The sequence below is a fragment of the Camponotus floridanus genome, unplaced genomic scaffold (assembly GCF_003227725.1).
Source record: "Camponotus floridanus strain SB8 unplaced genomic scaffold, Cflo_v7.5 scaffold31, whole genome shotgun sequence".
NCBI lineage: Eukaryota > Metazoa > Arthropoda > Insecta > Hymenoptera > Formicidae > Camponotus > Camponotus floridanus.
Genome location: NW_020229448.1, coordinates 823,042 through 955,831, shown reverse-complemented (window position 1 = coordinate 955,831; position 132,790 = coordinate 823,042). Strand labels below are relative to the sequence as shown.

Sequence of the window (132,790 nt, the reverse complement as noted above, 5' to 3'; positions counted from 1 at the left end):
TAAATATTCTTGGAAATACATTCAGAAAGTTATCATGGATACATACATCGGATACACTAACATGGAGAATACCAATCCCTGCATCGTTGAACATGTTGTTAAAATATCTTCGCGATTGAATTTCCTGGCAATTCTTTCGAGATGATGGGACGTGGTTTCCGCCTGCGCAAGTTTTCAATGTCCAATTTATCGGGACTTCATCCTTTATACGGAAACACGACCATGTCTGTGTTGGCATTCTTATCCTTATTTAGTGGCGAATATACATATTTATAATATTTTTCGTTATTCCCAATCAATAGGTCTTCTCTCAGTTTACGCAGTAAATTGTTACATTTTATATACATGTATATTTATTACTTTTTAATTTTATTTAATTAAAAAATAAAATTAAAATTATTATTAATGAGATATTAAAATTATGTTATTTTGAAACTAATACTGATGGAAAAAGTCAGCAAAATTAAAGCCAATAAAAAATTAACGCCGATTGGTGCGGTATTTCGTTGAATTACATTCCTGCATGAAGCGTAATCAAGAAATTCTCCGTGCCAAGTTCATCTGATTTAGATGCCAGCCGCTCGAGTTTTTATTTCGTACTTCGATCCCGGCTTCACTCCAGCTATCTCTGCCGCATACGTGACGGCACGATGATGAAGAAAAGCATGGACAGGTATACCTTGGCTAGGTATTCGTATGTATGACAGTATCTGTCCGTGTGAGCCCAGCTGCTCTGCACAACGTGTGTCTGTGTCGCGTAGAGGGCGGATATCGGCGTCAGCAGCAGGATCCGTGCTGCCATTTTATCCAAACGTGATCTCAGCCAAATACGAAAATTCGTACGTGGCGACCAACGTGTATACGTGTCGTCATCGGCCAAACTGATATATTTCTCGTCGAACCAAGCGAATGCGCGAGACCAGGCGTGGGCAGGATCAACTCGGAAAATATGACACGTAAGTATGTATCAGTACTTGGACGCCCACGATTGGACCTTCATTTCCTTGCCAAAATCACTAATATATATTTTCTGATTAAAACCTCGTAAATTTGATAATTATCAATATAAATATCAATATAAATTTTGCTATTAAGTCGTGTATTTTTTTCGTGTTTGAATTAATAAATTCTCGAGATGTTACATCAACTTTCGAAATTTCTAATTAATATTCTATAATTAATTTTTTTTATTAATAAACTAATCATTTCAACCATTTTAGCTTTTTGTCAGTTATTCGTATAACATCTCTCGTGCACTCTTGATCGATATAATAAATGAAATATTGTGAAGAAAATATAATTGCTGTGTGAGATTCTTAAACAAACGTCTTGTCATGACAAAATATATGAAAAGTCAATATATACAATAAAGATGTTCACTATTTTTCTGCAGTCATCGAATTTCTAAGGATCAAAAAAGCCGATATTGATAATTATCAAAAATTTAAATGAACTTCATCCTCTTTCGTTCCACAAATATCTCGTCTTTCGGTACATGATTATTAATTAAACCGGATTGTGGTTATTAAGCGCAATCAAAGCCTTCATTTTGCGTAAGCTCAATTAAATTTAATTGAATAAGAAATTGCTTCGAGAAGCCTGCAATCGAGTACAATTCTTAAATATGCGCGACGACGAAGAGTCGGAGTCCGGGACGGAGATACGGAATAAAGACAAGAGTATCGGCAAAAATCAAAAGTATGCGAGAGTAGCGATTGTGAGGCCAATAAAGTATAAAGCTACGAAAGTATTTTCGGTGTTTGTTGAGACATATCTTCGTTATACTTTTTTCCTCTCTTTTTTACCGATACTTTCTCCGTAAACACATTATTCGAATTCCATTTACGTGATTTGGAGAAACGTCACGTATAGTTAAGGGGAAGCTGGTAATGTATGTATCTCTTAAGATTTCCTTGGTTCTCGTACATCACGTTGCTTTGTAAGATTGCGTGTTATCGTGCGGTTCCGCCCCGTAATCGCAACGCTTTCAATCATAAATCATTCATGTATCGTGATTGGTTTGTGTTTGCTTAATTACGTTACGTGTCTTGTCATGCATAAGATTTTTTATTAACTATTTGATATGCACGTCATTTTTCAAATATTTTTGATATAATACAAGTTTCATAATGATATAACAATTCATATATATTAAATATATATTAAAAATTTACCTTCATCTTCTTTGAATAGAAAAAATGTATTAGTATATAATTCTGAATCTTAAAAAAAAATGAATTGAAAATTTAAAAAAATTATATAATATATTTAATAATTAAAAAAAATTATATAATAAAAATAATAAAAAAATTATATAATACATTTAATAATTACTGAATCTTATCACACAAAATGATAAATATATATTTAAATAAAAATATCTTCTTCTGAATCTAAGTAATGTCTCGATGCAATACTATTTTATGCTTGTTTCTTGTGCATTGTTATTATTATTTATTATATATTTTGCTAAAATTTGATGTTAATATATTGTATTTATGTTGACTTCTACAGATTTCGCCCTACGCTATGGACTACTCGGATTGCATGTTGTTGCGCAATTTCCCTGCTTTACGAAGGTGATGCTTCAACTAACAAATCACAGGCTTTAGTGCATTGTGTGCTTCCCGTATGTGTGCTTACGACACTCCTTCAGCCACGATAAGGAATATAATTAAATGAAGGAGCAGAGAGAAAGAGAGAAAGAGAGAGAAAGAGAGAGAAAGAAAAAGTTCTCACGCGCAAAAAGATTATAAATTTCTAAAAATTGCAAAGATATATAATAGATATGAAATAGAAATAAATTTAAAATAAATTTAAAAACAGAAATAAATGAAATTGACATATATATGATCGCTTTTTTCAGTTTATATCTTCTCATATCATGCTTTTATTCTTAAATCTATTGGAAATTATGTTTCAGAAGCACGTTTCGTTCTTACTTAACCGAAAGAAAAATAAACATGACAAAAACGAAGAAAAGGGAAGAATAACAGTAAAACCTACAATTAGATGACCTAATAACTATCAATATAAATTTTGTTACATTAATTAGCAAATTGCTTTCGATAAGAAGTGACATTTTGATATTCGGATTACGAAGTAGAGGAAGTTAATTTTATTACGCAGATAAATTTTACAGCTTTCCATTAATATTTATGTCATGTTTTCTATTTCTAACAGTTTATTTTCCAAATTTACATTATAATAAATATTTGTGCTTTGTACGGATTATATGTATATTTCTGTTATATATTATCTAACGAAATATATTAAATCAATTTTTCGTGGTGTAACAGAAAAACAAATGTAACATATTAAGTGAAATATTATAACATATTTTACGTTCACTTTTCTCTCTATAGAAATAATTATAATTATTTGCAATCTATTAATAATTCTGCGTAGAATAAAATATGAATAAAATAATAAACCACTATACGTAAGACGTTCCAAGTTGCTTCATTAGCAACGTATGAGACCAGGAAATGTTAACTAACCGCATAGAACACGTGTATCATTAACATTTCTCAGTTGATATTTATATCTCTAAAATGTCTATAAATGTGACTAAGAAAAAACGAAATTATACATGTGTGTTATCCTATTTGAATTTTAAAACAAAATATTCTCTCGTGCTTAATAATTTCAGAACAAATATGATTTTAATTCAGCATATATAAATTTAAATATATTTAATTGCCTCGCAAATTAATTTTAGATTATTAATAAAAATACGTTTGAAGAAATATATTTCATCAAATATATTTCATCAAATATAATATACATCAAACAACAACTTGTGTGTGTAACAAAAAATTATCGATAAAGATATTTTTATCATCATCATTTAGCAATTAAAATCTGCATATGTAGCAGTAAATTTTGCTTAATAAAGCAAGAATTTTCAAGATTGTCCCAAGATATTTGATAGAAATAGAGGCATGTGTACGAATGTCAATAAGAAATCTAGCCGAACTAGTACAAACAAGTTTACTTTATTATCAAAACGAGCTGCGGTCAGCATTTTCCTTCCACGGCAATAAAAGAGAAGGCTGAAAGAATAGGCGAATGACTTGCCTATAAATGTGTTCGCACCTAACAATTAGCTGGTATACGTCAGGGAGCACGTAATAAAGCAATGATCGTGTTTTACGAGGCAGTATATAACTCCACGAACAAACCACCCAACCACAAACCTACCCCCTTCTCTTGTCTCTCACCTAGCCTAACATCGGACTGGTCCGTCTCCGTTCAGTACTTATCACGAAAGAAACGTGAACGTTTTGTCCATGTGTCATAAAAATAATGTCTTGCAAATTACTAAAAATTTCTTTCGGTAGCTACGCTATAATATTTAAAACCTGCATCTCTAAATATTCGAAATTTATAACGTTAATCTTCCTTTAAATATTAAACCATAACTGGAGCAATTCAAGCAATATTATTTATTTGCATTGAACGTTATAAGTCTTTATTTATTTTTAACAAATCACATCTAACTGCGATTTAAAATAGAGATATGTCGAAAATATTTATATCCTAGTTCTATGCATCATTACCTATTATAATATGAGATATGAGATTGTCTTAAATAATCCATAAACTTGTAAGTAATAAAAATATAATTTATAACATATTCTTATTTTTTTTTAAATATATTTTCTATAAAAGTAACGTAAATTTTAATTACAAAAGAATTTTATTTGTCGCAAGATATATCGTTATAAATTCAATATTTTTCTATTAATTTATATTGTTTTATATATTTTTTCTATACAACTATTTCTTCCCTCTACTTTTTATTTTTTTTATGGAGGATTATAAGATTATCACTCAGTAAAGATTCTTAAAATGTCCAATCTTTAACGTGCTTGTTGAAAATGATTTATGTATGTACATAAATATAGATAACGATGCACAGAAGTAGAAGCAAATATTTTGAATGTACTTCTATTTACTCTCCAATTCACACCTTGCGTCCTAACACAATATTTCTATATGCTTTCCTAATGTTTTACAATCTCCCAAGGCAAAGGATATTCGATCGTTTACATTGCACTTGAATAAAGTTTATTAGCTTTTAAAGACTCAAAACTAGAAATAATAAAGATAAAGTTATATGATGTGTCATCACTCTCTAATAAATACTTTCCATAATATATCTTTCGATAATTCTGATATATCTACATTTTCTATGATAAGTTACTAAAGATTATAATCCTCTCTCATTATTTCTATTACGTTTGATCATCACCGTACTATGTGGCTGATTTCATGAAATTCCGCCAAGTTAATTTATTCACATGCGCTTTCGGAGGCTAAGGAGAGAAAACACGAAGAAGGTATTTGATATCGATTTTGAAGAAGAAAATCGCGGACGATGAAATAGCCTCAGACAGAAAATAAACGAATGCACGGGTAAAAAGAGATTCGGCTCTGCCGGTCTCAAAGTGAAGCAAATGATTCCCCTTTCCTCTTCTGCAGAGCCAACCCATCGTCCTACGGCCATTCCATCGTTCCATCCTCATATCTGCCCCTTCCACCGAGATGCACCAATCGAGTTCGATGTCACCGTCGATGCCATCCGCGAAATACATTTTAGCTACGAAGCCGTCTTTCCTGTCGTCATCGTGGACGTGGGGTGGTGGATTCCTGGCGATTCGTTTCGTACGGATGGCAGCAGATGGAGTTGAGACGGAGGAGAGCATCATTTCACGGATCTCGTGCCTCGCACATTTTCCTTCTCTCTTTCTCTCTCTTCTTCGTCGCGGCTCTTTACGAGAATGAAAAGGTAACATCTTCCCAGAGAGACCGCGCTCCTCCTTCCACCTTTCCTCCCTATGCTCCCTTCTTTCTCTTTATCTTTGTGGGCTTCTTCTGGTTTCTTCTTACCTCGATGTCGTCCTCAGCCCTTTCCCCCTCAGCTTCAATGCACTCTCGTGATTCGTTGTGACGAGGGGATACGGGTGCAAACATGATTTAGAGTAATGTTGCGGATGAAAGAATAAAATCCGCGAGGTTGATGCCAAACAAATAACTTGTGGTATCCGGACGTGTATGTGGCTTGTAAGAGTATCCTATCGCTATACCAGATATCTGGCTGTATCTCGGATATGCTCTGTGCCTTTCATTCGCAATTTTTCCCTTTGAGACGTTAAAGATGGCAGTATATTATGTGGTCGCAGAGATGATCTAGATATAATAACGGAGCTCGTATCGCGCGAACTATACCCCATAAGAAATAAAATTCTTATTTATATTTTAACTCGAAAAATCACATTGATATTTTCAAAATGAAAGGACGTACGAAAGATGTGGAAGGATGTTAAATTGCATGTAAATAAATTCTCTTGAAAATAATTATTTTAAAAATAATTTTCTTGAAAATTTTTTTGAAAATAAAGGCTTGAAATATTTTCTTCTTCGCTCAATATGTATATTGTAAATAATAATTTTTCTATTTTAAAGCAAAAGAAATTAAGAACAATTTTTTTTCATTACTTATATATAATTAAAAATTTTTGCAACCACTATTTGTTTCTTAAATAAGAAATCTTTTTACTCTTCTACAATTGTAGAAAATTTAACACAATATATTAATATATCTAGATATAATTAATTTAAATTTTACAAATTAAATATTTTAAATGAATTGCGAAATCATATATTCGCTTGAATTATTAGCAGAAAATATTGCTTCAAATTTTAAATAGAATAACATATGTGTTTGATTTCTTATATGTAAAAGTAAAATATAAGGCAATATATTGACCGAAAAACAAGCGCATATTTACTGACATGCGACAATTAAAATCATTGATTACAAAATATTAAATAGTTGTTACAAATGGATAATGACACACGCTTCAACGATGGTAGTTATCTACCTTTATGAGCAAAGGTGGTAAATGGTTTAATGTTTCGTACCAACAGGTGGTCGCTTTTAGAATACAAACTTATAGCTGTACGACCATCCAAAATAATGTATTGAGGAATAATTTTCTATTGATGTACTATATAATTAATAAATATATAGACAATATTATTAATGTTTGACATTAAAATTTAGTCTGTAAAAACGTTCAATGCGGAACAATATATTGCGCATATTTTATTTGTAAAAAACGTTAATTATTTTTGAAAATCAATAATATTTAATATTTTATTTTCATTTACTATCGTCTATTGTTCATAGCACTCTGGTTTCATATTATTTATAGCAAAAACAACACGAACTATTATTCAGTTATACTCAAAGGTTTTTTCAAACATTGAAATAAATATGAATAATAAAATATGACTCTCCAATTTTTTCCATTATTATTCACATAAGAATATTTCTTTCATTTTATTTAATTATATATATATTTGATTAATTATATAGACGGGTTCATATAGAAATAAGACTATCGACATCTCAATTTGACATGGACGAAACGATACGATAAAATTCCTCATCACACATAAATATTCTTTATAAGTTTATCTTCAGACAAAATTGATTTCGCGTTCTATACGTCACGAAATTTATCCGACAAAGTGTCAATCCCACGCGAAGCACCAAAGATCTGTGTTACGGTATCAATTTAACAAGAAATGAGATTGATTGTATCTCGCTCAAATTTACCAAGAAAAACTCTCCTTTTTATAATGAAACGAACTAATGATACGAAAGGCGCATCATTACCTGAGCTAGCCTGTTGGTAGAAAAGAGGGGTGGCAGGGGGGATTTTACGAATGCTCGATATAATATATGCATCCCATGCATCCGCTCGACGACATCGTCGAGATCCAACGATTATTGCAGCGGCATCTGTATGGCGGTTATTGAAATAGGTCGTAGAGCGTGTATGGGGCGGTTAGTCGGGGGGGTCCATTCCGCTAACGGTAACGACCGACTCGCTGGTTCGAGTCTCGGCTAAGCTCGAAAATAAATTGAGCCGTCATGGCGGCAGCTGCCGCAGCAGCCTTTCCCTCAATTCGAACCCGTTTTCCCCCCTCCCTCGTCTCCGCGACAACGCCCGGCGATGCATCGAGGTGCACGCGCACGCGCAGACGAAATGTTACGCCGACGCGCGCGAAAGAGAGAGAGAGAGAGAGAGAGAGAGAGAGAGAGAGAGAGAAAGAGAGAGAGAGAGAGAAAGAGAGAGAAATTGCGCCCTGAATAGAATTGAAAATTTCCTAGTCCCGCGATCGCAATTTTCACGATAAAATCAAGACAAAGGGAGATACTCGTCGTTACATAAGATAGCTTGCGTCATTTTTTCAGATTTTTCAAACCACGACAGATGATATATTTATAAAAAAGATGCTTTCCTCAATGTGTATAATTTTTTATCATCTTGTGAATATATAATAAATGAATTTACTCACCAGTCGCTGTTTGTTGACGGTGAATCCATCCAAGTTGCACAAAGCACTCACTCGCGAAAGTCTAATTTTAATCGCGTACGTTAATTAAGATATATAAATAATAAACGCCCGATATTAACTCAATGTGAATTCTATTCATGTTGTGCCTCATTTTTTTCGATATTTATTCACTTGCGAAATTTTGAATTTTCAATAAAATGACATGAATAATATTATTGAAATAATATAATGATAAAATAAAATTTAGAAATAAATAATTATCATTGCATATCTTAATTAATATTTGAATAAGACTCAGATTAGAATTCACAAAGTGTTACACATTCTATCGATATTTAATACACGTAATAACGATTTAGGTTAAGGCTATAGTTTTTCACTTCAACGCGACGCAATCACGTAATAATGATTGTCCGATACATTTTCCGACACTCCCGAAACTTTTTTCGACACTCCCGGGATCTTTTTCGGCGTTTCGTTTACTTTTTCGACACTCCCGATACTTGTTTCATTGCCTGTGATTTCGGACAGACGTTATTTTATTCTCGAAAAAACGTTAAACGTATTGCCTGAAACTCGCGCGAGTTCACTTCATTTGAAACTGTCCGATACCTTTTTCGACACTCCCGATATCTTTTCCGGCGTCTCGTTTACTTTTTCGACACTCCCGATACTTGTTTCATCATCAGCGATTTCGATATCGCATACAGACTATTTTATTCCCGGAATAACGTTTAATATATTGCTTAAAACCGTGCGAGTTCACTTGATTTGAAACATTGAAACTGACTGCATTGCATAAACTACCAGTGCTGAAAATATATAGTATACGTGACGTGAACTATAGATTTTCAGTACTGGTAGTATCGGAACGGCCATGTTGCGCGATCACGTCTTTAACGCGATGTATACGAATAAAAATTTGTATTAATTCTCGCGACAGTCAAAGTGATACTGAAGGAGAAACTATTTTGCAAAATACGTGTCTTGTGTGGGGAAGGGGTAGGGAGAGTCACATCGAGCTCGCTTTCTTTGTTTACATTACAATACTATGAAGTTACTGTCTACATTCCAAAGACGTGACGTAGCATTGTCAAATTCAAATCAAATAAATGCGTGATTTCTGAAGGAATCAAAGCTCGTGAAATAAAAAATGAAGCTTTCAGCGTTTATTCTCTGTAGTTAAAGATCTATCCATCGATCAAATGTAAGTTATTATATTTTCAATAAATCATAAATGTTAAATATTAATATTTTATATTAATATTTAATAAACAATCTTAAATAAACTGGCAATAAATATTAAAGTCCTGTGTGAAATATCTAATTATTGTAGTAATTTTTAATTAGAAATTGTTAGTAATTATTTCTTGATTTTTAAATTGACGTAATATTAAAATATTTGCTTATTTAAAATATGTTATTCGAAATTCTTTACACAATTGCATGCGCAAGCATATGGAATATATGTTAATCAGTAAAAAAATTATTAAATATCTTTAATTATTTGCGTTTCACATTTAAATAAAAAATTCAATATTTATAGTATATATTAATAGTATTTATAATTCGGTTCAATTTTCATTAGATGATTTCACACGTAACTAAAATATAACATTAAGAATATTTATGTTGTATTGCATATCTTTGCAGAATTGATAAATAAGTTATTTTCATTAAATGCAATAAATTTTTTTTTAGATTGAATAAGTGGATTTTTTGCTTGATCCAATATATATATATCTGTGTGTGTGTTGATATTAATAGAATTAAATGCTAATTAACGCCACATTATTTATGTCATAATAACTATATTGGATTATGTGACAAATTCATAATCTCCCAATTGAACATGGTACTCTAATGAAATTGAAAGTTGAGATATTTAATAATTTTTGGGCTCTATGATTTATCAGTCGTGATCGTTTGTAACATCAAGATTTTTGTAACAAAAATTTAGTCGTGAATTATCGCGAACAAGTATTATGAGTGTAAGAAACGAAATTAATTGAGCGCGAGTAACAAAATCCAATTCATTTATATGATTATAATTATACCATGGTACATTATGATTTTAACATAATAATCACTTGTTTGATGATCCAAATTAAGATTTTAAATATGATATGCAAATGTGTAATATCAAAAATATCGAGAAAAATATCAGCACAATATTTTATATGCAAATATATTTTGTTAAATAGAAACATGTGACAGTTTCGTTAAGTAAACTCCGCGCGGCTATAGCTCTAAGCGCATTGAATTATGCTCGCTGCAAGCATATTCTTGCCTTTTTTCATTGCTTCATTAATATTCAAAACTAATGAAATTATTTTGTTTCTTACATGTACATGTATCAGTAGTCGTAGAAATAATGAATCTTCTATTTTTGAATCGTTTAATTATAATATAACAATTCCAAAAAAATTAAGAAAGTGTACGATATAAAAAAGATCATTCTATGCATGGATTTATCTATTAAATTAATAACTCTCTTTATTAAATTAATAATGTGTATATTCTTTTGTTAATATAACAGTTTTAACATAACACCAAAGATAGTCAGAAAACTATGTAATCCTCTTGATAACCTTCAATAAATTATGACCGTACTTGATACGCTTTATTACCGAAGCAGTCGATTCTATCGGCTATTACTCGTGTTCTCTAATCCGTTAATAATCCATTCTGTTAGAATCAAAGAATTAATGAAAGGAGTATTGAAAATTCGAAATGCATGGCCAAGCATTAATAGAGCTTATACAAAGCCATATTTTTTTTCTCTCTCCCTGGAAAATTTTTAGAAAGAAATTCGATTAAACAAATTTTAATAAAATTGTCCTTTTTTCCAAAGTGTAATAATATAGTTTGCATAATAATAAAGAAATATTCCAATTGTTACGTTGGAAGAGAGTAATTTACGACAATGATATTGCTCGAGTTCGGCACATTAAGTTTGTATCATGTACTTTAACGACGCGTAAATTCATGCATAAGCACGATTAACGAATAATCAGCGACGAACGGGGATTACGCATACAAATAAAAATAAACGGCACATTTGAATTAATGTAATTTGATTTTTTTAATTTCTTCTCGGAATCTTTTTAATTAAATATAGAAAGTAATATATTATCTCATTTTAGCATAATATAATTCATGTAATATAAATTGCAATATTTATTGTTACTATATAAATCATGTGCTGTGCATTTTTCTAATTTAAAAAAAGCTGCTTCTTTAATTATTTAACACTCGTGTGAATTTCTGATATCATCCAAAAAATTGTATACGAGGCTCGACGTTGTCGAAAATTAAAAATGAAAAATTGAATTTAAATTATAAATTCAAAACTATAGTTTGCTATGCATAAATTTTGTTCGTTTGTTTTAATTGTATATAATATATATAATTTTTAAAATTTTTTATCAACAACTCTTACAACTCATATAACTCTTTTTCAATCAAATGTTTTTCAATCTCTAGCATTCATTAATCTATTAATTTTATGTACATTAATTTACCATTGTAATCTGAAGATATATTTGAATGTATGCGATACCGTGCATCCGTGTGCTTCACTCTGCCTCGCGTGTAAATCGAACTTGCATAATAAATATAACCAGGGAAAAGCAACATCGTACCTCACATTATATGACATGAATTGGAAAGGGGTTGTATATGCAACCTGTAGGCTTTGTATTTATAGCGCGATAACATGAATTTCACGACTCATGCGTGCGACTGTCAAATTAATTCGTTGTTGCAAGAAATAATCAAACATGCAGATAAAATGCACATGTTTTGTCAGATGCAACATGACAGATAATTAATATTTCATTTAATACTAAAATTTATATTAATATTAAATTTAATTTTATTAATATTTCACTTCAATAAAAGATTCGAAAGATGTATGAATTTATGAAAAACGGAAATTTTCTCGATGAAAACACGCAAATCATGTATCAATCAAACACATGTGTTTACATATAGACATGCAGTTGTAATTATGCTTGTGTTGAAATACGATTTTTCGAAGATTATACAATAGATTTGTTAATAAATCATAGAAGAAATCGAGGAGTCGAGAATGAAATTTAGCACCATGTAAGGGAAGGGCTAGTTCAAGAACTGGAAGGGATGCTAAGAGCAAGGGTGGAGTATGTATAGTATAGCAATGGGATTTTTCCCTAAACGCATTCGGTTGAAACGAAACGTTTCGCCCGCCTTTAAGACATTTAACGCTCTACAAAGTCTTCCTTGTTCCAACAAATTGAGTTTCTTCAAGAAAGAATTATTTACTACCATAACTTTAACCAGAAATTCGATGCCTAACCGAACCTTTTATAATACTCAAACTGTCATGATAAACGAGAAAGAAAAAGAGGAACAGGAAGATCGATGAAGAGAGAAAAATAGATCTCGTTATGTTTTTCAAAATTAACTTTGTGTGAAATATTGATATACGAATATTTATATAATTACATTATATAAATCAAATTTTTAATTAAATTATTACTTATATTTTATTATTTTATTATTAAATGTGCAAATTAATGTAATATTTTTCAATCTCTCTTAAATATCGTTGATTGAAATGATTTTTATTAATCTAATCTGATATTGTAAAATAAAATAAAGAAAGAATAAGTAAAAAAATAAATTTAATGCAATCCTATCAATTTATGCGATTTATACAAATTTATGCAAAATCTTTAGAGATAAATAAAAATATACTAATATTAAGTTAAATATATATACATAAATGTAGACATTCAAGTTGTATCCTTCATGTATAACTGAGAAATATTATATATTTTTTTTTTGCTTACAGACGCAGGAATCTATGAGTTCGCCTTTCTGGCGGCCATAGGCGAAGAAAATTGGGATCTAGACGAGGAATAAGAAGTGGGGATAAAGCGCGGCAAAAAAGTTGGACCATATTACAAAAAAGATATGTGAACCAGAGAGAAACTTCAAGGACTATGGTTATGGAGAAGCAGGTATATAAAATGTATCTCAGGATTGAACTCTTCAAAACGTATGTATTTTTATTACATTTTTATTATATTGATTATATTATTGCTGTGTTGCATCGTTGCAGCTTGACTTGAAGAAATTTTTCATTATTAATTCAATTAAAAAATTAATGAGATCGTAAGAGAAATTTAATATGATATATATTTATTAAATTAAATGATTAAAATATACTATAAAATTATTAAAATATATATAAACTGTGTAAATATTCTCGTTATCATATTCGCGTGTCAAAAAATATATAATTTAGAAAATCTCTTAAATATGTACGTCAGAATATGTCGAAATTTGAGCCGAGCGAGTCTCATACAGTTGACGTAGCATCGTATCAAATCGCTCTATTCGGTTAGAATTGCAAATAAGAAATCTCTCGAAATGACATCGTTCGGAATTTTCTCGACCGATGTTTTACCGTAATCGTTCAAGTTGGACAGCTCGCGCAAAGTCCGGGACAAATTATATTTCTCTCTTGGTATGGAATAACTCGTAAAACGGTCGCATCTGTGAGATCGCCATCTTTCTCATCTTTTCCCCTCTCTTTCGCGTACATCCTTTGCATACAAATACTCGAAAATAACGACAAAATCTGGCCCTGCCCATCTTCCTTTTGCGTTAGAGAATCATCCAAGCGGTTGCCGACCAATCACTTATCTCAAGAATCACGAAAATATTTATCGTTGAATTTAGAAAAGAATTTTATACTTATTTCGTGTTTTCCATGTTTTCACAAACCAAGATTTAATGTAATATAAAACAAAGATTTGGAAGTACAAAATAATTTGATTATTGCTGCTCTTCTAATTTGTATCATTATCAAGTTGACTTTGAACGATAAAATGATTCCATCGTTTTATTATACATCTTATTAAAAATTTCAAGCATAATTATATTGTAATAACACATGCGATTAATCCATGAATTATACTGTAATAACACATGCGATTAATATCCATGAAATTACTAGATACATAATTGACATTTTTCAGCAATATCTAGATCGTAAATTGCATTTGTATGTATACATATATGTAAATATCTCTAACAATTTTTCAAAAATATTCCGTTATCTAACCAGCCTTAATTAATATTACTCGAATACATTTTAAGTCAATCAGTGATGGAATAATATCGTTACTGCGTCAGCCATAAAAATGTCGCTAATATCCTATCCCGAGAACGGAAAACATTAAACTAAAAACATGGAACACGCCTTGAAGGAATCTCTCGAGATAACGTTGGCAAAGATATCGGCCACGCATCCGATTAGCAAAACATTCCAGTATCGAGATGTCCAATTAACACGATAGGTTAAAAATGAATCGCGAGTCGTATATCTTGCGCGCTACTTAGGCTACATCTTGTACGAAGAACGTGATTGTCGAGCTAGATGTAAGAGAGATCGGAGATTACACCACGTTAGGGAGAGAGAGAGAGTGGTACGCTCCCCTGTTTATTGCTCCGCAGAAGCGCCCTTTAAAAACGCATCGTGCACTTTTATGAGGCAACGATTATGCCCTAAACTCCAAACATTCCGCCAGCACCGTCGAGAGCGAGGGGTAACCGCCGTAAGGGGTGCGGTTGTAAAGAACAGTTTGTACTACGAGCTTACATCGATCGCTCGAAATACATTATCAGTCTCCTTTTCTTCCTGGCTCTTTCTCTCGCTCGCCTCCGCCCTCGGGAGGATAAACGCGAGGGCGTGACGCGTCACGATTCGGAGGAGAAGGTAAAAAGGAGAAAAAATGGAATAAATTAACAACGATAAGACTGTGAAATACACTCGCGACTGGAACTGCGGGGCCGTTAATGTCGGTGACCGCCGGTGAAAAGCAACATTGTAGCACGCTAGACGCGAGTCGCGTTAGGTCCCTCGTGCGGAATGCTGTTTAACGCGGACAGAGTCGACGTTATTGCTAGATGGGGCGAGCTAAAGCCCGTTTACTTTGCGTATTACGTGCATATAAACGCGTAAAATATTTCTCAAATAAGTATATTATTCCTCTCAAGATGAGTAAATAAGAGAATCGCACGAGTCGCGCGGTACTTGAGACACCAGATGAATAAAACTCGGATATGGTGAGTCGCGATGAGCTTCTCTCTTTCTGTTTACGTATTCACCATTCGAGTCCTCGGGATATAACGAACCGTTGGGGAATATATATATACACATATCGAATATATTCTTCGTTAATTCGAATATGATCCAGACATTTTTGAGATTCGGCGCGCCGTTCCTTTTCCACGTGGAGCATCGTAAACGAAGGAGGGAGGGTGGAGCCACCATTAAAGTTACCAAGATCATGCCCATTACTTTAATGAACGATGCCCAATAAGCGGTTCCCTCGGCTTATGCCGAACGTCGAACTGGAAACCGACTATGTTAATCCGTGCCGGCTTTGCCAACCGTGCATCGAGGACTTTACCGAAGGAGAGGCTCGGCCACACACGAAGATCAGATCGACATTTTCTCGGGAATATTATTTCTTCTGGTTTCTTTTTACCTGCTGCGATTATATAAAAGCGGCCGCTAGCAATTAAGACAAAGATACCCCCGTGAGAACTTCATCCCCCTCCATCGTAATTTCTAGATGCTGAGCTTCGAAGATGAGCGAGACTATTAGTTTATCGTACTTTCCTCTTTTCGGTGTATTATAATGCATAAATAAGCATAAATATAAATAGTATAAATATAAAAAATATTTATTAAAGGTATACTTAATTAATCGCATGTTTTATTCAAAAATATTTCTTTAATTTATATTATAATTTATAATATAATTTTATATTATAAATTATAATATAAATTAAAGAAATATTTTTAAATAAAACATGCGATTAAATATATCTTTAATCAATATTTTTAATAAATATTATAAATTAATATATAATTTATATTATAAATTATAATATAAATTAAAGAAATATTTTTGAATAAAACATGCGATTAAATATATCTTTAATGAATATTTATTGAATTGCGTTTATTTAAATTATACCACGAGCAGACACGAGATGAATTCGACAACATTGACAATAATGCGTTTCCAACCATAAATTAATTTAAACAAAAGTTTTCGGAGACTTACTTGGCTTTTTCCACACAAAGTATCTTTTTTTACTCCTTGCATTTGCCGCTTATAATAGCTACCCGAATTTTTTTACTTGATTTTTTGCGATTGCGTCGCAATCCTTTTTTTCTGTTAAATTTCACGGAAGTGTTCCATTACTTTTATTTTCTATGTTATGTTTTACACATTTTTCTTTCACGCCATATTTTTCTAACCCAAAATAGTTGAATTGGTATGAAATACGTTACGCATTTTAGTCTTCTCTTCAATTATTTACGGATATGAATTTTATATATAAATATTAAAGAGAAGTTTCTTCCTTCGTTTAATTAAAAATGTATATTAGTCTAATCAATATACAATATTTAATATATATTTTAAATCCTTCAAGGATAATAAAAAGAAAGAAAAATAATACATAATATAATATAGAACATTTAGAAATTGCCATCATATAAAATAGTTTAATCGTGAGTAATGAGATCCCGTCTTCCAAACAGCTTTGCATAGATGCTGAAAATGAATCCGTTACCTACCTGCGCTTTTTTTCGTGCAATTTTTTGTCAGATCGGACCTCGTAAGAAAGGAATACATTCGAACAATCTTCTCTTTTTACCGCCGGTTGCGGGGGAGGCGCGCGGGAAGATGGCGGAAGATGAGAAGAACAGCACCGTTATAAATTCGAGCACGAAAAACAGGTCGTTTGGTCCCGCGCTTCAGCCTGCCTCTCGCGTAACTTTATGATGTACCAGTGCAAAAAAGGGTTAGCCTCCCTTAAGGTCTCCCTAGGAACGTCTGTGTGTAAGGGTCACCGTTATTACACGAATGCAAAATGTCCTCTGTCGCTCACTCACCTCCGGACCGTCGACAGTAACGTTAGCTAAGTCGTAACTTAATCACGCGAACGTGATCCTCGTCGGTGAATCGCTAATTAGGAAATTTCGCACGTTCAACATCGCGCGCAGCTGAAAACTGTAATCAACCGTCCTGGCCATGTGACAATTATGACAATTCGTCGAATATTCGTTGCACGTATCAAGCCGGAAGTGAATCTTAGATAATTTTATACGATGTCGAAAACAGTGAAAGTCAGTGTTCCCTGGGATATTTTTCATCGGCCATGTTCTAGCTTCATTTGTTTGGCTGCTCAAAATTCATGTCGTTGGCGCATCGTTCATTATGTCTCGTATATACTAACAAAGAACACAGCAAGCTTTGTGGTTTATTTCACTGTAGAACAGAGTTATGCCTGACGTGTATAAACTCGAGACATGAAGTATCGTATTAGAATTTTGACAGGTTTATCGTTTTCTGTTTATTGTTTATTTAGCTTGATTCATTTTTAAAAATTATATACATAAATGTAGTTCGATAACGCAAAATTACATTTTTTTAGATCTACTTTTCATTAAAATGAAATCTCGAGTCAATCAGTAAAAATGTTGCTTTGTTGATTTTTTAAAATAAAATTGATGAAATTTAATTCACATATATTTTCATTCAAAATTATCTATATAATTTTCATAGTAACATGTACATAAATATTTTGAATTTGTTTTGAAAAATAAGTGTTAAAAAGCTGCTGCCATATTCTTGACGTGATACCCGACATGTTGCGCGATCAATTATCATAACAGTACACACGTGTTCACCAATCCTTGGCGTTCAACGTGTTTTACTGAAAAAACAATATTAAGATGCCCGTCGTTTATTTCTGGATGCTTCTCTACGTTTCTAAACTGTAATGTAACGAATTTGCGCCAAACAAGTTAGTAATCTTCACCAAAAATATTATTTTTAAAATTAAATAATAATAATAATAACGTGTAAATACTATTAAAAAACGCGTGCTTCCTTAATCATGGTTATCAAGGAATATTCACGAGTATGGATTTAGAAATCTGTACATGTGTGTTAATTCTCCACGAACTACATTTTTCAGGTAAGCTTTCGAAAACAATTAAATATTATTAATTATTCATACATTATCTATTTTAATTACTATCTATTCAATAATTAATGTTTTGTTAAATATATTTTATAATGCAACACGTAATGTATCTTGACCGGAAAATGTTGTGTGACGTAATCTACTTTCTACGTTTTAATAAATGTGAGAATACCGTTTATTATATTTCGGATCATTAAATCCAATATTGATAAAAAATGTTATTAAATGTACAATTGATAATTACTTCCTTAAAAATTTTTTACGCAACTTTACACAACAAAGTTCTTTTTATTTGCATTACAAGAAGATTTGCATACACAAGAAGATAAAATATCTTTATTTTTATAATCGATTTATTCATGTTTTGATTTATTGTCAAGATAAAATTACGCTATAATGTACTCTCAAACAAGATGAATAGGGAAATGTGCAAATATTTCGATAATGTCATAAAGAGAAACATATGCGCGCATATCATTATATAATCTTTATTTCTTTAATCTTATCGTCAAAGAGAATAAATTAACTTGCAGAAGCAAGAATAAATATACGTGACACGATGTGATAGAAATAGATAAGCAATAGAAGAGTCAAATTAGAACATGCATAAAAAACCCACAAAATTTATTATAGACAATCAAATTATAAAATAATCGTTGAAAGTTTGATTAAAAATGTTATTAAAAAGTTTTATGGGATTTTAATAATCAATATTTAGATGTTACAATTAAAACTATTTTTTCTAGTATTATCTTTTATTAAAAACATCATTAAAAAGTTTTATGGGATTTCGATAGTCAATATTTAGATGTTACAATTAAAACTATTTTTTCTAGTATTATCTTTTATTAAAAACATTATTAAAAAGTTTTATGGGATTTTGACAGTCAATATTTAGATGTTACCATTAAAACTATTGTTTCTAGTATCTTTTTAATATTCGATATTAGAACGCAAACGACATTTTCTTCATCGATTATATCTGTCCATGTATTTATCGCACATGTATAAATCGCTGTCTTTCATAAACTTAGAAACGCGGCGCGGTCGCTTTTAAGATGTCGGCACGAATATACCTCAAAGAGAGTATAGAGATCGAATATTGGTAGAGACCGAGAACGGTTACGCGTGGTAATATCTTCATTTGCATTGATGGTCTCGATACGATTCGCTCCCTCAACGCAACTTTGAAAGCCAGCTTCTCGCATCTCATATTCCGCTTGGCGAGTCCGCGTTTCGAGGCGATACATTGATCGATAATTCTTTAATGAGAATACAAGCGCGGAAACGATACTATTACGACACACCGTTTCTCTTACGTGGCTTAGAAAAAAAAAGAGTATGCGAAGCGTGAGATAGATACTAAAATTTTTCATCCCGTCCCCGACAGAGCCTCGCTAGCGAGTTATTGATCGACCTCGACTCACTTGAAAAAAGCAGGTGACGTGAAAAGAAAAATTTTTATAACAGGAAAGTACATCGCGCGGAAAATATTCTCTCTTCTACAGCAGAATGCGTTAAATTGTTAGACGTGGCATTGCGTTATGAACGTAAAACTCTAATAAATACTCGTAATGTAGAAAGTTATGGTTCGGCATTTGCGTATTTCAGCGAGAAAGTAAGACACCGAAGAATGATTACTTATCACAATGATTAAAAAAGCTATTAATATAATAAACTATTTTTCGTATATTTATCAAAAAAATAAAGAAAATATATTTGTTATATTTATAATATATTTATTTGTAATATCTATTTAAAATATATATTTATAATATTTTATCTCTAAATTTATCTAAAAAGAAAAATAAAGAGAATAATATTAATTTTGAATGCATCGATAAGAATTAATCTCGTTTTATACAAGACATAACAACATGATTACTCGTTAGCACGATAATTAAAATATTATATAGACATAGAATGTATATAAATAATATCATTAAAGAGAGAGAAAGAACGATAATTTTATTATACCACGATAAGATATCTTTCTTCGGATAAGAGAAGACTTTTTCACAAGAGGAAAACTCAAATATAAAAACATTATTTATATTCTTATTTTTCATATTTCCCATCTCGGTAGAGTCGTAATTATTTCGTCGAAGTTGTAAATATCTATCGATTTCCAAAGTTTCAATTCTAAAGAGTTTCCTGAAATGAACCCGTAAGAATTCCATAAGAGAAAAAGAGACGTATATAATATGTCTAATAATGAAAGATCAATCGTGAGGGAACATTACCACTTAATGTATCCGTAGTTACATACCGCAACTTATAACGAATCCGGAGCTAATTACACGCGAACAACGTTGTAAGAAACGAAGACAGCGGCTAACGATAAGGAGGGCGGTACCTTGTTAATGGATCGAGTTTGCTACCTTGATAATACTTCCCCTACTGACTATCTCTCTGGACTTCCAATCCCATCGTATCCAATCAACTCCCGTGAACCCAGCATTTCTCCCCCTCTCTCTCTCTCCCTCTCTCTATTTCTCTCTCTCTCTCTCTCTCACTCACTCGATTAGCACATCCAATTTCTGCCAGTGATAATTACGGACAATTCATGTGAGTGCAAAATTAGTTCGAAACTTCAGCGGTATTTTCGTTTTCTAGCTATAATTTGACAGCGATAAAAGATACAACGATATTATATGCACACATACATACGCACAAACATTTGAGATTCATCTACCGCCTATAATGAGCGAGACTGCGGCATATCATAATCTTTCAAATCGTTATAAGTTGCTTTTGCAAAAATTGCCTTTTGTATATAATATAATATTTTATTTCGCATTTTTTTTAAATTTCGGATGTTGGTCCAGAATTATGATTGCATCTGTTTCATTAATTGATTAATTTGTTTTAAAAATATTAGCGAGAATTTTATTAAGAAATATTCAAGAATGATAGATGCGTTTTTCAATATTTTTCTATCCAAGAAAATCTCTACTTAAATATATATCTAGACCTGTTGTAAAATATGAAAATATATTTTTATTATCGCAAACCGACTTCGTCAAATTGATTAATTTGTTTTAAAAATATTAGCGAGAATTTTATTAAGAAATATTCAAGAATGATAGATGCGTTTTTAAGTCTTTTCTACCCAAGAAAATCTCTACTTAAATAAATATCTCTGTTGTAAAATATGAAAATATATTTTGATTATCGCAAACCGACTTCGTCAAATGTCAACTATTATCAATTCAAGGCTTTCCACGGTTGATAACACTTTCTCTTCGGGACTGCAGGTCATCGTTGATAGGCGTCTGAGCATAAATTCCAAGGAGCTTTTAAGCTTTACAAGTTCCAAGAGAGAAACCCAAATGTCGCTCCGTCGTGAATAAGCGGTTCTTACGCAAACTGGGCAAAAAGTTTGCTATCCCTTTATCAACGTATTCGCTTCGTCAGCCTTCGTGGTTATTACAAATTTTATGATAAAAAGGTTAAAGTCCAAAATTAGTTGAAAACTTGTATCGCGATGACGTCAAACTTTCTAAATAAAAGGGATTGAGTGACTCGTTTGGTCGAATCTCCTCCGTCTGTTTCTTTCTTACATCTTTCTAAATCTCTTCGAACCTCTAATATATCTTATGATTTTTCATTTTAAAAAAACATACAAAAAATGCTTCGTTAAATTATTGAGTCTAGGTACAATGATTTTATTTTTTTCTCATATATGCGTGCAGAGAAGGAATACAATTGCAATTACATATCAGATTCCCATCGTAGAAAAATAATTATCTCATTCTACATGTACATTTGTTCGATTTCATTTGTCTAATTCGTAATTTAGTCCGAAAAAAAGATTAACACTCTGACAATTCAATTAAGCGTCATTTGCCTTCCGTTCACGTCTCTCGGCTTCCTAGGAATTTCAAAATTTATTTTCGTTCCTCCTCACGCATTCACGAGCATTCCTTTGCTGATATGCGCATGGGCATAAAGTCGAAAGTGCTTTTAAGCTTTACAAGTTCTGCAGAGCGCGCGCAGAGGAAACCAAAATGTCGCTGAAGCGCGGATCTTAAAAGTTTCATAGTGCACGAGGACTCTTACGACTCCGCGAAAAGTTTCGTTTCCTTCTCGGACGAAATGGGTTTGACCGTGTAACGTTTGTGAGGATGGATTTTCTTAAACGTTCAGTCATCGCGAAGATTAAGAACGAGAACATTGTCTATTGTAGAAAATTGAGACTCAGAAAAAGAAGGAACGAGATGATTTTTTTTTCAAAATTATTACACAAATTATGAGCGAGATGCGATTTTACACACACAGGATTATTTTGCCGAAAAATACACTTTTTTAATCTTATTTCCTCGCATATAAGAAAGCAAATCATAAGGAATTATTATGCATTATTTAACTTTTGATTCTATATTTACATGTTACTTTAATTTTTAGGTATACGCAAAATGTAAAAAACGCAACTACATTTGCATGAATATTGAAATGTAAATTAATAATTAATGCGTTTACTTTTAAATTAGTTTTTCTTATATAACACTTCACTGTTATTTTCGCACATTCTTTTTACAATGAAAAATCTTCAGTTCGAATAATTATTTCTAACAAGGTAATTATTCGAAATAAATCTGAAATATAATCAGAATATTATTACTTTTTCCTTTTGCATCCTTTTGTGTGATTATAATTAATGAAGTAAATTAAAAACAATGCGTTCGAAAAATATATTTGTTACGAGGACAGCGGTCATCTAAAAATTCATTGGCACAAATTCAACGATCTTAATCTTCAATGACCCCAAAGCGACGGGCCAACGAAATAGAAAGCAGCGAGAATTGGCAAACGACACCAGAGTTAGTGGAAAATCTTCGAGTTCGTCAAATGTATCTTCGCGTATGTTCTCTTAAAAATTTTGCCTGAATATATGCTCGTGCACTTGCATGAAATAGTCATTTAAAGAAATAGTCATTTAGAGAAACGAATAAACTAAAAAATCACATTTTTGAAATAATTTACCAATATGTAAAATAAATTAATAAGACTTATGTTTTCAAAGTATTTCCCTTACACACATTTACATATTCTTCCTCTCTTTTCTATAAATTTATTTTTACTTATTTCTAAATGGCAATCAAACTTCAATATCGTTTTCATTCTTAAAAGACGAAGAAATTGGCAGTATAAGTATTATGCGTTAGAATTCAATAACTATCGAAAATGGTAAGTGCAAGCAGCCAATGCATCTCTAAACACGGTATATTACACACACACATCGTATCTAAAAAATTCACTTTTACACTTTTCAACGGCATGTCAAGCGATAAATATTTTAAGACCTCCAGAATTTCGCATTTCGACAAATTTATAATTCAACAACACGGTTCAACAAACTATCACCGAAATATTCGTGCCAGTTTGCCACGTTTACTTCGCTGCTAGTCTCCTAAAATTATTTATGTGTATATTGATGTGTAGCGATAAACAACAGAACGTATACGTAAGCTAAAAAAGAATAACGATATATGGAAGGTTAGTCCATTCTATCGATCCAGCGTGCGACGTGCGCACAGTTTTACTCCGAAATAGCGTAAAAGACGGATCATGGCGGCGGATTCTAAGGCAATCTCGAAATGCAGCATATCCCAGATTTTATCAAGATTCCAAGTTTTTTGCGTCGAACTTGCGTCTATATTTTCTATCTTTCTTTAAGAACAAATTAATATTTTAATTAATTAAACTGTGCATTAGTGGAAAGTAATTTTTTCCTTAAAATTATATTTCTGATATTTTCTTCTTCATTATTTTTAGTCAATATTACTATCAATAATAAAACGAAAAATAATTTACATTTTCGAGTTATAAAAATTCGATATCTTAACAAATACATTTGTAACAAACGTGAATAACAAAACTCAATAGATTTCTTCGTTTTTCATATTTTTATTTTCGTTGTTCCTAAGATAAATCTTCCTCGACAGAACGTTTAGATAATATCAAGTAATTTCTAATCGTACATGCAAAAAAAGCAAATATATTTTGATATTGTCTTGGTAAAGTAAAGAGCAATAATTTAAGCGCGACACACAATATGATTAATAAATCTTGACATTTTTATGTAACGACAAAAAAATCTGCTAAAAAATTTCATATATGAAAAATTTTATATTTTTAACATTCATTTCGATATAAATCATATTTTTTGTTCGCGATAATTTATTATTTGCCGTATAATATATTCGTTAGTCTTTTCCATGAATAATATTATAATTATATTAAAAATATTTTTGTATATCTAAAATCTCGATGTTGCAAATTTTCGCATTGCTTCCTAGAGCGATCAATTACGCGAAACGGGATCGTGTATTTTATGCTCTGTCCGATGCGCTATAGCTTGTGCATGATTTAAGGTCCGAGGATTAACTCGTCTCGGCGCGACAACATTTTATCTGAGAAAAATATAAGAATGCGACTGGATTCTGCGCTGAAAACATTGTTCACTAAGTGAATTTCGCGTTGTCGCCGACCTGTAAAGCGTCTGCGCTCTCGACCGCATCTTCCTGGACCCGTGCATATCGGATGCTGCGCGCACGCGTGAGACACCCAGTAGAAGAAAATGAGCAGCAAATACTGCGAAGATTTTTTCTAACATCGCAGAAATTTATAATTCCTTCGATATAAAAATCAAGGATATATAACTTTTGATTAACTTCTATTTATTTCTTACGATTAAATTGAAGTACGCGCGAGAAAAATCGGATTCTTTTCTGTCAAATTTGATTAATTAAGTTTTATTGCTGAAAGAAGAGTTACAAGTTATTGGAAATATCTTCCTCTTTATCTATTTGTAACATTTTTGATGCTCATACATAGTTTTATTATTATATTTTGCAAAGTGTCACAAGGGTCTTTAAATAATGCGCAATTTATAGAAAATTAATGTATAAATTACACTTATTGCGTTAATATAAAAATTAATTAATTGAATTCTCTCAAAACGCTTTAATAAAATTTTAATACATTTTGATCTTATGCAATGATATTTTTTAATGACCTGCCGATTTTGGTACGAGCTTCCCTATAAATTTTATTTCATAAATACTTAAAAGAAAAAATGTACGAGAAAATACATTACTTACATTCGATATATTTTATAAAAAGTATCATTACTTTAAAATTATATATGATTTTCTATCTAAACTTTTATTTTTCTTCTATGCCCAAAAGTAAAAAGTATTTGCAAGATAGTAAAAAAATGCAGCTGGCAATGCGTTGCACAGCGATATCACCCGTAAACACATCTGTTCTTACATCTCTCATTTTTCTGCAAAGGCTAGTCATATGCACATATGAGAGAAATTTATAAAAGATTAAAGGGAAGATGGGAGACGTAGGAGGTCCAAAATAAAAATAAAGATCGAAAGAAAATGAAATAGAATGAAAAGAAATGGGGCACAAGGGTGTCGCAAAGTATACACGTATCTTTTACATATATTCTCTTGCACCTTGTCTGTTACGCAAGTTCTCTCCGGTCAGTTTTATGATGGCTATCGTTAGGGGTCAATGGTCCACGAAATTGCGAGGTCCCTCGATCTTGTCAGTTTCTCGCGGTTTCTCTGTACAGTCGAACGTGCAGCTATTTCTAAGCTAAAACTCCTATTGGGTAACGAGCTATCCCCCGATCGATTCTCCGAGTGTGTTGTAATTTGGATTAGCATATTTTGAGTAGAGAGAAAAAGCTTTCAAACTATTAAAAAAAATATAGTATTACACGCGCACATTGAAACGTCACATTGTCTATTTAAAGAACAAATTGCTGTAGGTCATTAAGCAAATGAGAGGAGCGAGAAGATTTACGATTGCGTTAAACGCATCTCTTGCTCAAGCCCGCGTAATATTCCGCGATGCAAAGTAACGTGCGCGAAATGCAACGTAAAAAGGGACGATTCCTCCCGAAGCTCGAGCGCTAATTAACTTCGCCTTCAGCCTGTAAAATTTCGCCACCTTGCACACTTCGCATGACGGATCATAACCGGAGGGCAACGAACTTCAAAATTGCGCTTCTCCCTTCGATCGCGCGCGCGGCCCAGGCATCCTCGTCCCGTGGATCCCAGGATCCCGTGCGCGAAGTACGATTGTCCAATAGGAACGAAGGCGGACGTTCGACCAGACCCGAGGTTCTCTTTACTTCGGCGAGTGTATTAGATTGGCTTCGAGATACGTGACCTCGCTTGAGAATCAACTTCGTTCCCTTCTCCACCCACCCCTCCGGCCTTTCATCCTGCGGGCTTCCCCCCGCACCCCCGCCCCACCCCATCCCTCGCCGTACCCTCTTCGCTCCCTCCAGCAAGCCGTGGCAACCGCCCTAGCCAACCACCGTTGCAACCTAACTCAACCTTCCCGGAATAGGTCTGAGCCTCCCTTGCCCCGCGCGTTTCTCACCCGTCTTCCTTCGTCTCGCTACATTTCTTTTTCCCTGCGCGCTCGTTGCACGCTGTCTCTCTCTCTTCCTCTCTTTCCTTTTTTTACACATTCTAGCAAGCGGCATGTTCGCGCGATGATCGTTCACTGCCGAGTGAATAACGAAGTATAAGCCTCGGCTAGTGAAGTAATTTGCTTTCCCGAGCTCAACTTAGTTTCTTGCGGGTTATGATTTAATTATATACTTTCTCAGCAAATTTTTATTAATTATATACTTTCCCGTGAATTTTGTTCATTACGAAGATTTAGATTCAATAAATCTAAGGCGTCGAGTATTAAATCGAGAAATGAAAAAAAATTGAGTTGTACCGCGAATTTGGTGGATTTCGATAAAATATATTATATATTATTCAAGGTATCGATAAAATGTATCTTTAATTATTGCAAAAAATCGCAGCCTTCTCAACTCGTTATTTTTGGACCGCGACATTGTTTCATCGATTTTAGAGAATGCAGTCGGCGAGATGCAAAATATTACGCTTCGAAAAATTTCTCTCGCGTTATTTCACGGTCGCTTCTCTCGTTGCAATAATGTCACATATCAACTGCAACTTTCACGGCAGATACGACCCTCGCGCGCTCGCCGAACGTGGTTTAATCAACGGACGGCGCGATAAACCGGTGTCCGCGGCTTTATACATGGTTGGCAAAATCGAAAAATTCGTACCGGGGAATCGGATGGAATTAAATCAAAGAACATCGACGTTATCGGGCGGATTCCCGGCAAATGACCAGAATTTCGAGACGGTTATAAAATTCCGCGCGATGCCTCGCCATGGCCGCACTTATATACGTGTATGTATCGCACGTACACCGAGAGATTTGTGTGCAACCGCGAATTGTGCCGGCTAGAGGAACAAACTTGTTTCCAATGTGTTCACCTCCTGCCGGAGCCAAAGAGCAATTCCTATTCCAACGACTTTCCGTAAAAACGTCTCATATCGTGAGACATTGTTAAATATATTACGCCATTGCCTCCTCTCGGATACCACCGATGTAATACATATGTATGCGACTACAAGGGAGAAACGGGGGAGAAGAGGAGGAGGAGATGGGGGGGAACCATTTCGATAGAAGATCACGTGCCTACAAGGTTTTACAATCCACGCGTTGATCAGAGAGTCTAGACGGTCTGATCCGAAACCGTCCTCGATTTTTCCGTCAGATGTGACAGGTACTCCACGTGTGTAAACAACTGTCAAAAAATTGACACGTGCACATTTTTGGAATTTTATTATTTCAACAAATGTAGCATCGCGTAATTTATTTCAATTGATTTTATTCGCGTAGAAAGAACGTTGTATAAGATCCTGACTTTATTAAATCAATGCGCTATCTCTATCGAGAAGCCTCTCTTCCGGCGCGCAAGGAGAGACGCGTAAAACTCGTGAGCTTTGTACGGAGAGATTTTTCCGTTCCATCACCGTTGCGGTATCTCTCTTCCTATCCTATCCGACTTCTCATTTTCCGCTTCCACCGTCCCTTTCCCTCGCGTTTCACAGATATTCCCTGCGTTTTCACAATCTCCAAGTTTTCATGTCCCTGAAATATATCCCTTCGTTCCAAGTTTCCTCGACTCGTTCCTGCGACTCGAGTCTAATGAGACTGCAACGTCGCCATCGAGATAGACGCATGGATGTATACATATATGTATATATATATCCATACCTAAATCCCTAAGTACCGGATTCCGTATATAGGTACGAGCGCATACCAACGCACGGAAATGCGCTCACTGACATCGGCGACGTTTGCCGACGTTTCTCTGGAAACTCGACGGCGACATTCCTCCGCCGGTCTTCTTACTTTGTTCAACCTACAACGTACCTCGCTTTTATGTAGCCAATCTTCACGTCAACAATGTAATACGCTTTACATCTCGGCGGAGACAAATAAAATTTCGCGAGCGAGAGACCTGTCCCTGATGAGAAAAGTTAAGAGACGCTTATTCGCGAAATTTGTTCCTTTCTTTCGATAAAATGCAGTTCGAGATAATACAACGGTAATAAGTTTCTGGCGGCGAAATAAAAATGCCTGACTTGAATTACCAGACTTAACTGGATCTCGTATAATAATCAACGATATCTCTCGCTGCAGCGTCTTTTTACCGCGTCTGCTTTAAATTCACGCGTTATACATATCGCTTTAATTCGCAGAAAAATTCGCATAAACAAATATTACATGGATTAAGAAATTTTAAAAAATTTTAAAAAATTTTTACGACTTTGTTCGAAAGTATCAAAAGTCTAGGTATAATTGATACTTATATCGAAGGTAGATGACAATTTTATCAAAGTAGAAAACATATCGCCGACTTGTTAGATCGGCTCACATTTATAACTTTGCTACAAGCCTGGTAATCGTAAACATAATAGGGGGTGTAAAGATGGCAACGGTGGTAACCAGCTGGACAAAGCGTCCGCGTCGAAACATAAAATCAGACATTGCGACTACCAGTACGATATCGTCCGTGTATATGAACGTAAAGAATCCTCTTTACGATATTGTCATGCGGGTTTCGAGATGCGCAACGGGTTACGCGATGACTTACAATTAGCTGGCTAATTAAGAAATCCTGGCGTCTTTGCGCGAGCTTACTTTACGTATTAATATCCACGAGAGACTCCCAGCGAGGATGCGTACAATTAACATGAATTGATCAGGCGTCCTAGATATTACCGCAATTATTACGATAAAATTGCAAAAAAACAATTTGGTACGATGTACCAAATTGCATGTCGGATGGCTAATTGGTGTAAGATTAGCGTGAAATCTTTTCCGAGTAAAATATTACCTATCACATATTATAAAGCGCACTGAAACATGAAGACACATGCAAGACATGTGACAGAAAATGTTAAATGCAATATAAATATTTGAAGAGCCGTCTGTGAAATATAAAATTATACTACACATAAGCGAATGGACATTTAAATGTTGTAGATTGATTTAATCGTTTGAATCAAACATTGTAAATAATTTATTCATTGCATTATTGATTTTAGGAAACGAGAAGAGGAAATCTGTGAAGCATCTTTCGCTAACGAAACAAAGTGCTATAGAAACTTTATTGAAGCCAATGTAATCGAGAAAATGGGAACGGCTCAAGAAATAGAAATGGGAATTTAGATACCTGCTGAGATTTATGTCAAACATTTTATTTTCGTCTCTTACGTCACTCCCTTCTCACACATATCGTTCTCAATTATCCGAATAAGTGTTTAGCAAAAGAGAGAACACATATTCCATCGTCTTTTCATTACTAAATTCATTGAATCAATAATGCATTAGTCTTTTTTTGTATAAAAACTATTACTTTGTATTAAATTCTTGATACTAAACTCTTTTATAATTATTTACATTTTAATATCAAGTGACATATTTTTGAAAAAATATAATTCTTTTCAATTTCGCAGTATATTTAACATTTTACTCGCATTTTAATACTGGGGAATGTGTAGGTAGAGGAGAAAGAATTTCAGTAGGATTTCGGATCTGTGCCTTTGCACGAGCCGAAGCGATTGGTCCTAAAAGAGGCGAAAGAAGAGCAGTGGAGATGGGTCACGCACATAGATGAGTAGATAAATAGGAGTTTACTCAATCTCCGGTGGGAGGACGTAAAGCAAACGATATTGGAACCGTTCGGGTGTGCATCGATGTAAATAAAGGGATGAGAAAATCTTCGTCGGGGGCGTTCGTGCGTGCGGCCATTACGCTAGATTGGATCTTTTTCGTGAACGTCCTATTTGATAATCACGTCGTCTTGTGCCTTCGTACAGGTTTGTTTTTTTTTCCTCAATTACCATCTTATCGATTACGAACGATTCCTGATAAATTTAACGTCGGAAAGAGCGGTGATCGGTTTAGTGCTATGTATTATTAAAAATTAAGTTATTTATTATCAAATTATCAATTAAGTTATTTATTATCGAATTAATAGAAATATAAATTTCCTCTTTTTATAAATATTAAGCTAACTTATTCAGCTATCACTAAAAAATTTCTTTATTCATTTTCCTGTTAATATAAATAATTATGATTTTATAAAGCTACATCTTTTTCAAAAATATTTTACATGTAAAGTTATTGTAGATATTGGATTAAAGTGTAGAAGCATTTTCTCTTTAAAACTTGCAAGATAAATCTCGGCGAAATGTATCGATTTCTTAAGATTTTAGGAATAATCAAGCGAGGTAGCGGACCGTATCCGGCGGGTATAGTTGCAACAGCTACAATGTTACATCCTTGACGGTGTGCGAGTAAATTTCATAGCGCGAGCGAGGACCGCAACCGCAATAAAAGACGAGCGCATCCACGGACGTGCTCGTATACTGGAAGACCAATGGCGACACGTGCAAACGCGCGACAGTGAGCTCGAAAAGAGGTAAGCCACGTATGTATGTATTTGTGCGGGTGTGTATTTTTGCACATGTAGATGCGCGCAAAACGGACGAGCGGACGAGCGTGTGCGGATGACACACGTGAAAATGTTGCAGCGACTGCATCTACGGCTACTGCGGCAACGCTGCGGCTCCAGTTTATTCATGTCCAACGAAATATTTCATGCAAGTCGGTGAGAAGGTTTTCGGCGGATCACACGCACGCGAGACATTGTCGGCCGGCTAAAATTGTCCGGCTATCAAGAGCCAGCCTTACGGCTGTGAAACACCGTCGCGCACTTAGGCCGCGGTTGTGTACACGAGAAGAGGATGATTTATAATTTCAACTATACAATGTATACGTCGGGTTTGCATCTCGATTGTCTTAACTTGACGGTTACCCGCGACCCGCTATTTCCCCCAGTCACGACACCGCTCGCATGTTGGATTTTATCCGACATGCAATTTCTTTTCTATTTTCTTGTAATTTATTATCCGCGTTTCCACCCTCGGAGAAAAGGAATAAATAATCGACTCGAGGTATTCTCGTATAACAAAATGCGGAATGTAAATTTCTCTTACATTATATGTATATGCATGCAGAATAACGTAGCGATAGTTTATAAGATAATTACTCGAAGCTATTTTATAAGGTTTATTTTTATATCGTAAAATAACATATCTCACGAAAATATTTATTCGTTGAAAGACAAGAACAACAAATATTAATCTCTCTCATACACTCAATAATATATTAAGAATCTAAAATATAATAGATTTCCTAGATTCTTAAAACATAATACATATAATATTAATACTTTTTAAATCACGATTTTATAACAAATTTCACATTTTTAACTCGGTAGAAAAATAAAAAATCGCGCGTCTTGCGAGTTTCAAAAAAATGTCATGATCGAAGAAGAAGGGAGCATTTTATAACATAAAAGGCGAGATGACAGATGTAACCTTGTGTCTCCCATTGGTAGAAAAAAAAAACTTGAGATTCCGACTTTATTTTACGTACGAACTTTCAAGTGTCATCTGCATCGAAGCATCGTATATGTATATGCTATGTGTGGCCATCCCGAGCGTAAATCTCGCGAGCGCTTAATTGTACAATTGTAGTAAATCAAGCGATCAGCGGGAAACCGCAATTATCCCCGCGCAGACAATGATAAATCATTTAGTAAAGATGCGAGGCTATAAAATATAATAGCGCACTAGTACCGCGGTTGTGTGTTACAAAGTATGTAAAATCCATGCGTGTCGCATATTAAGAAAACCGAAAACCCGTATTCCATAACAAAGTGACTAAAATAACACATGTGCGAAATATTATATACCTTACCTCTACGTACGTATCGTGTCATAAATGTCATTAAACACATTATATTCATTATATCGTCAAACATATTGGTAATTTTATGCGACGCTAAAAATAGTAAAATTTTTCTTTAAATTAATGAGACCTCGATAAAACATTTTTTTTTTACTTTTAGTAATGGTAAATTATTATAATTTGTCTACACAACGCGAAGATGAGAAAGAAGAATATGAAGCGATTATTTCAAATATGTGTGAGTCTCGTTATGATTCGATAAAATGCGCATGTAAAAAGATTTATAAAATATATATATATGAAACCAACGAGATTTTTTAGCAAGTTGTTTCCGAATCTAATCTTAAGTCATTTATAAAATAAACGACTCGTATGTGTCAATTTCTAATTTTTCGACAAACAAAATCGGAATTCCTGTTGAGAGATATATAAATGATTTGTGATTTATATTCTATAATGTTATGTCTCCTATCGGATATTTGTGAATAAAATATTCTTGGAGCTCTTCTTTTATTACATCCAACCACGCCAACAACTGTCTAGCGATGGCATTACTTGAGATAGGCACGAATGCGAACGTGAATGAAAAAACTATTAATAGAAGAGAGGAATTAAAAAAGCCCCGAAATTCCTTTCTTCGATTAATAAATAAATCTATACATGATATCAATATATAAAAATAATCTAATAAAATATAAATAATCTATCGATATCCCCGCATCAGGACAAATCATCTGTCAGCTGATTTTTTCTCATCTGTCAAAGCTGTCATTATTCTAGGAATCGCGCGCCATCGTTAGGCGTCCATCCTAACTACCATCGCCATTCTCAGCTGTGCGTAGCTATGTGTAAGTGCATCTACGAGAATGAATGTAAACGCACACAATAGTCCTCTTAGGCGGCTAAACATGGCACACAGAAGAAATATGGGAGCTCGATAATCGCAGGCAGCAGCCATTATTCGAGAGAGGGTACAGTTTCGGCGAAACCCTGATCGCATACTGACCTGTGGCTCGACGTGGGCGAGGAATTTCGCGTGAATCGGGGGTTGTGATCGCATCGCCGAACTAGACTCACGTGGTCACGTGGGCATCACGCACGTTCCCACACGTAGTCGCCGCACAGATGTAGAGACGCGGATTCCATAATACTTTTTTTCACGCATGCGCGTTCCCGGGCGACGTTCATTCACACGCGAAACGACGAGATTGACTCCGAAATGAAATCGTGCGGGAATCTTTCCGTCCCGGCGAAGCCGCCCCTCGCGACAGATAGCGTGATTTGGTGAACCCTGATCGGACCGGCCGTGTGTCGCGGCTCCAACTGTTCACAGTTAGTTCCCCGCGAGTTTCCTCCTCCTCGCCTCTCTCTCTCTCTCTCTCTTTCTCTCTTTGTCTCGTGCGCACGTACACGAAGAATACTAAGCGACAGGCGCGTATAGTGACGTGTGACGGGGCCGAATCACGTGCCGATTACGCTTTAAGTTTCCGCGTCCTTGATGTCATCGTTCGTTTAAACGCGCGGGAACAAAGGGCGCGAACTACCCCTTTGACAACTCCATTCTTATCCTCGACAACTTGGCGCGAGTCGTTAAACGTCGAGCGACTCTCGATCCACGCGACACATTTCGATATCAACGCTTGGTCGCTTCGCGATCGATCCTCGGATGATTCGGGACAAACGTTAGGCGCGACAAACAACGTCGGATCGAAACGTCTGTCCGACTGCGTAGCAGACGACATAATCGGAAGGCATGGAAACGCGCGAGCTCGATTTCGCTGGCGCTGTCGTCGATACCCTCGCTCGCTACCCTCGTCACTTTCGTCGTCGCCACGTCAAAGGTGTTCGCTACCGTAGGTGGTGCGGCCGTTTCGGTCCTAAGTAACGCCGTGTCACTCCGAAGATCCAGAAGCGAGAGGAAGAGTCGGAATAAAGTGGGGGGTTTATGGGTTTGCATCCTATGTACTCCATCGTATCCCTAGTTATGGCTCCACGACAAAACCCACGTGTATAACCTTCTTCCCCGTGACGTTACTCTCTTCTACTCTATATCCAGTATATAATTCTATCCGCACGCGATACATATCCTATATCGCGCGCATGTATATGTATATGCTTACGAAAGCGTATCAACGTGCGGCTGATACGAGTTCATATAACCAGTAACCCTCCTGAGTCTTGTATGCAAACGTTGAGTGCATTTTAGTAAAATTGAGTTGCTTCTTCACCGGATTATACCAATCTATTCCAACCTACGTCTTACGCCGAAGTATAATATTCGCATTTTGATCACGCGCGATTTGAAAATTTATACTTTAAATATTATATTCGAACGCGCAATAAAACCTTTTCGTTAGATTAAAAAAATATATATAATCCCGTGTATAATTTTAAATTAAAGCATATTGTTATAACCCATGCAACACAGAACATTGAAGTAATATTGCGACAATATTGCAACAATATTAATAATATTGCTGCAATATTCTATGCTGTGTGGGAAATAGATTTTTAGAACAATATTTGTGCATTGTATATTTATGTGTATTAAATATATAATACATGAAATATAATCTATATCTTGTTGGCATTTTGTGACAAGCAACATTTCAGTTTGATGTCTCAGTTTTATTAATATCATTATACTCTATTGCACGAGTCCTTAAGTATACAAATAAATTTACTCAGCAAGTTTCTGTAATAAAATATGCATGTGAAAAAATATATAAAGCTTCTATACATGTACAAAATTATTATACACGAGTATATGTCATGTTGCATGTCAGATAATGCTAAAACAAAAAGGAGCTATATAAAGATGTCATAAGCCAGCGGTATGCGGTAGCTAGATTCCTTTCGGAATAACTGGTGACGTCAGAAAGGCGGGAAGCGGCAGTTGTCGGTAAAGCAGAGTACTATTACACATTATCGATTTGAGGCGCGTAGCATGATCGTAAGATTCAAAAGTGCACAAGATACACGCACATTTTTTTATTTTGGTCCAGCGTCTCAGCTCTGTAAAATTATTAATAATTAAAATTTATTCAAAATAATTTTAATTAAAATTACTATCGATAATCCATCTAAACTGAATTGAACCGAATATTTAAAATACATAACAATCATATATTGCTTGGATATTTTCCAGTCCAAAAAATTTCTAATAATTCCTAGAAATATAGTGCAACACCTGGGTGCTAGGATGCTAAACGCATCCTGAACCCATCCCCATCGAAGGAAGAAAGAAGGCAGAAAGAAGGATGATTGTAGAAGAATCGCGCTGGAGGGATGGAAGCGCATGTCGCGATGGTCTGGAGGGAGAAACGCTGGGCAAACGGCGGCCATGATGGCATGGACAGACCAATGGTTGCGTCTGTTCGAGCTGTTACTGAATAATGGCCGCGCGGATCCGCCCAATGTAAAACCCGATGGACGTTACGCTTATTGGATACGAAAGCATTAAAAATTTTATTGCGTGCCTGGCAGTTACACCCCGCTTTTGAAACTGTCCCCTGCTATGATTCCGTCCCCTCTCCCTCGCTACTGGTAAAAAGCCGGTGAACCGATCTGTGGAAGCGTGCAGTTTCTTTAAAAAAAACGACGTTCCCTCCCCCGCCTGAAGAATGTACCTCACGAAATTTACTTGTCTCGATAAACACAAGCTCGATTCACTGATGAACTTACATATCATTCGTTACTAAGTTTGTTATGCAATATGCGTAATATAAATGTCGGACAATACGAGATTGATATATAACGCAAGCTTGTGTGATACAATTGGAATAATCGACTGTTTTTAAAGCACAATGTAACATTAACTTGATACAATATTTTTGTACATACAATAAACATATAATAAAAATAGTCATATAATAAAAACATATAATAAAAATAATCATAGAATAAAAATAAAATATGATCATGTTATCATTTTTATCTTTTTCCTAGAAATATAAAAGTTAAAAGATCTCTCTGCAAGTATGCATTATTGATAAATAATTTCTTATAAAATAAATGTTAAATATATAATTAAAATATAAAAAATAAAATTAAAAAATTTAATACAATGATATTCATAGGAAATGTATTTGGTATGATAAAAATAACACATGCATTAATTTATTCCTTGTAGTTATTATATAACACAATAATTATAATATAGATAAGATAGTTAATAGTCCCTTAGCGCGAATAAAATCATTAATAATAATTGCAAAATAATTATTTTTAATAACATTAAAGAAAAGAATCAACTTTAATATATCTACAAATTGTTGTTATAGGCAACTAAATATTCATATTCAACAGATAACGTTGTGTAACTTGAATATCACTTGGACAACACAATTCTTATAAAGTGTAAAAATAGCCTTATGTTTAACGCAAAAAAGTGCAATGTTTTTTCCCATGTTACATTTTATCAGATGTAAATGTAAATTTACTGTTGCATAAATTAGCATAAAGCGAAGTACAACTCGCGTATTAGAGTGTCTCATAGTGTATCTCTCAAAATATATTATTCTTTAGAATATAAATCCACACTTTACTTCCGTCGGTTGTATGTCGTTTAAATTTTTAAAAATCATAAAATATGATTATTCATAACTTATTTCTTTCAAAAAGAAACAAAATTATATATCACAAATTAATGCAAAATTATATATCACAAATTAATGCGTAGGTGGAAAGATACAAATTTTTATTACATATATTTCTTATTTTGATGTACAGATACACAGAAATCATTGACAACAGATCGCCAATTTATCAAATTTATAATATTATTGCAACTTGTAACACGGCATTTTATTCATCAAATCATAAACGTATTTTAAATGTGAAAATAATAGTGTACAATTGAATTTTTTTATTTCTTTTATATTAATCTTTTATAAATCATGAGATGCGTAAATCAATCATGAAAATTTTCATTTATCTTGTCGAATGGTTTATTTATAATTGGATCGAGAAAAATCAAGAGACTGCATTAAAATAACAATTATAGAACCTGCCTTATATATAAATTGCATTGCATTGCGTGTCGCTAATTATTTCAGTTTCTAATTACTCTCTCATATAAGCTATGTTTTTCCGATGATATGCGATAACTTCATCGAAATGATTAACGTACAATTATGTAGGTAGTAATTATGGCTGACATCATACTTTATTCATTCGTTCTCGATTATCGTGCTTATCTTGTAATCGTCGGTTGTCAACTTTCATGTCAGTTATGTAAAAAAATTAGCCATGATCACATAAAATAATTTTTATTTCGCAGATGATAGATCTGAATGCGTAGTGTGAACACGTAATAATGGAATAATAAATCTTATCGAACAATTTGCTGATGATAATTGTGAGATATTCTAGTGTGAATTAGGAATTTTAAATCCCAGATAATAATTATCCCTTACAATGTGTATATACTACGTGTAGTAATGAAAATAAAAATATGAAATGCAGAGAAATATTATAAATTAGATGTATCGCAGAAAAATATAATAAATTGTAGAGAAATATTCTAAATTGGATATATATTTCGGAGAATTAATATACTCACCTGTGTGTCGATGATAGATGATTTTTTGATAGATGATATCTTACAGTACCACATTTTATTAGGATGCAAACACAATACATCCAACACTGTCGCACGTATTATTCTTCTACGTAACAGTATATACGTTCGGTTCATTGACTCTCGCGTTTATTTTATCAACAAACACCTAGATCCGTGTTAAGTTTCCGTTTCTTGCAACACATAAAAGAGAAAGATATCTGTTTGATATCGTTAATTAAACAAATGAAATATTAAGTTATTTTTACATATAACAAATATTATTTAAAATTTCTCGCTATTTATTTATAGTAACATATCTATAATTTTCGAATTTTTATATCGTTCTGATTTTTAAATTAGAAATCCAGATAAGAATTTAATTATAATTTATGCAATTGCATAATCAAATAACTTTATAAAATAAACAAATTCGTGAATCGAATTGGTGTGAATTTGTGAACTATTCTATATTTCTTTCTTTTTTTATCAAATTTTTTTTATATTTCTTAATAAAATCATATATTAAACATAATCAATCGTTTTAGCTCTCATTCAGTAAAATATAATTGATTTATTTCACATAAAAAAAATAATATAATCACAAAATTAAAATTTAAAACATTGAAAACACTCTCGAGCATTTAATAAATTCGTGTACATGTATTATTCAACGACAACTAAACGTATTAAAGAAAATCAAGAGTAAAACACAAAGGATCACAAAATATTTCCAAATTCTCTCAATTATTTTCAAAAATTTTGAAACACCATCGTTACGCTCTCTTGCTTGACAATATTCTGCAATTTTTATTTCAGTTAATCACATTCGGTCACAGTTTATTTCTCTCAAACTCGACAACAAAGCGGTAGTACAATGTCTGCAAAGTTGTACAATCTCGAAAATAATCATAAGCAGCCTGTTCGCGTCACTTAAATAATTCGCGGAATAATATCTGCATCTGTTAATCTCGACGACACGCGAAGAATGCAAAATCACAGCGTGACATCGAATGAGTCGTGTTGTTTATTCATTTTCGTAGGACAGGTCAGGGAATCGAGCCGGAATCAAGACCGTCCATGATACTCGTACATCGTAAATTCCTCTACTGACATGACACGTAACGCATGCGTCGCCTGCGTCGCCTGCATCTTCGTCTCTCGAAAGCGCGAAAGATGACAAGATGATATTATTTATTTTTTTTCTTTCGGATGTACGTAGGAAGCCGACAACATACCGCGGAATGGTAGCCGGGGGCGACCATGTGCTTCGCGAGGCTCACGAACGTAACTGCGCGTGCGCCCTTCGCCTAAGCTTGACCCCTACGCACGTCACAGATGAGAAGAGTTCTTCCATCGCTCTTCCCCCTCGTTCTTGTCGTTGTACGGTCGTCCTCTCCCAACCTGGACGCGCGAGCTATGCACGCGGAGAGACGGATACGCCGTAAAACTCCGCCGAGTCAACTAAAACAACCCCCTGAGTCATGAGCGTGTAGGTGTGAGAGAAAGAGAGAGGGAGAGGAAAGAAGGAAAGAGAGCTCTTGGAGAGTGAGGTTTTGCGAGATTACATGTTTGTTCAGTAACACATTGTGTTCTTGCACAAAGGAGGCTCCGTCTTCTGCTGCCTCTGCTACGATATTATTACAAATTTTATATACTCGCCGGTTTTTATATCCACTCGTAACTTCTGACCGAATTTTTTTAGAACGTCTTATAAGATTTTTATAAAATTAATAAATTGCAGAGCCGACATTCTAGTAAATAAGCATTATACGTGCATTATAAATATAAAGTTCTGATCAATTTTTTTTAAATATACATATATTTTTTTATTCCTCTTAGAAGGAATTTTATTCCTCTTAGAAATATATGTCTGTGTATATAATATTATAATGATATCTTAGGAAAGTAATAAAAAAATCAATTTGTTCAGCATTTAAATAAGGAATATCGTATATAAAAATTTATAATTTGATTAATATATAATATGTAAAGATTATGTAAAATGAAAAATGCGTAAATATAACAGATATAATTTTAAATTAATAGTATTCTCTCTCTTTACATGTTTATACATTGTTTATCATTTTAATTGTATATATCTGTGACATATTGCGCAAGTATCTTTGATTAATTTCTTGCATAAGAAAGAGATGACCTTTAATAACAAAAAGATGTAGCCTGTATATCTAACAATAAGACCTGTATATCTCGACACTGCAAATGAAATTAATGACAACGATTCCATCTTAAATCAAAATAGCGACATTTATGCATATTTCTTTAAAAAGTTCATCGAAAGAGTTCACACTTTTTCTTTCAAATTGTTTATTGTCCATTTGAAAAAGTATATAAGAGAGTTAGAGAAAGAGAAAGGAAGAAGACCAAATTTTGAATGTTACAACAGGTTTTCTTCTCTTATTCCGAATAAACACTATCATTTATCAGTCTTGAAATGCCTTATGTTTTTAATGAAACATCGACATAAATTTGACATAAATTTAATTTGATAAAACTCAATAATAACATAAAACTATTCGAAAATGCCTATTATTTATTTCGTTCGTAAAAGCTTGCTGATTTTCCGATGCATTCGGATCGAAAAATTAATATTTAGAAAACCAACAATAGTCAAGCCTCAAGTTTAAATAGACGAAGAAAGAAATCTTTCACACCGATTTGGCAATAAATGTAGATTAGTGCGATATTATTCCGCATGGAAAACACCTTGAAATGTATGACGAATTTTTTGGCCTCGACGATCCGGTGAATGTCCGGCGAAATTATGTAAACACGAAGCGCATGAAGATCGCGAACTGCACCGACACGAGTTACCACTGATCTCCCGACTCTCGCCGCGTTCCGGGAACATTCCGTGCACCGGAGATGCATCCCCTTTTACGCACTTGCTCCGACCGCCGCTGCTGAGTTTCCTTTACAGGTATACCCATGCGCACTGCACGAAAAACGAAAGAGGCAGCATCCCGTCGAAGAAGGTGAACCTTATTCGTGTATCGAACATTCGCGTCACATAGGTAGATAACCGGTGGACACAAAGGTTACGAACCAATGGCGTCAGGGTGGGCGGTTACGCCGCGGAATCTCTTTATTTTTCATGAAAAATGCACATTCCCATTAATTTTCACGTACGAAATACGACGATAATGTTTGTTGCCGCCGTGCGATTTTACGTGGGATGCGACATTTATAAAGCTTTCGAAGGATACTTCAATATAACAATGTACGTAATTGCACAACCTTCCCAGCCTTTCTCAATTACTACAAACTAAAAAATCATTCAGATAAATTTAGATGCAAATTTTGTTCTTGTGTTGACGTTTATAAGTTGAAAAAAATTATCCAGCATGTTTTTCTTTCCATTTTATTTTTTTATATAAATTGTCTATCTAAAAGTGGCAGGCAATTTTCTAAAGAAGGGTAAAGATAGCACGGCATTTACGTCATTAGTTATTTTGGTTGGTATGCACTTTTGTGCAGGAACGATTGTAGAAATAAAATTTAAATACGCTGTTGTCGTGAATTTTACAACTGAAATAAAATATAAAAAAATCAAATTGACTATCTCCCTATGTTTCAATCTTCTAAAATACTTTAATTTTAACGCAGAAGTGAGATAAGCTTCCAACTTAATACTGCGAAGGGTGCAGTGTACCGTGGAATAACAGATTATTCTTGGAAAACCTTCATTTTCACAGTCAAACAATACTAAAATCACAAATAACTCGCTAGTGTGTTCACAAAGAAAATGACGTATCGTAACATCTGTGCTTTACATGTGTAGAAGGATATACAATTTCGTTTGGACATACATGTTGCATTTTTTGTATCTTTGACTCATCTTGTCCAATTATTATTGACAGGATTATTTACATATTACTTTTAGTGTCTTAAATATTTTTTTATTCATTAGTCGATATAATTATTGATTACAACAAGAATTTATATTGTTTATGGTAACATTTTAAATTAAATGAAAAAAGTTATTTCATTTAAAGCTGTCTTGATTTCAAAGAAATTTGCTGATATCGTAGATAAAATATCATTAATATTCTAATTTATATATATTTTTTTGCGCAAATACAAGTTATAGACACAAATTATTGTAGGATATTATTAAAATTACAGTTTCTCTAAACATTTCTCTACAATATAAATAAAATTCTTTTAAATGTCAAAAGAGGGAGAGAAAGGAACAAATGCTAAGTAAAAAATTAAAATTGATAGGATCTTTGTTCAAACGCGGTATGTCCTGAAGCTCGGTTTTCAAAAGGGTAAACGTATAAAAACTCAGGTCTAAATTGGAAACAACCTACTTTCACTTCATGAGATTCATCTAGCGGCTACATGAAAACTTTACTATGAAAAAATAACACCCTACCCATACGCTAAGCAAAAGAAAGCAAAGAGAAAGTTGGGAAATTTCTTATACAAGTATACTATTTTATATTTTAATATCAATGAAATATTCCGGGAAATATTGAATATATTTTGCAGAAAAATTCACTTGTTAAGTTTATATATTAATGCAAAAAGAGACCGATTGTTTACAATTCTTTTTCTAAAAGAAGCTAATTTTATAATTTTATATTTCTTTTTACATTCAAAAAACATTCTTTATTAAATTAATTTTTATTGCCGTTAGTATATATTGAGAAGATTGTAAATTGTCAACTTTTACAATGTCAATTTATAATTTATCCATTTATCACGTTGATTATGATATTATAAGATTATTATATTAGAGACAATTTAATGCAATTTTTAATATAATTAGAAATGTGAGCGTAATAATTTTCAGATTAAAATGACGATTATTTGTAAAATGTAGCGTATATGTATATGTATATATGTATCGATTTAAATATATTTACACGTATACACACATGCATATACATGTATTTGTTTAGAAGGTTTTCACGTGCAACCGACTAAGCTTGCTTATCCAAGTTCAGCACATAAATTAGATTGAATTATCGCCGCTTAATAAACAAGGATATACTTTGAACGATACGATGCGTTACATGACGCCATGTAATATTATCACTTTAGACATAGAATATTTATGTATTTACAAGAAATGTGAGAAAACATCTCAAGATTATTTAAGCTTTCCTTTTTCTCTCTTTTCTTCATTCTATTTATCTAATTCTACCCAAATAGGCGCAGAACTTTGTAATAATTTTCGGATTCTATAGCTTGAAGATGATTGATATGACAGGGAATATTATTTTCACGAAAAAACATAAAAGTACCGTTTTGACGTAATTATTTTTCTTGTAATATTACTGAAAGACCTGCAATATAATGTAAATATTTAATCGCGTAATAAAATTTCATGTTATATGTTTAAATTTAAAAACTGCGACAAAATTTATGATTAGACGCGATCGAACATTAGAACCTTGATCAGCAAATTTACTTAATGTATTCAATTTGAAATATAATGATCCATTATTTCATCTGTCTCATTCTATATTTCATTGTTACATCTGTCAGTTTTTATTTATTCCATCTTTTCTCTCACTAACACCCTCTTAATTTGATATAATCTATTTTGCTGAAATATATACATAATATAAAATTATTTATCATATATGTATATTATAAAGTGGTATAATAATTATTTTATTTAAACTTCGAATTATAATTACTTGGAAAGATCACATTTTTAAGAGGGATGTCTTCGACGTATCTAAAGTGAAGATTAAAATATATTATATCCATTCAAAATTCGAGACTACCTGCGTGATTATTTTCGTGCATTGCATTTAAGATGCACATACGAGTCACATGTGCAGTCCGTTAGCGACTAGCTGCTGGGCGTGACCAACAGCCATTTCCGACATCTCTACCAATCGATAAGGCTCGCGTCCCTCCACATCGTTCTCGAGCAATCCCAAGGCTCGTGGAGGAATTCACGAGTTTCCCCCTCTCTCGTTGCCAGGATCTTATCCTCCGCGCTCTGGACCTCGTCGGCGACGAAAAAATATCCTCTAATTGGTTGCTCGAACGACAGGATTTGTTTATTCCGCCAGTTTTACTACTTATCGCGCATCGACAAACATGCCATTAACTGTTCTTGATAAAATAATTAGCGACTCTTGGTGGATTTATTTCATTTTTTTTGCTCAAACTGTCGTGTCTTCTCGAATACCTAATATCCTTGATTAATCGTAAAGATGCACCGACTAATCGTTTATTTACGGGATTTCTATAAAGAATAATAATATTTAACTTGACGGCATAAATTATACTTGTATGACACATGGTTTGATTATATTAACAATTAAATTTCTAAATAAGAAATAAGTGAGCATAATCCTTTTATATAATGTACATCGACTTATGTAGAGTAATAAATGGATAAATTCAAAGATCGATTTGTAAGGGGGTGTACAAACTCTACATAATTTGAGAAACCAAAGACATTTATCAATTTATTACAATAAATTGGATTTTCGCTTGAAATATATTGACGAAGAGATGGGATTGGCTCTCATTCGCTGCTCTCTCCCTTGAGTTGCGTGCGGTTAAATACATGTATAAATACACCAGTCTCGAGAGTAACCTTGCTCAAGATATAATCATCGTCGCACGTGATAGCTCGTTGTGTGCTTACCATGAAGACTGGCGGCCCAGGATCCGCCGGTGGCGTCGACGGGGGCACCCTACGCACTCAACACCACGTGAGATTCTGACAGATCCGCGGCGGTGCTCGATCATCGCGATCATCGGCCGCTTTACCGACTCAGTACGGTTACCGTGGAAACTCTCGGCGCACATCACACTCTGACGGAAGAGGAATCTACGGCGGCGAGCAAAGGGGCAACCTTGAGGAGGTGGACCCGGCTTTCGCACTCACTTATTACCGAGGTACTTTATCGCGAGCTTCCGCGGCGCGGCACTTAATTACACGTTGACGTGACGTGACGTATGCGCAACGAGGCCGAGGCTCTCTCTTCCGGCTTTCCTTCGGCGGGGCCGGAAGACCGGCAGAACCGGGACGAACGATGGACGACCGATGGGCGGCCGATTCTTTGACGGATATCTCGCGAACCAGACGGAAATGCCGGCCGGATACAGCCGGCAATCGCGATGGAACGCCCGTATGTTCGGCGTTCGGCACACTATACGCCTTTGGCTTTGCTATACTATAAGGTAGTAAGTGAGTGAGAGACCAAGCCGAGACCCCTACCGGCGCAGCCGTACATCTTAGTATTATGGGCAACTCACATTGGAAGATACGCCATCAAGCATAGCCCTAGCGCGAGAGCGCGAGAGCGAGCGAGCCGAGCCGAGCGATTGTAAAAGTTTTAGGGACACTTTGCGAACACCCTCTCCCCTCTCCTCGCTCTCCGGTACGCCACCCCACGGAACCGCGCCCTGGTTCTCTCACCCCGCCGGTCGTGGACGACTAAAAACGTCGGAGAGAGAAAGAGAGATCCGGTGCCACCTCGAAATCCCCCTCCCGGTTCCCCCTCTCCGAGTCGGGAGCTCGACCACGCCAGAGAAAGATGGCGAGGGCCGGAAGAGAGAAGCCAAATCCGGGAAAGAGCGTGTCGGAGAGATACATACTCTTGCATTCGTGTGATTGTGATAATCGAGGAGGAAAAAATGATTCATGGAGGAAAGTAAAAAAATTAAAGAAAGAGTTGGCGCTTGGTCTTGGCAGAGAAAAAAAGCTAAAGTTGACGTTAATGATCTCTCTTTGATTATTCTCTCTCTCTCTCTCTCTTTCTCTCCAGTGGCCTTCGGAGAAGGACATCGCGACGCGCACCGAAATAAGATAAATAGAGATGCGCGTAGAGGATCGCGATGGTGTTGGAAGGAAAACGTTGTATCGATGCGCATCTTCATGGTGTGTCATCGTCGCCATGGGCGCGGCGCTCGGCCAGAAGAGGAGAACCGGCGAGAAGGAGAGGAGAGCGAGAAAAGGAGAGAGAAAAACTGTTTCTCTATCTATCCCTCGTAGGATCGAGGAGAGGGTGTTGAAAGAGAGAGAAAGACTCTTGGCGAAACCAAGACGAAGAGGAGGATTTTCTGCTAACGCGCGGCTTCTTGCTACTGTGCGGTGGCGCCCTCCGTCATCCGGCCAGAACCATGCATTTCTCCCACACTTTTTCCGGATTTCTATCTCCCAATCGGTTGGGTCTACCAGTCTGCCAACCGCGAATGCAGGAGACGAGGCTTCGATGCTGCCACAATGTGGTCGTTTTTGCTGTTTTTCTCTCTGGTGATCGACATCGATTCAATTCCCGACTAAATGATTCCTATTGTTTCATCATCAAATTCTCTGTTCATCAAGTGTTCAAATGTAGGTTCAAGAGATAAATGAGATTCAAGAGATTAATGAGATATTGTACATACGTTTGAAAAGAATTGCTACAAGAAAAAGAGAATGTTAATATATTTAAAGTAATAAAACTGCTCTCTTATCTATCTCATAATTTATTCAACGTTATGATAAAATGAAAATAATTGCGCTGGAGGCTTGCTATGGGTACATTGAACGATGAAATTCGCTTTAACAAGTTTCTGAAATCTTCAAGTTTGTCAAACGAATTAGCGAGTGTGTAATCTAATTCATTTCATCTTTCTGTAACGTATTTTAAAGTGGAATCTCCAATGAAAAAATTCTCTATTCATTCAGTTTTATGATTGCCATGTCATATTAAGCAGCGCTTTATATTTCTTTTTCTTTTGCTTATATGAAAAATCATTTAACAATTTTACTTTACTAGAGCCTTTATTTATCGCGTTTGTCTGAATAATCATCTTAAGAAAAATGTATTCATCATTCTATTAAATATATACATATTTTAATAAATTTATATATACGGGAAAAAATTTTATTTAACACAAGGTAACGTATCAGTAATCAATTTGTCCTCGCAGACCTTAATCTTTCAGGGTAAGATCTTAATAAATTTTAGGAAAAAAAATATAAATTAATACTTTATTTAATACTTCTTGATTTGAATATCTTGGATTCTGAAGAACACAGTGAGTTGAGACTGTTGTGTTTCAAGAAAGAGATGACAACAGACATTTTCGAGCAATTTTGCTCGCATATCACAAAAAATATTAAATCCCTAATATGGTTCTTTTCCACCCTGTATATATAATTTGCTATCTCTCTCATCGTTTCTTCTGGAATACATTTATATTCACCTAAAATTCTTCAATCTTTATTCAATGATTCATTAAAAACCATCTTCTCTTTATCGTACCGAATAAAAGACTCATTCACAAAGTTCCAAGCAAGAAAAGAGCAAAAATTTTGTTACAAACGAGCCGGCGTACCATAGAAATTCTTGACACGCACGATATACCTATCGCAAACTTGCAAACGGCAAAAGGAGCCCGCGGCGGGATTTCGCAAAAATTATTAACGTTATCCCCCGGTTGCGAATGGAAACGTGAGGAAACTTGAAGCGAAGATTTTACATGCACCCATGCGTTGGAACTGATGTACATTACATGAGTATGTTGCGATCGCGTCCATATTAATCCCAATTAAAGCGAGGATACGCGGGCAGGTTAAAAGGCTCCTCCTCTTCACAAACGCAGACGGGGATACGACGCGATATAATAAAATCGTAAAATGACGGCGCTGACCGTGCTCTGGCGATATTATCCGCTCGCGCTGGCAAGAGAACCGGCCATGAAGGAGACGGTCGTCCACACATGAAGCATAAAATACCCGGTTAAATGCGCCGAACGAATACGAAAAAGTCTAATATGAGGAACCCCGTACCACTTAGGGAAGAGTTGGAGAGTTTATGCCGCGGACGCTGACCAATCGGAGCATGGAATTTTGCGGGACGAGTAAATAAATTGGACAGGTCGCGGTGAGCTTCCTGGAATCGAGAAGACATCTCTCGCAATGCACATATATATATGTATACACGTACACTCTCGAAATACGTGCACACATGGCTGAAAGAAGCACAATGTAGCACAAAACGCGGAAATTTACTTGCTGTTTCGCGGCTTTTTCTTCGTGTTTCTTATCAGCGTTTTCCTCGGAGATTAAAATAAGCATGACACGTTATTTGCATCCTACATACAATGATATACGTACGAGTTTCGAGTTTTATTCCGTGGAGATTATACTTTATTGCAAAAAGCATGGCGCGTCGCGCTTGCTTAGGATACGTGTATAATTTAGAAATTTTAATATATAATATTTTATTGGAAATACCGAAGCGTTCTCTATTAACATCCACGTCGGGAGACAAGAAGATTATAAAGATCAATAAAAAATACGTGAGAAATATAATACATAAATGTCCGTTGCACGGGCTTTTTTTCTACTTTGGATAATCTTAGAAATATTTCTTTCGAGAGAAACGAAGCGGGGGAGAGAGAAAGAGCGCGTTTATTGCCGATTCCGTTCACACATAGCTACAAAGTAAGAACGGAGGACAGAGATAAAGAAGAACGAGAATCGCTAGATGGTATGGTAGGCGAACCAAGAGAAGTTCCACATTTCAGCAGCAGTCAACATGGTGGCCGAGGACGATTCTCCGGCGAGAGAGGCCAATGGACAACCGACGGTCTCATCCCACCCCATAATGCCCCATATACTTGGCAATTTATGCGCCGAAACGTATTAAATAGCTTTCTGCCCCCACCATGTGCGCGATCATCTTGAAGAGAGCACAAACTTCAGCTACAACGCACGCACGCACACGCATGCACAAACGGCGGCAACTATATATTAAAGCCAATATTTTAAATGCGATACACCTACATTGTAAATACCGGTGTTTTGTGCGATCCTTTCTAAGAATAGACCCAACTTGCGACATTCGGTCGCTGAGAAGCGCGGAGGCGATCATACAGCGTGGCAGATTCCAGTCTTTGTGTTGCGAAAAGCTTTCAAGGCCTCTTGCAACTTTGCGAAGAAGAATGTTGCGAGATGTATTTTGAGAAAGCACGAACTTTAATCTCGATAATCAAGCAGTAATCGGCACCGCAGATTAAATTCTAAGGAATATACGCTTGTAAAAATGCCAATTTGCATGAAATATGCGAATTTAGAAAATATAGAATTATCTGAGCTTTTCTTTCGCTTACGATTTTTTGACGTCATTTCACAATAGTCATGTAATGACAATGAAAATTTTTAGTATATTTTTCTATTCAACATCAATAGGACAAACAAAATTTTTATTTATTTTTAATTTTTAATTATTTTCTTAAAATTATAAATATTCTAATTAAATAATATCGTACATAAATTTTCATTTTATGCATGTATTTTCAAGTTTTCCGTTTTTGTTTGTGCAAAGCGAATAAGAATGTTTTAGTCATAAATGAAAAACAATTAATAAATGCAAAAATGTAAAAACAATAGAAAGATATATAATCAAATATACATAGAAAATATACATAGAAAAACTTTTTTTCCACATTATACATATTACATGAATATAAAAAAAATTTTAATTTAATATAGAAAGTTTCATAGAGTATTTCTGTTTGTCTAAAAATCTTTTCCTTTTTAAAGATTATTTTATTATAATTTTTATAATTTTTGACGCGAATTTCACGCAATTTTAATAAAGAAAATCTACAAAAAAGAAGAAGGAATGTCTAATTATATCTTATTTTTTCATTACTTTAATTAATATTTAATGAAATGTCATCGCGAACCATGTCTGTTTCTTATCGTATTCACATCTATTTTTTATTTGATATTTTTCGCATTTTATTTATATTGCCGAGATCACGCACAGCATCTTGAATTTTCTATTAGTAATCACGCAAGCCAACAATGGTGGTCATATTCGTTCGAGTTTCATTTACACGCGTGTTAATTTACAAACGGTAATAAAGTCACAGAGAACGTCCGTCGTAACTTCTCGTCCAGTCAACCAGAGATGAAAAACCGGAGAGTACAGTTCGGTAACGTCTCAATTCAGCTCGTTACTCGTTGAACCGGAATTTGAGATACAGTCAAATATTATTCCTTTCCCCTTCTTCCCAGACAATCATCTCTATCTCCTAATGGAATTGCCAACCCCAATACGGGAGAGGGCGAAAAGCTTAAGTAATAGTAAAACGTTACGAAAAGGAAATGGCGATGTCTTTATATAACGAATTTTATTTCTTTCTCTACTCCAACTATTTCGTCGTAAAAATTACATTTTTCGTCTCAAAGAAATAATCTAATTATCACAAACACACATATCTTTTTTAAAACTTCAAATTTTTTTTGAAGAACACTTTCTTGCTTATTATAAAATTATCTAGAGATTGAGAAAGAGGTATCTCTTATATTTATAGAAAATATATTTAGATATAAATTTGTTTGAATTCTTGAAGAAAATATCATGAAAATAATTCTAAGAAGCTTATTAATCGAAATATCAAATTACATATTTATTATATTATAATTGATAAAATATTACTATAAAAATAATGATTTTTTTATATTATTAATAAATGGCTTCTTAAATATCTAAGTATTGAAAATTAAAAGTTTTACATTTTGTGAAAAAAGCAAATTATAATTATATGAATTATTTAACAGTCAAATGTCATTTATTCACGGAGATTATTGTGCATAGAAGATGCATTCTCGATATAAGACGTTCATGAACAATGTGTTTTTTTAATATGCTCGAAAATTCATCCGAATTGATAAAAAAATATGTTTTTACGACGAGTTGGGCAAAATGTATAAGCAATAATATCTTTTAATGATGAGTTAAAAAATTTATTCGATTATGAGAATCCGATTATGATAATCTGTTAAATAAGAAAATACATTTTGCCAAGAGATAAATAATGCAGTCTGAGATTAGTAATGTCTTTCAATACGTTCGAAAATTCGTTTCTAAACTCTCTATTAAAAGATTATAGAGGATCACGTTATACATACTATTTTTTTCAATCTCTTCCTGTTTTATTATTTTATTATTTACGAAAATGTATTGATTTTTTAACACGAAATTCAAATAAAGTGACAAAATTGATCTATGATTGACTCTTTGCGACGTGTTGCCAAGAAAGGAAGTATGAAAACTTGAGATTATTTTTCTGTGTCGGGCAACTTTCATCCTTTCATACTTTCACATAACACGTCTAATCCTCGGGGGGAATGGATAAGTCGACGCGCGAATTCTCGTAACGCGAAATTCAATTTAAGTGAAGCAACAAAACTGAGTTGCAAACAGAAATCGGTACCTGTCCCTCTTCCTCTTCCTCTTTTTAATCGAATGTCTGGCTCCCAGTTGTACCAAGTTGGCGCCGAATAAGAGGTAGAACTAGGGGCGAATATTTTTCTTGGCCCGTTAAAATCTGACTTCACAGAGAAAGACGTACCGTCAATCTTTTATTTATATAGAATCCGAGAGTCTCTTATTGGTTATTTTTCGGACAATGTAATTGTATAAGTTACCGCTCGAAAGATACAATCTTTTGCTTATCGCACGAAAAAATTCATTTATATTCATTTATGATTAATGCAAATCCAACGAATTAATGTACATTTATCATCGTAAAATCTTATTAGCATATATAACTAGTAACATAGCTACTTTGTAGTTTTTCTGCTTTTTGTACAAACAATTTTTGTAATATTTAAAAAATCAAATATAAAAATTCCATAAAAATTAGTTTATTAAAACAATTTTTTTATTTAAAGCAGTAATTAATGTTGTCACAATTACTAATCTTTTTCATCATTACTGCAATGATATTCATTTATATTGATGTTATTTATATTCAATTATACATTGTACGACAATAACACAATTTTTATCGATAACATTATGATATGTAAACAATTCTAAATAGTTTTAATGAGTAGTTCTACTTTTCCGCTATTTTATAATTTATATTATATAATATTACATTTATGTTGTGTAATAATTTATGATATTTTATATAATTTTTTTTATATATTAAATATTTTATATATTAAATATTCTATATATATTAGATATAATAATAAATAATTTTTCAAAATATCATATTGTGTCTCTATATTTCTGTTCAGCTGATGTTGAGTCAGTCGATAAGCACTATGTAACTTTGTTTTCTGCAGTTGTTTAGAAATATTGCGCAACATATTATCCGTCGTAGCAAAATAACTGTTACGTCATCATAATTGCAGCCTGAGTAATGGAAATTGTCATTGTGAGATATAATTTAAAAAAAAAAAGAATGAAAAAATATGTAAAAGGCAGTTTCAAGCTTTGCATGACATAATTAAAAGTGCATAATTAAAGGCATAATTAAAAAAAATAAATTTTACTTGCAATGTTTAAGATGCTATTTTTCATATTAAGTATAATTGACTTGTTATTCAAACTGATATAGACAAATAAATTAAAAATTCACAAATCAAAACGAAAAATGTATAAAAAATATTACATTTATAAGAAAACATTAAAATACCTTTATAAAAGATTGACAAAAGAAGAGAAGACTTATAATAATGTTTGTAAAATATCAATCCTGTAAATTGTGTATCAATGTATATGTATAAATCTGATATTTGTATTTTTTTAGTATTTTTTAAATATGTTTTAATCTTATTTTCAATCAATATGTAGTGTATAAATTAAGCAAATATCAGATTTGATTATAATTTCTAATATTTTCTGACTCAAGTTTTATGTATTTTCAAACTGATTAGACGATTTATAATTCTTCTCATTTAATATTTTAATTTTATAAGTCAATTATTCAAATAAAGGATAATGATCGCTTAGCATCTACCTGAATATTATTGCTTAAAAATTATTCAAACAAGTATTCGTATGCTATGCGTATTTATGCGTAATAATCATTTAAGAATTCATTTCTTTTATAAAACGAATATGATTAGCACTCGAGACAACAGTGGTTCAAAAAGTAGAAAAATATAACTTTATCATTAATAAATTCATCAAAAAACATACTTGATTATCTTTAATTATTTTTTGTGTTTTAGATTTCATTTTTATGAGATGAAACTATTAGGCTCCTTATGAGAAGTATATACACTTGTATATTCATATATATTATTGCACACATGTGAAATAACTACACCACACTGTCAATATGACCACATTAATTATTAATTGTGTATAAAACTTCAATTAAATTATAACATTATATTCTCGAACGTAACATCATTACTCGTTGCAGTGTCACGCAAAACTGGGGATGCGAATAAAGCTACGACCGGATTAGAAAGTTGCGACAGAAGTTTCTAATTTTTTTTTGTATCGGGGGCGGAATTTTCAAGGATTCAGCCGTTCTTTATGGCCGGAAAACACAACGAGTGACTTAGTTGGAACCTAATTTTTTTGATTATTGGAAAGTCAAACATCCTGAGTAGACGACACAATATTTACTCAATCCTTCTATCTCACTTCGTTAACTGCAGCATGCTACTTATTCTATATGTGCTCAAGCCATTTTAAATTTTAAATACGTATTGGATATATGCAATTGCAACGGATTTCAAAACAATAAATTTTAGTAATGTAATTAATTAACTAGAAAATAAACTAAGTATACAATTTATTGATTTAAAGAAATAAAAGAAATAATATATATAATTTGACATTAAGTTTTCTTTATAATATATAGAAGAATGCATTGTTGTAAAAAGAAAAAAAAACTATAATTGTAAGAAATTTTTTTACATGTTAGTACTCACCGACAGAATTTTCATCTTAAAGTCTTCTTCGATAAATCTTACGACATCCTATGATATTGCAACAACAGATGTAAACTATATATATGCTATATTTTATCTGTTACAGTTTAAATATATATCTATTTATGTAATAATTTAAATGTAATAATTTAAATGTATAATCTTGTGTAAATAATTAATTTAACTATCCAGTTTTCTATCTAATTAAGTAAAACATTTTCAATAATGCATTATTATATATTAGTGACATATATTATTATAATTTTGCATTATAAGACAAAACGACAAAGTATTGTACTTTGTAGCCACAGCATGCACTTGTATACACTCGTAAATTGAATGCTGCTTTGAAAATTTTGCATACCTCTGTCATACGATTACTTTTCTAATTACATGCAAAAATTGTTTCAAACACAAATATCTAAAATACATCCTGTTTTATTAAATTATTTTTTTATACTGTACGAATATGCACAGAATTGATAAATTGAAAGTATAAAATGCAATCAAAATATAAATTCAAACAGTTTCCAAGTTTTATGATACGAAATTTTTTTGTCATACAATCAAGTTATTTAAATTAATAAATTATTAAAATTTTCTGTGTAATGACTTGTATAACAGGAACATTTACTTTATGCGAAACACATTTTTTTTAAAAATAAAGAAATTTTGATGAACTACTCTCTCATTTTGTACGGAAGGAACTTTGTATTTTTTTCTTTGCAATTATACTTTGGCACTATTATAACATATTTTATTATTGCACTTCGATACAGGAATAATCTTGTGGTTTTATTTACAAGTAGCATATATAATTTCTACGGACACATATACTTAGTATCGTACAAATACAATTAAAATGAGAATGGATAAATGTAGGAATGGAAAAATTTGAAAATGTATACATTAAAAAAAACATTTTTAAAGGTAACAAAAACAATTTGCACTTACTGCATTTTATATTTTTTTTGAGTTCATATGATAAAAAATACTAATAAAGCTATAATTTAAATATTTTTAACGTATTAATTATATGTCAGGTTCTCTTTAATAAAAATGATATATATATGTTCAAGTTTACATAAATTAAAAATTTTTATGGATTAAATAGCATTACATGGTTTCGACAGGTTGGACAGTTAATAATATATGTGCGATGTATTCTTCGAAAAATTCTATTTGTTATACCATATATGCGTATAGATATTTAAAAAATTATTAAGTAATCGATATTTTTTATAATATTGTATAATATCGATATATCTTTTAATGTACTACACACCAAAACAATTGTACTATTATCTGTAACTGTAATGCATTTATCCACAAAAATTTATAAAATAAAAAGTTGATAATTCTCGCAAAAATTGCATTTTATAAAGAAAAAAAGACAAATCTAGAAAAATATTATAATATTTGTTAATACGTTTCATAAACAAATTAAATAAAATGTGAATATTTCCCATGCTGACAGTGTATCATATACAAGATTAAATTTAAAAATTTTGCAATGTGTTTATATGAAAATATTTTTTAAATAAATTATATTATAATTTTCATAACTTTAAGATTTGAAAATAAACTATAATTTTAAACATATATAAAATTTTAGTTTATAAATGAAAGAAAATTTACATTATGATTCGATAAGTATACATGTTTGTTAAGATGCATTGTAAAGAGATTGCAAAAATATTTTTCTTCATTATTTTTATGTGCATAATGGGTCGAATAAACTCAATTTTTATAAAAAAAAACATGATGATTTATTTGTAATATTGCGTTATATGTTAAAGTCATGTACGATAAAAGATGAAGATTTTTAAACGGAACATTAAACAATATTCACGCATATAATTTACAAGATACAGCGCATGATAATATACAATATGACATGAAGCAGCAAATCGATGATGAAACAGTTTTTACTGCATAAAAAGTTGAACAACATAAATGAAATACAATTGTAATCTTTACATTTTTCTCAATCACCAAAAATAATTTATTGCATATATAGAGCTTTATCGTCGCTATATAAAAATAACAGAAAAATATTTTAGCAATTGAGTCACCAAAATATTTAAAAAACATTTCTCTCTCTATATATATAAACAAATTTCTTTAAAATAAAAGGTGCTTTCAAGCATCCCACTTTCCTTTTTCCAACACAATCGTATAACATAACTTTAGTTTTAATTTGCTCATATTCTGAATTTCAGATTACTAATTGAAAATTAGTACAATCTTATAAATTCTTTGCCAACATAAAATTTCCGTTTGTAACTTAACAAATTAGAAATTTTTGTTGCATCAGGCACCGTAAATTTTTATAAGTCGGAAAATCATATTAATATTTAAAGCAGATAAAGATGATAATGTCTATATACTTTCTTTTCCCTCTATTGTGTTTGTATGTATATGTGCGTGTGTGTATGGATTATTGTAGTGATATTATTATAGGCTGATAAGGTACATACAAAACAACACACAATAAAAACAATAACATAATATTAACGTGACGCTCACAATAATGATAATAATAATAATAATAATAATAATAATAATAATAATATAATAATAATAATAATCTTAAGAATTTTAAGACATAATAAACATCATCAGTGGTATATTTAATAACTAATTACAATCAACTTGCAGCAAAGCACGGACGGTAGGGTGAACGCAACACGACCGCTACCGTCCAGTCGAAATTTCCCATTTAATCATTTCGCTTGAGAAATTATTTATTTTGTTATCATTTATATTGTATTATATTATCGTCGTTACATAATTATAACTGTTACAGTACCGTGGCAGAACTATACAGTTGTCCGGAACTCAGTCTCTCTCACGAGTTCAAACTCACTCTCATCTTCGTTTCATCTTCGCATTCTGTTGACGCGCTTCTTCTCGAGCTCAGCTATACGTTTATTTATTTTCATCGTTCGCGGCTATCTCGAACGTCCGAGAATTTCCGACTCACGGTTACTCTGTTTTTCTTTCTCTCTTCCTCGCTCCTCCTCGATCTTTTCATCTTTCTTCCTCTTTCTCTCTTTTCTCGATTTCGCTCTCTCTCTCTCTTTCTTTCTATCAATTTTCTCAGAGTGCAAAACGCGTGCCCATTTTTCATTTTATAACATTCATACCCACAGCCGTATAACACATTCATACAACACACATTCATACAAAACAGATGCACTTGCTTGCAGAGAAACACACGTACACGTACACGTGTGCAAATACATCTTATACACATACACACATACACATTCATCCGCATATAACATAACATATACATACACAAAATACGCGTATATAATATATTGTAGCCATTCACATAGACTTAATAACCCTTGGTAATTTAGATAATGTTGCACCTTAGAGAATAGAGATCCACAGGGATTAATTTTTTTTTCATTAAACATCTGATTAAATTATCTACTTACTTGCTGATGTTTTGTTTAAAATTGTATTCCGGCCGCGCTTAGGACTTCGTTCGTACGAGATCGATTTTCTTCTCATTTCTTTCGGTTCTCGTCGTGAAAGATATGAGCACGGATTTTAAACGAAAGAAAAAACGACCGGAAGACATCCGTCGGCTGATACATTCATTGGATTTCCAGAGATCAATACTCGTGACATTTACTAGACGCTACAAATACATATGTAAACACATACATATATTAAATTTAAATCAATTTAAAGAATTATATATGTATGCATTATATGCGTATTTTCATGCATATATTTTTTATTTATAACATTTTTTTATATAGGTTCCTTGTTACTTTCCAAATTTATAAAATATAGACTACGATAAGTAAAAAGATTGATTAACTTTGCAGATTTTTATATAATATTAATAACGTAATATATATAATATATATAAAATAATAATTAATAATAATTAATATTATATAATAACTGCAAATGTTGATTTAGAGTAAGTGCAACGTCTAGTTTTTATCGACAAGTATTTAGAATATCCGATAGCATAATTAAAAACATTGTTTGAAAGCGTAATTTTATTGAGAAAACTTTCCAGATCGATTGTTTAGCAACACAAGTCAAAAGTGCCCCATGTTTCATCGATAGATATTATTGCCAATAAAAATAATACAATTACGATATTGTCAGCAAGTTGTAAAGTTATTCAAAGCGTTAAGTACCACAACCTTTAATTCTTTTCACGGCAAGACTTTTGCCCGCGCGGGCATAAAAATACTGAGCGTACATGCGATCTTGACCCTGCATAATATCATAGTTTTTATGAAGATCCCAAACTCAGCCTAGAACGATACAATCACGATCACTCACTAGAGAGTCCAACTACTAGGTATATTTTTAACGCAGGTTGTTTTTCTCGAATAAGAATTGTAGATACTAATTTGCAATTATTGCGAATTAGGTGATTATTACGACATTGTGGACGTAATTATCTAACTTTTGGGATACGCTCGTGTTCTACACTGATTTCGAAACTTATTACACATTTCGTCACGGTAGACAAAATAAAATTAAATAGCGAAGGAAGAAGACATTTCATCCTCAAACTATAACCTTCCTCTTCATGGTCGAGAAATTACAAATTATACATGAATCCCGATAAACGTAAACTACACTGCAAATTTGCTTAGATTAAAATGTAGAATTTATACAAAATGTTTTGAATCGAATACTAAAAAAACTATTATTTATTAAGAGCAATTATTTGTACCACGATATTTGAATCTGTCAATAAAAATTTGAATTGCCAATAAAATGTTTATTATATTTAAAAAAATGACATAATAAATCAGATAAACACAAAAGCGCAAATGACACATATCATGGAAATTTTGCTTTAATATTAGTTTAATACTCGATACAAAAGAAGATTTGTAGGCATTTAACGCGATAATCCACATCGAAGTGAAAACTTAAGTTAAAGAAACAATGCACATGCACTTACGCGAGATCAGTGAGTCCACTTACCCCTGAAAGCGACCCATCCATTTATAATCTGCGATTCTCGATGGACCATCCAGCCCTAACTGCAAAATCAATGATGTTTGAATCGATCCCGGACGTAACTGCAACGATACGCGTTCCGATATTCGACCCGGACAATGCAAGACGAGGTAAAATACACGATGCGGAGCGGGGGAAGAGAGGGGACTTTGGAGAGTTTGTCGGGAGGGGGACACGGTGGGAGAAGTAGGGGTACACTAAGTGACATTAATTACCTCTTTACTTTATGTATATATGTATATATAACTGGAGAAAATACTACCGAATTACGAATTGGACAGATTGCTTGGTGTCGCCCGATGACGCGTATTACTCGTAAAAGTATCCGACACCGACACTCGAAAAGAGTCTTCGGGCCGCTTGAAATAGCGGCGCCTTTTCTATACAATAGCGAAAGATCTTCGCTTGTTGAATAATAATAATAATAATATTAATAATAATAATAATAATATAATTAATAATAATTAATAATTAATAATATATAATATACTACGCGCGAGCTTTATCTTTCCTTAGTGGAGGCAGTCTTTGAACGGCTGCTCGACAGAGTCCATGAGGATTTTTTGTCGTTCCCGTGGACGTGGATATCGATCGACAGTTTCGCAGGGATCGCCTCGGCGACGTTTTCCCTCGGCGTCTTTCTCTGGAGCGTCCGGTGCATTCAGGCGGCCAAGCCGTGAGGCGTCTGATGTAGGAGCGCGGGATACTGTTGGGCCACGTGCGCCAGCTGATGATGGTGGCCGGCGGTGTGTGCGTGCGCGTGTGTGTGTGGATGGACTACGGCCGTGGCAGGCGTCACGTTGCCCGACGACGACACGTGAATCGGCGGCAACGGCGTCTGCGGCTGCGGCGCGTGGAGGCTATGGCTGCTGTGACCTGCTACCAGGCTGCTATGGCTGCCCCCGTGGCTGCCACCGCTGCTGGACGAGGTGTGGCTGTGATGATGGTGCCCGAAGACGACCCCAGAGAAGGCCACGGGTCACTGATGATGCTTCGTGGAGCCGTTCGCGTGATGCGCCTGCGCGACCACGTGGTGACTCGAGGGTGGTGCGTGCGCGGTGCTCGGATGGTGGTGACTGCCGGTCGCCGCGTGGTGGTTCGCGTTGTTGGCGCTGCTGCTGTTGTTGTTGTTGTTGTTATTCTGCTGCTGGGTCTGCCGCTGGCTGTTCTTCTTGTTCTTCATCCGGCGGTTTTGAAACCAGATCTTCACTTGACGCTCCGTCAGGTTCAGATTCCGCGCGAGCTCCCACCGCTTCTGCTTCGATACGTAAGCGTTGAAGAGGAACTCCTTCTCCAGCTCGAGAGTTTGGAATTTCGAGTAGGGCTTGCGTTTCTTCCGCACCGTCACCTGGCCCGTCCACTCCAGGGGATTGGAGCTGCCGCATCCGACGCCCATCCCGGCTACGCCGACCCCGACGCCTACCCCCGCAAGCGAACCTGCGGGAAACAAGGAAGATGGGGAGGAACCCCACATCACTTAACACAATTAGTTTGCCGAGGATAAAGTAACCTAGCTGCTAGCTAGTAATATTCAGCTAATACTCCGCTCGAAAACAAATTTTATCCATTCGATAAGACAAATGTGTTACGTCCAATCTCTCACTCTGCTTCTGTCTTCAGAAATTTATTATAGAAATTTATTATAATTCGAGTATTTCGAAAGGTAAGTTCCCGATGCATGAACCCAAAATACACGGATATTAATAAGTTTATTAGTGTTTTTACGTTAGTTTTTCATTTGCTCGCCGGCACATCTAAGGATTTTTAACGAGGAAAGCGATTCCTTTTTCTCATTATCGCCAGTCATTACTGCTAGCAGAAATGAGCGCGGATACATATATCGGTTCGTTAATCAGTGTATCGACGCGTAACTCTGATACCGTTACTCCTTTTTTATCAATGTCAATTTTTTATCAATATTATTTTTTATCAACAATTCTGTTGTATGAATTGTACAAATTAATAAAAAGACAAATTGCGTTTCTATTTATCGCGGAAAATTGTCACCTCGTATATGCGAACAGATCGAATCGGAAATATTATTAAAACGATAAAGGGACTCGCGACATTGATTTCACAAAATTCATAAACCTCGAGAGATTAAAATGAAACGAACATTCACCATTTAATTGCATCCGTCATATAATTATAATTATTAAAAATCTTTGGATCGCCGCTAATTATGATAGAGGAATGCAGCATCTTTCAATTAGCTTCTTTAATTATTATGGCCAATTATCGAAGATAATCTTCCATAAATAAAATTTATCGATAAGATCAACTAATGCATCGACTTTTTTATCCGGCAAACTGCAGTAAAAAAATATTAATTTATACATTATTAATTTTTTTTTATATTGAGGTAATGTTAGTCTAACATATTTATCTCTTCACATAAAAATTTCTGTTGATATTAAATAAAAATTCTCTCGTTTATAGTCAATGATTAATATATTACATATATTTTTATAATCAAAATAAACAAGCATAGAATTTTTCGAGAAAAATTCGTCATATCTCTATCAATATATTCAATTAAAAAAATTCTACATTTATATTTGATAAAATTTTCTTTTTCAAATTATTAAAAACGTGCTGTTCGCGATGTAATATTCGACATTAAAATATCATTTGTCCGAATTAAAAAATGAAATTTGAAAAATGCGACATTTTGTTGGATTCAATTTTTTTCTCACATCGGGGCACCCTGTCGACTGAATCCGTGCCTGGGCGAGCTCTCCGAGTGTCAAAGCGTGCACTTTGGCTACGCGTGTGTGCGCGCAACGTTAGTCTCGTATATACGTGCACGTATATGTGCGTGCATGCACGTGCATATGCACACGCACACGAGGGTTGCCGCAGCCGTTCCCCGGCATACAGTGGTATGATATAATTGGACCGGTTCTACTAACCGCACGGAAAACATGAAGCCGGCGCGCGCGAACCGTTGTTAGGTCCGTTCTCGTTGGTGGTTTTTAACAGGGCATACTCTATGCCCCGTTGCAGACGGAGAATGTGGAGCGACGCGAATACATTTGTTAAAGCGGAATATACAACGGGAGATGGTGCAAGGTGCATACCCGCGCGCCAGTGGAACGGAGCGATTACGAAAGCCCGCGGACTCATCCCGCGGTCTATCTTTAACCCAGCCGCGGACTGGATAAACCGCCTTCTTGGTGCGCGCGAATGCGCAACGAAATTGCTCTATCCAGCGGGGTGTCCCGCGATCTTCCCAATATTTTTTTTTTTTTTTCAAAGTACACTCGCAGGAAAGAAGAGGCGGGCGAATAACGTTGATCGATATATATCGCTGTATTTTATACATCGCACGAAAATGTCGAGTATTTTCTTATCTTGGCGCGAATAAATGTCCCTCCCCCCCCCCTTTCCACTCCGATGAACATCGTCCTGCCTTGTCGCTTGCACGTTCTATCAAATCGTAAAAAATTATAGCCGACACCTCACGCGTTATACATGTACGTGTAATGCGTTCTATCAATGTTTTCAAAGACTGATTCGCGCAGGAAAATATTACATATGTAAATGATTAATTTTTTTTCTAGAATCAATACTGGTGGACTTTGACTCGCGCAAAAGTATCGCAAATTATCCAAAGGGATCGAATCGTCTATTTTTAGCCTATCTAAGATGTCCGAGAACAAACGCATCGCTACCGGATGTAGTATTATGTCTGATCCGTCGGAACATGTGCTTGCGATGGGCGCCATCCGCGCAACATTAAGTACATCTCAGATGTCACGCAGGTATTTTTACACATATATTCTAGTTGGCACAAAATCTCCTACGTTTATCGTTAAAATTATCGTCATTTTTCTCCCAATTTCAGAAAGGACTCCCTTTTTCTAGCTCAAGTAAAATAAAGACACATAAGCTTCTTATTTAATATGCAAATTAATTAATATTTCCTCGTCAAGTAAGTACACGGGTGTCTGAAAAATTTCGCTCCTCGAGTTTTGTTCCAATTCACTTATTGAATTTTTCTCCGTCTCGTCCTGCAGCCTCTCTCTCTACTTTTCTTTTCCGTTTGATACATTCCCTCGTTGCCTAAACAGGATTATTCGAGGGGCGAGAATTTACTGCGACACTAACGTAGAAATATATATGAATTATTTAACATAGATCAGGATTCTCAAAAAATGTTGACAGTAACGCAAATAGAGAGAGCACGTGTAATATACATATAATTTTTAAAAATTCAATGTTTACGCATAACAAACAAATATCTTATAATCTCTTGCAATAAAAAAAATAATAAAGATAATGTAATATATGCAGATTGAAAGAGATGTCGGGAGAGATCGATCGGAATTTGCAGTTTTCTTGAATGACATTCAAGCCTCTGATAGAAATAGTCGAAGGGTTCGTAACCGGGGTTGTCGAGTAATGGGTGAAATATCGATTGGGAATAATTCGAACATGTTTTATCTACCCATTTCCCGATGTTACTTTATATGAGATATAAAATGCATACAAATTAAGAAAAATAAAATAAATTTTTTTTCATTATCATATTAAACAATATATCGAGCAATAATATAAAAATGATTTTAATTAATTATACGACTTATTCATCGAAATTAAAACTTCCTAAACTATCCCCAACATTCAGCATCGGATAAATCTCGCGCAAAGAGAGAGAGGACGAGGGGATAGAAAATATTTCTTTTTTTTTTAAATAAAAATAAAACATTTCTCAAAGCATATCCAATCAAACTTTCTTATTTCCATAAAACGGATGAAATATTTGATTTTCGAGGAAGACCGGCGACTTGATAAAGCCATACTTTACTCCGTCCCGTGATATAAGCTCGCATAACGATGACCGGTAGGCCTCGCGGGCCTAATTAAGCCTGGATACCGATCCGCGGGATTAAATACGGGGCGATAAACGCCCGGTGCGTTTCCGTCATGTGCGGAGATAATATCTCAAGCGGGAGGACGATATCGCAGGTTGCGTGCGCGGGGACACCTGGAAGACATTGTAATCCGGCCTCCCGAGAGATTACCCGGACTAATATGGGATGGCACGATACGGCGCGATACGGTGCAGGCGGCGCACTCTCTGGTGCCGAGCGAACGGGTAAAGATAATGGAGTCGCCATCTATTGGGTTACGCTTAAACTATACGCAGCGCGCGCTCGCATTTCGCTATTCCACGTATACGTACAGGCGACACGCTTGCGCACACACTCGCATCCTCGTGCGCGCACGATTAGACTCCGCTCCGGCTGATCACGCGAGCGTTATCTCGGTTATCGGTTAGCGCCGTCAATGGCGATCGCACGAGCAACAAAGTAACGATAATCGCGACGACGTGCAGCGGCGATACCGAGGCGAGTTTTTCAGAAGGACGAGGCGAGCCAACGTCGATCGATGGAAAATAGCCGTCTGTACCGCCTACTATGAAATTCAAATATTTCCACGTGCGCGGAGGGAGGTCGTATTACAATTCTCCGTCGTGATATAATTACGCTGTGTGAATGTAATTTACAATCTCTGCTATATTACACGTGCGTTCTATTAAATCCGGGTGGTACGGCAAGAAATACATAAATTAAGGCTATGAAAATTCCTTGCATTTTTTCGAGAGATAATAAGATAGTAATGTTAATGCTTCGTAAAAAAAAAACGTGTCGAATTGTACAGTTAGTTATATATATGTACAGTTTATACGTATCATATTTATAGTTTCCTGATAATATTTTTTTAGAATCTGACACAATATTTTTACACGAATATTTTTTAATGAAGAATGCAATAAGTGTGACATCGAGTAGCGGCATTTTTTAAATGTCACTTTCCTTCGAGAAACATTCGTTTGCGTCGAGGGAAAAAAAGTTGCCGTACAAAAGTGAAATAATGGGAAGAAGGTAGCGACAATACAAGCGCGCGAACAGCCGTTAGCCGGAAAGACCGAACGCCTGCACGGGTCATGGAACGGATCAGCTGATCGGAGGCGCGCGCCAGAGTTTACGAGTTACGGCCGCCAATAAACCCCGGCCGCCGTCGTTCGTTGTTGCTCGTGCGACGTTTCATGGGTTGCAGGGTCCCGAGAAAAGGACAGAGGGAGAGAGGAGGAGCGCGAAAGGGAACGATGTGAATGAACGATAACTGCGGGTCCGAATAAGCTCGTCAGGATCGTCGACGAGTACTCGAAAGGTCATAATAATACTAAGCATCGCGCCAAGTTAATATAAATTAATCGGCGGTCTCTTTGTGACACATGGTTTTTTTTTTTTTCGAACGGTCCTCGTCGTTCAATCTGTCGCTACACGAGCCGAGATGACAAATTAATTATAAATTTCATATTCGCAGGTTCATTAATTTCGAACGATCTCTCAGGATCTGGCGGCCGACGAACATTATATCGATTTATGATACTTGAACGCGGAAAAGTAGTCGAGGTTTACGACCTCCTCGTTGTGTAGAAGAGCGTAGGTTTCGCATTAATCACGAGCGGCAAATCTCTATTCAACGATACGAATGAAAATACATCCGCGACGAAATGAATGTTGTTGTTACGTTTCACCTGGACGGCGCGTAAGGCTGAAGATCGGAATCTCTCCGAGACCTTGTCGCGCGAAAGAGAAAAGGACGCGAGAGAGTAGATGCTTACCTGGAGGTGGGTAGGGGCTCGAGGTAACGGGCTCGGGCGCTCCGTAGTTTCTCAGACCGCCGTATCCGTCGTGGGGAAAGGCACCTTCCGCGGCGACCATAGCGGCGGCGACCCTCCCGCGGTCGTCCGCCGCGGACGGCGCCAGATAGGGGACCCCCGCCTGCGAGTGAGGATGATGATGTCCGGCCGTGTCCACGGGATGGTGATGCCTCGCCGTCGTGTAAGGCGCGTAATTGCACCAGCTCTGGGAGAAGCTCTGATGGCAGGAGGAGACGGCCGGGTCGGCGGCGCCGGGGGTGGAGCCACCACCGCCGGTGGACGACGTCGTGGTTGCCGCGCCGGCCGAGTTGTACGACTTGTAATCCGAGGTAGAGCCGGCGGTGCCGGCCGAGCCGGCAGTGGCCGGCGACCAGAAGCTAAGGGTGGCCCCGACCTTCCGGTTGTCCCTGGAGGAACCGGAACTCGAGGTGGGATCGGCCGCCAGATTGTAATACGTGGGGGGATTGTTCCCCCCGTAGGCCTGATGATGGTTCAGGGATTCGCCGCCGCCCGTCGTGGACGAGTAGTGGGAGTCCTGGGGATGGTGCGGGCTGTAGCTCCAGCCGGCCTGAGAGCCCGCCGAAGACGAGTGCGAGTGCCGGATGACACCCGCCGCCCCCGCGCCTCCCGGAGCGCCCGTGGACTCTACGCAGGCAACCTCGCCGTAGGTGGACCCGGCGCCCCCCGGGGTCGCCGTTAATCTCTTGGCGGGGATGTGAAGCGGCCCGGCCGCGCTGTTGCTCGCTACCGAGGAAGCGCTCGGCGAGGTTGAACTGGCGCTCGCTGTAGGCGCGGGGGGCGCTGTCGTTGCCGATGATGCCGGTGCCCCGGGTGACGTTGGCGTGGTCGCTTGCTGATGAGCGCCCGGCGTCGTGCTCGTCTGGTGTTGAATCGATACGAGGCTCGAGGCTGTCGGTGGAACTGGCGGCGGGCTGTCCTCGTAGAGGGAACCGTTCATCATGGCCCACCAGGTCACCCCGGTGGAATTCCCCGCTCCGGTTGCTGCTCCCATCGGGGTGACGGAGCCAGGGTGGCCCACGCCGGAGCCACATAGCGGCGCGGCGTGAACATTATCGTACAGCGTCGCCGTCGAGCAAGCCACGTGATCGGCGATGGTGCAGATGATGACGGTTTATTGGCGGTGGTACAACGATATTTACGCCGATGTAGATCGGCGTGGACCGGCGTGGATCGGCGAAGAGATGACGATGGTCCCGGCGATTCCGCGGTGCACAGGTTCAGGCCGATCGCGCGATCATCGCGCGGTCGATCGATGGTTTCGATGTTTCCAAGCACCCACCAGGAGCACGGCGGGTTCACCGCGCGGCGAGAAACGGAGCGCTCATCGTGGCCGGCGTGTTGGTCCGTGAATTCCCGGAGTAAATAAAGAAAGCGCGTGCACACGCAGGAAGGCAGCGGAGGAGCGCGAGGAGCGGACGGTGGCGGGTGGGGATAGGGAAAATCGCGTAGTCCTCGACGAGGGGATGACGGCGGGGGAGAGGGTTCGGAGCGCCGCAGCAGACAGGTGGAGGGGTAAACGCGGGACGGAGAAGCCAAGAGGCAGCGCCGACAAAGGATCCACGCGCGGCAACGACGATCGTCCCGATCCACCAGGACCGCGTCGACGAGCGAGCCACGTGCGATGCGGCGCGGTTAGCGCGGATGACGTCGTCCGGTCCAACGATGACGAGTGACGAGCATGGAGAGAAAAACAAAATGACACAGCGCGATTATTACGAGGAAGGCATCGGTCGCGAGAGTTTGGAGCGCGCTCTTTATCAGGACGACTGATCGAAACTGGCGCGCACGAGAGACTCGAGGGAAAGAAAAATCAGCACCGGACACACTTGGCAATCGTCGATCTATCGACTCACTGCGCGATCGTATGCGTTACGATCGTCCCGCGACCGATCGTACACGAGCGACACGTCGTTCCGTCTCTGTCACCTACGAACGTCGTCGTCTTCATCGCGAGAGGTTTCCGCGAGCGCGGCTCATCGAACGTCCCGCCTGCTCGCGATCGACATACGTCTGTACGATTATCTATCCGATCACGAAACTCTCACGAACTGCAACGATGCGGATAACGAGCATCCGGAGCCGAGAGAGAGAGAGAGAGTCTAAGGAGAGAGAGCGTATCTCTGATCGGACCGGGATCCTTTTATCTCTCCCGCGTACGTGTCGTCCTCGGTCGTCAGTCGGGTAGAGCCACCCCTCGCGTAACAAGTTTAATACGGCCGAGGATCTTCAGCAGGTAGCAACGCCTCCGGATCCGGAGGATCGTGCGTCGATACACACACGCACGATACGCTCACACATATGGAATAACCCCCTTTCTTCTCGCTGGCCTCGCTGAGCCGAACTGAGCGTCAACTGAGAGCTCTGCCCGCGGCTTGGAGTCGAACGGGCCAAAAGCGACGCGAGCGCGATCTCTCGGATCGTTTGGTGCGCGAGGTCCGGACGAACTCGTTGTCTCCCACTCTCCTCGCGCGGCCGCTTCGCGCCGCTTTCCACCGCTTCCTCCCTCCCCCGCGCCCCTTCCCCTTCCCCACGTGCTCCGTGCGCGCTCTAATCTGCTTTTCCTTCCTTCTCCTCTGACCGCTTCTCGCGAGCTAGCGAGCGCAAACATGCTTCCCAACTTATCTCGCGGGAGAGGCTGACTTTTCTCCGGCTTTCCACAAATATTGCCGAATGCGCGATCGATTCGCAATCGACGAGGAGGGAAGAAATGAAACGATCGTGAATCGCGAGTAAATGATAGATAACGATTGTTTTCAACTAAATGCGTAGATAATTCTATGGAGAGAAAGAGACAGAGAAAGATGTCTTTTATTTCAATGAAGCTTATGATGTCGGGAATTGAATTTTTTTTTTCCTTTTAAAATAATAAATATTATTTAAAATAATAAAAATTCCTTTTAAAAGATAAATTTTTTAAACATTCTATTTATCTTTAACATGTAATATAATCCAGTTTAATTAAATATCTTTTGCATTATTCTTCTGATTAATAGTGACGATATAAATAAAAAATAAAAATGTCCATCTGGTTCTTTTGATAGTATCTTTATCATTTATTCGCAATTATATTTATCAAAAATTACACCTCTATATTTCAATTGATTAATTAATTTTGAACAACTAAATCTTCTTTCCCTCATATTTATTATACATTAATTGAAAGATTCTTATCTCGTTGGCTCTAAAAAAGACGTGTCTACTTTTATTTTAATCATTTATTCTATTAGATTCAATAATTTTTTTACACTTATTCACATGCGATGATATACAAACTGATTAGAAATGCACGTTTCAAAGTTCTCTCTCGTTCCTACGAAATGTCACGTGGCTGGTAAAATGCTCCCATGGATCACGCTTCCTAGGAGCCGGACTCATCTTTAATAGTGTGTATATGTGCATGTACACGCAGCGCGCGAGCAATACGTCATGGCACAGTATTGCAGTCTAAATCTCGGTACTTTTATGGGCAGTAAAGTAAAACGGTCTGACAACAACTCCGGTAACACACACGCTTTCCATCTGTCCGTCCATCAGTGTCGTGTGCCATCGAGTCGCGTTACTCACGAGAGAATCACGTCTTAATGATCATCAATTATTATTAATCAATATTAGTAATGAAAAATGCAAAAAATCCCTAATTTTTCAAAGAATTCCGTTCTAATGTAAAATTAAGAGAAATTTTAATAATTAAATTTTATACAGATTAAAAAAATTACAATCTTATTTATTATTTATACAATTATTATATCAATAAAAATTCGTAATAAAAATACGTAAGTACATTATAATAAGCATGAAGAAATACATGTATATACTATTGTTTTAAACTAAAAATTAAAAATTCAAGAAAGATTGAATAAAAAAAATTTTTTTAATATTACTGTGATAATTTTTATTATACATACTGCTGGATTTATATTTTATTTCTTAAATTCAACAGAATTAAAAAAAATATTTTTGATATATTTTAAATTATTAACTTGTATATATTTATTTTTATCTTTTATGATAGGAAAAAATCAAGATTGAATTTGAAAATTTGTTAGAAATTATATCCAATTTTCGTACTAAAATTTTATGGCTTTTCCGAAGACTGGTTTCTGTTTGTTTTTTTTCTTCGTTTTGTTACTATACAAATATTGTTCTATTCTCTGACAGAGTTATATTTTAAATAAAGTTATTTTGGTGTCAAAAAAATTTCACACACACACATACACCCATTTACAATCTAATGTATGAAAGAAATAGAGATTCAAAGAGAAAAGATTTCTCTTTCAATTCTTATTTCTTTCATGCATTAGATTTTAAATGTGTGTGTGTATGTGTGTAGTGTGAAATTTTTTCAAGGTTAAGAAATAATGAAAGTTATTTAAAATTATAAAGGAAATAAAAATTCAAAGAGACATTTTTTCTATTGATTTACTGTAGGATACAAAATAACAATTTTCTTATTTTTTAACGTTACGTTTAAGATACGTCTAGAAATAATCTGATTAGACGTGTATCGATTATTTGACATATAAAGATGATTCAGCTTTGCCTATTCTCTTATAGAAATCCTTATAATTTCCAGAAATAATATCCAGATACACATATTTATACAACTTCTTTCTCTTTCTCTTTTTTTTAAATGTATCTAGTGAATGTTGAGCAATTTATGACACCTATGCACATATATATTCGATTATATGATTAACGAGATGCAATGAAAACGAGATCGATCGGTCTGTCATCGGCGAGCCAGACAATGAGACGATTTCGAGAGCGATTGTGTCGTCGTACACGTGTACTAAGTAGGAAACACAACTCGTGCTTGAATACGAGTGTAATAAATCGCGCGGGAGGCGCGAGCCACCCGACGTTTGTTGTACAAGCGACGCGATCATGAATGGACTTTATAGCAGCCCGTCCATTTATAGGTAGTATGCGCGGTTTAGTAGCTATGGGCTTAGTACGAGACGCGGTTGTATACACAATCCTCTGTTTACTACAAGCATGTAGGAAATGGATAAGTTTACCGTCAAATTTTCATTTCAGTTTTTGAAGCCAATCATTCGTCGCATTAATATGAATTAATCTATAAACTTATCGATGTGAAAATTCTCTCCCTCTCTCTTTCTCATTTGTCTTCCAATATATATGTTTCTTTAAACTCGGTTTTCTCAAAATTGCTGTTATATTGATCGATTGCCAAGTATATGCGAGTAATATTCTTCAAGTATTTTTCTGTTGTTTTAGTATTATTTTCATACACGAAAAAAGAGATTATTATATAAACTAAAATTATTTAATAAAATTATTTAATAAACTAAAAATGACTCTAAGAATTTATCTTATAAAGGGATCTCAATATATTTAAATAGAAAATGATTGCAGTTAATTATGCAACTCACCTTGTATACCGGGCAGTGTTCCGGGGAACACGCGGGAAAGCCTAGAAATATAAACAGATTGTGATTATGTAGAAGATAATAGATTTCATTTACTATTTAAAACTATTTTTATATAATGAAAAATCAGAATATATATAAGATTTATTTAATTTTAGAGATACTCTCTCTTTCTATAAAATTATGAATACATTAACATTAACATTAACATTTAACATTGAATAATTAAAAATAGAGGCTCTAAATAATAATTAATCGTAAAAGAAAAAAGGACTATTAGGTCCTGAACGCAGTAAACAGTGCACATAATATTTAAAAATATTTTCATGACTGTATTACATATAATTAATTGCTCACTAAACATTTCGATCCCTTTATGGATCCTTTTCAATGCTATAAATAAAATACAAAAATAAATAAATCGATAAAATCTAAATTGTCGTAAATAAATAAAAGTCAAATTATAACAGATGTCGTAAATATGTAGCCCCAGATAATGGTAAAAATTTTATTCAAATATGAACGGACTATGTATCGGATGAAAATCATATTATTACACGTAAATTATTAAAGAAAACGTATATTCAATAATTTGAGGAAGCATAATGTAAGAAATACGTATGAAAGACATATATCTTTGCTTGCTGTGTCTTTGTATTACCTGTGTAAAACAATCAATACAAAAAGTCTGTTGGAAAATAGTCAAGGCTCCTTTCCAAGTAACGGTGTGATCCGACAATAAATAGAGAATTTAAAAAGATTTTCCTTTTCTATGATGATTATAGACTAAAAAGTCACAATTATAAAAATTAAGTATAGGTCAATAAATACATTAAACTACTGGAGTCTAACCGTAAAATGAACTTGTCTGAATACACAAAGAGAAGACAAAGCAAGAAAATAGAGGTATATATAAGAAAGCAATAAAAAATAAGCAATGACACACAGCAGGAGGGATACTTAAGAAAAGTTACATCTATTAAAAAAACAGGAAAATAGGAATGATCAAGAAGTCTCGTATTCTTTTAATTCTCAAATTAAGACTTCTCAAATTAAGATTCTTTTGTAGTTTTATATATGACTTACATCCGATATATAGTCCTTTCATACGAATAGAATTTTTTACCGAATTTCTTATCCGGGGCTACATCATGTTTGCGATAATAATTTGCATCATTGTTGCGTCTTTTTTTACGATTAATTTAATATTGCAAATATTGATGATTTGGACAATGCTAACCTGCTGCTCAGCTCGAACGGGTGAAACGTCTTCTCCACGGCGCCGTACACTTTGAGGCCTTTTATTTACAGGTTCGAGAGGAAAAACGTCAGCCTGCAAAAAGCAAGACGGAAGTGCAAATTAAATGGTCCGTTCACTGATAACTGCCTTTCATAACGGGCCGTGTCGCCATGAGTTTTATACGGCTTTTAGTAGCCTCCATCACGGCAGGTATAAAGTTCTCTACCTTGTACAACCGTTAATGCGACGCCACGCTCTATAACGAAACTTCACTTAGCCTTACTCTTCCTATACTCGAAAAGTTTAGCTTTACCAAAACTCTTAAAACATTCATTATTCACTTTATATATTGAAACAGAATAAAATTGAACACTAGAAAAAAAATAATAAATTGATTTCAGAAATGTTATTTAATTTTTTCAACAGTTATTTAATCAATCTGATTTTTACATCTTATTTATAGAATGCTTTTATATTATATTTTAACAAGTATAACGAGAAATAATTATTGCAAGGAGATTGAAACTGTTCGTGCAAAGGAATGCATGCTGTCGAGAAATAGTTAAATTAACTGCGATTGTCTTCGAGATAGAAAATAAATTCAATCGAAGGTGCATCTATGAATTTCGATTTACTACGGAGGGTGAATAGCGGAGCCCGTGTTGAAAATAGGAAATGTAGAAATGCTCTCTGGAGAAATCTGCGGAGTAAAGTCTCTGAGAGTGAATTTACACCGAAATTTCAACTTGGGGAAACTTGAAACAAGATGCAAAGAACAGATCTCTGAAAAAGTTAAACAATTCAATGAAAATTTGAAAAATAATTAATTTTTGTAAATAGACTTTTTTAAAAATTAAAAAACCATAGATACAATCAGCCTAATACGAGCCTAAACTGCGGATGATAGGTCAATTAAAAAAAAAAAAAAAAAGTAGAAAAATGTCGACAAGTCGCATTTATTAAGAGAGCGACTAAAAGTGAGACGTTTCGATGCTTACTTGCATCTCTTTAGTCACGAAGTGTTAAAATTCAAAATATGGTGATTGCATCTCTGAATATAGGAAGTCAACGTGTGTTGTGTGACAGCTTGGTTTCTGATAAAAATTACATACATAAAATTACACACACAAAACATGAAAGAATGAATAAAGAAAAAATTGCGCAAAAAGTAAAGAACCGTTACAATTAAAATAAATCATTAATAAAAATTTTACCAAATCTCCTAAAATTTGAAACCTCCACACAGATTCGAGTTTTAGTCTATTAACAACGGCAGATAGTAAGACAATGAGAAGATACGTTATTCTCACCGCAATATAAATAGACCAAGAACAACAAGTACAATGTGAGACAAACAAACCATCATAAGGAATCCAATAACGGAAAATACATATTATTAGACTTTTTTCAGATTATCAAATAAAATTGTAAATATAATTTGTCATCCATATTTTATTATTTATTTTACTTTTTTATGTTAATATAATTATTTTTATTTTAAATTTATCTCTTTTTTATTCTCAAGATTTTATTATATGCACGATACAACGTCATTATTAATTACTTATATATCTTGATAAAATCGTTTGAAAATTGTTTTTAAAATATATTTATATAGATAAACATCTGTTATACAATAAAGACTGTTTAGCCTCTCTCTAAATGTCACAAAGGGGCAAAAAGTTCCGTTTTCCTGATCGGGGGAGAAACAGTGTCGGCAAAACGTGGGTAGGACGTGCTACGGAGGATATTACTTTTAAGGTTGAACAATAAGGGGATGGAGGAAAGTCGGAGAACGCGTTTGGCAAACTCGGTCTGTGCAAACTGGAGGAGATTGGTCGAGGGCGCAAACAATCGGACACGAGAAAGCTCTTGGTTCCCTCCATTCCTGTCGTTACCAAGGGGGTGACGTTATTCCAGGATGCACACACTCGCGAACTCACACGCACGGTCTACTCATGCGGAATATTCGGGAGAACCGGCCCATTTGTCACTCAATGTTATCCGACCCCTTTCAAACGTACGCACTTGTGTAATCAAATCAAAAATCGTATGTTTCTCAACCATTACGCACCATTTTGTGCGTAAGTTCAAGTAAATTACTTGTGCATATCTAATCCTAATGTTTAATGTATATTTCATTTGATAAAATACATTTGTGTATATTTTATTTGATATTATAATGAATATGGATTATACTTCTTTCATTAATAGTATTAACTTGAGAAATAAAGACAGCATATGAAAATTATAGAATGATATAAAAAAATACGCGATTTTTTATTTTGACTTATACAATATGAAAAAATTTATCGCAGCCAAAAGCGACTTTAATATACGTTTTTGATAATAACGAGTATCTCTGTAATGGATTGATCGATATATTTATCATGTCATTATCAAAAAAAGATCATTTATTTAGAAGCAAAGAATTTTATAGTAAAAGCTGAGTGACAAATTGCAAATGAAATAGAGATTGATAATATTTCAAAAAGTATAACAATATGCTTACTTTAAAAAATTAATATTTAACGAGATAAATGAAAGATAAAGTATTACTGGAGAGAAGTAAAATTAACTTTTTATTAAACTCTCTACGAACATCTGCCATTATTCTTATCAGGACAAACTCTATTTTACGATAAACAATTATTTTTAATAAGAGTCTATATAGAGAAAAAAATAATTTAAAAAGTTGATATATATTTTACACTACTTTATGATTACGTGACAGACATAGTAATATGCATTGTGTGGACGTCTTTTCATAATTTTCATTATCTCTAACACCTCTTTATCTCCTTCCATTTCCAGTCTGAAATTGAAATGAGATTTCGTTGCTTCTATAGTATTAAACATTTAATTTAGTTGTTTGTACGTTAAATGTTTATAATTTTAAGTCTGTGAAAGTAATCATTGAAAATATTATTCGAAATAGAAAATGTTTTGTCAAAAAAATTTCATTTTTTTTGTCATTTTTACGTGATATAAATATAATATAATTTCTGACAACCATTTTATATTTCTTAAATATTTTATATAAGATTCTATTAATCCTAGACAGTTTACGTCCTATCTCTTATTACGTCAACAGGCAACAATCCTAAGCGTAACATGGCAAAAGATTTAATCCCTTTCCGTGACTGATTAAAAAAAATTCAACCCTTCTACGATGAAGAAGTCAATCTCAATTCCAACCAGCTAGCGAAATATAGTATTTAGGATGCTGTCATTTTAGGAGCGAGAATCTGAGTCTATCAGCGTTGGATCAAATGTATAAATAACAATATAAATATGTAAATAACATTAAAAGTTTATTATTGAAATAAACTTTTAATATTATTTACATATTTATATTGTTATTTATATATTTGATTATTTGAAAAGATATTGCTTTAAATTATAATTTTAGATTTATATTATTCAATATGCATATATGTAATAAATAAATTATTATATAAACTTTAATTATATGTTTGTTTACCGATTGTGACATATAATCTCTATCTCTCTTTTCAAATATCAGGTAACGTTAAATATTCTACATATCTATTAAATGTCTAATGTCATAAATACATATGCACACATCATAATATATAGCCAAAATAAATACTTGAAAATTAAAAAAAAGATATTAATATAAGAACTCTCATCTTGTCTCCTCTGTATCAACTTTTTCAGCTGTTTACATGGAAATGAATAAGAATATTGTATTATTATCATCTTGTTATACAATGCCAAATATTTTACGTGTGAAAAGATCTAATTAAAGTGTACGAGCAGCCATGCGTTCGCGAATGGAAGATGAAAATACGTTCGGTATGCAAAGTAGCTCGTGGAAGTCGCGGAGAGCGGAGGGATAGGTGGGTGAAATACCGCGTCTCTCTCATAACCGCGTGACGTGACGCGTGCCAGTTTCAGCGGGGCGTCGAGACGCCTTTCGGCGCTTCAGTGCTGTCGGCATCGGGACGCCCTCTCTCCTTTCAGAGGCAGATGCTATGGTCGGACGACCAATCCTGGTCGTCCGGATTCGAGGAGCGCTTCCAATATGGCAGTGGCCTAGCGGGACGAGGAACTAGTATAACTATGCCTGATGAAAGCGACAAGTGAATCCTCGCCTCGCTTTTGTGACGGATATTTCCTCTGATGATTAATCAATTAATCCCGCGATTCGCGCGAGTCATGTTGCGCAAGCCATTCTTCTCCCATCTCGTATCACCTTGAGATATTGGTATGACACGAGATGGATAAGATGTTGTGTATCTAAATGAACATTTTTTAATCCATCTTGCAATATTTTTTCTCAAATTAATTAATTGTATCATAATAATTACAGATGCAACATGTCTCTGACATAAATCTTAAAACAGGTCAAGTCTCTGAAATTATCTTACATTTTATGCATAAATATAATGTGACATAATTATTAGCAATTTTTCATGCTCTTAACGGATGTAATATATGGTTATATTTGACACCGTAGTGCATCTCGTAATAGAGCAATTCCAAGTCTGGCAGTGTTGCCTCGTCCTGCCTTTTTTTCTTTCCTTTTTTTCTGCTAGCCTGAACTACCGATTTGTATTTCGTGTCACATTCACCACTTGCAATACAATGCAGAGTTGCAGCTGGAACAAAGTATAAGCGCGGGATATTCCATTTGAGTAAGGACAGAGGAGGAGCAAGGGGTGCAGAGAACGACGCAGAGGAGGGGGAAGCCCTAAGAGGGTTTGAAGACTGGGAAAGTGGTGGTGAGCTTGAGCGCGTTGTCTACGTGAATGTATGGCGACTCGGTATTGAGTCAAGAATGGCTAGACCATTTCGTGTTCCTGGGGTTGCGTCGTCATGGGAACCATCCTCATCAGGCAAAGTCTCTCAGGATCTTTCTTCATTCTTCCATCGCCCCCTCTGTATTCTGCATATATCTTTCTGTACTTTGCATCGCCTTACCTGGGATGTACGCGCAACTATCGTCGACCCCATCTCGCATTCGAAAGATATCAATATTATGCGAGAAGATATTGCTTCAAATTATAACATATTTAATAATTAATCTGTAATTTTTAATATTTTCGGGCGAATATTATTTCTAACTCTATCACATATTTTTTATCCCTGAATTTTGACAATACATCTTGTACAGTTTCGTAACGATTATTATTATACAGGATAATCTGTGTAAGAAAAAGGATATTATTATAAGAGTAATATTCTCCAAGGGGGGAGGGGGGAATTAATTGATATAATCAATCCTCTTGTGTTTCAGAGTAATAAGGCAAGTGAAACGATATAGTACAATATCACACGACATTTTCCTCGCGCTAAGTACTTTGAGAAGATTGGGACGCATGGAAGCGAAGCTATAGATAGAAAGCTATCCGGCAACCACGCCTCGAGATATCCAGATGCCGAGGCATTAGCCTTATCCCCACGATTTTGCCCCGTAGTCGATCCTATCTTATCTCGGTTCATTTTCATATATTACAGCACAGTGCGATATTCACGACTTGGGACACTAAATATACATATGCGCATTTCATACACGTACACGCGGATACTAAGATGACTCTCGCAAAAATGTAAATTCGCGAATTTTATTTCCTTCAAAGAATCCAGATTCTTTGCTACATTCGAGATAGCGAATCGTTATTCTAACATTAACATCGCGCTCAGTTCTAACTTTATAATTTAATCCTCGAACAAAGTATTTAGAATATCGCGAAGAGATATTAAAAGATAGTAATGTAACAGAGAAAGATTTTTTTTTTCGATGAAAACTTGTCTTTTAAAAATTCAGGATTTTTAATTTATCTCTATGTTTATAAAATCCGAATATGTATTTATAATAATTCAATAACTTAATAAAACAATTCTTATCACAATCTATTCAAGAAATTTTCGCATATAGTGTGTTTTAATACAATATTGAAATGTTAAAAGAATAAAATAAAAAATAAAAGTCAATGATTTATAGATTTTTTTAGTTGCTTGTATGTTAACGGTGTCTTTATGGTCAATCAAGCTATCGCATTTCGATTTAATTCGATGTTTTTTATGCTTGATTTATGATTGAAACGAATATAGCATTTTTCGAAACTAGAGAAAAATCAATGAAACGACGTTTGACTGAATCTTTTGGTTGAATTTCTTTTCAGCTTACAGTGCATACTATAAACTGCATTCTGTTTGTATATATCTGTAGCCATTATTTTACTCTATCAATACTCTATAAATAATTCAACTAAAATAATATAGTTCCTATGCTCTCAGGCACTGATGGTTTCTTCAGATTTCAGTCTTGGCTTTCACAGATACGCGTAAACACCATGACCGTCGTTGAATTATGCGCGAGACAGATATGTGAACGCGTTTTATTCGATGTCACAACCCGCGAGAAAAGTGAAAAGCTTTTTCCCAGTCGTACAAAAATATTCGTCTGCGATGATAATATCACGTAGTCTAGAAAGGAAAATGTTGCAGTACGTAAAAAAATTAAAAAAGTATGAAAAACGATGCACTAATTTAAATATAAACTTGACAATTAAATCATAATTATTCAATTGTTAATATTTACATTTTAATAAAAATTAAAATGTAAATATTAACGATTGAATAATTATGATTTAATTGTCAAGTGGACAAATTAAAAAATTACGAGTAAATGTTAAATTAAAATAAAACAATACAATGTAATATCATAAAATATATTTGGTTGCATCAGCGATTTGAAAAAAATATTGTTTAAATTGTAAAACGATAAAATAGAAAATTAAATTTACTATAAATAGTTTTATAGTAATATCATAAAACATATTTGATTGCAAAAGCGATTTGAAAAAAATATTGTTTAAATTGTAAAACGATAAAAGGAAAAATTAAATTTACTATAAATAGTTTTATGGTAATATCATAAAACATATTTGGCTGCATAAGTGATTTGAAAAAAATTGTTTAAATTGTAAAACGGAAAATTAAATTTACTATAAATAGTTTTATAGAAAATATTCCTTGAAAAAAATATGATATGTATATATCTTATCGCACGTATAAGTATTTATATTCTTGTATCGAGCAATTTTTGACAACAGCGGCATAAATATGTATGTTTACTTATTATGTCTTCAGTACATATGATACATCTGTATTAAAAATACAAGCTTATAAACGCATGTACAATGTATATATATACATATACAGATAGACAAACACCAGGTTTTTAAGATTGCAAATCATGATGATGCTGGCATAATGAATCACACGCATCACAAATATGTGTGTGTGTAAGGTAGAAATAAAATATCATTTACAAAAAAGATTTTCGATACTTCTTTCGAGCATATAAATTCTCACATCTTCATTAAAATATTCACAAATTATTTTCCTTCGTCAAATACATTTGTAGATAAAAGGTATTAGCTAGATAATAGCAATTAAATTCGTAGACTCAATATTTGCTGATTGTATCATTTTCAAAGCAATGTGTATTTTAATTATTGTTAATTTAATAATATATTTGTTTTAGCAAAATAAGAATTTACATTGTACGTTACGATTACTTGCAAATAATATTCTTATACGTTGCCAGAGGTGCATAAATTTCTTTTCCTCGATAGCGCTTGCACCCTCAGATTTGAGGATAATAAAGGACCGGAAAGAACTTTTACGAATGTGGTTCGACGTGACCTGAATTTCAGCGAAATTCTTTCAAGATTTGCTCGACAAGTTTTTCATACAAAGTGAAAGCGGTAACCCCGTGAGAGTAAGCGGTGGATGTCCTCTTGCGAAGCTTCATTCCGTGCTTGTCGCTCGAGAGATGTTCATCCAAGTGATTTCTAAGATTCTTTGGGAATACAAATGTGTTTTACATCTGCACATCTGCGTCTTATAGAATGCAAACTCGAATATATCGCAAAATTATTTTAAATTCGTCTATAGAAAAATTAAAGTAAGCTCTTACTTTCGTTTTAATTTATACAGTGAAGTGTTGATATATTAAAAATATTATTCTTGCTTATCAAGTAAGGCGACTTGTTTTTACCATCAAGACTAGTTCAAAGATTAATAAATTTCTAAAAAGGGTTCATCAAGATTCTACCATCTTTCATCAAAAGGAGTCTATGTAATTAATATTATATTATATTTATAGTTTAAAATAATCCGTGTAAATATTACTGTGTACGTTTGACATGCGTTTCATGAGAGGATCTTTTTACTCTACATCCGAAAGGTATGATTTTTTATGTACGATTTTTTATGTACTCGAAGGCTATATTAATGTATGCAAGAAATCGTACGTGGACTCTGGCGTAAAATTGGCCTCGTTTCCAGGCTTCGAAATGATTCTGCCCGAAGTAACTACACCTGCGAGGGTGCTCAGTGGCCAAATCTGCGGTCCATAAAAATAGTTACAATGTTCTATCGACGCGTATGATGAAAGAGATCCGTGACGAGTCGGCACGAGCCCCTAGCGCAGCTGTGAGAAATGCACACCTATAGGTACTAAGCATCGACGGGTCGCGCGCGACCATAAAATGATCGTAAAAACTTAATTTTACGAGAGACATAATATATTTGCCATCACCATCGCGGACATCGGTATCGCCATCGACGAGGAAACGGTTGCGCGATCGCGAGTGTCACGGGGTAAAATTTTGTAAATACATGCACACGAACCCCGTGCAAGCGAGATCTGATCTCGAGCGATGCCGAACGATTCGAAGGAACGGATGTGGAAGGGAAACTTCTTTGGAAACTTTCTCCCTGCGACAAACGATGCGAGGAATCTTTTGTTCCTGAAGATTCTTTTGTCATTGAAAGTGTAAAATCAAAAGAAGTCTGCGAGTTATAAATATATATATATGTATATTTATATATAATAAGATAATTAATTCTTATCATGGATATGTATTAAGAATTAAATTTGCACTTTATTATCTCGTTTCTTTATATATTTTCAGCTTAATCAAATCGCGAATTATTGCAGAATTAATTTATAGACATGGACATTATAAAATGTAATTATGGATTATATACACGTATATTTCTCTTTTGAAAATAAACGCGTTATTATGGATTTTAAATATTAATTTCTAGAGAAAGACATCCTCGATAAAGAAGTCACTCATCGGTGCAAATCATTGCGAGGCCTTACCGCGAACAACATTTTGTGGAACGACGGGAAGACTGTCGGACTCTCAGCTCGAACATCGTTTCGTTTACGACCAATTAGTAGATCCAGAAACATACCTATCTGGCCTGCGGTACGAAGAGGAAAAAAACAAAGAACGGGAGAAGAGAGAAGTCGCCCGGAGCCACAAACTTGCGGTAATCTCTGAAACGAACTTCACGAATCTCAGCCGGCGCTCGGTTTCTACCCGAATTTTTCTGGCGAATGTAAAAACGAGACGCCGAAAATGCCGAAGTTAAGGTATATATAATCAGCCAATTCCGTGAGGTGGGTGGTCCCCGTGTGAATCTCCGTTTAAAATGACCGCCGCGTCATCATCGGAACGTCGCGTTATCATCGATGATACGTATCACGGACGGATGTAAAGCCCGTTAGCGAGCCCATGCACGTATGCACGTTGATTGAAGCTCACCATTTGCACTTATCTTTACTTTTACGTATCTGCAAGAAAAAAGTCTGTCGCTTGAGAGATGCCTTCGAACGCAGGTCCATTCGCAATTTTGTTATAAATTAAATTGGAAAAATTGTCTTACGCATATGATTGAAACACACATTGTTTCAAAATAGCATGCTTGATTTAAAAAATACATTTTTATTAAAACAAACGCATTTAAAAAGTGCGTATGTTACTAGAAGTGAAAATCTATATTATCTGTATTATTTAATGTACTTTTTTCATCGATTAAAAAAATTAATTTTAAAGTAATCTGTCAATCAGATTTTTTTGAAAGACAGAACAGCTATGCATATATGTTATAAATCTTACGAAATGGCACGATCTAAGACGACTAAACGTTCACAATGAGTGAGTAGTCTACATTACTATAGCAATTATTTTAACGATGCATATTAATTGGGATAATAAAACCTCTTACGAGGGTATAATTATAATATTGAATTATAGTCGACGTTTATTCTTGTCACGCGATATTAACGACGCAGTTGTCCGCGTAGACTGTTGTCGTTTATGCGTTCATTCACAATGTCGGACATTAGATTAGTAAAAGCTAAATGTGAAGCTTCTGTCGCGAGCAAATCCACCTGCACGCACTCCTGATGTCTTCATTTCCCCGAGTCAACGAAAGAAATATTAGAAAAGAGACAGAGATAGAAAGAGAGAGTTGACGCAATAAATTTTTTTATACAAAATGTCTCTAAAATTACGTAAAAGCTTGAATAAGAATCTACGTTAATTGTCATACGAAATAATTCACATGTAAAATATTAAAAGACAGAGCTTTTCGAACAAAATATAATTAAAATTCTGTTTAAATAACTTTCGCAATCAATAGATAAAGCCACACGAAGATAGATCAAACACGAAGACAGACGGTCAAAAATTAAGCTGAATGTAAATGAATGAAGTGATCTCGATGAGATGCTCCCAAAATGTACGATTGTAAACTGGACAGGTAAGTTGGATGCACTTTTGCCAAAGTATACATTATCCTAGTCGCCAGTTGCGTATCTTACACGGAAGTCCGCTTAAACATTTTATAGGGTGGTCGGTGTAATTTGATGGCCCATAAAAACGCCTAGTCTAGTTTTTCCCGGGGCATCGTCATCCGTCGTCGGCGCAGGCCACGCGCCTCTTTGACGTTTCATGACCACGATTTCCTAAACATCGCTCCATCATGCTCGGATTTACGGATCTCTTTAACCTGCGTCAAGTGCAACAGACGCGCAATGCTGGCCGGAATGTCAACCGCGTTAATCCTGATCGATTACAGTAACGCAATGTTATTTTTTGCACGTGCATATGTACTTGTCGATAGCAGACAGTCCTGCGGTGACAGCTGGAAACGGAAATTTTCATTTCAAATGGAAACTAATAATAATTAATATAATAATTATTATAATTATTATATTAATTAATATATATAAGATAAATATGTGTATAGATAATTTTTCTAAACGCGTTTTTAAAATCAGATCGCAGTCCTTATATTATATAATTTTGCTTCGATTTAAAAACTCAATGATTAAAATATTTAAAAATTGTAAAATCGTAAAAAATAGAATTCACTCAAATTTTCATTAAAAGAATCGATCCTAAATTTCTCGGAGAATCTACAAATAAATTTTATCTACAAATAAATTTGAAATGTCAACACGAAGAGCTCGTTGTCACGACTGAATCAGTCGCTACAGCCGACGGTAAGACTGACACAACGATCGATGAAACGGCATTGTCGAAGTATTCCCGGTAATCAAAAGAAGCCGCCGGTAGCCTCGAAGCAGGAAACGGAAAACGTGGTGGAAATTGAAAATGTGATGGACGAGGCACAGGGGATAGAAATGGCGATCCAGGATGAAGGTAGAAACCTACGGAAATTACGGGAGCTGCGTTCATATTTCATGTATAATACATGAACGAACGCGCTATCACAGCCACGAGTAGAAATATTAAAGACGTTATATAAGTAGCATTGTCTTTTTTCAAAAAATACATCCGAACATGCCCGATTAAATCAAGAAACAATCCATCAAAAAATCATAATAAAATAAATGTAATTTTTAAAACAACGATATACATATGTCAAACGTCTCCTGATGTGTACACACGTCTTACGATAAGGACGGGATAGGGCGACCGATACATAAATGTTGATATGCTACATAGTATAGTAATCTAAGTTGTGTTTATAGCTGCGAATATATATGCATAGCAGTCCGGTGAATCGTAGCGGCGAGAAACTCATTACTCCGCAGCGCGGGTATTAGCATATTTAGAGACTGTTTCCCTTCTTTCTTCGCTCTGCCCCACCTATCATCCCTTACTTCATCCCGCCTGTCCGACTTCCACCACTCTAGGACTGTCAACCGTTGCGTCCCCTCGTGTACCTCGCGTAAGCTAAGGTAAGAGATGCCGTGCAGTTAATGCGTTATCTCGACGAGGAAAAACGTTTTCATTTTTATCATTTTTTCATTTCGATGATTAATGATGTATGATGCAACATGTATGACGATGCGTGATGAACAGTACTCGTTCGTCGCGGACAAATCACATGTAATTACATGTGCGTATACAGAAAGGTAAATTGCGTAACGAAATTTCTTAATGTTCGTCGAATCAAAATGGCAATGTGTCGTCTCTGAAATAATATTGGAAAAGTATTCTAATGCTTTGTCACAAACGCAAGTGGAGCCTGAGCAAAGGTTATATAAAGTGCTTATATAAGAGGTGCTGAGAACGTAGAGGGAGCTAAGTAATTAAGGAAGCTCATCCGAAGGGACAATTAAATTTAATGAGAGGCAGCCCGATCTCCACCCCTAATACCCCTCGCCTAATTCTCCGCCTCCATTTCGTTGGCCAGTGTACTGGCAACACTATACATATTCTTCTCTCGAAATTCCGCGCATTTCCTACATTTTAGTCTCGATTATTCCAGGGGAAGAAAGACATGTACAATATTATCATTTAATATCTACTTTCTAAAAATCCATCTTCTGCCTATCCAACTCTGAAAATTTTGGATGAAACGATATATAATTATTACGTCAGTCTACATTCAACATTTCTTTCATGGGTTTAATCAAGGAAAAAGACTAAAATTATACAATTAATTAATAGGTATTTTTATAAAGAATTTTATGTAAATCATTTTATTAATTAATTAATATTCTGCGAATTAAAATTAAATAATTTATAGAGAGATAAACTTTTCCTTAAAATTGCAAATTTACATTTTATTTTAATTTCATTTTTAATATTATACACAATCTAAAAAAGTATGGTTTTTTTGGTAAAACCTTGATTCAGATCTGGTTTTTTTTGGTAAAACCTTGATTCAGATCTGAAGTGGCAAATCAGATTCTACGAATCGTACGCATATGTCAGCGTTTACATTCAGTTGTCGAGAAATCTTCGTTTATATCGCGAATCTGTTTATATTGCTACATTTGCTCGTCAGCTGTATTACAGTTTACTTAACCGATTCGTGAGTTTGCAGTCTAAATTCAAAAAAAATCTTAAACTAATTTTATATTATTTTATACGATAGTAAGTATATCTTTTCTTAATATTTTTTTCTATTTATTTTACGTTATCAAAATCTTAAAAAATTATTGTTTAACATATTTTGTATGCATGACATCTCTTTTGCTTCACTCGTTTTCGTATATCTATAAATTTCCATTCGTAGTTATTACTTTCATTTTCTATTTTAATATACTAAATTATTCAAGCTATTCTAATTAATTATAAAATAATATCCTTTTATATAATATAATTATCATAATTTAATACAATCTATTTACATGGAAATGATATGTAAATTTATAATAACAAATGATAATAAAATATTTTTAGTAATAAAAGAATTTTTCAGATTATTATCACAAGTGGTGAAATAAATTAAAAATAGAACAGTCTGAAGTGTCTAGAAATTTTTATTGCATCCATTTTTTTATTTTGAATTTATGAATCACTATCGGCAGTGATCGAACCAACCAAACCCAGAGATTCGACCATGAAACTTTAAACGGAAACACTTCAGACATCTAACGAGCACTTGACGTCGACAGTTATATGACATATTATCTTTAAGAACCTTCAAAATGCAATCGCAAATAATAATATAAGTCATACTCTAATTTAGAAAAAATATTCTATTTAGATAATTCGATGGATGCTATTTTTTCTTGAATGCAATTTATTTCTATTTACATGCTTACATTTTCTTGAAACATTTATTTAAAAATATTAATTGTATTACAGTTTAATATGTTTATAATTATTATATACATATTAAATTGTAATGCAATTAAACATTTTTAAATAAATGTTTTAAGAAAATATAAGCATGTAAATAGAAATAAATTGCATTCAACAAAAAAATAGTAAATAGTTTTGTATATGAATTCGAGAGGAAAAAATGCTGCTAGTATAAAGAAAAGCTATGGAGCAAAAAAAGTGTAGCATATTTTGGTTCCATAGAATATAATCTGGAAATTAAGATTTGACTCAAGATTTGGAGGATTTAAAGATATAGGGATAAGTAGGCAATAAATATAAGTGGTTCGGATAAAGCACTTTGCATTTTTTGTCAATATATCGGTCAAAAGTAAGACGAGATGGTTTCTAAAGGGTATTCCCATTGGAATGTTGCTTAGAATGGTTGGTGATGTAAGGGTCTGTTGGGGAAAGAGAGATCCTGAAATCATTGTTACGAAAAATAAGTGGGTTACTACAATGAAATCTCCTTTAGCAAGTAAAGGGAACGGAGATAAAAATAAGAGACATGAAAAATGAGTAACAAAAGAAAGGCACCATAAATGCACCATATGTTAAATAGTATGTTATTCTCAGGTTCGAAGAACATTTGAAATAAATTGTACAAATTTTCTTCGGTTTTTTATTTCTTCTTATTTATAATAATGGTAGAAATATTTTGCACTTATGTCATATTTTTAATTAGTATTAAATATTTAATTATCTTTATAATAATTATATTTAATTATAATACCATTATTATATAATCATAAATTAAGATAATAATTAATAAAATATATTTTAATAATACTAATAAGAATATAATATTAATAACAATATAATTATTATTTGTTTTCTCATTAGCTTATACACACCTTCATTATAGAAGATACATTATAATCTTCCATAATTGAATTTGATCATATTATTCTTAATATGTCATCTTTAATATTTCTATAAATATTTTGCCACGCAAAAAGAAATTTACTTTTTTCTTTATTGTAATTTTTTTCAAAACTTTAGATGATCAGATTTCTGTTTGATACGAACGCCATCTTTCTAAGATTACTAAAAGTTGAACCAAGTATATCGATAAAACAGAAAAAGACGAGTCGGTAATCTCGGAAGTGAAATGAGAGAATACTTTTACCTCTTCTCTCATCACTCATATTACAGAACATATAAAATGTACATAGAGCGAAAGAGTGTGATGATATAAGAGGGTGACACTGCTAGAAAACATGAAAAGTTATTTTTCCGGACGGAGAATAAAGGGGTTTCATAAATTTCTACCGGTCCAGCGTAAATAAAGGAGAGCTCGAGAGAAGGAGTTGAGATTACATTAACCAAATATGACTCTCAGAAATATCAGCCTCATCTCATACATACATATAAAGTTTTCTTGAATAAAATGATTAAATCTAACAATTTTAAAATTATCGAATTGAAATTAAGAAAATATAAAATAAATAATACTTTCTCCATCTATTTAGTACAAATATTTCTTCTAATTAAAAAATGTAATATTTAATTTAAAGTAAATTTGATCGCGGGTGAAAGTGAAAACATTAGCAAGAATGTTGTATTTTCTACATTTCAAACATATTTAGCGTGATAAATACATCAATAAATATTTATTTCAATATTAAAGAGAGAGAAAAAAAGAACATGAAGCGAAAATCCGACAATCTCACATAACACATACGACAAGCTCATATAAATATGCAGAAAAACTATAAAATAATACTGTTAAAAGATTATATAGAATTTGGGAGAAAAAAGTAAATTTGTAGGAAAAAATAAAATCAAATTTTATAAACTGCATCCACACTAAATTGGAATTTTAATCAAAGTAAAAGAATGATTATAACATAAGCAATCAACATAAACTTGTCGTCAGTCATAAAGTAGTACGTTTACATATCACCGGAACGATCCGCCGACTTTGCATATGCATACGCGAGCCTAAACATAGGAAGTTGATATAGAAGTCTATTCTTGTAAAACAAATAATCCTGCAGATTCAAGATACGTATCTGTCTGCGTACTCGAGAGTATCGGTATCGAGTATCTTCAAAAGAAACGAAGAATAAAACGGACAGAAAAAATAAGACATAAAAAGTATATAAATTTATATTTTATTCATTTGTTGATCCTAATTTATTGCTACATTTTAGTTAATTTTATATTTTTAAAATGTTATTGTAACACCTATTTTTCCCGGTTTTTATATTTATTCTTTATTGATTTTCATTAATTTCTATCACGTGCAACAAGTCTTCAAAATGCAATATCGATATATGGAGAGACGTAGAAATATTTAAACGTTCGCATTTTACATTGCTAATAGATAAGATACTTGCCAATAGACATTATGCTAATATATTAGACCAACATCTTATAAATTTACATCTTATATATTATACGTTAAAGAAAAAACAAGGCAAACATGTAGGAAACAGCATTAATTACTGTCATACATAATGAGCCTATCTTTGAAATATACTCATCGATATATGAAGCGACATAGAAATATTTAAATATTCGTAAATTGTTAATAAGTAAGATAATAAGATTTTAAATTGCTAATAAATAAGATACTCATTAGCAAATAATTATACTAATATCTTAGAGTCCTATAAAAATAATATTACAAGTTGCACAAAAGAACAGATGTGGGAAAAGTCAAAAACACAATATTAAAAGTAGTGTTAAAGGGGACAATTTTATACTAAAATAAAAAAAAAAATTTAATAAAAATAAAATAATTCAGTATATATCTTTCAAAATAAAATAGTATTTTTATATAAATTAATATTAGTTTTTAAATTTAAAAGAACACACTCTCTCTCTCTCTCTCTTATTAAAAACAAAATATTGAAGTAGAATATATTTACGTCCGACGGTGAAACGCAGATATAATTCTATTAAAGCTAGCTAATATGAAATCATGACAACCGACGGAAATTTTGCATTTAACCATATGAAAGTTTAGATAAATATATAAACGTTTATACATTAAAAAAAAAATTTTCAAATACAAGGAATGCTTATATGTTAAAAGATTTCTATTTTCACTTTCAATTACAAAATAAAATCGTCTCGAATCATATGAGAAAATATATTTTAAAAAATCTAACATTCTATATCGCGCTTTACATGTATATATAAAATAATAATCATTTAAAGTACACGTGCAAAATGACAGATTTTCCTCTAAAAAATGATTCTTATCAAAGATTATACTTTTATTTACGATGAAGCATTCGTTAATTTTTGGATGCCACGCACAAATAAATAGATAATTGAAGTTGAGAGAAAAAGGAGCCGACATACACGAGATACGTGAAGTAAAAGTCTACGCAGAGGCGGCCTCCTGCCAAGCGAAATATACGGATGATGCGGAGAGGGTATACGGCTGCAACATCAAGTATCAACAATATTGCTCACGGTCTCGGTCTTTTGACACGCGAAAAATAAGACGAGAACGCGACGGTATCCGCAGAGGAAGGCTCCTGCCCTTCTGGTGGGGCCAGAAACACTCTGCTCTCCGACCAGCGAGTTCGCTGTAGAAAGAGTCTTGGAATTCAAAATGGCTGTCGCGGGATCGCGAGCCGCTATGCGTGGGCAACCCAGCACACACCATCTCGCCTTCGTGGCACGTGGTATGTCGCTTAAAAGAGCGTCACATCACGGCCATGATGATTCTCCAACCCGAGAAGTTTCAATACTTTTCTGTCTCCCTTGGAATCACGTTCATGTCAATCCCATACGTTCACGAAACTAATAAATTATATATGTCAATTAATGTACATTATCCTTAGACTGGAGTTTTTATTCGTTTCATAAAAAAATTTAGATTATTTTTAATCTGGTTATGTGAACAAATCATTTTTTGATAGACTGATTTATACATATATTAAAATTTAATAAAGATGTAAAAATAGAAAAAAAAAGATCAAAGCTGCTGCCATGTCGAAAACGGCCATACTCGCTTCGCGCCATCCTTCGTCCGGCAGCCATGCTCCCTAATACAGACTATGGGAAAGATTTTCCTCCTTTCGGCCATCATGTCCCGATGACTGGTCCAGCCGAATCTGAACTTTCACCATGGAGCGCGATTCGACAATCGAGACACACATGTCGCGACATTAGCGCGAGAAAAATGAATATTATTAATTTATGGCACAAAGTGATATATGCATATTAAATCGTCATAAAAATTCTCATCGAAACATGACATTCGATCAAAATATCAGAGTTATTTATACAGGCTTTCCTGCGAATAGAAACTCAGTGCGCCTATTCGCCGGATCCTAAGGATACTCATCTCTTTCTTTCTTTTTACCTCTCTGTTATCTCTTCTCCAGCTCCCATGGCTTCCCTGTATCTCTCCACCTTTTTCTCTACCTCATTTTTATTCAAATTCATCGGGAAACTTCTCGGGTGCGAGTACTCCCAGTCTGACAGTTACCGGCGCTTCCCCCTTTATCTACCCGTTCGTTCCTCCTATCCCCCTTGTTTTCCATAAATTTAGAGTTTTATTTAATCCGCTCTCCACCACATGCATCGTTACCCCCACGCATACTGTAGCTAAAACTCGAATACCAGAGACCCCATTCGAGTTGTATCTCGAAAAGATATCGCACGTTCAGAACGTATAATCAGGAACATGCCACTATATAAGGTATCCCGATATCGTGGTATCTCCCGAGTTTAATGGATACGAGAGTCCCACCCTTAAAGAAGAATGCTGTTATTTATGATTTAGAGCAAACGTTTTTTTTTTTATTGGCAAAAATAATATTATTATTTTAATATTAAATAATATTATTTTAATTATTATTAATATATGATAATATATAATAATATATATAGGATATACAATATATTTGTAATATTCTTTTTTTATTGCTGCTAAAATTAAAAATTTTTTAAAAATTAAACTCTTTAAGAGTTTTGATTTATAGTATTAAAATTTATGTTGAGTATTTTTTCAACAGGAAAAGAAAAAAAACGAAAATATTCAAATTAAAAAACTGTTATAATTTGCAAATATATTCATAATCCTATAATTGCTGTACAAATGCAAGACACATTCTCGAAGATCATATGTATAAATTGGCAGGTAAAATTTTCGGGTCGAACGTATAATCAGCGAAAGTAATTTAGATAGCGACGCTATTTTATTTATATCACTCTCGCAGGTTTGCACGGTCATAAGATGTAAGTGTGCGTGTATATGTGAATTAATGCAACGATGGAAGGGCAAAGAACGAAGGTATTTGTGAGGAGAAGAACAAAATAATGCTAAACATGCGTGCCATTGGAGAATCGTAAAATAGAAAGATCGTAAGAGTTGATGGTTCTCGCACGAATTTCTTTCTGCAGCATTAATTGCCTAATGAGATTGTTCTATCACGATAGGAATTTCAATAATTTATAATGAGCGAACAGATACCGGTAAACTATCACGTTATATACCGTAACGTAAAAAAACATGAAAATTAATATAATTCAATTCACACAATTTGAAATAAATAATTTAGACATTTTATCAATTTTTTAAGTCATTTATCTATTTGATAGCACATATTAATTTCTCATGTAAAGAATGAGCATCAAATATTGCACTTTATTATTTCGTAACATTAACAATTAAATAATGTTTTAATTTTAAAATAATTCTTTAATTTCGCAAAATAAAAGTTAAATGTATAAAAATTATTAATTTGATATTTAAGAGATTTTTAATTTTTAAATAATTTTTCAATTTTAAAATGTTATTTATAGATACTAATTTATGATTAATTTGATAGAGCGTATAATAAATGAATGCATTTGAAATCTCTATCTGATTTAACAAGGTTTAAATAATGAAAAACGAGATTTGAAGGTTTATTCGGTCCTTCTTTCTGATGCACAATTTAATGTGCGGGAGAGCAGTTTTTAGAGACAATCGGTCCACGGAAATAATTCTAATGTAGTAACAATATGACATTTCTCCACTCACCTTGCGGCTATAATAATAATAATAATAATGACGCAGGGGTCGCTGCAGGACGCCGACAGTTCGATGTGGTCGTGCGTCTTGGCGGCAGAAGGGCTGCCCTTTTCCCTTCCAAGGGTCGCTGTGACCCGAGTAGTTACTCCATGCCGATCCGTTTTTCAACTGCTGAAACAGCCAATGTACATTGGACCCGCGTTTAGCGCAGCTGATTAAAAACTGGGACATTGGATGTGCTATTTTTACGAAATTTCACGAACATTGTTCCTTCAAAATCAATATTAGAAGACTTCACACAAGAATGTTCATAATTTCTATTCTACCGCAAATTACAATGTCACTAATAAACATTTTTGTTAAATCCGTTCTTGAAAAGCGAATCATGAATCTTGCACCATGTTTCTTTCAAGCAGCCATTTATTTTTGATAAGACACCTTCACAAATAACGACGAGAAAAATTGCACACCGATACAAGAATGATCGATTATCACGATTATCATTCATCCGCGATTCAAAATTCGCGTGACTGGTATCACGAAGTACAGTCTGAAGAATTTTCGGAATACGCCATTTTCCCTCCCTCTCTCTCTCTCTCTTTCCTTCGTCTAGACCTACATAGGAGAGATGATGTATGCGATAATGCTCGCATCGAGCGCGCAACGATCGTGTTTATCACGTATCGCATCGATCGCGCGGAAAAGAAAACAGGTGAGAAGGTGGGAACGGCGGCAACGATAACATCTGGGCGTTCACCACATATCACGAGACATATCCGGATCGCGTCGCCCGCGAGATCGCAGGAGGACGCGTCGCGTCGTCGGGATTTCGACTGCCTACCAGCCGCGCGACGAGGCGAAGCGAGGCGACGTTGGTGAACGTAACGGAACGGAAATATACACCGCGAGCTGAACGAGTTAGCTCGCTGCCAAAGCTTGGCAACTCCACTACGCGGGCTGAGACGCGGCCCAAGAGACCGTAGGTACCAGCCAACGGGATTTACTATGCTTCAACTGTACCGGATTCTCTCTGTCTCTCTCCTCCTGTCTCTCTCTCTCTCTCTCTCCCTCTTTTCCGCTCTTGCTTTCTCACCTTCTCTCTTTCCCGCTTAAGCAGCAGAGCAAGGCGCAGCAAGACGAGTTGTTGCGAGCGACACGTAACAACGACCGCCTCTCCTTGCCTCGCACACTGCCGTCGCGAAACCGTAGGACGGAGTCAGGTCGAGGCAGGCCAATCAGGCGCCCACCGTATCTACCTGCGGACTGCCTTCTGTGTAGCACCTGTGAGATATGTCTCGGTCCTATACTTTGTAAAATGCCGGCTCGTCGATGACAGATCGTCCGCTTCGACTTAACCCTTTTTCGCCTTTATCGCTTCTTTCCATCTACGCTCGACGTTGCATCGCTTGGCATTACGTGCTTGCGAAACCCGCTGGTGAGTTGCAACGTATCCAAGTCGATTTATCAACGATGAGTCAAACAATGTAAATGAATGTAATTTGTTCTAAAAAATGCTACATGGTACGCTGTCAACAACATTGATACGAGTATCTCTCGACACTTGGATATTCGCGTTAATCAAGACGCGAAGAGACGCGAGAAGACAGAATAGTCGACGTTTCATTTCTCGGTGGGAATTTCAAGACCGAGGAAAGAAGCGAGTCGTTATACCGTAAAACGGAGCACCGAAAATTGAGTCACTAGCCAGTTTTATTTCGGTGCCTCTGGCTCTTAACGCTCTTCTGCAAATACGAAACAAAGGTCCGGCCATTGATTGGATTTCTCTCAGAAATGTTTAACGCTCACTTGAACATCCTTCCAATGAAATGGCTCCTTTCATTGTATCGGTAAACCTTCGACGCTCTTCATCATTTCTTATCGTTATTTCCATTGCTATCATCGATATCAAGAGAATCTGAAGCACCTGATCGACTTTAATATGCGAAAATTTTATAAAACTTTTGTCATGTTTAAACTTTATAAATAAACCTTTTTCAATTCAAAAATAAATTAAGATCGAATGATTTATTATGCGCATGAATTTTTTTACCATCGATTAAAGCTGTTGTAATACGTTTGAATCCATCGCGATAATCAAGCACGTATCTATGTGTCATTCCTCATGTTTTGTGCGAAACAATCTGCGAAAGATTTATAATTCAGCTCGAAATAAGAGTTAATAAAAATTTGATACATTACATTTGCAAATATAATGATCCTATTAACGGTTTCTCACATTGTCAAATTATAATATATCAATTTTAAAATATACCCGGTTCTCGTATAAGTCGACACACATGTCATCTTCATCGATTATGCTCAGAATGGCTTGACGATAAAAATGTCAAGTATCTTTATCACTTTTGGCGGTGCGCTCTTTCAGGACTTAAAAAACTTTTAATTAAAATACTTTGGCCAACACAAGCGTGCGTGAAAGGCGAGCGTGAATTCTAAAATAGTAACGGCGTGGAAGGATTTCGATGCTGTTGATGTCGCGATTGGTTAACTCGAGCCGCTTCGAGATTTCAGGTTCGGCCCACGATATCTTAATAGATTCCCTTCTACTTGAATCGCGTCATGGCTGCTCGTAGGGATCCTGTTTCGTTTCAAACGACCATCTTGTGCCAATAGTTAAAATTCAATGCTGCTCGCGATATTTTTATTAACACTAATACACCTTTAATTCTCAATTCTTTCCATATAATTAATTTAAATTTATTTATCGATATTATTCCACTTTAGGTGTGAATAATTTACGTTAGATATTCGCATCTCTTTTAGGTTACATTGACATCTGTTGTAATTTTTCAAAACTGAAACGCAATGAAAATAAAATTAAAGAACTTGGATCGGAAAACGACTAGGCACTTCTAGTTAAGTGTATATAGGATGGTTTATTATTTTATAGCGACGTAATCTGTAGGCAGTTAAGACTTAAATAGCTGGCCACCGCGTTTAAATAACAGCGCTCAATAGGTTTGTAAAGTCATATTTTATCGTTGATCGTCGTTCGTCAAAAAGACCATCGGGACACAAGTTCGAATCTACGGGGCAATAAATTTACAATCCCAGAAAGCAAAGCATAAAACTCGTTTCGTTTCTGCAGCATAGATAATCTATAAGGATACGCCATCGTTGTATTCTTGGATCTCCAAGATCTTGAATCAGGCAGACCCTACGCTAGAAACTTTCATTATGGAAATGTGTAATCGTGTATTCGTTATAACCGTTTAATGAACTGAGACCCGAAGAGAATTTATTATCTTTACAAATTATGGCTCGATTCTGAGGAAAAAAATAAATAAATAAAAATATTGTACACAATACAAGTGTTTTACTATTTTAATAATTTACACTCGTGATGTTTTATATCACGTGTAATATGTAACGCGATAAAAACTAGGTTGATCCGCTGCACGCGTTTATCGTCGTTTTAAACAGCCATAATCGCATATAGATACAGTAGCGATAAAATCATTAGTCGCTGAACTTAAACATTGAATGTTATAAGGATAGCTAATAGAATCGGCAAGGTCGTTTCGCTCATTAAAGTATTTACGACTACAATTGTTGCGTGTCATCTAAATCGAATAATCATCTCATAAATTATATCTGAGCGATTTCATTCTAGATAAAATATTTCATTCATACATCGTGCGATATTTGCATGCTAATCGGTATTTATATATCTACATTAGAATTAAGCGATCTTTAAAGAAATGGACGTAATAAGCATGTTTAAATCTATAGAAATGCATATTTAAATCAAACGTTTACTCATTTTAATTAAGCAAAAATACGTTTTAAGTAACTTCGATGACTAATGATAGCTCTTATTAATTTTGCATCCAGTTTAATAATATTGTACATTACTCGGAGAAGCTAGAGAAAATAGTTTCAATATAAAAAATGATTAAGAAAGGCTTGCAAATTTAATTTATAAAATATATATACGAATAATAAATTTTATCGATATTTCCAAACTAATTTCCTTATCTAAACTAGAAACATTACAATTCATTCATAATAGCTCTAGAAGATAACGCGCGTTTTAATGCCATAATGTAAACGCACATATGTATAATAAAGTGATTGATCACTCAGCTCAGCTGTGCATTATAACGAGAACCAATAAAATTCAAGGTCGTTTCACTCATTAAAGTATTTATGATATTGCAATTGCTATGGGATATCGGTCACAATTATCACCTATTTAACTTCACGCCGGACGATTTGTCTTCAACATAGCGCAGCGTTTTACAGCTCGGTCCAGTCACTCCGATAGAAGAAAAGGGAAGACGGGGGAGAACATAAGAGCTCATAAATGCGAATTTAAGAGACGCAATAAAAACACATTGAAATCGAGAGTGAACGAGTGGAAGCACGTGCTTCAACGATTGCGGGATTTTGTTCATTATATCACTATTCATTTGCGTTGCGTTTATGAAAAATTTGCGATCTGATCAATGTATAATTTAATTATTATCAAAGTGATTTCAATCTTGGATTTTACTTAGGCTACTGATTTCTCTAAATATATAATAATGTAACCATATATAATAAATAATATGTAATAAATATATTATAATGTAACCATATATTTTTTTAGATTGAGATGAATCGTAAAAATAATCTGCTGCTTTCTTGGCTTTTAATTTTATACCACTTATTTTAAAAGTTAAGATTTCTATTTATTTATTCTATATAACCAAAAAAAATTCTGCCATTAGCATTAATAGGCACGGTATCCTTGGACCCCCGATATATCTTCTTCGCTTTCCTCGCGTACTAAGATTATATAAAAAAAGAGTTAAAAAAATTATATTCTTAAAGATCTGTTTGCTTTTCCGAAATTATGTTTCTCCTTGAATTCGTCACGATACAATTTTTTCCCTTGCCTGTAAATGCCGAAATGATCCAAGATACATAAGAAAGGCTCTAACGAAAGGTCAAAGCTCCCATAAACGGTTTATTGATGCCTGCAAAAACACTCCTGAGTAGACAGACTTCTGTGAAATACCTGAATCGTTTTTGGCATTTCCAAAATTAATTTGCTTCAATTTATCGACTAAATATATACACTTTGATATTTTATTCTAGATATGTTAACGCACATTTCTCATTATTTTTTATTTCTAAACTTTGATTATATGATCCAGTTTTTTATCTATAACTTACAAATGTATGAAAAAAAAAGAATAAAAGGCACATATTTAGAATATATAATATTTCATCGCATCTTTAATCTTCATTTCATTATATTTAATCAGAATAGATGAAAAATAATGCTATCAAACAACAATAATCTTATCAAAGTGTTGTCTTAATCAATCATCTATACAAATCTCATAAGAAAAAACTTGACATCTCCGCAATTTAGTCGCATTAAAATTAATTTCTTGCGACATACGACATATGTATTTAATTAAATTATTAATTGTATACATTTTGTGAAAATGGTATCAAGTGTATATTACATTTCGTGAAAATTTAATAAATAAAAAAAAAAGTAAATTTCTAAAAAAAATATCCAGACATAGAATAGATTGCGTTGCATCAAAAACTGCAGTCTACCAAGAAAGTGTAAATTCCAAGCAATTTTCAACCGACTGGCAACACTGCCTTCCTCGCAGAGACGCAGTATCGACCGCGGTTCCCAGAGGTCGAACCGTCTCAACCTCCGAGTTTCTCGTTCCTTCTGTAGTTTAAGCAGCCTTCACGATTCACGACCTCTTCACCCTTTCGCAGCTCGAGCGAGTAACGCGATAAGCGAAACGCCACGGGATATAAAATCGAGGCAAACGTACAGCAAATTATATCGAAATGTATCGAAATGCAACAAAAATGAATAAATGATTAAATGGATATTCAAATGATATTTAAAGTTTATAAAATTTGTGTAAAATACAAATAAATTGGAATTGATAGAATCAAAACAATAGGACGATGCATTTAGAAAAAAAATTGAAATTCCTAAAACAAATTTTATATTTTATATGTAATATTGTTGAAATTAAATATATATATATATATATATATATATATATATCATACATCATCAGTATATTGTATGTTATATTCTTAGGCAAATATTTCAGTGAAACTAATTCGACATGATATAATTTATTACACGTTGCGTTTACTATTATTTTCCTTGAGGAAATATACTCAAAACAAATCGTTAATAATTATGAACCAATATAATTTATTGGCAGCGAATTCGTTTCGTTTAAATAAATTTTGAAGGAAATCGGATTTAAAATAAAGCCCTAAAAGAGTATTCCGTCATGATTTAAAGGGCTTTGCATGCAACCGACCGGAATGAAAAGGATGCTGGGATCTCGGTAGAGTGCATTCAGTTATGGAGACTGAGGTAAAGAGGGAAAAAAAAAAGGAAGAAGAGAGAGAGGTGGAGGAAGGGACGAAGGAAGAGAAAGGCGGAGGGCAAGATGCAGGCGAAAGAAGTGAGGTATCTAATGGATGTGAATATATCGCCGTAATAAATTTTGCAAAAAGCCGACGGGGGGAAGGAGGAAGGAAGATACGGTAAAGGTTCTCGCGCTTGCTTGGTCCACTCTTGGCTGCAGAGCTTATTTCTTGCGAAACGCGAAGGAGGAAGGAGAGAAAAGCCGAAGGAAAGCCCTCATCTGACTATATCAGGGCATCACGTTTCCGGTACGTGACTCGGCGGCCATCTTTTCCTCTCTCGTCCAATCGGAAACTGCCGAGCGATGGTGGGGTAAAAACTACCCTTAGGGCGAAGCGACTCCACCCCGTCGAGCTCCTTTCGAACGGATCAATATCGAAGACATTCCCTAACAACAGCTACCTATACTCTAGCTAGGAAGGCCGGGAAAAACTAGAAATTACAATAAAATGTTGAGTCTTAAAATTCACGAGGGAATCAAACATTTATTCAATTAAACTTTTCTATTTCATGTTTAGAATTAATTTTGTAAAATATATCAAATTGACCACGTATTTGATCTTTAAGATAACTCGTTTGAGTTTCAGTGATTAAAATTTTCTGTACGTTCATTCAGTTAATATTAAATATAAAACTGCCTTTAATATTACGTACAATAAGCATGTAATTTGCATAAACAATTGTCGCAAGTAAATTTAAAAAAATATATATAATATGTATTTTCTTTCTTCTCGTATATCTTTCCTGAAATTATTTAAACAATCCATTTGTGTCGATTCAGAAATACAGTCGCCAAAATTCAAAAACTTAATATATAATGACAAGATATGAAACATGGAGGTGTGAAATGCACAAATCCCATCAGGTGAAATCCCATGGGATAAGAAACTATCCCATTGGGATAAGAAACTATAGCAAAAGGAGAGACAAGATATATAGAGAGAGACAGGTAGACTACTTTAATTTTAAATGTTCGCTGTAATGAAAACTTTGTTCATTAAGAGCCATCTTAACGTGCCATACCATCTTGTCATCAAATAAATGTTCCAAATTTATCTATTGTACATTATACCAACATATTATGATGGTTTCTACCTGGGAAATAGTCCATTTTGAAGAAAATACATATAACCACATTATCCATGATTATAAATATATTATATGTACGATTGTGAGAGCTTTTGACAAGATGCAGAGATATTTTAGTAAAATTTAAGACACGTTTTCTCTCTGAAATTGCTAACGTCAATTTTGTAATGAGTAATCTAACAAATTACAAATTTTCTCTTTCAAGTGTTTTAAAAAAGATTTAATGCTCTGTTAAATAAAAATGTATAGACAACATTGTTTCTACGCAAACGTATCTATAAAATTTTCTCGTGTACACGTATAAAATAGTGCGTTAAGATTTTATTCGAGAACCGTTTCTTTCTCGAAATAATTCTTTGCGTCGATATAAGTGACGTGCACATTCGGTGCAATGTATATAAGCGCGAGCTGAAGACTAGGAGCTTCTAAATTGCTACGTCGACATGAGACTGCCTTTGGAAAATTTACGAAAGACCATATATGCGAGCACTCGGGTTAGTCCAAGTTTAACGACTACTTGATCTTGATCGTTAATGCGATGTACGAAAAACGTTCGGTCCGGTAGTGTTTTGAAATTGTATCAAATAAAAAAATGCAAAAAAGTCTCTTTATCGCTTGTTCTTTCCGTTTATCGTTATTAAATCCATTTTATATAATTTCTTTTTGTAAAGTAACTAGTATAATAATATCTGTCAAATAATCAAAATTTGACGCTTTTTCTAAATAATAGATACATAATAAAATTTGCACTTTGCATTACAACTAAATAAATTTTTAAAAACTCTACAGAAGAGGAACAGCTGAAGAAAAATATAGAAAAGAACAAAATTTGCGCGATCAATAATGAATTTAATTTTTGAAGAATTTGCAGAATTATTGCCGGGCGGGAAGAGAGAGAATATTCGAGGAAAAGTAATAAGAATATAAATTACAAAAAAAAGGAAGAATTGATGCGATAAAACGATGCATCGCGTCGATCGACAGGACGTGCGGCGAACGAAAGGATAAAGAGAAAACCGAAGGAAAGACCGCGCTAACTATGGCAAGCAGCCATATACGAGCGGCCGCTCTTTGATTATCCGCTGGTTGGTATAATAACAAGTTCATGAAGATGTTGATGCGCATGCGTACACGTTACCGCCCCCTCCCTGTCCGGCGATCTTCGAATGACGCACACCGACACACGTTGGAATAATATACTTCATTTACATACTTATAGGGGTCTCGCACAATCATGGGTCGAAGGAAAACCCTTCCATCGTGGGACGCTTCTCTGCCATATTCATTAGACTCGCCCTTTCCATCCTCTCTTCTCTTCCTCTCCTCCATCGAATAGCTCCCTCTCTTTGTTTTCAGGGTCTCCTTTTCGTTCTTTGTTGGAGCAATCTTCTTCATCTTCTCTCGAACACATCCCTCGTGTCCTGCGGAATCCTCTCCTCTATCTTTCTCATCTCCGCCTTAATTTTCGTCTCTTATTTTTTCCCCTTTTCGCGCGCATCCTTTTTACAACTGTCTCTCAATCCTCGCGATCTTCCTTCCCGAGCGCCTCCGCCCGTTTCCATCCCAGGGCGTCCTTTATCCTTTTATCTGCGGTAGTGTCCTCTCTCCAAGCAACGTATAAGCGATCACTACTGGTAGATAGGTAGGTAGGATTCTCGAAAGTTAGCCCAAAGACGTCTTATTTGAAACAATGTTCTCTCCGCGTCCCGCTCGTAAATTCTCATTTCGAATCCTCAGACTAATATAAAATCCCACTATTCCGGACACCCACCCTTTCAGCGAAACGTGTCATCCTTTTTCGTAATTTTTTTTCCTTCGCAGACTCCACCTCCGGGCAGGTATCCATTTCTTTGTTCACCTTAAGCATATCTGATATAATCTTGTATCAGGGGTCCTTTCTTCTTACAATTGATATTGTACACAAATCGTACACATTTATAACATCCAATTTATGCTTGAAAAATACCCCTGCTTGAGATCGATATTATCGTTTCATCCGAGTTTGGGTGACATTCTTCGGGAGTATCTCGCACGATCGTAACGTGCTTTAAATTTCCGAGTCAAATTTCTGAATCACGCGAGTGAATTGGCGCCCACCGATAGCTATCGGCGGACATTGCGTCACAAGCAGGCATCCTTAATCGATCGTCCAACGCCACGTTGGTACTCGGAGATCTCCTCTTCCCGTCGATGCTCGACAGGTAAAAGCGATGGCGACCAAACAGACCGGCGTTTACGTTACATCACGATCTCTTTCCCGGCGATAAATCAGAGAGCCCGAAGGTGCGCGACACGCGAGTCGTAATATTTAAGTTAATAGCTCGGTATAATAAAGTTAATGGCTTCATGATAGCTATTCGCGAGGGACAAGCAGAACCGACTGTCGCGTTCGCGAGTGTCGACGAGCCGCGGCTGTTTCGTCATGAATACACTTGAGGCATTCTCTCTTCTGGACATGTGAAAGCGCGAGTGCAGCAAGTCCGACGCGACAGAGAGAATCGGTTTGCATGTCGGCTCGCGTGATAGTCCGGACCACTTTCAGTGCCTTCACCCATGGGCAAGAGAGAGAGAGACTTGCCTTTATCACCTTATAAAAGGATCTCACGCACGCGGGCGTAAATAATGACGCCCGATGCGTCTCTCCAGAAGATACACAACACGCGTGGTATCTACGCGGAACGAAATTGCATTTCGCATAACACTTCTATCGCGGCCGATGATAAGATCCTTTTAACGTCTCGGAGAGATGGGCATTGCGAAAACACGATTGAAATTTTCGAAAAGGAATTTCTCACTTGTTCGATTAATCTCGCTTGTGATAATAAATTTCATTCTACTATCCAAGTGATAAGAAATGATTAGAAGTTATTGAGAGACGCAGAATTCTTGATTCGTTTCTAAGATGTTAGGAAAATATATTTTTATATTTCCCTCAGTATATTCATCAATAGATAATGTACGATATCGATATAGTATCTTTCGACATTTGTTTTCATTGTTTTATAAATTAGCGGTTTTACGATTTTAACATTGAGGTAAATGTATTGTTAAATTGGAGATTATATTTAATTAGAATAAGATTTTTCATTGTTTAAGAAATTCATCAGAAAAATTGACGCGTTCATTTCTTTTACTTTTTATCGGCACAAAATTAAAAAATCGCTCTATTGTTATCAATTTCATTTAAAACAAAAATTTATTTCTAACTATATGTCACAACATTTTTCTGTAATATCAAGAACTTTCGTATAGCTTTCACGAGAAAAATATTAATTAAATTCCTGTAATGTAATTCGATGCGTCATGCAGCTTTATTCTTTAGATTAATTTAATGATTCTAGTACTAAGAGGGAGGAAAGATACGACTCGCTATAAATAATCCGCATTCGCTTATCAGGATAATTTCGAGATTGCTTAAAAAATATTATGACATTTTTACACGTCGTATAATATTTGTGATATAAAAATATTTATCATTGCTCATTTCTTTAAATACAAGAATTTTCGATGTTTTCATTTTTCCACGAATAAAAACGCACAGTATTAAAATTTATTTTAAAGAAAATTTAAATATAAAAAATTATATAAAGTTTTTATTTCTACGAAAAACTTTCTATTACTATATATAACTACTTTTCTAATTGCTCGAAAAACTATTGAAATTTTGATCTTATTAAAGAAAAAGCATTAAAATTTAACAAAAGATATCTCTATAAGGATGAAAGATGTGTGCTTTCACAAATTATGTTATATAGTATAATTACATTACAGACTAAAGTAATTTATAACACAAGATATGATAAATGAAAATAAATAACGAAGAAATGCAATTGAATCATTTAAATGATAATACAATAAATAGATATTAATTAATATTTTGTAATATTAAATCTTTATAATATTATATCTACAAATAGATATTAATTAATATCAGATTTTTTTACACATTAATATTAGATAGCACACATATTTTTGTCTTGTTAAAAAAGTTTATAAATCATTTTGCGCGAATTACCAAATAAAATTAATTTTTTTAGCTTTTCATTATCTTGTGCATTTGAATCGGAATTTTTAAAAAAGATTTTATATAAAATATTTACCTTTAATAAGCTGCAAGTTAGGCGGTGAACCAATGATGACAATTCTTCTTCGCCACATGAGGAATCCTGTAATAAAAATAATATATTAATATAATGTGTACATATATGTATATGTTCGAATATTTTCAACCTAACAGTTATTAACTAATAAAAATTTATATACAGATCAATAAAGACGTTTAATAAAAATACTTAATCGAAAGAAAGATGTTAGAAACGTTTTAATATTAATCAGATATTAATAATCTTAAGGATTAATAATTTTTTAATTAATAACTTAAAACCTTTTATTTCCTAATTCAATTTTAATTCATAGTTTGAAACATTATGATTACTTATTACAATTATTTATCTATTATAAAAAAATTTATTGTATTTATTTAAAAAATTATACTTTTTAACGTGTTTACATTAAATTTCATTAAACAACAAAGAAATGCCATATTCTTCTACAATTGTACATTGTAATGTTATTTATTATAAAAGAACAATTTTATGAATTTTCTTCATCTTGCTTGTAATAATTAAATTTATTTTAGGATTATTAAATTTTTCTGATCGAAATTAATTAAGGTACAAAATTTCGATAAACACATATGATAAATCACATCTTGATAAATAAAATAATATTATAAATATTGTTATTATAACATCGATTAGAATTAAATGGAAAATATTAATACTTATATCAATAAATATATTAATGTTTCAATGTTCAAATGTGAACACGCAAATCACCTGATTATCAACTATTGTCGACAAAGCAACGAAACGGCGAGAAACCCGTCGGAATCTGGCGGCGACGGTAAACATGGCGAACTATGAAGAATTCTTTTCCTTTACACAAATGTCCACAAATTCACGTTATTATCGATTGACTGTGCAAATAGTCGTCAGCACGCCGTGCTGCCGAAACGAAAACTGAAATCTGTTTCTCAGGAGATGCATTGGTAACACGTATAAATGAAAAGAATCAATGCAATGGAGCTGCGACGAGTCCTTGAATCTCTATTCGTCTCGGCAAATGCGGGTTGATAGAAAAAAATTGGAGTATTGGCGGAAGAAAATCCTTTGTAGGAGTGGAAAAAAATTCTTAAGTGATTTATAGCGATTCCTCAATTGTCTATTTGGCCTTGGCCATGAAGAATTAGGTTCTCCTCGTAAAACACGCAATTTTGAAATATATTTTAAGCTAATACTATATCTCAGCAAGTAATTATACATTTTAATGTTAAATTACCATTATGTTAAACGTTTTTATATAAATATAATTAATGATTAATACAAGTATTTAAGTAACATTTATATGAGTCATTCCAAATTTGAGTGTAAAGATTATATTAGACTTTTGGCATTGCAATTGTTCCACTTAAAATAAAAATTTTACACTTTGTACAATTATATAATAAATAAATATTAATTCAAATCAAAGAAAATTAATTTTATTTCTCGAAAAATATCGAACAGATATAAAATAATTTTTTATTTTATATGGATTATATTTCTCTCATAATATATAATAATAATATACAATAAGAATATGTTATGCATATATATAAAATACTGTGTATTTATTGTAAATTATTTATTTTAATAATGTCGACAAATTTAGAGATTAATGTTTATTAATGTGTTTATAACAGCAGACAGCAATATTGCAGTTTACAACAAATTGTATTAATTTCATACATTTTATATATTGTGTTATTACTATTAATAATGCATAAATAATGAAAACTGGAATATATTAAATTAATAATAAGACATTTGCGCTGCCATTTCAATGCCGTTTTATAAATAGCGCGAGCTGCTTGCTATTGTATAAATTAATATTCATTTGCGTTTCTAATTGAATTATGCATCATAATGCTTGTAATAAAATATTTTATGGCAATTTATTGCGGAAAAACATAAATAATGTTACGTATTGCTTACGAACGTCTGCTCACGTTATTCCGACGGCAACGGTTCTATAAAGTAATCAAACAAGTCCATTTATCAATTAAAATCTAATATTGATAGATTATCGCTATTAGTATAATTTGCAATCATAGTAAGTTGATATTTGTGCCTTCAATTTTATAGATTAAACTATAAATCTTTCCAAATTTATACTCGAAAATAAATATTTTTGTGATACAACTTTGATCCTTGTTATTGTTACAGTTTATATGCATTATAATGCATATCAAAACATACAAAAGCTTTCTCATCTTCGAGAAAACGAATTTCTCTTCATAATTTTCAGACTTTGATAAGGTGCTTCTCTGTTGGTCTGTTGGTTCTGGTCAAGCAATTCTAGTTACTCCTTCCAATGTTTCCCCTCATGATATCCACTCATCGCAAAAGGCAATCATCCTTTCGTGTGTGACGTTATAAATCGAAAGCCATAATGCCGTCATGACAGTAGAAGGCGCCTGGCGCACGTTATTTTTATGTCAACCCTCCACTTTATTCTACTTATTGGCGCCAGATCCACACGATTGAGAGATCTATAGATTAGTGTAATAATGGCAGGTGGAAGAGTATGAATCAAACGAAAACTGACGTTCTACAGAAAATATAATAGCTAGGCTAAATCAAGAAAGAGATAGTCAAATAAAAATTCAAATATAATCTGCAGATAGATTTCATTAATGTTCGTTTCACTTTCCATAAACTCTCGTTTTTTACTTTCGTATATCACTTTATTTAATCTGCATTCACTTCCATTTTCTTGGAGAGTGCAAAAGATTCTTTGAAAATTTGTTAAAGATAAAAAGACACATGTGATATCTCTGTGCATAATATTTTTAATATTAATAATAATAAACGAAATTAAAGACATTCCAATTTTGTATGCGTTATACATGAAAGCATTTAAATCTCACACGCAGGTAAAGGTGAATTTGACATTCTCACCGCTAGCAATCGACTACCAATCCGTTGATTCGACGCTAAAAATGCAGGTAGACGCGAACCGGGAAAAGAAAAGAACGACGGTAGGATAGGAGGGAGCGAAAAAGGGTGGTCCTTCGAGCTCGCGGAGGGCAGGCCGAAGGAAAAGACCGCTTGCTCGTTTACCGCCTGCCAGGACGAAAGGGCGAAGGTAAAAGTAATCGCTAGCATGCGAAGCACGCCCCAGGCTTCGTACACATTCTCGGCTCGTAATATACGACTTCCGTACGTTGATGGGATATTCGAAAAATCCTAGAACCTCGCCGGAGCGATAGGAGTAATGGAAACAGCTGACGAGGATAAAGGAGTAGCAGGAGCGTGCATGTGCGATGTTGTGTCCGCGGGACTCGCGAAATTGAGTTTACTTGCCTTACTTGTCAATTTCGAAACGGTGAAAATATATCCAGTCAGCCAACTGCCTACGAAGCTGCTCTGTCGTGTTGCCAACAATTGTTGACAATGATACAATTGTTGGCAACATGACAGCAGTATGATTAATTAGTATGACTAATCTGGCGTTATTATCCCGGCGTAATATATCCCCTTGTAAATATAATTATATGCATACACCTCCGTTAATTAATTTAATAATACAAAAATCTCGAAATAAAAGCACCGACGCTAAATAATCTAAAGTTGAGGTACGAAGAGGAGAGTGTGACGGGTTTGCATTTTTTTCTTATCCGAAACTCGTAAATTCGACGAAGAGTAATTAGCAATTACCGGCTTAAGTGTCGGAACGCTATTACGAAGTACACAGACAATTCGATAAGCGGAGGAAAGCGTGCCTTATCTAAGACAGATGACATATTTCAGCGCTTTGCGAATAACGCATCGTGGTTTCGCCGGCGTATATAAGTATCATGCACCGACGGAAATATTCCTTGGAATATACGATACGTCAACTCGTACGTGTCACTCCGGACGGTCTTCGTGCGTTGGTGTACAAGTGCTTCTCATCGAAAGGAATGCGAGTCATTCCTCAGCCGGACGATCCAGCTTCGTGAAACGTGTCCAGGAGCTGTTAAGCAGGATGCAGATAATCCCAGTGTTTATCGCCCGTTGCCGAAGAAAGAGGACCAGCTTCCAGCAAATGGCATCCCGATGGTGGCCATTTTTTTAAAATGGTCCTTGCCGCGCATTCGCGCGTCGTCCCCAGGACACGCGGATGCAGCTGGCTGTAATCTGGCACTTGGTCGTCCTCGTCCTCGCTCGAAAGACATAAGAGGCTTCTTCGTTCCCTCCGCAAAGCCGGAAACGTCATGGATTATAAACTTCTTCAGTCACCGCGGAACCGCCCCGGACCTTCCCTCCGACTTCGATCGCGCTTCCCCTTTGTCGGGGCTCCCACGTGAATACAATTATACGATGTTTGGAGGAAGAACGTCACCCTCCGGACGTCGGAATGAGCAAATGTCTCTGGTTGCATCTCATATTTTACAAGTTATTAAACACGCCTCTTTGTCCCCGTTGCGTTCTTCTAAAATGTCTACTCGAATTTTGTCGGGCAATATCTCTCCTTATAAAACAATTTATGTTTCTGATCTGACGTTACACGCTTAAATTTATGTCCCCGCCGTAAAAGCTTAAAGAACCTACTATATAATAATACAAAAATATTTTCAAAAAATTTTTACCTAGACAGATTCACGCAAGATATTTAGATATAAAAGATATATTTACGTAAAAAATATAAAAGGATTTCAATTTTATCGATATATTGCAATTATTTTCCATAACAAAATTTTTTTGATATCAACGAGCATCTCATTCCCTCTATATCTTAATCACATTTCACGCCTAGCAAGATCTAATCTTTGTCAAAGTGTCTGGCAAAATAGAAGGATGTACGCAGAAGGATGAGAGCTTGACGGAACTGCACAAGGGCAACTCAAAAGAACGTGGAATGGGAAGAGAAGCGTAAGGGAGGAAGAGGGAAAACTCAGCTCGTTTCCAACCGTAGGATAGGGAAGAGAAATACGCGCTCGTAAAAGACGAAGCGTAGTCCCTAAAGAAAATACGAATTAAAGCAGCTAGTCGGGTGATCGAGAAAACTTTTATATAATCGCTCCAGGAATTAAACGCGGTGGATGCAAATGCCACGATTTTATATTTACAGTGATAACGATAAATGATTTTAGTAATAAAATAAACGCTCTATGTATCTTATCGTTAGATCATTACAGAAAGCGAATAATAATAATATTAAAAATATTATTAAAAATTTTATATTAAATCCTTAATGATATTATTAAGAATTTAAATTATATAATATTTATGCACACGTCAAACGGAATAAATTTATATTATTAATTTGGCGTACACGCGAAAAATTCGTGTAATGAATTCTGTATGTGTACTTTGTCTTTGAAGGACCTCGTTGGATATAAAAAAAAAACCATGGTCACGGCAGATTACCGAATGTCTCTCCCCTGTTAAAACACCGAAAAGGCCGAATATCTCTCCGCTCACGCATATTCACCCCAAACAACGAGTATTAACTATAGATAACCGGAGTACGTCCCTCGAAACGGAGCACGAGATACAATAGCGACGTGCGGTTTCAACCCTTTCTTCCCTCTCCCTCCCCCTCCTCTCGGTCGGATTCACCGCGCTAGAATAATGTTGAAACTCGGAGGAACTGCTCGTAAAGCCCAACCTCCCCCTCCGTATTTAATTTACTGAATAATTGGAATCAAGCTGCCTCATTTGTGTGCCCGACGCGGCCTTCTCTCGCCTTCCGCTTCCCCCCTCCCCTCCTCCCCCTCCGTATCCGAAACGATGGCGAAACCCGCCCTGCAATTTCCAGCCCCCATGGATGTCGGGCGTTGGATCCTGCGGGAGCTTGATGAGGAGATTTGTGCGCGCTCATAAAACCCACCTCGATCCATCCCGGCCCTCCTCAACGTCATCCTCCGCCTCTCGTTCTCTCTCTCGCACTCTCCATCCCTCTTTCTACCCTTCTCTCCTTCACTCTTTCCTCTCTCTCTCTCTCTCTTTTTCTCTCAGTCTTCGATCCTAGTATGGAGGTGAGAGATGGTCAGATAATGGAACGCCCGCATGGAGGGATTACCAATGTTAAAAGGGTTGGCTGGTCCGACCAAATAAGCAAAATTCAAGGTTGATACTGTTTCTTAATCGGATAGCTACGAGCGCTGAATTGTAATGAGCCTACGCGTTCCACGTAATTTACGCATCTTCTCCCACGTGAATGAAAAATAGTAGTCGAATTTTTTTGCTGCCAACTTGGGCGTAAAAAGATATTAATATAATTTGATATATTTTTCATGCGCGATGGGAGCGAGATAATTAACAAATTTCTCGGATATTTTCAAAGAATTTAACAGGACTTTCCGAGGAATGTGCACTCCAGGTTTCTAAAAAGTCGGACTCTTGCACGCATCAAGATTTACATGTTGAACTGCGCAACTTTCAGTTTCTCGCGAATGTATTAGTAAGTGGTGTTAGCTGGAGGGAGAAGATATCGTAAGCGGGCAGTCCCTATTCTTACTTGCGCATGCGTCTTTCCAGCGCCCAGAAATCGATGGCGAAGTAGCTGGCTGCCTGGCTCCAGTCACGATATAACTAAATGATGAGAAAGAATAAAAAAAACAAAGAGCAGTCCGGCGTCAGACAATATTTTTTTTTTGCATTCACGAAATATCAAGAGAAATATCATCATCTACCAATTTCAACCAAGTGGTGTTACACATACGCAGGTTTCATTACATGTAATAAGATAATAAGATAAAAATTGTAATAAAATAAAATATATGTCTAATAAACGAGATGTCATAATTAGACACATTGCTTATTTATTTTATGCAACTTTTACATGAATAGGCCTTTATAAATCGTAAGCTGAAAAAGTATATATGATAAGTAGGCAATAATTCTTGCTCCAACTTTAACGCAATTTTATTGTGATTTTACGTTTTAAGCGGTTGTAAACACATACCTTCAATAATTATATGCTATCTTTGGCATAATTATATTTCAATGTCCGAAAGTTCATTTTTAAATCAGCCTTCAATTTTACGCTGTACGATTATATTGCTCGTACAATATCATTCCTTGACGCATCGTCAATTTTGCAGCGTCAGCATTCGACATCTCAACGATCTCTGTTGGTTTCGTTATAAATTATAAGACTAGACAGAGAAAGAGGGAGAGAAAGAGGGAGAGAGTTCAAAGATGATACGAATTCGAAGGAAGAATGAGAAAGATATCATTGTGCGGAAACGCACGAATAAGGAACGCGCTCGCGATTCCTGGGTGGTCTCCTCCTCCTCTCAACCTCTTCACCCTTCCCTCCCCCGCCAGTCTCGATCGTCCTCGTCGTCCTGTGCACCGATGCATCGCGACGTGCAAATACAAAACCGCACGGAGCATAAAACACGTGGGAATCACAAACACGCGTGCACGCGCGAGCCTCAGAAAAATATATACCTCGAACGGGAGGAAGAGGAGAAGGAGGGAGAGGGGAAGAGACGTAGAGATGCGCACTGCTACAAATTAACCGTGGAGTCGCTGGAATCTTCCATCTCTTCCCCCTTCGCCACACATCGCCTCCTCTCAAACCAATTCCTTTCTCAAGCCGATGCCTCCCCCCCCCGCGGCTCCCCCCGAACCTAATCCTTTCCCCGCGTCCCCCTGTCCCTCGTTATTCTCGTTCCTCGCCTGCTCTTCCCTCCGAATGAGAACGTGCTTGTGCCTTTCTCTTCCCCGCCTCCTGCATCGCTCGCTCAGGATGCGTGTGCACGGATGCAGGCTACCATCGAGAGGCGAAGGCGAATGCCTGATAACGTTGCGCGCTCGACGAGCTCAATAATTACCCTCGCACATGCCGGTTAGTTAGCTGACTCGCTATACAAGGAATAAGTCTGTGTATGTACGCTTCGCAAGCTTGATGCGTTCGCTAGTTAATTTTAGTTGCCCTTCAACGATCCGAGTATCTTTCCCTTCGTTTAATAATAATGTTGAAGTTATATATGTGATAAAAATGCACGAGAGCAAAATTGCAAGTCCCCAACTAACGTAATATTTCGCTAAAAACGCAGTCGATTGATCTCTTTCTATCTCTTCGTATATGATTATTACACATGTGAAAAAAATTTTAAATATAATAGAATAAAATGTTACATAATTTTTTTTTCTGAAATCGATGAGGAAGAAAATGATTTTTTTACATCTCAGATTTAATATTAATTTATAAATGTCTCGATTATAAAATGATCGTATGAAATATATCTTTTATCGAAGTTGTGTACGAATTCTCTTATAATATACATATATTGTGATAGTATAGTAATATATTATAAAAATTTCAGACATATAATATTTAATCATACACGAAAAATGCATTTTTCTTCTTCATATATTTTTTCATATATTTCTATTCGTGTGCTAACGCATTATTTATCATATTTATTTATCATATTGTTATTTAGTGATAAAATATATATAAGTGTGGAATTTTTTGTATAATTTATATGTTTAATCAAAGTTTTAGATATATATGATTTTTCTTTGATATATAATTTACTAGTACTTTACATGAAATAGAAAAATATTGTATATTAAATATTATTTTAAATAATAGAAACGTGTATTTAAAATATGCGACAGTGCTTCTTGGCAAGGCTAAATCGTGGTACATTTCGTAACTACGTATCCAACATCCCCGTTGATAAGCGGTTCTGAAGAGATGTTGGTATCGAAACCGCATTTTCTTCCTTACCAGCAGAAACTCTGAGATCTTACATAGGTAAAATAAATCTCTTACCTGCTGCTAGTGGAAGCAATGCAGGTAAAATATTTAATATGACATACTTTAATATAGATATAAAAACAAGCATTTTACTAAAATACAAAAGCAATGTTTTTTTAATGGAAATAAATAATGTTAATGAAAAAATTTATATATATATATATATATATATATATATATATATATATAATTATTTATAACTTGTCATATCACACATTATTGAATTTAGTGAAAATTATAACACTTGTACATGATATTTAATATAATATTTAATATATATATATATATATATATATATACATACATATATATATATATATATATATATATATAGATATTTAATATATTTAATATATATATATATATATATATATATATATTAAATATTATATTAAATATCAATGTTAAATATTATATTAAATATCATGTACAAGTGTTATAATTTTCACTAAATTCAGTAATGTGTGATATGACAAGTTATAAATAATTCTTAATATTTTTTCACATTAGATATATTTAGTTATTACCTTTAAACAGTGAGAAAATTACATAAACGATGAAACCAGTATTGTACGCTTAAAGCTATAATAAAATTATTTATTTATTTAAAAATAAATTACTTGATATATGTATATGTTAGATGTTCTGTTTCATCAGAATTTCATTATGTTTTTAAATTTTCATCTTTCTTAAAATTTTAATAAAATCAAATCGTATATAAAAAAGCAAATACATGATTATTAAATAAGAAAAATGAACTTATATGATAAAATCATATCATATTTTATATAATAAATTATATTATATATGGTAAATCGAGGCAAAATTTATTCTCAGTTTTGAAAACTCAGTATTTTCTACTTTATTTCATGGAAAATTTAAAATAATTTTATGGCAATTAAATAAAAAAATTAATCGACTATTGTATTCGAAAGAATATTCTAGTCTGAGAAAATGCTAAAAATGTTCAACTCGTACACAGACACATACATATACAAGCTATCGAATTTTACACATATAGTGGTAGTCTCGTGAGTCTAGTGTGAATCATGTGCGCACGCATGAAACCATGATGGCCGTCGAAGATGCTCTGGTAGAGGGAGAAAACATAGATGTTAAAGAAATGGAGAATAGTGGGGTTGAAGTAGGAGCAATGGATCTCAGGTAGGGATGGCGAATGAAAGTTTCGCAGACGCTATTGGCGCCATTTTCACAGAGGCGAGGCGTTATGGAACGCAAGACGGCCATCATGGATTTCAGCATGGCTGCTATGGAACAGCGAGCTATACTCGAATTGGATTCATTTGGAAAAATGAAGCATAAGCTATTGAATCAAAAATGAAAAAAATGGCGAAATTATAATTTATAATTAATACACTATAATAAAGAGTGATGTCTTCTGTCTTTAATAATATTATTTATAAATAATTTTCATTATCTGTAGTAAATTTTAATTCAATATATTTCAATAATTAAATATTTTCAATCATTTTGATTGTATCATTTTATCAAATTTAAAAATTATTGTATTTTTTAATTTACAAACCGATATGAATTTAAGTAACAGTTAAACAATGATATAATTTGTCAAAAATACAATAAAATTTAAAATTAATTAATTTTTCTCAAAATTATCTATTTTATCTAAACACAAATATTCGTGTGTAATTTTATCTATCATTTTAGGCATGGAGGGATTCCTTCATCCTCAATCAACGTCGTATTATGACTTAATATATTAGCAAAATTTAATTAGTTTTTGTTATTAATAAAAATGTTTTACCCAGAGCATGATATCAATGTAACAAGCAAGAAGTAAGAATCATCGTTCACCTGTTCATAAGGTCAATAGGTAATGTGATAACGACCGTTCATAATGGTTGACGGAGGAAGGAATTACCGTGCAAACCGACACTTAAGGTTTATCGTGTCTCTTACCATGAGGTTGTATGTATACTATTCTCTTAAAAGTGAACGGTAGTGAGTTGTAACAAGATTATTGACTTTAAATCGTAGCGAATGACCCTATTGAAGCTACAAATATATTACCGATACCAGAAAGCTAAATAGGTATATGTGCAATATATCTATGAAAATGGCTAAAGCGTGCAAATCACTTTATCACACAGAGACACAAGTGTGAAAACTGAATGAAATAACTACCTGATGCTTGGAACTTTGGAGACATTGTAACAATGACAGAGAATATGACATGAATTTATTTCGAGAAAAATGATGACAATATAATTTATGTAAAAACGTATAAAATATCTTGGTTTTGTTTTAATTTATATTTTTATATAATATTATGTTTATATGATATATCGTTTAGCTTTAGCAAAAAAATGCTTAAAGCAAGAAATATGCATAACTACAGATATTGAGCTATATATAAATTCTCAAATATTGCGTGAGAATTGAAGATAATTTCCATCACGAAATCGCGGATTTTTTTTATTTATTATTTCATGGAAAACGATAAAGATTTCATGCATTATTTTAAAAACTTTATTTCAAGCTCCACTCGCCAAATCTATTAGCCGTGTCATTGTGTGGTTGATAATACACAATCTAACATAGATTCTCTCGCGAGTAAATGAATAAAAAATTTAAAGATAAGTGAAACCCTATAAAGTGACGTCAGCCTGTGATAAGATCACGGGCTAATATCGAAGGTTAACTAATTTCTATTTGCTGTAAGTGATTGAAATAGCAATGAACGATAAGAGAAACATATTTGTTCAATAATATTTCAATAATTAATTCAAATTAATGTAAACACGAAAGAGTCAATGATAAATGTTTATGTTAATTATTTATAAATCATATACATTTTTATACATCGCATACGTTTTTTCATATGTTTCACAAAACTCTTTTATATAATAATATGATAAACTCGTATTCATATTAAACTTCTTTCTAATAATCAATTCGATTAATAAACTTAATCATCTTCGATTTATCATTTTATTTAAAATTAAAGAAACAAGACTTCGGAAGTAATATTGCTAAAAATAAATTAAAGCATATCAGACGATGGAAATGCATAACATTCAATTATAATTATCTGTGAAATATCTGTCTTTGATTATTTTAAGTGACTAACGCAGCTAATATACGCGGCCGGAAAGCCAAATATACACGAAGAAGACATAAGCGAGAAATACTGACACGAGTGCAGGTGTTTATGAGCAAAATAATAACCAGGCTTTATGGAGCCTGACAAGCGAGCACTATTACATTGGTCGTAATTGTAATGATTATTATATAGTGCGATTATGCGGTTGGTGATTCTGCATACGCACATAAGTTTAACATTCTAAACAAATTTACTAGTCTCATTAACAAAGTAATTTTTGTCCGCATAAACGTATGCAAACGTATGCATGTTTTAATGAAAAAAAATTACAAAAAGAATTCTACTTTACCTAATAATTTCCTGTTACATGTATAAATTTCTCAACAATAATTTTTGAAATATTCGAAAAAAAAGACCGAAATGTATCGCTTTATCTCACTAATAAAATGACTCGAAGAAGGTATTCAAAAATATAAGAATTAATTTTGATACAAAGCTAATTTTTTGTTTAATAAATGTATCTAAATCTTTAGCAAGTAAGCACAAAAAAGACTTTACAACATATATTTGTATTTCCGTAACCCCAAACAAGACTAATAAATCGTTTCCCACAGTTACACTTTCAATTTCATCGTCCAACATATTAAATACTTTATGATCTTTAAATACACATACACGTAGCACATATTACCGTGTGTATGTACGTGTTCGTCTTCATCTGTATTCTCTGCTTTATCGCTTATCGTATCTGCAAATATCATCGAGTTAAATGTAAATAAAACCGATCGTGTATGTTACGACACAATTCTAGGCTAATATCAAAAAGTGCGATGCAGTGATAAAATATACGATGCAGTGCAATATCCTACGTGAAAATCACATAAAATTCACGCGTCTTCCTCCTTATATCGTATAAAACTGTAATTCATGTACAATTCACGTATTACGCGCAATAATACGAATTTAAAGTTGCCAAAGTGAAGAGACTGACTCTCGCAATTTATCGCACAATAACGCGATATTTGACCGACAAATAGGATAATTTATTCTATAAATATATTTAGGATATTTATAGGGTAATTTAAATACAGGCAAGAAATGCGACGAATCGAAAAACATTTTTCCTCGCGAGGACACGTCGCAATTCTGAAAATTTCGTACCGTTATGCACACAGATTTCACGGGGCTTTGCACAGTGACTCTGTGTCCCATCTCGAGAACTATTCTCTAATTGATAGAGCAAACCAACTAATGAGAAAGTCTAACGGGCGACTGCGGCGCCGACCCACGCCTGAGACAACTTAATTTCTTCCCGACCTTTCCGCTCATTGTTTTTTTTTTATGTGATATATCGAAATGCATGAAACTAGTGCATTAAACTAAATTAATTAATAATTAATTTGCATAAATTCTCTGCAGGATTTGGCACTCACGTGCAACAATTCGTGACAGTCGCAAAGTGACATTTCTCGTTACGTGCACGCATAATCTCTCTGAGATTATAATAAAATAAGATACTTGCCTAATGTGACAAACATTAGTTGAACAATGCATTTGCGACATGTATAAAAATTTATATATCGACATTCTTCAGAGATTGTACCTACACATTAAACACTAATTAAAATATTATGCAAATATTAATCCTAATAAAGATTTTAATCGTTAAGATTTTTAAAATATAATTTTCTTATATCTAACTTTAATCTCAGACTGTATTTTCTGTATACGACAAACTTGTCATTAAACAATTAATAGCTAAATCATGGCATATTTTATTCTGTACATCAATAATATTTGTGTACTATTCTGTGTATCCTGTCTTTCTATTTTTACACATGTTTTTAGAGCGTTTATTAGAGATATATTTGTCTCGATTAATTTAACACATCTAATTCAACAACAATAAATAATAAATAATAAATAAATAAATCATACCTCGAGTTTCAGCGGGTCATCTGATATGATCATATATTTAGAGTCTTCTGCTGGAGACTTTGAAATTCGACAAACCAAAGAGCTACTAAAGCGACACTACGAGAATTCTAATCACTTTCACTTCTGGTCTCTTCGAGTACCCGACAACCGCAAAGATTCGTTCCTTCTCTACATGATCCTCACTGTCACCAAAAAGTACCGGGTCATTATAACGTCGTCACTTCTACGGCCAGAGAACTGTCAAATTTCCCGCACAGAATACCCCGGACTTTAATCACGAGGCGCGAACATGTGTGAAGCACGGGACAATTAAATGGCGCGCTCATCGATATCGGAGAACAAAGGCGACGAATCGAAAGGTGACGAGAGAAAGGGAGAGGAGGAGACAGTGAACGATACGTGTCCCGCCGCGAAGGTCGACCATTGACAGCTCCGGGCCCGAGCAATTTGCGCGGAATCTTCAAAAAGGCCGACGGCCGTCGAGCGCGGACGAAGCCCCGACGGCGGTGAGGACAAACATCGACGGCGTAGGTCACCAAAGGAGGTCGTGCGCGCGTGCGTGCCGCCAACAATGTACTCCGCCGGTACTTTTCGAGCACATAACAATGGACCACGTTGGTGAAACGAGGCTCGGGATGGGACGTACCGCGCACTCAGCCGCTCGTTCCGTCGCGCAGACCGCGCACCCCACCCCTCCTCGCTCCCGGTGCCCCCTTTCCAACGCCACTCGATACGATTCGACCCCCACCACCGCCGTACGCTCGGCCGGTAAAAGAACGCCCGGAACTCCGCGCCACTCCCGGTCCGCGACTTCCCCCCCACTGTGCCCGGAGTAACTGATGCGAGCTTTTGCTCCTCGAACAACCCCCTCCACCAGCGGGCGAGAATTTCGATTCGAATGCCGCGATGTACTGGGTGCGCGAGAAACACGTAGCCACATTCGCAAAGTGCATTTTTGTATTATATTTATTTAAGAATGTCTCAAATGTATTCTCTCATCTTGTTTATTTTATTCGTTTTTTTCCTATCGTGTATTGAAAAGTTTTACGAATATTTTGCATTTCACATTATGAAAATGTATGATCAATTTTTAATTTTTCTGTATATACTATGCTGTAGTTTTACTGTTATATGTGCACTATTTTTATCGATATATACATGTATAATTTTCAAATAATTAACAACGTCCAAAGTAAAAGATTCCTACGTTCCTGTATTTTTCGAATTCATTTAGATTTATTAATCTGTTTCCATTATCATTGTTAAGCCAAAAGACTGCCCTTGCTCTTGAAATAAAAAATCCAAAAAGTATTAATTTTTCACGCTTATTTTAAAAAATATAAAACGTCAAATGCGTTTTTCTAGGCTCTTTAAGAAATTTAGCTTTATTCTCTAGCCTAAAGAAAATGCGATTCTTCTATGATTGGTTTAAATAACAAAGAATACCGCAGAATTATTAAAAATTTTGTAATCTTTTTTATATAAATTTAAAGCACACGCATTATTATATCTTTTAAATAAAAATTTATAAAATATATGCATATAATGCAGATTATAAAAAAATAAAATTAATGCTTTCTCTTTGCTTTCTATTAAAATTACAATTGAATTTAAAAAACTACATTTTTATTTAAATTAAATTCTTTTTTATCAATTTAGTTATTTTCTAATTTGATTGAAATTTAATAGACAAATTGATTCGTGTTATTTTTATAACCAATGCTTTAAAAATACAACTTATAGCTAAATTTATATATAGAAGAAAAAAAGGATTGACTCATGCAATTTTTGGTCTTTCTGATTTTTACGAATCCTAATGTCCAAGTCGTAGACTTTTATAAGCTGGTTTTAATAGAAGAATCATGCAACCGATAACATATATATCTTCCTTTGAACTTTCGTTCCGCAAGTTCTATCTTTCATGCCATCATCGAAATGAACAACGCCTCGCCTCCGCTTTCTTCTCTTTTTTTTTCATCTTCGGCGAACATAACGCTCTCACGCAGAGTTCGAGATCATGAGAGAGGGAGTCTGACACTCAAAATAAAATACGAGCTAGTTCTGTCTCATGTCACAAGCCACACCTACGCGTCCATATACAGGTTTCAAAAAGCGTAGCTATTCCCGGCAAACAAAGCTTCTTTTTTAAACATCTAGATTTTTTCCTACGTCAAATCTGATTTGATGAGATATTTAAATCCATTATTTCGGTTAAAGTATGCGGTTATTATTATTGTTAGCGACATAGTAGATATATTGTTTTGATAAAATTCACATTTGTTCAAGAGGAAGATAAAAATATCTGGCAAAGTTGACTTATCATGTAGCAATAATATATTAATACAAATAGAGATAATTAATTTATTAATGCGATAAATCAAAATCTATTAATACAAGCATCAAACTAATCCGTTTCGTCAAGATTTTGCTAATATAATATGCAACGAATGACGTAATGCACATACATATATGTATAATATAAGAAGGCAATAATTATTTTAATTTATATATTAAATTAAATTTTTTAAAATAATCAATATACTTTAAATTAATCTACAAACATTCTATAAACATAGTCCAGTCATATTATTTTATGAAATTCTAAAAATTTTATATTTTGTACATACGAGAATTTTTCTTTGTTTCTACGATTTTGTTTATTATTTTCGCAAGATGAAAAATATTGAATTTTATCGCGCATTAGAAAGTGCGAAACGTGATACGCTGCTGTGTCTTTTATAAAATATTATCGTGTAATCTTTTTCTCGAAAGGAGCGACAGAGGATGAAACATCCGACATAGCACGCGGTGTAGCAGGTTGTTAGGAAATATGGAGCGCTCGAGGGCGGAGAAAAAGAGTGTATACGACGAAAGAGGGAAGCAGAAATACACACACAAGAGAGCAGATTCGACGATCTTACTCGGGTTGGAAAGCAACGAATCGATCCTTGGAGCCAGAGCCAAAGTCTCGGGAATCTGGCCGTCTCTTCTCTTTCTTTCCCGATTCTTCTACGCGACATTTTGTTCCTCTTATTATTCATACATGTACAAGTGTACACAGTACGATATGCAAAATCCCCGATAATTAGTTCTCATTATCATTTCTGCAATGCTAATTAGTTTACAGAGACGTCTGTAAATTTGTCTCCGAGATGTTGTCAACCGCAGACAGAGAAAAATATCATTCTACTGCCAAGAAAAGCGATTACTCAGTTTATTTTTCTTGTTTTAAGTGATAGTTTTCTTCAAACAAAGAATATATTCTTGATAATAGTCTTAAAATATGCTCATCACAAGTGTTAGAAAATCTCATTAGCATGTACTCAAAAGAAGAATTTATTTTCTCTTCAAGAATATTGTAAAGTTGTATCAAAGAAAAGTCAAACTTATTTTACGTCAACTCTTGTAGTAAGCAAACCAAATTTTTGTTTTAATTTAACATTCTTGACTAAAATACTGCACTTACTAAAATTCAGAATATATTCAATTAAATTTGATGCTTGTGGTGAACTTATGATATATTTGCGGATATACAAACTTATGATATACTTCAAATAAATAATATTTGAATACAGTATACATTTTTCTCTGTGCATAAAGCGAATAATAAATGATAGAAGCTGCGGGGGATTTTGCATGTATAAAAATTAATTTTTTCAAAATTTTTGCTTCTTTAATTTAATATAAATTTTAATATATATATATATATATAAATTTATATATATATATATATATACGATGTCCCAATATACATATATGATACAAGAAGTAATTAAAAACGACCACACTGGCAAATTTTATTAAAGTGAATCACGACGTTTCGACCATGGTTTTGGTCCTTTTCGAGTGAAAATAATTTAGTTAACTATTCTATCGTGAGAAATAAGGAAATCACTTCGTCAAGATTGTCATGTCAACCATCTCCATCAACACACAGAGAAAGACTGTCTTTCTCTGTGTGTTGATGGAGATGGTTGACATGACAATCTTGACGAAGTGATTTCCTTATTTCTCACGATAGAATAGTTAACTAAATTATTTTCACTCGAAAAGGACCAAAACCATGGTCGAAACGTCGTGATTCACTTTAATAAAATTTGCCAGTGTGGTCGTTTTTAATTACTTCTTATATTTTATTTACTGGCGACCTTCAAGAGTTTAATTTTATACATATATGATGTTCAAATATTCATATAGGATCTAATATGCATCTATGATGATTTCTAAATGTACATGTATAATTTTACGTAATTCGTGTAATTAAAAATTTAAGCCACGCGCATCTTCCTCTCCGCGTGATGTAATGCGTACACATACATATATGTATATGGGAGCGACTATACCGGAGTCACGCACGCGAATTCGCACCATCGCCCGACGTGGAAATGATCACGCTCGAAGCGTTAAGACACGAACATTCAGCAGCATCGCGAGTTGTTATATTTATCGTGACACTCAAACGTTCTTTACGATCTATTAAACACCGCATCAAATGCGTCATGTCGTGCTCGACGACAGGCCCTTTTTCAGACTTATGCTAAAACATCCACGTGCTCGTGATTATTATTATTCCTCGACTTGATATCACGCGTGCAACGAATTTCGCGCACGCGAGACGTTTCCCGCGAGTATTTTCAGTAACTCGCTGAATAAAACGATCCGTAAAAACCCCCATAGGAAAATTCACGATCCGTATTAACTTGTATAACGGAGTTAAAAAGGTCGAATAAAGAGAAGTACGATTAATGAACGGATGAATATTTGCATATTAATAATTGCACGACACTTTGAAATAAAAATGAAGCGCGTTAGCCCGATTAAATTAATCGAAGACGTAATGCATAAACTTCGCCGACCGAATGAGCATTAACTGCATCGCCGTCGGATATCGAGGAACCCCGTGGGCCAGCGCGTTTAATGCTCCTATTTCTGTTTAACTTCTCAATTAACATAACCGTGCAACTTCATTATTGCCGTTACACGCCGCTTGGCCGCGAGTGAATGGAAAATACCAACCGTGTACACGAGCCTTTTGTTTTTTAAGGCCCACCTGTCACTCGCGGCCATTATAATGAACACGTGACAGCACCCTACCTAATTTCAAAATCAGTTTTTACACTTACGCGGCTTGTTTCGCTTTTACTAATGAAAACCCGCAGCTTCTCCTCTTGGGTTAAATTAAATTAAAATGTGCCAGGTGATATAAATTAGGACAAATAATTAGGTGAATAATTAGAAGAACCGTGTTCGTTTGAAAATTACCGTAGCTTATATATAAATAGTTATAAAATATATATAACAAATATCTTTTTCAGAATCGCAGATTATAAAATAAAGAAAATTAAAAATATTTCTTTTTATAGATAATGAAGAGGGAAATTAGTTCTCTTTATCTAAAATTCTGAAAGAGAAGAGAAATAGTTTAGCACCAACATCACCTTAAAATCTATGAAAATTATCCATTGAAACTTTCCTTTTTGCCGCAACCCTTCTGTTACCACAATGTGTTGTTTTTATAAACACGCAATTTACAAAAAGTTGCGGTTGCCGGAAAAAGTCACGGACATTGTATGGATTTAACATAATGGAAATCGGAGACGGCAACGGGACAAAAGTCTGAAAATTTATGTGAAGGCCATTAATCTTTACTTAGGTCGTATTTTCGGAAATACTTTCGAGAAATCATGATAAAAAGTAGAGATTTGCAATGTCTATAGATTGAAGATATGATTATCACAAACTTGTTGAAAAACAATGCAAAAAATATAATAATAAAATACGTTTTTTCTCCTATTGTTTTATGTCCTATATGAAAGTTTTTTTTTTAATTAAAAATCAGTTTTTTAATTTCTTTCATTTTTATTTTTCATAAAAGATGTTGCATATGTGCATTTTTGTATATTATTAAAGATTTTTATGCATTTTTGCAATCTTTTATGTATCAGAGAATATCGTTTTTTAAAAAATGCATCAAACAGATGATTTATTGCGAATATTTTTAGTTGCAATCATCAGTTGGCTAAATCGAAGATAAATAACTCTCTAATTATTTAAGCCCTCCAAAAAAGGTTCGAAAGATTTAATTTAAAAGACTGAGCAAGCCACGCGACTGAACCTTGTCGTTCTATCCACTTTTCACGATATAAGCCAGGCCCATCACACAATAAGTCAAATGACTAATATTTACACGCATTGAAGCCAACGCGATAAGATAATCTTTTGTTTCGTACCGCACACAAGACACCTGTATTATCAAGAAATTATTGTTTACTATTAAACAATTAACTCGAGAATGACAAACATTTTGTCAGTAAATATCATTTGATTCAATGAACTCTATAAAACTTACAAAATGTTATTTTCAAACGATAGTTGCCGAGTCATATTCCGTTCATTTTGCCATATATATTTCACAAGAGAAAATGAATCAAAGTATGTAAACGTGAATACTTAAATAGAGTTAATTCACTTCTGTTATGTCGCGCGATATCTAAATTTCATCCAAGCGTCATATCTGGTCCGAGTAAATTTGGGAAATAAAACATACAATATATCAATCACGAGAAATATATTCACGTGATTCCAATTTATGGCGGCGAAACTGATTTACGCGATCATGAAATGTATGATGGAACTATTTTGCATAGTGTCGATTATCGCTTGGAATGTTTTATGTGAAAGGCAGCAGTTTGCGACTAGCAATATTGAAAATATATCGATATCGTTGTCGATAAATTACGCTTGACAATTAACGAGTTCTTGAATGAAGAAACATAGTCAAATAATATCGTACATGATAGTGTCGCATATCACGAGGTGCGGAAAGTTAAATTGATAATTTCGCGGGACAACTATTCCTATCATTGTTCCACCTTTTTTTCAATTATTAGACCAACATAATTGTAAAAAAAAATGATAATAAAATTTGACTAACGATTTAAATATAATTTAAGTCATAATTAATTTTGAAAGATTCTAAGCAATTTTAAAAATGTCCCCCTGATATAATCGCACTAGTTTTCATCATTAATTTATTATTATATCAATCACACGTGCTACGCAATTATAAGTCAATCGGCAAAAATAAGAATACTATCTAATAATACACTCTCTCAACGTCACACATTTCTCTCTTCTTACCTTCGAGGTGCTCGCGGATCGATCGCAGACAGGATTTCAGCCGCAGAGACGAGGGTGGAATTCGCTCGTGAAGTTGACGGTAGACGAGAAATAAAAAAAAAGGGAGGGAAACTCCGCGGTACAAGTGAAAACTCGACTCGTGTTGACTCTACGACCGTCGATAGATATGGACCGAGCGGCCGACTACGAGTAAACGCGTCCTCAATCCTCGAGACGGATCGAAATGGGGTGCGGGCATTCCGGACGCGGTTCCGGGTCCCCGTGGACCCCCGCGTCGGCGTCGTTGCACCCCTGCGCGGACGTCGCGGCGCAAAATTCATCCCTTCCATTCGCGGGAGGTCGGCGCGATAGACGTCTCGCTTCCCCCCCGCGTACGTCTCCCTACGCAACCGTGCACCCCCTCCCCCTCGCGATATATAGATATTTAGCTTTTCCACCATCGCCATCAAACCCTGCTAAATATAGTTGTCAGCGTACGCGCTCTTTGCGTGAACATTTACGTCTTCGGCGTGTCTCGAATTCTCGTGTGATTACGCTGTAATCAATTGTTTCCGATAGTCTCTATCTATCGTACATTTCTTTGCATTCTCAATACATTCAAGATGTATTTTATAGCGATTTCAGAGCGAGACACCCTCGAGCTCTCGTGATGAGTGAAATTGTAATTATATATGCATGTGTCATACACGTCATGTAAATAACATCTGTTTAAATTTTTTTATTCGCAAAATGCACATACGATTGAATCGAGCAAAATTATTTTGTCAATGACCCCGAATTTTCGATCCCCGTTATTGATAATTTTCACAATAAGAGACAAGTATTTTCTTACAGTTATTTATAAAAATATGTGTAACGAAAGAGCGAGGATGGAAGACGCGCACAATTTTCTATCCATCGCGACGATAAAATACACATCACATTTGCGCTCCGACTATACAGAACGGCGCGTAAGATATAAACGCGGCGCGTAATTTTCTTGTAACTAAATGAAAATAAATTCACGACCGACCAGTGGTATTCGAGGGGTTTTGGCTTGAACCTCCATGGGGTTTTATGAACGCAAATTACAGAGCTCGATGGCCGCCTCCTGCCAACGCCGACACTCTCGGTGTTCCAGGGTCTTGGTAACTTTTTCAATTCCGACGACCAGTCTTCACCCCCTGTCTTCCGAACCCCCTTCATTCCTTCATCATCCGCTTTAACTGCTACCATAATAAGGCTACTTTGATAATCATACACTTATTTTATTAAGAGATGTTCGACCGGAAAAATGTTAATCGTGGTCGTTTGTCTAGTTTCTAATAGATGGACGAAAAACTTTATTTTGGATGGAATTATCTCTTTTTTTTCGGTACAAATGTTAACGCAGAAGGACCTTGAAGAAGTATAAAATAGTTATCTTCCTCCAACTCGCGACATATTTCTGTTTTACAATTTCCCATCGACCTCACAATTGTGCTCGAACACGTTCTAGATAATTTCTTTTTTTCCATCAATCTTCTCTGACCATTTCGTCATCCCCGTGATATTACCATCCGACCCTCTGTAATTTCCGGGTGTACACTCATCCCCACGTTTATCTCTGCGATATCAGCGCGTTTAATTAGCGACCTACGGGGATGAAATGGCAAAGTAATGTCCTTATTGACAAAAAAGCTGCGCAAAGAAGCAAAGAGAGAAAGAGAGATATGTTGAGAATAATTTGATTTTTCATCATGTCATGGAAAAATTAACATTCTCATGATTGATCGCTCTTACTAATTTCATAAGTCCTAGCTGTAGCAATATGTCATTATTTGCACTTTCATATCATAAATTAAATCAATAATTTTATTTGTTTACTTTCTTCTGCGATAATAATTCAAGAAATCAGAGATATTCGACGAAAATTACTTGTTCACCGACGCGTGTAGGATCACCTGAAGAAGCTCTTCACCGTCCGATAGCGTCGATTTATTCCAACATGCAGCTTAGGCCAACGTAAATAAGTCCTTCAATTTATTAATATTGCAACGATCGATATCGCTCTGAAAGCGCCCATAAATTTTCCGCGCACACGTCCTTCGGTTCATGGTGAACCACCAACGGCGGTGCAGCGCTTCGCGATCGTTGTGATGGTAGGCGGAGGCTGGCTGAGAGAGCTCGGCTCGGGTCGATGTTACCGCTCGCTCCGGTGCTCTTGGCTGACACCACCATGACCGTGGAACGATAGAAGCGAACAGCGGGGGCAGGGGAGAGGTAAGGGCGAGAGCCCTGTAGGACTTGGCTGGATAGAGCTACGCGAGACTAGGGGAGAAATCGAAGAAAAGAGAGGAAACGACGATGGGAAACGAGGAAGGAAGAGCGCGACGTGGATGGGGGAGTACGAGAGACACAAAGAGAAAGAGAGGAAGAAGGTGGGAGACGGAAAGAGGGAGATGGAAACGTTCCGGAGAGATGGGACACGAGGGATTTATGCCGTTGGCTGTCGTCGGAGGGTGGATTGCGAGCCGCGTAGCATAAATAACGACACGACAGCCTCCGCCACCATCGAGGTTCTATACGTTGTGCCTCGTATCGTCGCGTTCGCGTTCATTCCAACTTAACAATCTCGAGAAAATGGAATTTGCGCTAATGAATCAATTTCGTCAAACGCGAAGTTTCCTTTTCGAGAAAACGAAAGACGAAAAAAAATATATATTCAAACGAAAATTTCGACGAATAGGAGATATTTTATTATACAACAAAAATGTAAACTATCGAGATGATTATTCTATTTCCGACAAGATTATTGTGGGTGCGGATAACTTACGTCTCGATAATTTTCCTATGCGCGCGGGCTGTATTCACAATATTCCCTCTTCATGTCTTGTTTAAGATCTCATAAACGGGCGCTTACTACAGCTCTAACTGCTCCAACTGAACTAAGGGTGACATCGGTATGCCTGAAAAATAACTTCGACTGCGCACGTTAATCCGACGTCTTTTCATTCGAATGCATAGAAGATGCGACGATCTGATAATGAGAAAACATTATTTATGCATCGAGGATCATTGGATTATTTATGGAATCTCGTGACATCTTTAGAATATCCATGATATAAAATATGACTTTGATGAAACAAGATGCACATAATTATATATGAAACAAATAAATCGCGTTATATTCAAATTTCTTTTCATTCGGATCGATTTGCATCAAAACTATGCAAAATATAATCGATATATTCTTAAATAGATTTTTCTGTATCGCATAATTTATATTTATTATACTTGTCAGGACGTTTTTGTATTATTAATCTTAAGCAAAGGAATGCGGATTTTATTTTATATTAGCCATTAATTTCTTATGTATTTCTCTCTATGTGTGTATTTTTTCTCTAGTCTCATTTCTACTCTTTTCTAAAGAACCTGATCTCTTCGCGAATCCAATCCGCCTTTGGATAGCTTCACGTCAGACTGGCTTAATTCATGGTCATTCTTATACTTATCTTATAAGTGAATTGCCGGTATCTTCTTATCCCGATGGCAGAAAAGGAAGAAGATAAAAATCGAAGAAAGCATGATTTAACTCCGCGACTTGTATCATAAAGTAGCATTAATTGAATATCTCGTATATATTTCTCGAGCGTAAATCCAGGTGGAAAATACAACGAAAACAATTTAAAGCTTTCTTGGAATAGAGAGTTAAATTAAATAAATTTTATCAAAAATTTTTGTCAAAATAATATGCGTTATTAATAAATATATTTGTACCGATACAATATTGCAACGAAAAAAAGTTTTTAGAATAAATTAAACTTCCTTTCGGATTAAAATTTCATTAAAACATTAAAATAATTCTCCAAAAAATTTGATACAAGATGGAATAGAGATAATATAATCGATTGTGTAATTTTTCATTGTAATACTGATGCCAATATAAAGTCTTTAATTAAGCATTAATCTATTATTATAAATATAATTCCCCAGATTACGTTATAAGCTTGTTTTCCTTGATAAAAAATATTTTTTAATTACATATTATATATTTTTATTATAAATCGCGATCAAAGCTGAATTTGTAGTGCTCTTATAGATTGTTATTTAGCTAAAAATGTTTGCTTTTCCACGCATGATTCGTGGATAAAAAACAGGGGAGAAAAGGAAGATAAGGAGAGTCTTTCATGAATAAAGGATGAGACAAAATCCCATGTAGTAATGTTATACCGGGGGACTCTGAGCGGCGGACCAAGTCAAGTCTTGGTAGCTTCGGTGTGCGCAGCCAAGAAAGCTTACAGCGCCATTAAAATAAAATAAAGCCTCCCTCTGCCTCCACATCCTACCCCATTCCACTCCGCGCACCGTTGCTATCGGCCGCCGCCTTCGTCTTTCACTTTCATCTTCTCTTATCCGGCGGGGTTTTTTCTTCTTTTCCCTTCTTATTTCTCTCTCTCTCTCTCTCTCTGTTTCTTTTGCTCGATGCATCTCGCTCTCTTTATCTATCTCTCGCTCTTTTTGTTTCTCCCCCGTCTCTCTCTTCCCCGCAGAGGCATATTTTCCGTCTCCTTCTCGCTTCCAGCTGCCTCCTGCCATCAGCATTTTCAGAATGTTGCCAACGTAGACAGCCAAGGCGTAAACGTGAAATCATTGCTGAGTATACGAGCAGAAGAGCCGTCTATATGTGCCTTTTGAGAGGGTTCGCAATGTTCGTACAGATCACGACGCTTATAATAACACTTAACCGCCGACGGTTGAATGGCTGCAAGTTGCAATTTCTCTTCTTTGTGTCTCTTCTTCCCTTTTCGACTGTTCGCGGTTATCGGTTGAGGTGGTCTCCCGCGGCAAGAGAGATATATCTTTACGATTTTTTTAAACATTTTACTGCTTCGAGGTAGACGTAACGCCTTTGTTCCTCGACTGTCGGATTTATATGTGTGTATTGTTCCTAATATTACGATCGCATATATATACGTATAAATATATAACGAATACGTTAGAAATAAATTGTTTACGTATTTTATATACATCACGTGCAAAATAACTTGGTGAACGCTTCGTTACGGAAGGCGTGTAACGCGTGTAACGTGACATAAAGATTGTTGCGAGCTGTACATATTGTTACCTGCAAGATTACGGCATATTTAAATATTTACTCTCTATAAACATACAACGCAGCCATAAAAGTCTCAGCGAGTGCTTCGCAATATATCGCGCCAATCTCCTCCTTCAAATTGTACGCTATATTTTAATCACGCCATCGATACAAGCTATATTATGTTTCCAGCCATTAATATCGATAACTATGTCTTTTACAGTTCGTTAAATTAAGAATTAAACTACACCCGCAATATAATTTCCGTATTTTATGTCATTTTTATGAACATTCACCCTGTATATGAGCCTCTCTCGGAAATTAAATTGATCGACTCCATTTTTTGTAAATTTCTTCATTTAGCAACGTCTACGAAAAGTTTATACGGGAGGAACGATTACTCTTGCAGTAACAAAAACTTCAAATATTCGAATAATAAAATATTAATACAATCAATCGTCTCATTTATATATTAAATTATAATATATTGCGATAATTTTTAAGCATTACAAATGTATAAAAAAAAGAGGAACTTGATTTTACCTACTTTTTAAAATTCTTAAATAGTTTTAGCTTTATTAAACTGCAATAAAAAAAATTATATTATTCGCGTAGCACATATGTATGATTCGCTCCGAGTAACGACGACGAATGTAACAGATTCTTCATCGAAAAGGAAATTATAGGGGGACCGAAGAGAGCGAAGATGAAATCACATTCGTTTGCCGAGGACCAAATTCATCCCGAGCTAGCGGAATGATTCTATTAGCGATACCATTAACGACTCGTGTTTATTATGCTTGACGCTCACTTTTATAGGTATAACTCGAAGTGCGTGCCCCTCTTCTCGTCCTCTTTTTACTAGTTTGCTCGCGTGAACAAGGGTGACCGACTCCAATTAGGTCCGATATAGATGTATATCTGACAATTTATACTCTAACGTAAGGTAAAAGTAATTTTGACGTTACGCAAAAAAAGAAGTAATTTTTTATATAACTTTGTTCTTATAATTATTTTACCTGCAGTCTTATCTATATTTAATAATTTATCTTTCTTCATCTCGTTCTTGTGATTATTGTTAATAATTAATTTCGTAACAAAATTATACATGTACAGTTATCTATATCTGTACAAATGAAATCTTTGATTAAATAATAAAAAGGGGGAAGACTACGGTATTATTTTAACTACTTCATATAAGGGTGGGACTTGTATGCCTAAGGGCGGTGACAAATTCAAGGCAGGAGGATGACAGAGGAAATGGAGGGCAGAGAAGGATGATGTGATTACGTTTGAAAGAGGGAAGAAACATAATGGATAAAGGGCTTCGAGAGCTCGGATATTAACGCAACGCATATCCGATTCGGGGCACATGAACATCGTACCAAAACGTACTTTATATGTATAATACGAGCATTCTCGATAATTCGGTCCCCTTTCATTTCCGTTTCTCTCTATAAATCTTAGTAGGTAAACGTCCACTCGCGCGTACAACATTGTGTCTACGACGTTTCTCACAAAAACTTCTTGCGCATCATAGTAAAGGCCTATGAATTATAAATTTCCTGTTCACTGAGCAAATTTCACCTGACAATGCCTTTGGTGACTAACGATATTATTAAAATACGCACAACTGACATTTTAATATCTTATTTTATATCACAGGTATATTTTAATATAATAATAGTTCAACAAAGGAAAGAGATAAATAAGCTTGCAACAGCGTTCAAAACTATTTTATGTTTGTAGTATTATTTTGAGAATATATATATATATATATATATATTTTTTTTTTTTACTCGATTGAGCATATTTTTATATTTTCAATTAAAAGAGAAAATTCTTTCGAGTAAAAATGATATATTACATAATTAAAATATAATATATCATATAATTTTTATCTTTTCATCTACTTTAATGCATTTCCAAAAAAGACTTTTCTAATTCTCAGGAAAAATATTTTAAGAATGAAAAATGCAGCCATATTTTTCTAAAATCCTAGGTAATTGCCATAAACCAGCAGCATACAGGAAAAAATTCTATCTTAGCTACTGATTATCAGTAGCTAAGATAGAATTTTTTCCTGTATGCTGCTAGTTTATGGCATTTACCTAGGATTTCTACCTAGAAAGAATGTACAAGCAATCTAAAGTGAGGATTGAAGATAGAATAGTCAGGCTGTCGTCATCACGCAATCTTTGCAACGTATTTCAAAATAAATCAATCTCGAAATTTCGAAATTAGAGTTTTTCGTTGTTCTTGTCACGAGTAAAATTTTGATCATAATAAGCTGCTATAAATCTACTATTAAATATTCAATTATTCTATATAAATATATGTATGAAATTCATAATTCATGTAAAAACATGTTATTTCCGGCAGATGATACCTCAATGTCTTTATCGTAGACTTTAGTCGCGTACCTTCGTCACTAAAACAGAGATTGACAGCATGAATATGTGCGGAATTTCAGGGAGAATCATTCTCGCGCGATTCTAATTCCTGGAATAATATTGCCATTTGACAACCCTCTTCGTAGCCCTTCGCTGACGACCCTTGACAACGCGGCTCGACGACATTGATGAAATCAGACCATAATTACATATCTACATTCCGCGACATTTTATCCATAGTTGTCAAACTTACTTTCGAGGTGAGATTCGTGATTTTGAAATTATTGTCTCCATGATTCTCTCTCGTTTACCGAAAATATGCACATGCGTTACTCAAAAGATTTTCAATCTTTTAGAATAAAAGACATCGAGAGAATTTCACGATACATCAAAACTGACAGATGAAGAGTCACAAGCTTAATTCGATTCTCACTTTTGACACGAGTTATTATAGCAATTATTTACACATAATAAAGCGACTAAGCCGCGAAAAAACAGCATTACGCGTCGATTCGCAACCGTAACGATGATCGAAGGCAATGCTTTGTACGGAAGTCGGTCTTCCCGAAGCGCGCTCGTTCGACTGGTCATTTGATGGGCAATAGACACTGGGTGACCGTTCGACCAGTCATCCAGCAGCGAACAATCCGTCTCTCTTTCTCCTCCTTCTCTTGTATTAAACGATTATTTTTGTTGACGTCGTAAATCCTTTTAAACGCGGCACTCTCCAAGTACCCCAAGTACGATGTATATCCACACGTAGCTTG

At 34.6% G+C, this 132,790-nt stretch overlaps 2 protein-coding genes and 1 long non-coding RNA gene across 4 annotated transcripts; 1 reads left to right on the top strand and 2 right to left on the bottom strand.

Annotated features, from left to right (window-relative positions):
* Positions 1-30,279: 30,279 nt before the first annotated feature.
* Positions 30,280-31,869, top strand: LOC105252401. Its single transcript, XR_889298.3, has 3 exons — positions 30,280-30,665; positions 31,058-31,270; positions 31,383-31,869. It is a non-coding gene; the product is annotated as an uncharacterized LOC105252401 (long non-coding RNA).
* A 26,869-nt stretch (positions 31,870-58,738) lies between these two features.
* On the bottom strand, positions 58,739-68,005 carry LOC105252418 (homeobox protein abdominal-B). Of its 2 annotated transcripts, none has more exons than XM_020027892.2 (2): positions 65,500-68,005; positions 58,739-60,338 (listed from the first exon to the last, which is right to left on the bottom strand). In XM_020027892.2, the coding sequence occupies exons 1-2, from the start codon at positions 66,548-66,550 to the stop codon at positions 59,842-59,844; spliced, it is 1,548 nt and encodes a 515-aa protein (XP_019883451.2). In that variant the 5' UTR covers positions 66,551-68,005; the 3' UTR covers positions 58,739-59,841. The 2 variants fall into 2 exon arrangements, with proteins under 2 accessions (XP_019883451.2, XP_025266137.1); XM_025410352.1 differs by having other exon boundaries at positions 58,739-60,299.
* Positions 68,006-70,948: 2,943 nt separating this feature from the next.
* Positions 70,949-117,990, bottom strand: LOC112638500. The gene is made up of 5 exons (XM_025410353.1): positions 117,435-117,990; positions 103,708-103,773; positions 92,101-92,262; positions 72,190-72,282; positions 70,949-70,993 (listed from the first exon to the last, which is right to left on the bottom strand). The coding sequence occupies exons 1-5, from the start codon at positions 117,465-117,467 to the stop codon at positions 70,949-70,951; spliced, it is 399 nt and encodes a 132-aa protein (XP_025266138.1). The 5' UTR covers positions 117,468-117,990.
* Between the last annotated feature and the right edge of the window lie 14,800 nt (positions 117,991-132,790).

What these genes read in the sequence shown, in the direction of transcription:
- LOC105252418 (XM_020027892.2), bottom strand. Translation starts at nt 66,550, where the DNA reads ATGGGAGCAGCAACCGGAGCGGGGAATTCCACCGGGGTGACCTGGTGG. An exon ending in GAGCCCCTACCCACCTCCAG is followed by an intron (nt 60,339 to 65,499) that starts GTAAGCATCTAC and finishes AATTGTGTTAAG; the next exon opens with TGATGTGGGGTTCCTCCCCA.
- LOC112638500 (XM_025410353.1), bottom strand. Translation starts at nt 117,467, where the DNA reads ATGATCATATCAGATGACCCGCTGAAACTCGAG. An exon ending in ATGACCCGCTGAAACTCGAG is followed by an intron (nt 103,774 to 117,434) that starts GTATGATTTATT and finishes TTTTTATTACAG; the next exon opens with GATTCCTCATGTGGCGAAGA. An exon ending in CCGTTCGAGCTGAGCAGCAG is followed by an intron (nt 70,994 to 72,189) that starts GTTAGCATTGTC and finishes TTATATTTCTAG; the next exon opens with GCTTTCCCGCGTGTTCCCCG.